This window comes from Aquarana catesbeiana, linkage group LG08, assembly GCF_042186555.1.
Source record: "Aquarana catesbeiana isolate 2022-GZ linkage group LG08, ASM4218655v1, whole genome shotgun sequence".
In the NCBI taxonomy this organism is placed as follows: Eukaryota; Metazoa; Chordata; class Amphibia; order Anura; family Ranidae; genus Aquarana; species Aquarana catesbeiana.
The window spans coordinates 261,422,736-261,566,914 of NC_133331.1; the positions used below are offsets into that span (position 1 = coordinate 261,422,736).

Genomic DNA, 144,179 nt, shown 5'->3' on the forward strand with positions numbered 1-144,179 from the left:
TTGCTGTCCACACAGTTCTGGTCTTATCTGGTACATGACAGAATACCAAGGCCATCCCTGACCAGAAGTGGCTGCACAGAGGAACCATCTCGGTTCTGTTTACTTCAGGTGAAATGAATTTGGATGTGATTAGTTACTATGCTTTGCTGGCGTCTGAGAGTGGGGAATATCTCCGCCAGACACTTAAGGAGTGGACGAGTGACCAGCTGTTTGAAATCATGCGTTTAGCTCACTCTCTGGTGGATCAGGGTTGTTTGCTGTTTGGGGATGTGCAGCCTTTAATTTACATATGTACAGAGCTGGCCCTGCCCAGTATTCCCAAAGGCCATGATGACTTTTCTCCACCTTAATATTAATCAAGTTGTATCCCTGGTATGGCTTTTTGAGGATGATCCCACATACTTTTGTGAACACTATTCAGCCTGCTCACAACAAATGATAACAAAGTGTGTTGAGTCTGTTCAGTCTCTGGTCAGACAGGCAGAATGTAAACTACAGTTTGTGCAATCAATACTCTTAGCATGGTCTGATATGCTGCAATCAGCCCCAGCCAATCCACAACCAACCACCTCTGCCATCAGACACCTGCCAGCCCAAATGTCTTCTTCCCCTTCACCCATGGCAACCTCAGTCGCAGCTCAGTACACCTTGCTTCCAACCAAATATCAATACCCAGTTTCTACTCCCTGCACCTATCCTGCTTTTAACCCACCTGCCTCTTCTTGGCTGCCTGCAATCCCTCAAGAACTTCTCCCAGCTACTGTTACCTCTCCCCTGCCATATTCCAACCCTCCTCTCCAGTCTGCTTCATTCCCTACCTACAGTCCTGCAGTTACCTATAGGATTCCAGTAGCTAAATCTAAAAAGAGATGGAAATTCTTTTCTACCCAATTGATCCTGCCAGTAAACCAACCTGCCTCCACACCAGCTAATCCAATCCAGTCTGACGTCCCAGGGCTTGCTACCCAGTCTGACGTCCCAGGGCTTGCTACCCAGTCTGACGTCCCAGGGCTTGCTACCCAGTCTGACGTCCCAGGGCTTGCTACCCAGTCTGACGTCCCAGGGCTTGCTACCCAGTCTGATGTCCCAGTGCTTGCTATCCAGTCTGACGTCCCAGTGCTTGCAACCCAATTTGACATCCCAGTGCCTGTTATCCAGTCCAATGTCCTGATGTCCGCTTTCCAGCCTGATGTCCTGGTACCCGCTTTCCAGCCTGAGGTGCCAGTGTTCCAGTCGGAGGTGCCAGTGCCTACCTTCCAGCCTGATGTGCCCACTGTCCAGCCTGATGTGCCTGCTTTCCAGCCTGATGTGCCTGCTTTCCAGCCTGATGTGCCCGCCTTCCAGCCTGGTGAGTCCGCTCTCTGGCCTGATGAGCTTGCTCTCTGGCCTGATGAGCCTGCTCTCCGGCCTGATGAGCCCACCTTCCAGCTTGATGTGCCCGCCTTCCAGCCTGATGTGCCCGCCTTCCAGCCTGATGAGCCCGCTCTCCAGCCTGATGTGCCCGCTCTTCAGCCTGATGTGCCCGCTCTCCAGCCTGATGAGCCCGCCCTCCAGCCTGATGAGCCCGCCTTCCAGCCTGATGTGCCCGCTTTCCAGCCTGATGTCTCATTGCCCGCTGCTCAGCTCGACGACCTGGAACCTGCTGCCCAGCCTGATGTGTTCCTGTCTGCTGCCCAGCCTGGTGTGTTCCTGTCTGCTGCCCAGCCTGGTGTGTTCCTGTCTGCTGCCCAGCCTGGTGTGTTCCTATCTGCTGCCCAGCCTGGTGTGTTCCTGTCTGCTGCCCAGCCTGGTGTGTTCCTGTCCGCTGCCCAGCCTGGTGTGTTCCTGTCCGCTGACCAGCCTGGTGTGTTCCTGTCTGCTGCCCAGCCTGATGTGTTCCTGTTCGCTGCCCAGCCTGATGTGTTTCTGTCTGCTGCCCAGCCTGGTGTGTTTCTGTCCGCTGCCAAGCCTGGTGTGTTCCTGTCCGCTGCCAAGCCTGGTGTGTTCCTGTCCGCTGCCCAGCCTGATGTGCCCGCTGCCCAGCAGGATGCCATGGACTTTCCCCAGCAATGGCTAGTTGGAGCGTCTGGAGGTCGCTCCTTCGAGGGGGGGTACTGTCAGGAAAGGTCCCCTCCGCTGGTATTATCGATCATTTGGCGTGCAGTACTGAGGTCCACCAGCAGGTGTCTCCTGGCAGTTTGGAGCTGTCAGAAGAGCTTTTCCCTGCAGGTAATTTTTCACCTTTGGGCCGCAGTACTGGCGTCCACCAGCGGAGAGATCCTGGCAGTATGGAGCAGGTATTACCCTTTGCAGGCAGGCGTTACTTGACTTCAATTAGCAGCTGCAGTATAAATACCTGGCAAGTGCACACACATCTGGCCTTGGTATTCCTTGAGCCCTGACCTGCAGCCTGCATCCTGTTTACCTGATTCCTGGAACCTGTTGATCCTGTTCCCTGTCTGTTATCTGAACCCTGGACCCTAAGCCTTGTATCTGACCTGTCCCTCCTGTGATCCATCCATCCTCTCTTTGTCCTGTTTGTTTCCCTTCCCCAGCTGCTGACCACCTGTTAATGACCCTGGCCTGGCTCTGTTTACGATCCCGGTATTTCCCTTACTTGTATAGATTTGTTCTGTTGTTATCATTTGTGGGGTTCTATTTTGTATTGGTTGCGGTGCACTGAATGATATTGGAGGTGGTTATGTTATATTCATTTATCTTAATAAATCAAATCAAATTTATATATTGGTGTAGTGGGTAGCACTCTCACCTAGCAGTAAAAAGGGTCGCTGGTTTGAATCCCAACCATGACACTACCTGCCTGGAGTTTGCATGTTCTCCCTTTGCCTGCGTGGGTTTCCTCCGGGTACTCCGGTTTCCTCCCATACTCCAAACACATGCTGGTAGCTTAATTGGCTTCTGTCCAAAATTGGCCCTAGTATGTGAATGTGAGTTGGGGACCTTGGATTGTGGGATCCTTGAGGGTAGGGTGCAATATATGTGCGGAGCGCTGTGTAAATTGACATCGCTACATGGGCACCTTAAATAAATAATAATATAATAAATGAGCATCTTAATAAGACACAATGTACAGGGATAGGGAGAATTGTAGACACACACCCACACTCACTCAGTTTGAACTGGATGAACTGGTGTCTTTATTCAACCTTACTAACTATGTAACTATGTAACTATATTTCACCTTACCTGCGTTTGTTCCTCTGTTGCTGTCCACACAGTTCTGGTCTTATCTGGTACATGACAGGGATAAAGACATTACAGGAGAGATGTCGGAGCCTCCAATGGAGGGATAAGGACATTACAGCTGGTTTTGCACACAACCGGATCAGGGGCTGAACATCCTCAAATAACATATACCCTTGATCCACTAGGGAATGAGCTGATCGGATCGTTTCCAGCAGCTGGCCACTGGTCCAATCTTTTAAAGTCTGGTGGCAATATTCACCATCCTCTTCCGCTAGCAGAGAATAATAGATAATTTCATTAAAATCCATCTTAACACGCCCAACAAACCAGGATGATTCCTCAGTGCAGCCATGTCTGGTCAGGGATGGCCTTGGTATACTGTCAAGGAATTAGTAGACCAGACTGTGTGGACTGCACAGAGGAAACCAGAAACACATGTAAGCGAATGATAATGGTGTATATTTAAATAGGTGACAAGTAAGTGAATACAACAGTGCACAACCAACGACAGACCCACAAACAACAAATGGTATATACAAATAAATGGGAAATACTGGAATCGTAACAAAAGCCAGGCCGAGGTCATACACGGGGGGTCAGCAGATGGGTAAGGACGGGAAACCAACAGGACAGGGAGAGGACGGATGGATAAGCTACAGGGCAGGGATCCAAGGTAATCAGGAACAGGAGGGACAGGTCCAGGATGGGCTCGGGATAGGGATCAGGTCAGGTCAGGTCAGGACAGATGCAGGCTCAAGGTCAAGATAACAGGCAGCAAGGTCAGGGCGCAGGGAGAGAGATACCAAGGCAAGCATGTGAGGGCTTGCCGGGTATTTATGGGACTGACAGTAATTGTCCTCACATAACACCTGAGCGCAGGAAGTGTTGTCTGCTCCATATTGCCAGGATCTATCCGCTGGTGGACGTCAGTACTGCAGCCCAATGATGACATAACACCAGCAGGGAAAGACTCCCCTGACAATTCCAAACTGCCAGGAGACACCTGCTGGTGGACCTCAGTACTGCACGCCAAATGATAGCTTTTACCAGCGGACAGACCCTTTCCTGACAAGGCCTTGAAGAAAAGTTTGTGCAATGCATTTCTAGACCCTGGGAGGTTACAATTTTCTGGTGCTGGACAATGTGTTGCTGAGGCTTCATTCAGTCAGAGAAAGAGCGGTGAAGAAGGTGGCTGGCTGACTGATGCTTTCAGACAATTGTTCAGTCCTCAGCACCAAGGTCTGAACAGTTCAAGCAACCATCACCAGCCTCTGCATTACATGGTGCAGGAATATCTAGGGGCAAGAGCAGACCTGGAGACCTTCCCAACAGAGCATCCACTGAGTTACTGGGTCTTGAGGATGGATCACTGGCCGGAGCTTGCTCAATATGCAATTGAGCTACTGGCCTGTTCTGCATCCAGCATTCTTTCTGAATGCACATTCAGCACTGCTGGAGGATTTGTAATGGATCACAGAGTGCGCCTGTCCACAGACTCCGTTGATAGGCTCACATTCATAAAAATGAATCAGTCTTGGATCAGCAGCTACCAGGTACCTGATGCTGATGTAACCGATTGAATTTTCTATGGATGTGGGATCCCTTGAAGACTGCCTATGCTGAGTGACTATCCTATTCCTCCTCAATCTTGATGATGCTAGCTTCTAAGAATATTTTTGGTTTATGGCACCACCACTGCCTAAGGCCCAATTTTTCTGCCCCTGTTTAACAGGGGCATGTAATTACAATTTTTGATCTAATATTTCACAGCAGGGAATGTTCCTGCGCTCAACAAGTGTATCTGTGAGGGGTTACAGTGTACAGGGGTTACACCACCAAAGGCCCAATTTTTCTTCCCCTGTTTAACAGGGGCATGCAATTACAATTCTTGATATAATATTTCACAGCACAGCCCATTCCTGCATTCAACAAGAGCATCTGTGAGGGGTACAGTGTTGTAGTACCACCAACACCTAAGGCCCAATTTTCTGCAGAGTATATAGGGAAGGCCGTATAGTATATATACTGCTGTTCAGAATATATAGGGCCTGGGGGACCCCCACGCCTTTTTTTTATTTGGGTGCAGGGTTCCCCTTAATATTCATACCAGACCCAAAGGGCCTGGTAATGGACTGGGGAGTAACCATGCCATTTTTTTTCAATTAGTTTTATCTATATTGCTGAGACCCGACAATTCATTACAGCAGTGATCAGTTTTAAATGACTTTTTTCCTTTAGAAATGTCATTTTGCTGCGGGAATGTTCTAAACACAGGAAAAATGCGCCACTTTACAGGGATACTATAGACACCCCCCCAGGCACGGAATTTAAAGGAATATTTCATTTTTATTGTTTCACTTTAAGCATTATTAAAGTCACTGCTCCTGAAAAAACTGCCATTTTTTTGCATTGATACATGTCCCCAGGGGCAGGAAGGGTCCCCAAACACTTTTTATGGCAATAAATGCATATTAGCCTTTAAAATTAGCACTTTTGATTTTTCACGTCCGTGTCCCATAGACTTTACCGGTGTTTGCGTGTACGAACAAATGTTTTGCCTGCCTTGCCTTGCGTGTTCGGATCATCCCTAGTCATAAGTAGAATTCTTGCCTTTCTACTGGGGGTGGAAATGAAGCTGGCCATGAGTACTATCAAAGGTCAGGTCTCGGCCTTATAGGTATTATTTCAAAGACCGATTGCCTCGCATTCCTTGATCCGGGCCTTTATACAAGGGCTAACGAGTATTAATCTCGATTCGCCATATTCCCTTGGTCCTTTTGACAAGGAAATTGTTTTTTCTGGTTGCTACCTTGTATATCCTCTACAAGAAAAAGCAGTCAACTCTGATACCCTTCTTGCAAAGAGCCACATTTAATTATTCACAAGGACAAGGTGATGTTGTGTCCTCATCCAACCTTTCTGCCTAAAGTAGTGTCAGGTTTTCATCTGAACCAGGATGGTGCCCTGCAGTCGTTTTTTTCAGAACCTCATTCTGTGGAAGAAAAGTCATTACATTCTCTTGATGTAGTGAGAGCAGTTAAAGTCTATCGACTGCTCAGATACGGAAAACTGATGTTTTGTTTGTACTGCCAGAAGGCCCCAGGAAGGGGCAGGCAGCATCGAAATCTACTATTTCTAAGTGGATTAGGCAGGTTATTATTCAGGCTTATGGTTTGAAAAGGAGGGTTCCACCTTTTCAAGTTAGAGCACACTCTAAAAGAGCAGTAAGTGTTTCATAGGCGGTGCATCACCAAGCCTCCATGACTCAGATTTGCAAGGCCACAACTTGGTCTTTGGTCCATACATTCACTAGATTCTATCAGGTGGATTTAAAAAGGCATGAGGATCCCACTTTTTGGGCGCAGTGTGCTGCAGACAGCAGTATAGGTCCTTATGTCTGATGGCAGCCTGGTTTTATTTGTGTCTCCCTCCCCTCAGAGGACATTGCTTTGGGACATCCTACATAGTAAGGCAGGATGAGGTGGCCAGCTTAAAGCAGGTATGGTGGTTTGCGACAATGGCACCAACCTCCTCGCGGCCGACAGGGACAACTGACCCATGTGCCCTGTTTGGCTCACGTCCTTAACTTGGTGGTGCAGCGGTTCTTGAGCAGGTACCCGACCTTACAGGATGTCCTGAGGCAGGCCAGGAAAGTCTGTGTGCATTTCCGCAGGTCATATAATGCCAGTGCTCGGCTGGCTGACCTCCAAAAGGAATTTAACCTGCCCAAGAACCGCCTAATCTGTGACATGCCAACCAGGTGGAACTCAATGTTGGCCATGCTGCAGCGGCTGCACACGCAGCAGAGGGCCATCAATGAGTACCTGTGCGACTATGCCTAATGGACAGGGCACTTGAGGCAGAACAGAGGGAGGAAGAGGAGGACTTCCTTACTTCTCAAGGCCCCCTTTATTCAGACAGTGTTCCTGTGTGCCCCCTGATCACACAGGAAGAGGACGAGGAAGAGGAGGAGCAGGGTTGTGTCAGCATGGAGGTGGAGCCTGGTACTCAGCATCAGCAGCAGTCTTCAAGAGATCATTTACAGTCTGAAGAAACCCATGGACTTGTACGTGGCTGGGAGGAGGTGGCTGCGGATCATGTCATCCTTAGTGACCCAGAGGACTCTGGAGCGAATGCCTCAGCAAACCTACGCTGCATGGCCTCCCTGATCCTGCAAAGCCTGCGGAAGGATCCTCATAGTCATGGTATCAACGGGAGGGATGATTACTGGCTGGCAACCCTCCTTGATCCACGTTACAAGGGTAAGGTTGTGGACCTTATCTTGCCGTTGCAGAGAGAGCAGAGGATGAAACATCTTTGGGAGGTCTTGCATAAAGGTTTGTGCAACGCGTTTCCAGAGCCTGGGAGGTTACAATTTCCTGGTCCTCCTGGACAACATGTTGCTGAGGCTCCGGTCAGTCACAGAAGGAGCGGTGGAGAAGGTGGCCGTCTGACCAATGCGTTCAGCCAATTTTTTAGTCCGCAGCCCCAAGGTCTGATCAGTTCCAGCAACCATCGCCAACGTCTGATTCACATGGTGCAGGATTACCTAGGGGCACCTTTCCCACTAAAAATCCTCTGGGTTACTGGGTCTTGAGGATGGATCACTGGCCAGAATTTGCACAGTATGCAATTGAGCTACTGGCCTGTCCTGCATCCAGCGTTCTTTCGGAACGCACATTCAGTGCTGCTGGAGGCTTTGTAACTGATCACAGGGTGCGCCTGTCCATCGAATCGTTCGATCGTCTGACCTTCATAAAAATGAATCGGTCTTGGATCACCAGCTACCAAGCACCTGATGCTGATGTAACTGATTGATTTTTTTTAATGTGAGATCCCTTCAAGACTGCTTATGCTGATGCTGAGTGACTATCCTGTTATGCTGAGTGACAATCCTCAATTTTCATGCTGATAGCTTGTAATAACATTTTTGGTTCTGGGCACTGCCACCAGTGGCTAAGGCCCAATTTTTCTGCCCCTGTTTAACAGGGGCGCGTAATTACAATTTTTGATGCAATACTTTGCAGCAGGGCTCATTTCTGCGCTCCAACTAGAGTATCTGTGAGGGGTTGCAGTGTTGTGGCACCAGCACCAGTGCCCAAGGCCCAATTTTTCAGCCCCTGTTTAACAGGGGCGTATAATTACAATTTTTGATGCAATACTTTGCAGCAGGGCTCATTCCTGCGCTCCAACTTTAGCATCTGTGAGAGGTTGCAGTGTTGTGGCACCAGTGCCTAAGGCCCAATTTTTCTGCCCTTGTTCAACAGGGACATTTATTAAAATTCTTGATCTAATATTTCACAGCAGGTCCTTTCCAGCGCCCACCAAGAGTAACTGTGAGGGCTTACAGTGTTGTGGCAACACCAACACCTAAGGCCCCAATTTCTGCAGAGTATATAGGGCAGGCCCCTACTTTCAAACATCCAACTTACACACAACTCCTACTTGCAAACGGAAGGAGACAACAGGAAGTGAGATGAAATCTACCCCTAGGAAGGGAAATTATCTCCTGTGTTGCCGCGTACACACGAGCGGACTTTACGGCAGACTTTGCCCGGCGGACTTTTCGACGGACTTTACGACGGACTTTCTGAATGAACGGACTTGCCTACACACAATCAACCAAAGTCGTCGAATTCGTACGTGATGACGTACGACTAGACTAAAATAAGGAAGTTCATAGCCAGTAGCCAATAGCTGCCCTAGCGTGGCTTTTTGTCCGTCGAACTAGCATACAGACAAGCGGACTTTTCGACCGGACTCGTGTCCGTCGGATAGATTTGAAACATGTTTCAAATCTAAGTCCGTCCAACTTTTGAGAAAACAAAGTCCGCTGGAGCCCACACACGATCGAATTGTCCGACGAAATCCCGTCCGCCGGCAAAGTCTGCCGTAAAGTCCGCTCGTGTGTACGAGGCATAAGAGTTAATATGGGAAAAACGTGTCTCCTCTTCACTGATGTTTTATCACCATTCCTTGTTTCAATAAAAACCCCAAATTTTCAAAAAACATTTGTCATTGGGACAGAAAGTGAGGTGAAATCTTCTGAAGAGGTGCACAGACAGCAAAACAAATGTTACAGGGGTGATTAACCTTCCCTATGTTTTCCAAAAAGCATAAAAATAGAATTTTTGGTTGGAGCTACACTTTAAAAATGTACCAGTTCAAAATTACAAACAGATTCTACATAACAAGAAACCTACAGTCCCTGTCTTGTTTGCACCGTCTGTATACTGCTGTTCAGAGTATATAGGGCCTGAGGACCCCACGCCTTTCCTTTTTTTATTTTGGGTGCGGGGTTCCCCTTAATATCCATACAAGACCCAAAGATCCTGGTATTGGACTGGGGGGAGGGGGTACCCATGCCGTTTGTCTCACTGATTTTCATCCATATTGCCGGGACCCGACATTACATTAAAGCCGCAAGCAGTTTTAAATGACTTTTATTCCTTTAAAAATGTCATTTTGTGCAGGGACTGTTCTAAGCACGGGAAACACGAGCCACTTTACAGGTATACTATAGACACCCCCCAGGTATGATATTTAAAGGAATATTTCACTTTTATTTTTTCACTTTAACCACTTCAGCCCCTGAAGGATTTACCCCCTTCCTGACCAGAGCACTTTTTACAATTTGGCACTGCATTGCTTTAACTGCTAATTGCGCGGTCATGCAATGCTGTACCCAAACGAAATTTGCGTCCTTTTGTTCCCACAAATAGAGCTTTCTTTTGATGCTATTTGATCACCTCTGCGGTTTTTATTTATTGCGCTATAAACAGAAAAAGGCCGAAAATTTTGAAAAAAAAAGATATTTTCTACTTTTTGTTATAAAAAAAAATACAATAAACTCAATTTTAGTCATACATTTAGTCCAAAATGTATTCAGCCACATGTCTTTGGTAAAAAAAATGTCAATTTTCTGGCATTTACACAGCTTTTAGTTTATGACTGCCTATCTCATTTCTTGAGGTGCTAAAATGGCAGGGCAGTACAACCCCCCCCCCCCAAATGACCCCATTTTGGAAAGTAGACACCCCAAGGAAATTGCTGAGAGTCATGTTGAGCCCATTGAATATTAATTTTTTTGTCCCAAGTGATTGAACAATGACGAAAAAAAAAAGTTACAAAAAGTTGTCACTAAATGATATATTGCTCACACAGGCCATGGGCATATGTGGAATTGCACCCCAAAATACATTTAACTGCTTCTCCTGAGTATGGGGATACCACATGTGTGGGACTTTTTGGGAGCCTAGCCGCGTACGGGGCCCGAAAACCAAGCGCCACCTTTAGGATTTCTAAGGGAGTAAATTTTTTATTTCACTCCTCACTACCTATCACAGTTTCCAAGGCCATAAAATGCCAAGATGGCACAATCCCCCCCCCCCCCCCGCCAAATGACCCCATTTTGGAAAGTGGACACCCCAAGCTATTTGCTGAGAGGCATGGTGAGTGTTTTGCAGCTCTCATTTGTTTTTTAAAATGAAGAAAGAAAAGAAAAAAGTATTTTTTTTTCTTTTTTCAATTTTCAAAGCTTTGTGACAAAAAGCGAGGTCTGCAAAACACGCACCATACCTCTCAGCAAATAGCTTGGGGTGTCTACTTTCCAAAGTGGGGTCATTTGGGGGGGGAGGGTTGTGCCATCTGGGCATTCCATGGCCTCCGAAACTGTGATAGGCAGTGAGGAGTGAAATAAAAAATTTACACCCTTAGAAACCCTGAAGGCGGTGCTTGGTTTTTGGGGTCCCGTGTGGTATCCCCGTACTCAGGAGAAGCAACAGAATGTATTTTGGGGTGTAATTTCACATATTCCCATGGCATGTTTGAGCAATATATCATTTAGTGACAACTTTGTGCAAAAAAAAAAAAAAATTTGTCTTTTTCCTGCAACTTGTGTCACAATATAACTTATTCCATGGACTCGACATGCCTCTCAGCAAATAGCTTGGGGTGTCTACTTTCCAAAATGGGGTCATTTGGGGTGGGTTTTGAACTGTTCTGGCATTTTATGCACAACATTTAGAAGCTTATGTCACACATCACCCACTCTTCTAACCACTTGAAGATAAAGCCCTTTCTGACACTATTTGTTTACATGAAATTTTTTTTTTTTTTGCAAGAAAATTACTTTGAACCCCCAAACATTATATATTTTTTTAAAGCAAAGGCCCTACAGATTAAAATGGTGGGTGTTTCATTTTTTTTTCACACAGTATTTGCGCAGCGATTTTTCAAACATATTTTTTGGGGAAAAAACACACTTTTTTTAATTTTAATGCACTAAAACACACTATATTGCCCAAATGTTTGATGAAATAAAAAAGATGATCTTAGGCCGAGTACATGGATACCAAACATGACATACTTTAAAATTGCGCACAAACGTGCAGTGGCGACAAACTACATACATTTTTAAAAACCTTTAAAAGCCTTTACAGGTTACCGCTTTAGAATTACAGAGGAGGTCTACTACTAAAATTACTGCCCTCCACCTGACCTTTGCGGTGATACCTCACATGCATGGTGCAATTGCTGTTTACATTTCACGCCAGACCAACGCTTGCGTTCGCCTTTGCGCGAGAGCAAGGGGGGACAGGGGTGCTTTTTTGTTTTTTTTTGCTTTTTTATCTTATTTTTAAACTGTTCCTTTCATTTTTTTTTTAATCATTTTTATTGTTATTTCAGGGAATGTAAATATCCCCTCTGATAGCAATTGGTAGTGACAGGTACTCTTTTTTGAAAAAAATTTGGTCTATTAGACCCTAGATCTCTCCTCTGCCCTCAAAGCATCTGACCACACCAAGATCAGTGTGATAAAATGCTTTCCCAATTTCCCAATGGCGCTGTTTACATCCGGCAAAATATAAGTCATGAAATGCTCATAGCTTCCGGTTTCTTAGGCCATAGAGATGTTGGGAGCCAATCTGGCCTCTGATCAGCTCTATGGTCAGCTGACGGAATCACCAGCTGCATTCTCAGGTTCCCTGTTGGGACAGGAGAGCCAGAGAAAAATATGGAAGATGGTGGGAGGGGGGGACATTCCCTCCCACTGCTTGTAAAAGAAGTCTAGAGGCTAATTAGCCGCTAGGATTGCTTTTACATGATAGCTGACTGAAAAGAATGATACCAAGATGATACCTAAACCTGCAGGCATTATTCTGGTATAACCACTCAAAGTCCACCAACATACCAGTACGTTGCTGGTCCTTGTTGGGCATATATTGTAATCTTTTTTTTTTCATGCAGCCTGTGGGCTGCATAAAAAAAAGAGTATGATCGGTGGGTATGCCCACCATTAGAATACCTCCCTTCATCCACCCACTTCTAATGATGGGCATATATGCACGTTTATATATGTCGAGGCATGGGGGGTAGAGGCGGCTCTCTAATTAGGCGAAATAGGTGGTAGCCTCAGGCCTCGCAGTCACAGGGGCCTCGCACAGCTGGCTAGTTTACCTAATTAGAGAGTCGCCTCTTCCAGCAGCAGAGATCTCCACCATCACATAGTCCCAAGTCCCCTCGCTCTGCTACAGGGAGAGATAAAAGGCTGCGAGTGAGATGTGTGATCGGAGCTAACATACATCTCCGGATCACAGACAGGGAGGGAGAGCCGCTCAGTAGAGCTCTGACAGGATCTCCCCCCTCCCCCTGCTGCCCGCACAGCCAGACAGAAGAGTAGAGAGAGCTTCTGCTCCTCCTTCTCCCGCCCTCTCCTCCTGTGTCTGCCCCGCCCACTCTCCTCGGCAGTGTTCTCTGTTCTGCCTAAGAGCCCATTCACACAGGGACGACTTGTCAGGCGACCTAGTCGCCTGACAAGTCGCCTCCCGTTCTGTGCTATGGAACCGTTCTAAGGGGAGCGACGCAAGTCGCTCCGACTTAGAAAAAGGTTCCTGTACGACTTCGGGGGCGACTTGGGGCGACTTGCATAGACTTCTATACAGAAGTCGTTTTGCAAGTCGCCCGGGCAGTCGTTTGCAGGTCGCCTCGCTGAGGCGACCTGCAAGTCGTGTTGCCCCTGTGTGAATGGGGTCTCATAGAAGGGGATGGGTAGGTGGGAAGATTCAAGCTGAAGCCCAGCAAACAGAAAAGGACAAGGGGAGTCTGATCCATCCATCCATCCAGTCCCTCCTGCCTCCCAGTGAGTACACTGATGTAGGGGATGCTCTTCCTTCCCTTCTTTCCTTCCATCCTTCCTTCCTCTTTCTTTCTTTATTTCCATCCTTCTTTCCTCTTTCTTTCTTTATTTCCATCCTTCTTTCCTCTTTCTTTCTTTATTTCCATCCTTCCTTCCTCTTTCTTTCTTTTCTTTTCTTTCTTTCTTTTCTTTTCTCTTTCTTTCTTTCTTTCTTTCTTTCTTTCTTTCTTTCTTTCTTTCTTTCTTTCTTTCTTTCTTTCTTTCTTTCTTTCTTTCTTTCTTTCTTTCTTTCTTTCTTTCTTTCTCTTTTTCTTTCTCTCCTTCCATCCTTCTTTCTTTCCAACTTTCTTTCTCTTTCTCCTTCCATCTTTCTTTCTCTTTCCTTCCATCTTTCTTTCTCTTTCCTTCTTTCCTTCCATCTTTCTTTCTCTTTCCTTCCATCTTTCTTTCTCTCTTTGTTTCTCTCTTTCTCACCCCATCCCCCTTTATTTCTCTCTTTCTCCACTCCCCTATACTGTTCCCTCCTAATACAGTTCATTTTCATCCCTTGAATTATTTTTCCCATTATGGGAGTGAGTGGGGCCTCATGTCTAAGTTTTGCCTAATGCCTCACAAAGTCTAGAGCCGCCTCTGCATGGGGGCATCCGCCCCAAAAGTTAGGAGCAAATCGCTCCTGCGCCCCTGCTGCCCCCATGCTTTGGCATATATTATCTCCGCTGGAGTCACGGCTTTATGTATCGTGGGAGCAAACTCTGTTGCTGTCAAGATAAATAAATCTGCGCTGCAGCTGAATGGCGTACCTGAAAACAAAAAAATGGTTAACAATAAAACACAGTAAACAATAAAGTATAAAAAATTGCATACCTGAAAAGCACACATGATAAGTCATAATAACAAATAAACAGTGCAGAATAGAATACAGTAAAAAAAGAGCAGAACAATAGAGAGAGAATAGAGAGAGAGAGAGAACAATAAAATGACAACTATTTTTGTTTTTTTTATTTTATATATTTTTTTGTGTATTTTTTTTTACATTTTTTTTGTAATTGTAACTTTTATAACTGTAACCGGTTCCAGGATCGGGTCTCTCAAAATGCGATGGCATCTTGGGAGACCCTGTGAAAGTTTGCCTAGTCTGTGCAATGCTGTACCCTACGCTAAAACTCAACTAGTGTATGGTAGCAATCAAAACATTCACCAATGCAAAGACCAGGATTGTCAGGACAGGAGGGAAACTAATAGCGGGTGTCACGCCCATCTTTTTTGGGGGGGTTCATTGGGTAGGGGTACTCGGGAGGACATAAAGAAAATGCCTCTCATGCAGCCGACTGCATTTGGTTGGGGATGTGAATGGGGGAAGTACGGGCGCTGCAGAAGTGGTGGGTTCCCAATTATTAGGATTGGCGAATGCAGCAGGAAGGGCACTATGGGCACGACGGGCCTGTGTTTGTCTTCTTCTTGGTGGCAGCGGGACACTACTTGTGCTTGCCACCTCACCAGCTTGAACTGCACTTATGGGACTCACCACGTCACCAAGTGTTACTGCAGTGCTGGTTTGACTACGTCCGGGGTGTACTAGGCCGCTGGCACTTGCCAGTTCACCAAAACGCTACCAAAAAAACTGTTAGCGATCGCAGGGATCAGGCCTGACTCTGCGAATGCTGCAGTTATGCGTTTAGTGTTTTGTAAGTGACAGTGATCGATTGATACTGCACTTGGGTGGGCTGGGCTGGGCCTGGCGGAGGGGCAAAACGCAGGTGCTAGCAGGTATCAGGGCTGATCCCATTAACACTGCATTTTTGGGAACCCTAAAATGCTGGGGACACTAGTATAGATCTGATCGGATCAGATATTGATCCATTCAGATACTATACCACTAAGGGAGGTGTACGGTGCGTGCGTGGGTGTTAGCGGTACTGGCGCTAACCTGACGCTGCCTGGGGCGACGCAGACCCTATCTGACCATAAAACCTAACTTATATCACCGCCGGGCGATCAGGGGGCTAAACCTTTATTAGGTAATAAACGGCGGGTGCCCTGACACTATAAAAAATAAACAAACTAACCAGCGTCAACCGTAACACTTATACGGTGATCACTGGTGAAAGGGTTAACTAGGGGGCAATCAAGGGGTTAAAACCTTTATTAGGTAGTATATGGGGGTCCCTGATGCTATAAAACGCTGACGGCGAACCTATATATTTACCTCCCTAACTAGCATCACCAGTGACACTAATACAGCGATCAGAAAAACGATCGCTTAGTGACACTGGCGACGGGGGGTGATCAAGGGGTTAAAACTTTATTAGGGGGGTTAGGGGGGTACCCTAGACCTAAAGGGGGCTAACCCTAACTGCCCTACCACACTAACTGTCACAAACTGACACCAATGCAGTAATCAGAAAAAAAAACTGCTTGGTGTCCCTGTGACGGGAGGGGGGGTGATTAGGGGATGATCAGGGGGTGATGGGGGGTGTAAAGTGTGCCTGGTGTGTTTTACTGTGTGTGTGTGTGTTGTGCACTCACATCGATGTCTTCTCTCCTCGGCGCCAGAACGGAAAATACCGAGCCGAGGAGCGATGACATCACTTCCTCTGCCGCTGTTTACTATACAGCAGCAGAGGAAGAATCTCATTCGTGGGGAGCGATCGCGAAGGGCTGGCCACGAATGAGTGGTCTCCCCCTCAGCCTGTATCGCTCCCCTAATGAAGCCGACAGCCTCGGGCACCGAGGGGGGCACGATGCGCCCCCCCGCCCGCGGGAGGCAGATCACGTACCAGGTACGTGATTTTGCCTGCCCGTGCCATTCTGCCGCAGTATATATCTGCATTAGGCGGTCGGCGAGTGGATAAGCATCATTAAAATCACTGCTCCCGAAAAAAACGTCCATTTTTAAAACTTTTTTTTGCATTGATACATGTCCCCTGGGGCAGGACCCGGGTCCCCAAACCCTTTTTAGGACAATAACTTGCATATTAGCCTTTAAAATTAGCACTTTTGATTTCGAACCCATAGACTTTAATGGGGTTCTAAAGTTCAAGCAAACTTTAGGTCCCTTCGCAGGTTCTGGTGCGAACCGAATCGTGGGGTGTTCGGCTTATCCCTAGTGATGACAGACTGTTTGTCTGATGGAGCGTACTAACTGTTGGATTTTAGGCAATTGTTGTCCAACTTTTCGCCAACAAATGTTGAATGGCAGGCTAGTAAATTTTCGGCGGACAACAGTCTGTTGTCAGATTTCCCTATCGAGTGTAGACAAGTCCGTCACACAAAAGTCCAAAGTACAAACACGCATGCTCGGAATCAATGCTCACAAAACACGACATTAGCAGAAGGTGCCTGAATTTCCACGTAGTACATCACTACGCTTGTGTTTTTTGGCCGACAATTGTGTACCGTTTATATGCAAGACAAGTTCCTGGCACACTCCCTTCGGACAAAAGTCTGGCGCTTTGTCTGTGGAAAATCCAATCATGTGTACGAGGCTTAACTCTTCACCAAATACCTGACAGACCATGGTCTATCACAGCAGCTGACCTATTTGAGTGGTCAAACAAGGATTACCTGGTCTTGGTTGATTCATACTCTGGCAGGTGGGAATTAGATGTCTTCCCAAACACTTCCAGTAACACAGTGATCAGGACATTAACGTGGATATTCGCCACACATGGAATTACCTATCAATTGATGACTTACAATGCAACACTATTTTCAAATAGAGAAGTCAAGAACATTGCTCACCAATGTGATTTTCAGCACATCACTAGCAAGCCCAGTTACCCTAGATCCAATAATCTTGCAGAGTGTAGTGTAAGAGCGGCCAAGCATCTCCCAGAGAAATGTGCATGTGATGGTTCTGACGTTTATGCAGCCCTACTCAACCTCCGCAACACACCTAGGGATGGCATGCCTTCTCCGGTACAACTTTTACTATCATGACGAACCAGGACTCTGATTCTCATGGTCCCATCCCAGCTCCTGCCAAGAGTTGAGACTGATGTTCAGGCTGCTTTATTTACACTCTGGCCAATGTGTCATTGCTTATCTTTCCTTTTTGCCTGACACCTTTCCCATATGGAGCCTGGGTAAGTGGTAAGGGTGGAGACAACCCGTGGGTTTGACAAACTGGCCACGGTTCATGGAAAGGCCTGCCAAACAAACAGCTATGCTGCTCATTCTGATGGTAAGGAACCTCCATCACCTCCTACAGGCACCTGAATCATACTGTACTGCCGTTACCCATGTGCCTATGATCACTTCAGGACCCCAAGCACAGCCATCCACTGCTGTACCAATTGACACTTCCACAACAAAATTCTGATGGCAACAGGCAAGAGGTTTCAGACTCGCAAGCCCCACAAGTTGTTATTCGATCTGGAAGAGTGTGTAAACCCAATCCAAAGTTCCAAGACTTTATCACACACTGACTCTTACTCAGCATTTTGCATTTTATATTGTAGTTTGTTCCTTGCTATGTTGCACTTCTTGTTGGTTCTATATTATGCTTCATTTATAAATGCATACCTTTTCTTTAAAAGGGCAAAGATGAAGAATATGTAAGTGTAGTAGTTACATAGATGTTTGAGGACCTGGGGGGTGGGAACAGGAAATAGGAAGTTATGAAGTGAAACTAGAAGAAAAAGGTTTTACATGTGGCTCTCTGCTGGCTGGAATAAACAAGTCATTCGCAAGGTTCATCTGACTATTCATCATTGCTTCTACAAAATCTACAGACTCCAATGGCGTCCCTAGGGGGGCAGAGGGGGCCTTAACCCCCCCACCCAACATTATGCTGTGCCCCACCATGTGCCCCCCCCCCCCCCCCAATTAAAAAAACATTTTTTTTTTTTTTTTTACAAAAAGGCAATGTCTAAGATGGAGAGCGTCCCCAGTCAGCTCCTGCGGGTGATTCCTCCCCCCCTCCCTCTGCTCGCTGACACTGCATAATGCAAGCGATCACACAACCATGGCTGCCCGATCTGCTCCTTCCCCTGCATCCTCATTAGCAGGAAGAAGAGCGATTTGCAGAAAGGACTTCACCAGGACTCTCAGTTACTGAAAAAACAGACTGATTTCTCCCATCCTTAGGACAGGAGAACCAGCCTGTAAATTCCAAGAGATGCCAGACCAGCACTGTCAATAGCAGGGGCAGGACAGCAAGAGGAGGCTGGGGAACCCCACAGTGGCAGAACACCAGGGCCCGGAGGCAAGACAACCTTTGCAACCCTGATAGTTCTCCCACTGCTTTGGACCCTTATATTTTCTTGGTATGCTGGTGACATATATCTCTTTTTCTGTGCCACCCTGGGGGGGGCCCAATACAGTAGGAAGGGAGCTCACTGCAGAACAGTTGAAACGGCCATTATGGGATTGTAGTAAAGGGCCCCAGGATGTGTGTATATATATATATATATATATATACAGTGGGGACGCAAAGTATTCAGAAAATTTTTCACTCTTTGTTATATTGCAGCCATTTGTTAAAATCATGAAGTTCATTTTTTTTCCTCATTAATGTACACACAGCACCCCATATTGACAGAAAAACACAGAATTGTTGACATTTTTGCAGATTTATTAAAAAAGAAAAACTGAAATATCACATGGCCCTAAGTATTCAGACCCTTTGCTGTGACACTCATTTATTTAACTCAGGTGCTGTCCATTTCTTCTGATCATCCTTGAGATGGTTCTACACCTTCATTTGAGTCTGCTGCACTTAAGGTTCCTAAGAGCACAGTGGCCTCCATAATCCTTAAATGGAAGACAATTGGGACGACCAGAACCCTTCCTAGAGCTGGCCGTCTGGCCAAACTGAGCTATCGGGGGGAGAAGAGCCTTGGTGGGAGAGGTGAATAAGAACCCAAAGGTCACTGTGGCTGAGCTCCAGAGATGCAGTCGGGAGATGGGAGAAAGTTGTAGAAAGTCAACCATCACTGCAGCCCTCCACCAGTCAGGGCTTTATGGCAGAGTGGCCCAACGGAACCCTCTCCTCAGTGCAAGACACATGAAAGCCTGCATGGAGTTTGCTAAAAAACACCTGAAGGACTCCAAGATGGTGAGAAATAAGATTCTCTGGTCTGATGAGACCAAGATAGAACTTTTTGGCCTTAATTCTAAGCGGTTTGTGTGGAGAAAACCAAGCACTGCTCATCACCTGTCCAATACAGTCCCAGCAGTGAAGCATGGTGGTGGCAGCATCATGCTGTGGGGGTGTTTTTCAGCTGCAGGGACAGGATGACTGGTTGCAATCAAGGGAAAGATGAATGCGGCCAAGTACAGGGATATTCTGGATGAAAACCTTCTCCAGAGTGCTCAGGACCTCGGAATGGGCCGAAGGTTTACCTTCCAACAAGACAATGACCCTAAGCACACAGCTAAAATAACAAAGGAGTGGCTTCACAACAACTCCGTGACTGTTCTTGAATGGCCCAACCAGAGCCCTGACTTAAACCCAATTGAGCATCTCTGGAAAGACCTAAAAATGGCTGTCCACCAACGTTTACCATCCAACCTGACAGAACTGGAGAGGATCTACAAGGAGGAATGGCAGAGGATTCCCAAATCCAGGTGTGAAAAACTTGTTGCATCTTTCCCAAAAAGACTCATGGCTGTATTAGATTAAAAGTGTGCTTCTACTAAATACTGAGCAAAGGGCCTGAATACTTAGGACCATGTGATATTTCAGTTTCTCTTTTTTTTAATAAATCTGCAAAAATGTCAACAATTCTGTGTTTTTCTGTCAATATGGGGTGCTGTGTGTACATTAATGAGGAAAACATGAACTTAAATGATTTTAGCAAATGGCTGCAATATAACAAAGAGTGAAAAATTTAAGGGGGTCTGAATACTTTCCGTCCCCACTGTGTGTATATATATATATATATAATTGCATTTTATAGTTGCCCCCCTACTTTTGTCCCTATCCCCCCATGTGCCCCCCCTAAATATGAAAGCTGGAGACTCCACTGACAGACTCATACAGTGGGGCAAAAAAGTATTTAGTCAGCCACCAATTGTGCAAGTTCTCCCACTTAAAAAGATGAGAGAGATCTGTAATTGTCATCATAGGTATACCTCAACTATGAGAGACAAAATGTGGAAACAAATCCAGACAATCACATTGTCTGATTTTTGAAAGAATTTATTTGCAAATTATGGTGGAAAATAAGTATTTGGTCACCTACAAACAAGCAAGATTTCAGGCTCTCACAGACCGGTATCTTCTTCTTTAAGAGGCTCCACTGTCCTCCACTCATTACTTGTATTAATGGCACCTGTTTGAACTTGTTATCAGCATAAAAGACACCTGTCCACAACCTCAAACAGTCACACTCCAAACTCCACTATGGTGAAGACCAAAGAGCTGTCGAAGGACACCAGAAACAAAATTGTAGACCTGTACCAGGTTGGGAAGACTGAATCTGCAATAGGCAAACAGCTTGATATGAAGAAATCAACTGTGGGAGCAATAATTAGAAAATGGAAACATACAAGACCACTGATAATCTCCCTCGATCTGGGGCTCCACGCAAGATCTCACCCCGTGGGGTCAAAATGATCACAAGAACGGTGAGCAAAAATCCCAGAACCACACCGGGGGACCTAGTGAATGACCTGCAGAGAGCTGGGACCAACGTAACAAAGGCTACCATCAGTAACACACTACACCGCCAGAGACTCAGATCCTGCAGTGCCAGACGTGTCCCCCTGCTTAAGCCAGTACATGTCTGGGCCCGTTTGAGGTTTGCTAGAGAGCATTTGGATGATCCAGAAGAGGACTGGGAGAATGTCATATGGTCAGATGAAACCAAAGTAGAACTGTTTGGTAAAAACACAACTCGTCGTGTTTGGAGGAGAGAGAATGCTGAGTTGCAACCAAAGAACACCATACCTACTGTGAAGAATGGGGGTGGCAACATCATGCTTTGGGGCTGTTTCTCTGCAAAGGGAACAGGATGACTGATCCGCGTACATGAAAGAATTAATGGGGCCATGTATCGTGAGATTTTGAGTGCAAACCTCCTCCCATCATCAAGGGCATTGAAGATGAAACGTGGCTGGGTCTTTCAGCATGACAATGATCCCAAACACACTGCCTGGGCAACGAAGGAGTGGCTTCGTAAGAAGCATTTAAAGGTCCTGGAGTGGCCTAGTCAGTCTCCAGATGTCAACCCCATAGAAAACCTTTGGAGGAGTTGAAAGTCCGTGTTGCTCAGCGACAGCCCCAAATCATCATTGCTCTAGAGGAGATCTGCATGGAGGAATGGGCCAACATACCAGCAACAGTGTGTGACAACCTTGTGAAGACTTACAGAAAATGTATGACCTCTATCATTGCCAACAAAGGATATATAACAAAGTATTGAGATGAACTTTTGATATTGACAAAATACTTATTTTCCACCATAATTTGCAAATAAATTCTTTACAAATCAGACAATGTGATTGTCTGGATTTGTTTCCACATTTTGTCTCTCATAGTTGAGGTATACTTATGATGACAATTACAGGCCTCTCTCATCGTTTTAAGTGGGAGAACTAGCACAATTGGTGGCTGACTAAATACTTTTTTGCCCCACTTGTACTTACAAAGGAGGGAGACCACAGTTAGTAAAGGGGAAATGAACACTTATGCCGCGTACACATGGTCGGACTTTTCGTCTACAAAAGTCCGACGGACGCTGAAGGACCAAAGCCGGCTGACAATCCGATCGTGTGTGGGCTTCCACGGACTTTAGATTTGAAACATGCTTCAGATCTTTACGTCGTAACTACGCCGGACCCAGAAATCCGCTCGTCTGTATGCTAGTCCGACGGACAAAAACCCACGCTAGGGCAGCTATTGGCTACTGGATATCAACTTCCTTATTTTAGTCCGGTGTACGTCATCACGTACGAATCCGTCGGACATTTGTGTGATCATATGTAGGCAAGTCCGTTCGTTAGAAAGTCTGCCGCAAGTCCGCCAAAAGTCAGTCGAAAGTCTGTCGGACTTTTGTAGCCGAAAAGTCCGACCGTGTGTACGCGGCATAAGGAAGGGAAATTCACTCCTGTAAGAGTTGTCATGGGAAAAAGGTGTCTCCATTGAAGCTTTATCACCAATCCTTGTTTCCATAACAACCCAAAATTTTCAAAACCCAATTGTCACAGGGACAGAAAGTGAGGTGAAATAGGGGCCCAGACAAAAAATGTTTTTTTTGGCTGGAGTAACACTTAAAAAATGTACCTGTTCCAACTTACATACAAATTCAACTTAAGAACAAACCTATATAACCTATTTTGTTTGTAACCCGGGGACTTCCTGTATTATGGCTGGATCGGATTGGATGTTACCACATAAATCTTTTATACAATTTAGTAGAATGTACAGTCTGCTTTTAACATCAGCTTTTAATCAGCGTCAGGTAGAACATCAGCCAATTTTTTTGTTAGTTTGTTTCTTTTTTCTAGCATGGAGAAGGTATACAAGTTTGATTGGAGTTCCTGTATACGTAGAGAGGGGACATTCCTCCTTAAATAACAATGTCTTGGGTGGGATTTGGTGACAGAAGAGGGTCATCTTCATCTTCTTCAGCTTTCTGTCAGACAGAAAAAAAAGATTATACATTTATACTGTATACCAGGGGCGTTGCTAGGCCTACAAAAGATCTGTGGCTAGAGCCCATAGCAGTGAAGTAAAGAAAGTCATGCTTGGGCGGGCATACACATGTATATAATATAAATGTGTGTGTGTGTGTATATGTGTATATATATATTGTACAGGAGGCGATGCAGAGGCTGCGGGCACGGTACAGGAAATGCAAAGGCTGTGGGTATGGTACAGGAGATGCAGAGGCTGCGGTGCAGGCATAGTACAGGAGATGTCAGAGGCTGCGGGCATGGTACAAGAGATGTCAGAGGCTGCGGGAATAGTACAGACCACCTCCCCCCATCAGTACAGACCACCCCTCAGTACAGACCCCCCTCAGTACAGACCACCCCCCTCCATCAGTACAGACCCCCCTCTATACAGACCATCCCCCTCCCTCAGTTTAGACCTCCAACATCAGTATAGACACCACTCCTCAGTGCAGACCCCCCATCAGTATAGACACCCCCCTCAGTGCAGAACCCCCATCAGTATAGACACCCCCCCTCTATGCAGACCCCCCCATCAGTATAGGCACCCCTCTCCCCTCCCATAGCCCCCCTGCACATGTCCACCTACATACTGTATAGTTAGGGTACAGACCTCAGAACAGCGCAGACGGATATACTGTACACAGCATTGTGTCCCTCGGGCTCCTCCTCCTCCTGTGTGGATGCAAACAGAGAGGAGGGGGAGGTGGCTTCGGTCCACTCCGCTGAGGGAGATAGACGGCAAGACCCGAGAGTGTAGGGCAATGGACGGTGTTAGCAGTGCCGCTACCCGTGGGTGTCTCCCCTCTGGCGGGTGTCACCCGGGTGTGGCACGCACCCCCCGCCCCCCCAGTGCCGCCACTGCCTCGGGCTCATGCTGTGTCACTCAGGTTACGTGACATCACTGGTTGCTAGATGCCAGGCAGTTCTAGCAACCAGTGCAGTAGCAGAACAAAGTAAAACGGCTGAGATGTTAGTTATCTGCACGGTGCCCACATCTGCCGCTGAAGGCTCTGCTGCACCCAGTTAGAGACTCGGGGCTATGGGCCCCAGATTTGGGGCTATAGCCCCAATAGCCACCCCCTAGCAACGCCTCTGCTGTATACTATACATATACCAGTATAGTCAGTGTTTATCTGGCGCTCCAAATAGAGTAATCCTTAGGGTTATAGTCTGTGGCTGTAAAAGCTGGATGGTGATATATCCATAGGTTGGATGGTTGGAAAAGAAAGGGGGATTAAGGGTTAAAAAGGAAGGCAGCCATCCTTCAGAGTGTGTCCAGAACTCTGCAAGACATGTAAGTAAAAAAACAGAGAGGGGAGGCGCTGACCTTAGTGTAGTATTAAAATGATGACTTTAATAGGATAGGATTAAAAACACTTACAAGATGAAAGAAGATGCATGCTCGTCAAAGTAAAGTGCAGTCCTGGCATTCCACATGGCTGTGTGGGTCCCACCACTGTTCCGGATAGCTGGAAAGGATTAAGCAGCTGGCTGGAATGGATCACAGTGTTAATCCAGGAGCAAGGAACCAGGAAGCTCCACACTGACCAGCATGGACCGTGGAACAGGAAGTGATGTCACCGGCATCTGATTGAACCAAGTCAGGGCTGGAATCTTGTCAATAAGGGCGGCAGTCATGAAAGGCTAAGCACTTGGAGCTGGCTGCTCCTTCTATTGGCCTTTAGAAGGAACAGCCAGCTCTGAGCGTGTAGCCTTTTGCCACTGCAGCCCTGATTGACAAGATTCCAGCCCTGCCTTGGTCCAATCAGATGCCGGTGACATCACTTCTTGTTCCACGGTCCATGACAGACCATGACACTCCCACTACCATGCTTGACTGTAGGCAAAACACACTTGTCTTTGTACTCCTCACATGGTTGCCGCCACACAAGTTTGACACCATCTGAACCAAATAAGTTTATCTTGGTCTCATTAGACCACAGGACATGGTTCCAGTAATCCATGTCCTTAGTCTGCTTGTATTCAGCAAACTGTTTGCAGGCTTTCTTGTGCATCATCTTTAGAAGAGGCTTCCTTCTGAGACGACAGCCATGCAGACCAATGTGATGCAGTATGCGGTGTTTGGCCTGAGCATTTACATGCTGACCCTCCCACCCCTTTAAACTTTGCAGCAATGCTGGCAGCACTCATATGTCTATTTCCCAAAGACAACCTCTGGATATGACGCTGAGTACGTTACAGTTACATAGTTAAGTCCATCAAGTCCAACCTATGTGTATGATTATGTCAGTATTACCTTGTATATCCCTGCATGTTGTGGTTGTTCAGGTGCTTATCTATTAGTTTTTTGAAACTATCGATGCCCCTCGCTAAGACCACCGCCTGTGGAAGGGAATTCCACATCATTGCTGCTATTACAGTAAAGAACCCTCTACGTAGTTTAAGGTTAAACCTCTTTTCTTCTAATTTTAATGAGTAGCCACGTGTCTTGTTAAACTCCCTTCCGCAAAAAAGTTTTATCCCTATTGTGGGGTCACCTGTACGGTATTTGTAAATTGAAATCATATCCCCTCTCAAGCGTCTCTTCTCCAGAGAGAATAAGTTCAGTGCTCACAACCTTTCTTCATAACTAATATCCTCCAGACCCTTTATTAGCTTTGTTGCCCTTGGCGAGGCCTGTTCTGAGTGGAACCTGTCCTGTTAAACCGGTGTATGGTCTTGGCCACCATGCTGCAGATCAGTTTCAGGGTCTTGCCAATTTTCTTATAGCCTATGCCATCTTTCTGTAGAGCAACAATTCTTTTTTTTCAGATCCTCAGAGGGTTCTTTGTTATAAGGTGCCATGTTGAACTTCCAGTGACCAGTATGACAGAGTGAGAGCGATAACACCAAATTGTGTGTTGAGTTATTTTGAGGGGACAGCAAATTTACACAGTCATTAATGTCTAAACCGCTGGCGACAAAAGTGAGTACACCCCTAAGTGAAAATGTCCAAATTGGGCCCAATTAGCAATTTTTCCTCGCCGGTGTCATGTGACTCATTAGTGTTGCAAGGTCTCAGGTGTGAATGGGGAGCAGGTGTGTTAAATTTGGTCTTACCGCTCTCACTCTCTCATACTGGTCACTGGAAGTTCAACATGGCACCTAATGGCAAAGAACTCTCTGAGTATCTGAAAAAAAGAATTGTTGCTCTACATAAGGATGGCCTAGGCCAGGAATTTGCAATTAGCGGACCTCCTGCTGTTGCAAAACTACAAGTCCCATCATGCCTCTGCCTCTGGGTGCCATGCTTGTGGCTGTCAGAGTCTTGCTATGCCTCATGGGAATTGTAGTTCTGCAACAGCTGGAGGTCCGCTAATTGCATATCCCTGGCCTAGGCTATAAGAAGATTGCCAAGATCCTGAAACTGAGCTACAAGGTGGCCAAGACCATACAGAGGTTTAACAGGATAGGTTCCACTCAGAACAGCCCTCGCCATGGTCGGCCAAAGAAGTTGAGTGCATGTGCTCAGAGTCATATCCAAAGGTTGTCTTTGGGAAATAGACGTATGAGTGCTGCCAGCATTGCTGCAGATATTGAAGGGGTGGGGGGGTCAGCCAGTCAGTGCTCATACCATACGCCGCACACTGCATCAAATTGGTCTACATGGTTGTCGTTCCAGAAGGAAGTCTCTTCTAAAGATGATACACAAGAAAGCCTGCAAACAGTTTGCTGAAGAGAAGCAGACTAAGGACATGGATCATTACTGGAACCATGTCCTGTGGTCTGATGAGACCAAGATAAACTTATTTGGTTCAGATGGTGTCAATCGTGTATGGCAGCAACCAGGTGAGGAGTACAAAGACAAGTGTGTCTTGCCTACAGTGAAGCATGATGGTGGTCTGTGTCATGGTCTGCGGCCCAGGGGCTGCATGAGTGCTGCCGGCACTGGGGAGCTACAGTTTATTGAGGAAACCATGAATGCCAACATGTACTGTGACATACTGAAGCAGAGCATGATCCCCTCCATTCGGAGACTGGGCCGCAGGGCAGTATTTCAACATAACGATCCCTAACACACCTCCAAGATGACCACTGCCTTGCTAAAGAAGCTGAGGGTAAAGGTGATGGACTGGCCAAGCATGTCTCCAGACCTAAACCCTATTAAGCATCTGTGGGGCATCCTCAAATGGAAGGCGGAGATGCGCAAGGTCTCTAACATCCACCAGCTCTGTGATGTCATCATGGAGGAGTGGAAGAGGACTCCAGTAGCAACCTGTGAAGCTCTGGTGAACTCCATGCCCAAGAGGGTTAAGGCAGTGCTGGAAAATAATGGTGGCCACACAAAATATTGAAACTTTGGGCCCAATTTGGAAATTTCCACTTAGGGGTGTACTCACTTTTGTTGCCAGCGGTTTAGACATTAATGGCTGTGTTTTGAGTTATTTTGAGAGGACAGCAAATTTACACTTTTATACAAGTTGTACACTCATTACTTTACATTGTAGCAAAGTGTCATTTCTTCAGTGTTGTCACATGAAAAGATATAATAAAATAATTACAAAAGTGTGAGGGGTGTACTCACTTTTGTGAGATACTGTGTATATGCACACATACACAGTGTGTATATATATATATATATATATATATATATATATATATATATATATATATATATATACTGTGGCAGAGCAAGGCTCTGTCCCTATGAAAATGGGGTTAAAGTGGACACAGAGTCTGCATATCGGCTGAGTACAGAGCGTAAATTTGAAACAGAGAAAACTGCTCTGGCAGTTTTCTCCAGGTTTTGCTAGTTCCTTATGGGGCTCTGTAGTTTGGAGATCCTTCAGAGTCTTAGGTGGGACGAGATCTCCAATCCTGTGTCCGGGTCTTGTGGACAGTCAACAGGGTGTGTGCCCAGGTGCACACAGCCCATATAACGAAGAGCTGGTGAGAGCAGAAGGAGGAGGAAGGTGGAGTTGGAGCAGTGGCTGCTAGTAAGTGTCTCTGTGTGAGAATAGATGCTGTGTTCATCCAAGGAACCCAAAGCTGTTTGCGTTGAAGGGCTTGAAGCTGTGTGCAGCCAAGGAGCCTACGACTGTGTGTATCCAAGCAGCTCATTTGAGGGGCCTGTACCTATAGCAGCATTACTGCTGAAGAGTAGCCAGGTGGGCTAGCATTTTCATTTGGATTATGTGTATTTAATTGAAGCTTGGACCCCTGCGTGGGATTCCTGGATAGACATTTGTTTTGTTTTTCCCTTTAATAAATGTGGGGTACCAGGCCCTTAACTATAAATGCCTCTCTGATGTGGACTCACTGCACCAAAACGCATCTATTCACTTGAGCTGAACAATCCCCAATGTCACTATAATATATATATATATATATATATATATTTATATATATAGACACACACCAGCCATAACTCTATGACCACTCACCTAATATTGAATATTTTTGCGGCCAAAAACAGTCCTGACTCATTGAGGCATGGACAACACTAGACGTCTGAATGTATGCTGTGGTATCTGGCACCAGGCCGTCAGTAGCAGATGCTTTAAATCCTGTAAGTTTTGAGGTGGGGCCAACATGGGTCAGACTTAGACTAAAAAGTATAGTCTGAGTGGCTCTATGATGTCATGCACCTCATCCCGGTAAGCAAAGAATGTAAGTATAGAGAAGTGGGATTATAACGGTGCTATCAACAATTAAATCACAACATATTGAATAAAAATATTATTTCTTTTTATTAATACAAAAACACAAAAAAGGCAAACAACAAAAATATATAAAAATTGTTAAACTCAATAATAGAGCATATACAATACAAGTATTGGGTTGCTAGTGGCCCAAAGAAGGAGGAAAAAGTGGTCACAGGTGAATCTTAGCTCCGAACATGTTTCGCCATTGATGGATCCTTAAGGGATAGTGTGAGACCACCACAGTAGTAATCCAGCTCCCTATATGTCCGGAACCAAAAGATGGAGAGAATTCTGTTGCGAATTAGGGAGACAGGGGCATAGATCAAAAAAGCCCCTGTTAGTTAGGAAATTAATAAGCGAAACAAATTCTGAAACGAATCAGCAAAGACATTTTTTCCATTCTGCACATGTCTAGACCCTCTATGGCCTTGAAACCAAAACAATACAAACCCGCTAAATACTTTTAATATCAGAGAATAATTGCAGAGAGAGATTTACCAAATATCTTGTTCATGCTGGCGCACCAGTCAGCTAAGATGTTAAGTGAGGACAAGTCTCCCCACTGGGGCACAGACCACAATAACAACCTCTTCTAAAAAGCCTTAAAACAAGTGTTGGCCTCTGCTAATCAATAAGAAGCAAAGGGCATATGTCTACAGTGCCGGACCTAGCCTGTCTGATTTAGGGGTGAGGATCGGAAGGGTAATGTATAAGAGTCTGTAGAGCAGTGTACAGGGTATCAAGCAGGGCAGAGGATAGGGTCAGGAGTTTATAGGGCAGTGTACAGTGGGTTATCAAGGCAGTGTACAGGGGTTAGCAGGACAGAAGATAGGGGTCTGATCACTAATCAATTGATTTCTCTCCCCTCTCTGCATAAACTGTTGTCCTGCTTTGGGGCCATTTTGGGTTATAAGATCAACACTTCCAAAACTCAAGCTCTGCCTATACATATCCCATTACCCATATTATCACAGCTCAAAGAGTCATATCCTTATAAGTGGTGCAAAACTTCCCTCAAATACCTAGGTATTCTTTTCACCCCTTCCTATTCCTCTCTTTACTCCGCTAACTTTCCACCCCTGGTTCTGGACATCAATAAATCCCTGATGACTTGGGCGAAGTACCCTTTGTCTTTGTTGGGCAGGATAAATGTTCTAAAAATGTCTATTTTACCTAGACTGTTATACCACTTTGAAACATTACCAGTTGCCTTGCCCTCATCCCAATTAAAGACAATTCAGCAAAGCTTCCTTACTTTACTTCCTTCCTTTAGGTTCCATACGAACCTAAAGTTCATATGGGGAGATAGGGCTCATCGTATAGCAAGTTCGTGGTGTTTGCTCCGAGGTCCAGGGGTGGAATGGGTGCACCAGACATTATTAATTATTACTATGCCTCACATTTAAGGCCTATTGTTTCCTGGTCCTCTCTATTTGCACCAAACCAGTGGACTGCCATTGAAAAGGGTGTGCTCTATCCAGTTCACCCGAGTTCCTTGGTTTGGGAGGGTTCCTTATCTCTGGATCCCACTCTCAAACACCAGTGCACTGCTCCAATGAATTTTACCTTAACCATTTGGCGTAAATGCCTTAAAGAATACCACCTTACCTCGCCTTGCTCCCCGCTTGTCAATGTATTGTTTAACCCACGTATACCAGACAGTATGTCCCTGGGCAGGATCTTCCCATGGCTTAACGCCTCCCTTTTCCAACTTCGAAATCTAGTACATCCTGTTATGCGAAGGCTACATACTTTCGACAATCTAAGCGAGAAATTCAATATCCCTCCCCAACTTTTCCACTTCTACCTGCAGGTTAGACATTTTTTTCACTCTAAATCCTCAACTTTAACTCTCGACAGTCCAACTACCTTCGAGTACATATACGCTCAAGGCCCCCATCAATTACATTTAATATCCTCCATTCATCGTATCCTTCATGAGTCGACACCTCTTACTGAGACCACACATCATTATATGGGAAAATGGTCCCATTTAATAGGCAGATCTATTTCAGTCCAGTGTGGGATAAGATTTGGTCTTCTGTTTCCAAGTCTTCCAAGTGTGTGACCCAATGGGAGACTTCTATGAAAATTTTTATGTTTTGGTATAGAACCCCCTATAGATCCTTCAGTCTTGCCGCGCTGTTGGCTTGGGATCCTTTTTTCATATATTTTGGCAATGTTCGATGATCCAACCTTTTTGGGGTGAGGTAAGGCTCTTGATACAGAAAGTGTTGGATAAATCTCTCCCGCTTGACCCCTTACATTATCTGTTAGGCCTTCCTTTCCCTGGCTTAACCAAAAGAGTCAACCGGCTTTTTTCTTACATACTACTGGCTGCCAAAAGACTCATTCCCCTGTGTTGGCTGTCCAACGCCCCTCCTCCTTGGCCCAAATTTTTACAACTAGTGGCTGATATTCGGAGGATGGAATATCTAACGGCCTCAGTACATGACACTATCCCCCAATTTGAAAAACTGTGGGAATTCTGGGATAGGTCGGAATTTGGGACCCCTATGCCAAATACCGATTCTTAAACTTTTACTGGCATAGGGTTTCCATGTGACCATGACGTTCCCCCCCCCCCCCATTTACTCCACTTTCACATCTGTTATTTAGAGCTTATTATCCCGTATCACATATCCTCCGTGGAATCTGTGTTTTTCCTTTTATGTGATTAACTTATGGTTTTGATTCTGTACTCCTATTTTTGGACTGCTTTCTTTGTATAACCTGGACATATTGTGCAGAGCACTCCTGTGCTCTGTAATTGTGAATTCTGTTCATATGTACTTATTCTGTTTTGATATCAAGATGTCTTCAATAACTTTATATTCTATATTGTACAACAATGCTGTACTTGTTCACTTTAAAATATAAAAAAATTAATAAAAATACAATTATAAAAAAGAAGATAGGGGTCAGCGGTGCAGAGGAGGGGTTAGAAGGGCAGGGTGCAGGGGTCAGCATGATGGAAGACAGTGGTCAGCAGAGTTGAGGACAGGGCCACTGCTGGCAGGGCACTTAAGAGATTTCCTTCTCCCCACAGAGCACATAGCTGAGATCAGAGCCACACAGTGTGTAGCTGGTTACTACAGCTGCCATTTCGATCAGGGAATTTCAAAGGTGAGAACTGCAACATAGCAGTCAGCTGCACATGCAGATCAAAGTTTTGTCTGTAAGGGACACTCAGCTATGTGTTAAATGGGGAGGAGGAGACTGTTGAGTGCCATGTGTGCAGTGCAGGCAGTGCCTGGACAAGGTCATCTAACACTCAAGGTGAAGTTGACAAATTGCACCCCCCTCCAAAAAAAAAAAAAAAAAACAGCACTAATCAACACGCTCACTCCCTAAGCATAAATTCACTCTACAAGCCCAGATTCTCCACAAACAAAAATGCAAAAAGTCCCCATCCTCACAATCAACACGCTCACTACCTAAGCATAAATTCACTCTACAAGCCCAGATTCTCCACAAACAAAAATGCAAAAAGTCCCCATCCTCACAATCCAAACCCCCTTCCCTGCACAAATCTTTGCCCCCCAATCTTACCTTCCAGCTTAAATACCCCAATTCCCTACAATTCTCCCCTGCCCCAAAAAATCACCACTCCTAGCACACATCCTCTTTCTTTCCAAATCATCTCCCCCAAATCCCTACTGCTAGTACAAATCCCCCCCCCCCCAATTCCCTCCTACTAGTGTAAATTCTCTCGCCAAATCCCCACTCCTAGCACAAATCCTCTCCCCAAATTCTCCATCCTAGTACAATTCCTCTCCCCCAAATCTCCCCTCCTAACACAAATCCACTCACCAAATCCCCCTCTTCGTAAACCCCCCAGCCCCCCTTCTAGTACACATCCCCCCCCCCAACCCCAAATCCCCACTTCTAGCACAGATCCTCCCAAATCCCTCCTCCTAGCACAACCCACAACCCCCTACACATTACCCTTCCCAGCACAAATCCCTGCCCCCACCAAAAAGCTGCTCAGCTCCTGGAAATGTGGGTAGGGGGCAGGTAATCAAGCTGTGTAGTGTACAGTGCGATGTATGAGCAATCCTGTGTAACCTGCTGTATAGAAGAGCGCTGTTATGACAGAAGGGGGGAGAGCACAGAAAGCCCGCACCTCCTCCCGGCACTCTCTCTGCCGCTGGCACTTCTCATATTGTAGGCACAATGCATATGGTGGGGACCAGCAGGCCTGTGGGGGGGCACAACTGAAATCTGGGGAGGTGCAGCCCATCCCAGCACATCCCTAGATCCGATCATGTATATCTGTATTGGTTCTTGTGACCAATCATTTAAATTTCCAACCTGCCTTAGGAAAATAGCAGAGGATGACACTTATTCTTCCTCCAGTTTTTAAATCAAGGCCCCAAATCTTAGTTAAAGTGTAAGCAGTCATTAAATAATGGAATGTGACTTACTTCACAATTGCAGGAGCTGGAAATCATCTGCAGGCTGTAGTTCAGGGCTATAATGATGATGGAAAGGCCACAGGCTATTATAATGGAGGACATAACCACCACGCTATAGAGCAAGTTCTGTGTATAAAAGGGGAAAACCATAATTAACCACTTGATATCCGGAAGACTTACCCTCCCTTCATGACCAGGCCATTGTTTGGTATACGGCACTGACAATTGCGTAGTCATGCAAAGTTGTAAATAAATGAAACTTATGTCATTTTCCCTCCACAAATAGAGCTTTCTTATGATGGTATTTGATCACCACAGTTATGGGGCATACACACGGTCGGACTTTTCGTCTACAAAAGTCCGACAGCCTGTCCGACAGACTTCCGGCGGACTTTCGGCAGACTTGCGGCGGACTTGTGGCAGACTTTCTAACGAACGGACTTGCCTACACACGACCACACAAAAGTCCGACGGATTCGTACGTGATGACGTACACCAGACTAAAATAAGGAAGTTCATAGCCAGTAGCCAATAGCTGCCCTAGCGTGGGTTTTTGTCCATCGGACTAGCACACAGACGAGTGGATTTCGGGGTCCGTCGTAGTTACGACGTAAAGATTTGAAGCATGTTTCAAATCTAAAGTCCGTCGGATTTGAGGCTGAAAAAGTCAGCTGAAAGTCCGGGGAAGCCAACACACGATCGGATTACCAGCCAGCTTTAGTCCGTCGGCGTCCGTTGGACTTTTGTAGACGAAAAGTCTGACCGTGTGTATGCCCCATCAGTTTTTTTTGCTCAAAAAAAAAAAAAAAAAATATTTTGACTAAAAAACACACTAATTTTACTTTCTGCTATAAAACATACCGAATAAAAAAATGTTAAAAATCGAATTTCCTGATTTCTTCATAAATTTAGGCCAATATGTATTCTGCTGTACATTTATTTTTATACTAGTAATGGTGGCGATCAGCCACTTATAGGAGGACTGCGAATTGGACACCAACGGACATTCCCGACACTTTGTGGGAACTAAGCTAAAAATATGCACTGTCCTTGTACTAATGATAAGTAAGGGGTAAGGCTGGTAAGGGGGTTAAACATCTAGGGCGATCAAAGGGTTAAATGTGTGCTTAGCCAGTGTTTTTGTGTGTACAGTATGCTGCTTTCACTAAGGGATGTGCCGGACAAAATCTCCGGATTTAGCCTCGGTTCACACCAAAGGCGGCACGACTTGCAGGTCGCCTCACCGAGGCGACCTGCACACGACTGCCCGGGCGACTTGCAAAACGACTTCTGTATAGAAGTCTATGCAAGTCGCCCCAAGTCGCCCCCGAAGTCGTACAGGAACCTTTTTCTAAGTCAGAGCGACTTGCGTCGCTCCCCTTAGAACGGTTCCATTGTACTGAACGGGACGCTACTTGTCAGGCGACCTAGGTCGCCTGACAAGTCGTCCCAGTGTGAACCGAGGCTTACATATGCAGAGCTCCATTAAGTGTGTCTCCTCACCGGATCAGCAGGTGCTAGCGGTCATCTATTGTCCGGCACCTGCTAATCGGCTTCTGCTGTGACTTTCATCAGAGTCCACAGAGTTCCCTCTTTACATCTGAGCTCACGGAGTTCCCTTACACTGGGGGGGGGGCTCTGATGTAAGGGAGAGCTCTGGGGACTCTAACTTAATGGATGCTCTGGGAACCCTGATCTAAGGGGGAACATTGAGAACTCAGATGTACGGAGAGGACTCTGATGTAAGGGGGAACACTGTGGCCTCTGGTGTAAAGGGGAACTCTGATTTAAAGGGTGCTCTGAGATCCCTGATTTACCTTAGTGTACTCGCTCAGAGGCAGGAGAGAGAAGGGAAGAGACTTCAGTCACAGGCAGTCACAGCCAGGGATGAATGGTGAGCTCAATCACCACTTGGCAGTCAGCACCTCTCATCCAGATGTAGCTGAGGTTGCTGGACTTCAAATTTCTGGCCCCACTTTCCTTTTCTGAGGCACAGTGCCGGGGATTGAAGTGTGGGCAGACACAGAGGGGTAGGGGCCGGACAGGTGGCAACCCTACTGCCTGCACAAAGCTTCAGCCACATAAACAAACCCACTGATTCACACTGTACAGGCCACAGCACCCATGTAAATGAACCTTAAGACCTCACTCACACACCGAGCTTTATTACATAACTCAGTGCAGTTATATATTTTAGATTTAGCAGAAATGTTGTAAGTTATGTTTTTTTGTGCCTGCTAATAGTGTATTTTTTGTGAAAATAACGTTTTGATTTTTTTGGAGGGCCCTGTTAGGTATGCTGTACGTGACTCTGTGATTTCATAATAACAGCCCTGCCTACCTGTGATATTAACATTAATACTCTCTGTAAACCTAACACTAACCCTATCACCTTCCTGTAAACCTCAAACTAAAACTTCCTTTATCCTTAACACTAACCCCACCTGTAACCCTAACATTAACCCTCCCTGTGAACCAAAGCTGTGAATCTCTTGCCTGTTAATTACAACTCTGTTTGTCTTTTCAAAATGAATTCCAATTTATAACATAAACAGAAGGCCACACCTGGTATTGCCGAAATCCACTTTTGCAGCGCTCCAAGTTCCATTCTGCTTCATTTCTGTTGTAGATTTTCACAGAATCTATTCTGGGGTAAGGGTGGATTTGGTGGACCTCATCACACAGAGGGGTCATGTCGTTTCTACGCCAAATGGAAGTTAAATCTCTATGTACAAAGACCAAGCCAGCGATAGTTACGACCAGACAGCTCAACAAGGAGATGAAGGTAATGACTACCTACATAAAAGACACAAAAACATTACCAAATGGGCATGTCTTTTCTTTGCTCCTCAAAGCCAAAATCCATGCTAAAGAAATAACAAAGTCTAAAAGATGCGGCGCTAAAAATGGTAACAAGTAGTAATTCCAAAATAGAAAGGAGGAATATTCCAGTCACCAGCTATAGTGCATATGTATGAAAGCACTCAGCACCACGTGGTATAGTGATCTGCTTACCAGAAGGCCAAAAATAATATGCATGTGATAATGATCCCAGGCTCATCCTACATATCCGACTTTACAATTCACCCTCAAGGCTTAAAACAGTGATGTCCAGATAATATTCTCCCTCAATAAACTTCTCCAGGAACTCACATCAGATGCAAGGCTTTCAGTATAACGATCAGCAGTGCTTACTGTCCTCCATCCTTACTTCTGTCTCCCTTCCTTACAGACTGTAGGTCGTGACATAGAAGAGAGTGAACCAGTTGATGGGCCTTGAGGGTGAATTGTAAAGTCGGATATTTTATTATTTATTTATTTATTTATTTCAGGTACTTATATAGCACCATTAATTTACGCAGCGCTTTTTACATATACATTGTACATTCACATCAGTCCCTACCCTCAAGGAGCTTACAATCTAAGGTCCCTAACTCACATTCATACATACTAGGGACAATTTAGACAGGATCCAATTAACCTAAGTGTGGGAGGAAACCCGAGTACCCGAAGGAAACCCACGCAGGCACAGGGAGAACATGCAAACTCCATGCAGGTAGTGTCGTGGTTGGGATTCGAACCAACGACCCTTCTTACTGCTAGGCGAAAGTGCTATCCACTACACCACTGTGCCGCCCCGATATGCAGGATGAGCCTGGAATCAATATCACATGCATATTATTTTTAGCCTTCTGGTAAGCAGATCACTATACCACGTGGTGCTGAGTGCTTTCATACATATGCACTATAGCTGGTGACTGGAATATTCCTCCCTTCTATTTTGGAATTACTACTTGTTACCATTTTTAGCGGTGCATCTTTTAGACTTTGGACTTTTGTGTTTGGTTATCAACAAACTATGCTGGCTGCTTTTATTTATTAAAATTGTATAGAATAGCGCAGATATTTATATTATTTTATACATGGTAAAGAAATAGTTTTTAAATAAAAAACTCTTCTACTTTGCCTCTGTGTAGGAGCTTTCTTACAGACTGGTCGGCATTTTTTTTTCCTTGTGCAGGGTGACTGGTCTTGTATCTGCCCCCTCCTGTAGTTTTCTACAAGCAGCTTGTAGTGGTCGGAGCTGCTGGGCCCCTCCCACAGTTATGCTTAGGCTATGTCCAGTGTAGTGACAATGGGATCAATTCACTAAAGCTTATCATTTGAGATATTTGCATTCTGTACAAATATTTCATGTGATATGTAAAGTGTTACATTTTTTTTTTTGTGAATTGAATTTAATATAATATTGTAGTGAATTATCTCATGTTCTAACCACTTGCTATTTAATGAATAGAATTAAGAAATTAACTGTTTAACAATTGAATTCCTACTACTGCTAAAGGTGTTCCAGCTCAAGAACACTGTTGTTAAGGAAACGACACCCACCGGTGTCCTTACTGCCAGTACCCCATCCCTACCCTGCTGTTTCACCTGTAAGCTGAGAATTACAGGTGAATATAAACAAAGGAACCGGGAAAAAAAGTGTGGGGTTCCCCCACAATCAATGCCAGGTTCTTCAGGTCTGCTATGAATTTTAAGAAGGACCCAATGTCAAAACATTTTTAAAATGGTGTGAGGCCCCCCAAATTCCATACTTGACCTTTATGTGAGCATGCAGCCTGGCTGGCCAGAAAAAGGGGGTAACGAGCGTGAGACCCCCCTCCTGAACCATACCAGGCCACATGCCCTCAATGTGGTGGGCTACCTTGCTTATGTTGAAGAAGACAACGACCTGGACTAGGAAGGGGGTATAGTTCTAATCCCAAAATGCAAGGGTGCATGCTGCAAGAGAAAGCAGCCTCCCTGAAACTGGAAACCTGGGTCAACATTCATGGCACCAGATTAATCTGGAGGAAGATTTAAACAATAAAGAAGCTAAAGATAGAGTAGCTAAAGATAAGGAAGATACAATGATATTAAACAATCTTTTTTTATCTTTAAGATTACCATGTACAGGTAAGAAACCTAGGTGACACAATTCACAATCCTGCCAATAAATATCTCAAATAGCTAGAAAGGAGTGTAATAAACCACTTACCCAGAATGCCTTGGGTTTTTTATAGGCTACAATGTTCAGCATTCCAGATACAATGAACTGTTGAGAGACAAGCACAACTAGTCATTATACATGGGCACAATAGTTTCCAAGAGAGATGGAGAGAGAAAGAGAGAGACAAATGGGACATCAGAAAGAGAAAGGGAAAACACAAGACTTCATGGACCTTACTGACAGTGGCCAACAGGAATTCTAATTGGACAGTGGAATAGAAGGTAGCCAAAAAGGTCAGTCATAACAAAGTGAATTAAATCTGACGGCAACATAGAATACTTAAAAGGGGGCGCACCATTAGAGCCCCCTTTTTTGGGACGGCGGTCACCCAGCCCTGGTGATAGTTTAGGTTAGCAGGTATTTTTAGTGTGCTGTGCCTTTAAATGCATACCTGAGTTGCAGGTGGCCCAATCAGATCCCAGGGAAGGTTCTGGTATTCCTGGGAGAAGTGATAAAAGGGGCTGCTGAGGGTCTGTACTTCCTCTTGCAGCAGCTGGACCTGGAAGAGAAGAAACTGCAGCCTGACCTGGAGAGCAAGGACTTACTGACTTTCCTTTTCAGCAGTTCTCTTTCTTGTCATTTGTGAGCAGTGCGGATGGAAGACCTTGTGAGGGCTTTTGTAGAAAGAGCAGAGAGCCAGGGCGGAGAGGAATGGATGCGCCGCTGCCTGGCGCTGTCTGTCACAGAAGACGCTCAGCAGAACGCAGAGGTGAGAGAGGCTCAGCCAGTCCAGCCCTCTCCTCAGAGAAGAGCAAGGCGGAGCATCCCTCCGGAGCGTCTGGTGGCCGGAGAAGGAGAAGAACAAGCCGCCGGGCGGGCGCGTGCAGAAGAGAGGGGAAGCATGGCGGCGGTGCCCGGGAGACGGTCGGGACAGAAGAGGCGGACCTGCACTCAGTCGCCAGCCAGGAGGAGGGGAAGAGGACACTCTGCGCCACAAGAAGAACGACAGGAGAGGACGGAGCTGCCTGTGTCTGCTGCAGGCTCACAAGCAACAGCTACTCCTCAGCGGTCGGCTCCTCAGAGTGAGCTGGTCCCAGGTGCACTGTTTCACAGCCTACAGCCAAGCATGAGTGTCCCAGCGGGGGAGGTGTCATCAGCTGGGCAGGGTGAGTTACAGAAATCCACTGTAAATGATATCTTGGGTTACCTGTCAGCTATCTCTCATGCTCTCTCTGCTGCTGGTATTGCCTCTCCTATTCTTCCTCCTTCTCTGGCTGTCTCCCCCTCTGGGTCTGCCTCTGCTAGCTTTATTTCTGCACCTGTAAATGTCCCTGCTCCTGTGTCATTTAGTCAGTCAGGCAGTACACACATTGGGGATGCACACATGCACACTCCTGTTAGGGATATCTTGTCAGTCCCTGAAGCATGTTTAAAAGGGGTTATGCCTTGTGAAATTTCTCCTTTGGGGTACCATCTCCCTTCGGCGGTGAAAGAAAAAATCTGGCGGGGAGATTTTGTGGAAGTTTTATCTCTTCTTCCCACTGCAAAAGAATTTAATTTGAAATTAGATAAAAAAGGGGAGCAGGAGGAAGATAGGCGCAGAACGGTGCCACGATCGTTATTTAATTGGTTACAGGCATTTTTTGTTTTTGCGAGTGTTCTGGTCGAAAAGCACCCGGAATTGAGCGGGGGTTTGTTCCAGCACTTGGACCACGTCTTGGAGGCTTACAAGAATTTTGGAGGTCTGGGCTGGTACGCTTATGACGAGTCTTTTCGCCAGAAGCTAGCGGTCCACCCATCTTTAAGATGGGGAATGAAGACGTGGGCCTATGGCTTAATTTAATCTTGCCTCAGCGAGCGCCTAGTATGCGGCAGTCCCCTTCCAATCCGGGTACTCAGGTTTCGCCAGGGTATCGCAGGGGTTGGTGTTTTTCATTCAACGAGAGTCAGTGTCGTTTTAATACTTCTTGTAAGTATAGACATGAGTGCTCTTTTTGCGCGGGGCCCCATCCTGTGGTGAAATGTTTTAAGAAAACAGCGGTGGGGGTCCCGTCTCAGCGCAATATTTTTCCCAAGAGCCTGCACGCCAGTGAGGCTGGAAAACATGCGCCCTTGGCTGGATCTATACCCAAGCAGGGCGAAAGCGCTTTTACTAATTGAAGGATTTTCTTTTGGTTTTCCTCTTCCTTCTTTTACTGGCTCTGGTTGTACTATTGTGGATAATCTGAAGTCAGTTAGGCAGTTTCCTGAAGTAGTGAGGGAAAAAGTTTCTAAAGAAATTGCAGAAGGTCGCATGGCTGGCCCGTTTAAATTTCCCCCTTTTAGCGATTTTCACATTTCACCGCTAGGTGTGGTCCCCAAGAGGGAACCAAATTCATTTCGTTTAATACAGCATCTTTCTTTTCCGAAAGGGGGCTCGTTGAATGACGAAATTGACGATTCGCTGTGTTCAGTCGCTTATGCGACTTTTGATGGAGCAGTGGGCAAAATTAAAGCATGCGGCCGGGGGGCATTGTTGGCAAAAGCTGATGTGAAGTCGGCTTTCAGGCTTTTACCCATTGCCCCGACAGCTTTCAGTTCTTTGGGTTTTTATTTTGACGGGTTTTATTTTTTTGACAAATGTCTTCCTATGGGATGTTCTTTGTCTTGTACATATTTTGAAACTTTTTCTACTTTCATTCATTGGGTTATGTGTTTTGAGTCTGGTCAGGATTCAATTGCACACTACCTAGATGATTTTTTGTTTATCGGCTCGGCAAATTCGGACATCTGTTCTCGTCTTCTGCAGTTATTTGTAGTTGTTTCGAAACATTTTGGGGTTCCTCTAGCTGCCGAGAAAACTTGTTATCCTGCGACTTCCATGGAGTTTTTAGGTATTTTGATCAATACAGAGGTGGAAGAATTTAGTTTGCCGCAGGCTAAGGTAGACAAGATGAGGAACCTTATTGCAGTATTTTTGAGAAGACGTAAGGTGTTATTGAAGGAGGTGCAGTCCTTATTGGGTCTCCTGGCTTTTGCTGGAAAAATCATGCCGGTGGGGAGGATTTTTTCTAGGAGGTTGTACATGGCAACTGCAGGTTTAAAATCTCCTTTTGCTCACATCCGTTTAACGGCTTCCCTCAAAGATGATTTGGTAGTGTGGGCTGATTTTTTGTCGACATTTAACGGCCGTTCCTTTTTTCAATCAGATTTTATCTTTGCTCCTGATTTTCGTCTGTTCACGGACGCGGCAGGCTCCAAGGGTTTTGCGGCAATTTGGGGATCGCATTGGAGCTGTGGGGCTTGGCTGGAGACATGGATTCGAATGAAGGCTACTAGGAACGTCGTGCTGTTAGAGCTTTTTCCAGTTTTAGTGGCTGTGGCGCTTTGGGGAGAGTTTTTTGCCAACCGGCGGATTCTGGTAGAAACAGACAATAAGGGGGTCCTCTTCGCTGTCAACTGTCTTTCTTCCAGCTCTCTCTGGGTGGTCAAGATTTTGCGGCATTTGGTCTTCTTATGTTTAAAATTTAACATTTGGATCAAGGCGAAGTACACGCCGGGGGTTTTGAATAATCTGGCTGACTCTCTTTCCCGTTTCCAGATGCAGCATTTTCGGGAGCTGCTCCCAGGGGCGGACGCGGAAGGAACGCAATGCCCGGCGTACTTGTGGGAGCTAATTTAGCGAGAGTGATGGATGCCGTTAAATGCTCAGTTTCTTCCCGTACTTGGGCAGACTACTCCACGGCTTGGAGGAAGTGGATGCTATTCGCTGGAAATGCGGGTTTTGATTGGGAGTCTCCCGAGGAGCAGGCTATTTTGGCCTTTTTGGCTTTTCTAATGGAAGGCCAGCCCTCTTATGGTTCTCTGGCTAAGACCTTGGCGGGAGTATCATTTTTCTTCAGGATGAGGGGTCTCCCGTCCTGCTCGAGTTTTTTCCTGGTAAAGCAGGCCTTGAAAGGCTATCGAAGATCAACTTTTGTCCCGGATGACAGGCGTCCTATTGGTTTATCTCTGCTTAGACGCTTGTGCGATGCCACGATGGGGGTATGTTTTAGCGGCTATGAGGCTTTGCTGTTTAAAGTAACTTTTGTGTTGTTTTATTTTGGTGCCTTTCGGGTTTCTGACCTGCTTCCTGGATCCAAGCTAAGCTCCTTGGGTTTGTGGTCGGACCATGTGCTAGTTGACCACGGTCGCGTACAGGTTTTTCTGAGACGGCGAAAACTGATCAGCTGGGGCGGGGGGAATGGGTGACAGTGGCGGCATGGAGTGACGCCTCAGTTTGTCCGGTGGCGTTAGTTACAGGTTTCCTCGCCGCACGTCTAGCGGGGGCGACTCATTTTCTCAGTCATTGGGACCAGTCTCCTTTAACAAGGTACCAATTTGCTTATGTTTTGAAACGCTGTCTTGGGAAATTGGGTTTACAAGATTTCAAGTTTTCCTCACATTCATTCAGAATAGGGGCAGCGTCTGATGCTGCTGAAAAGGGGTTGCCAGCCAAAACCATAATGGATTTGGGAAGGTGGAGGTCAAACTGTTTTAAGAGATATATCAGACCTAACTTGTCACTTTAATTTTCCAGGTTTTCAGCATTGTGTTTGGATTCTGGGCCACTCATACATATATTGGGCTCGGAAACGTGCGGCCCAACGCAGGTATTCTGTCAACCTATCGTTACTGCCGGAATCCTTCAATCTGTATTGGAAAGGAATAAGAGGTTTGCGGTGGCAACATTTATTTTTCATTTGTCTCAGTTACTTCAGGTTTGGCCACCGCCTTCAATTTTGATAGTCCATCTAGGAGGCAATGATTTGGGTTCAGTTCGTACTTTAGACCTTTTATTTATGATTAAACAGGATCTGTATAGGTTCCATTTGACTTCCCCGGGTACAATCATTGTATTTTCAGAAATTGTTCCCCGTTTCGCTTGGCTGTCTTCCCCGTTTTCCAAAGTAATGGAGAAGATGAGAAAGAGGGTCAATCGGGCGTTGGCAAAGTTTATGCCACTTTTGGGGGGATTTTCTTATAGGCACGTGGATCTGGAAGGGGGCATCCCAGGTCTTTATAGGCAGGATGGGGTCCACCTTTCAGATGTAGGTGCAGATATCTTTAATCTCGGCTTGCAAAGCAGCATTGAGAGGGCCGCGTATTTGGGGTAGGCCGGCCTAGTTGCACAAGTCCGGCTGGTGGGGACGTATTTCTTTGTAAATAAGGTTGAGTAGCCCGTGTTCTGAAAACTGGGCAAAGATTTTGCTGTTAAATATTTAATTTCATTTTGAAAATTGGAATTATTATGTTTATTTATATGAATTTTTGTAACCAATAAAATTACCGCGGCCATTTTTTGCCATATATGATGTTTGAGTGTTTTTTCTTATCAATAAGTTTTATGGTGGTACCTGGGGAACTAAGGTTAGGGGCAAGGTGTGGCCTGCTGTCCCATACTTAAAAGGGGGCGCACCATTAGAGCCCCCTTTTTTGGGATGGCGGTCACCCAGCCCTGGTGATAGTTTAGGTTAGAAGGTATTTTTAGTGTGCTGTGCCTTTAAATGCATACCTGAGTTGCAGGTGGCCCAATCAAATCCCAGGGAAGGTTCTGGTATTCCTGGGAGAAGTGATAAAAGGGGCTGCTGAGGGTCTGTACTTCCTCTTGCAGCAGCTGGACCTGGAAGAGAAGAAACTCCCTCCCTCCCTCCCTGTCGCGGTGTATTTTATGTGGTTGGGTCACCCCGGATTCCGGGGGGGACGTATTTCTTTGTAAATAAGGTTGAGTAGCCCGTGTTCTGAAAACTGGGCAAAGGTTTTGCTGTTAAATATTTAATTTCATTTTGAAAATTGGAATTATTATGTTTATTTATATGAATTTTTGTAACCAATAAAATTACCGCGGCCATTTTTTGCCATATATGATGTTTGAGTGTTTTTTCTTATCAATAAGTTTTATGGTGGTACCTGGGGAACTAAGGTTAGGGGCAAGGTGTGGCCTGCTGTCCCATAGGCTATTAAGGCCAAAACATGATGGAACAGGCATTTTTGGCATCTACTCTTATGCAGGACTTAAAAGTTAAAAAAAAAAGAAAACAGGTTCAACATATACATTTTAACCTTATCTTAAGTCCTTAAATGTAATCTTAAACCCTAATATGGTACTGGAACCTTAAGGCTATCTTTTCATCACAGGAAAGTTGACCTTTAAGACTGCAAACGAAGGTCAAGCTTACATTAAAGAAGATTCATTACAGGGTAGGTTAGTGCTAGGGTTATGGGGAGGTTAGAGTCAGGGTAATTTTGTTGGCGTATGGTGGCATATCCTTGCCGAATATGCCAAGTAGTGGGCGGAGCCTACCTTTGCCCAAGCACGTGGGGTACCTTTGGCTTTTGTACGTGCTGGTCAATGTCCAGGACTAGGCGAGGCCACATTCATGCACAAGCAAAATTATGATGGCTTAGAGATGAGCTGTGCACTGTGTGTAGTGGTAAAAGTACAGAGTCCCTCTGTAAAGTATGGTGTCCTCTGTCACCACACACCTTGACTGTGAGTTGTTGCATGTGGGAGGACACCGCTAAGCCTGTGTCCTCTGTCACCTCACTCCCAGTGACATAATGAGGTCCCAATGTGCACCTAGCGCTGACCTCATGCATGCACGTTGGTAACTCCTTCTGCTCTCCTGTAACAAGCAGCCAGGCCATTGGTTTCTGTAACGCGGATTCACTTCTGGTACTTTTAGGGAATGGGCCACTGGGGAGGGAGTCAGAGCACTGATTCCCTCACTACCAAAGGACTCGTGGCCACTCTTCATGACAGGCTGCTAAAACACTTTACACCAGTCCCAACTGCTTACTTCCTCCACTCCTGATGCTAACTTAACCCTTTGCAGTGAACTTGTTTCATAACCCATATGTGCTTTACAGGCCCTGTTCTTTCATATGCCAGAAACTATCATGCACCCCTTTAAAGTAACTTCAGACCGGGCTTAGAAACAGTTGATATAACTTCTACTGAATGGAATGTAGTACAGTTCAACATAAACAAGTTCAACAGCATCTTCCTTACCCTCCATCACCTGCTGAGGTATGCCTGGGCTGCTAGTTACAGTCTATTACTGGCAAAGTCCATAATCTGGCGTTTCTCCAGAAACCAGTATCTTTGGGCAGATTTCAGGGCACAGAAGTCTCCCTCCATAGCGCCAGGGTGTCTGTCACAGCATTTCAGTGAACAGAGCCCTTGACCTCTTACCCAGCTTTCCTTTTTTATTTACCATATATATGTAACAGAGCTGGGAGGCTGGATCCAAAAAGCCTGGGAAAGAAGTGCCAAACAATTAACCCTTTCCCCAGCTTGGGCCAGCCGGCTGCCTAACTACCTATTATAGGCAACCTGCCTACACATTTGTGGTGATTAGTGTTAAGCTTATAGAGTAACTTTACTCTTCGCTGTAACATACAACCTCCCTGCAACCATAACTAAAACCCCCAGTGTTGCAGGAGAATTATTATTAGGGTTGTGGGTATGATTAGTGTTAGGGTTGAAGGAAGGTTTATTGTTAGGTTTATGGGCAGGGTTATTGCAAGTGTTACCAGAAAGGCTAGTGTTAGGGCTAAATGGGGGGTTAATGTAAGGATTACAGGTAGCGCTATTGTGAATGTTAGGGTTAAAGAGATGATTTGTGTAAATGTTTCCAGCAGGATTAGTGTGCATGTTAGTGCTTTAAAGAGGGTTAGTATTAGGGTAATAGGAAAGGTAAGTATTAGGGTCACAGACAGGCCCGGACTGAGACAAAAAAATAGGTCCGGACATTTTAGACTGAGCAGCCCATTTTGCTAATGATAATATCTGGGCAGTAAGGGGTTAATGATGAGGGCAGTTAGGAAGGGGTCAATGTCAGTCAGAAAAGGGTTAATATCTGTACACGGGGGTGAACTATGAAATCAGTTGATTTGTGTGCAAGATCATAAGTGGGGCCCCATTGCTTGATAAAACAATAAGACATGGTTTGCTTAGTGCATTGCAGCAGTGAGTGGACATGGTTTACCTTATGCCAGGGTTGTTGCTAGTATTATAAAAGGCTTACGACACCTTTGGCAATTGCAAAAGATTGGCGAATAGTAGGCGAGGTCAAATTGCGTTACCAGTGGGAGGGGCTTAAAGGGATGTGCTTAAATTAAAAAAAAAAAACTTTGTGCACCCATAAAATATGCTTAGATAGAAATCAATTAAAAACAAGAATTAGTTCCATTAACCAGATGGAAAAAAATATTTCACTTATACAACGCTATACAATTTTATAATAAAAAAATTGGACTTTGGTTCTCACATGGAGATGTATTATTCAGAAATGCAAACAATTGAATAGAGATGTTAGTTCAAATTTATATTTCTATATTTTTGTATTTATTTTTCCATCATATATATATATTCTTGACACTATTAAAACAGGCATTTATTTGTACAAAACCTTTGATAGATTGTATCAATCTATTATTATTATTATTATTATACAGTATTTATATAGCGCCAACAGTTTACGTAGCGCTTTACAACTTGAGGGTAGACAATACAAATACAATACAATTTGATACAGTAGGAATCAGAGGGCCCTGCTCCTTAGAGCTTACCATCTAAGAGGGAAGGTCAAGAGATACAAGAGGTAATAACTATGGGTGATGTGCTGATTGAGAAGATAAATGTACAGTTGTTAGGTGGGGGCCAGATAGGCTTCTCTGAAGAGATGAGTTTTCAGGGATCGTCTGAAAGTGGATAAAGTAGGAGAAAATCGAACGGATTGGGGTAGAGCATTCCAGAGGATGGGGGAGGCTCTGGAGAAGTCCTGAAGGCGAGCATGGGATGAGGTGACAAGGGAGTTTGAGTGCAGGAGGTCTTGGGAGGAGCGAAGAGAACGATTAGGTTGGTATTTTGTGACTAGGTTAGAGATGTAGCAATCTATTTTCTACTTGTCTATTTTTCAATAATTATATAACTGAATAACCTTTTATATGTTAATTTTACTGTAATTAAAATATCTTATTGTACCACAATGTAACCTCAATAAAAAAAGTTTGTAAACAAAAAGAAAAAATTATGCTTAGATAGGTGCACCACAAGTAAGAGTCTAACAGACATGCATAAAACTCAGCACAATCATTTTAAAAATGAAACACTGCCATATATGATTTTTTGTACACTCTGTGCCCACTATAATTCCTCTCCTCTCCACAGGTTGTGCTGTGCCCACTATAACTCCCCCCCAGGTTAAACTGTGCCCACTATAGCCCCCCCCCCCTCAGGTAACTCTGTGCTCACTATACTGTAATTCCCCCTCAGGTTAAACTGTGCCCACTATAATTCCCCCCCCCCCCCAGGTTAAGCTGTGCCCACTATAATTCCTCTCCCCAGGTTAAGCTGTGTCCACTATATCCCCCCCGGTAACTATGTGATCACTATAATTCCTCCCCCCCAGTTATGCTGTGCCCACGATAATATCCCCCCCCCCATGCTGTGCCCACTATAATCCCCCCCACCCATGGGATCTATGTGTGACTGCAGCTCCATTCACAAAGAGCCTGTTTGACAGGAGCAAGAGACCAGGCAGTGACAGGCATGGATGCAGCTCCTCAGAAGTGTCTCGCTGAGAGACAATACAGAGGGAGAGAGGAACCGCACATTGCCGATACTGAGAGAGAGAGTCTGGTGACCTATGGCCAGTTTGGCCCTGGTTACAGGGAAGGTTAATGTTAGGGTTACAGCAGAGGTTAGGTTTTATTAGGTTTAGAATTGTAAAGAGGATTTGTAATTATGGAGGGATTAGTGTTAGGGTTACAGGGAGGGATAATGTTAAGGTTAAAGAGGGAAGGTTAGTGTTAGAGTTACAGCAGAGGTTAGGATTTCTTAGGTTTATAGAGAATGGTGGAATAAGGACACAGGCAGAGTTAGCGTTATAGAGAGGATTTGTGATAGTTTTATGGGGGGATTAGTGTTGGGATTACAGGGAGGGATAATGTTAGGGATAAAGGGAGAGTTAGTGTTAGGGCATAGAGAAGAGAAGTTTGATAGTTAAAGGAAGGGCTAATGAGAGGATTATTGTTATGAGCAGAATTATTGTCTGTTTTACAGAGAAGGTTATTAGATTTAAGGGGATAGTTAGTTTTGAGAGTAACGCAGAAGGTTATTGAGAGGGTTAATATAACTGGGAGTGTTGGTATTAAGGTTCCATGGAGGAGTATTAATCATTTTCTCGTTCAAAATGTTTGTTGGAGTTTTTTGTAGACACCATACAAAGGCTGAGAGACATATGGGTTACAAAGACATAGAACAGCCGTTCAACTTGAAAAGTAAGATTTCTAACAACAAACAACCCATGTGATCACGGCTTAATAGGAAAGTGATCATTCTTGCTGGACATAGACAGACATTTTGATATTTACACGAACAGAGAATCAAACAAAACCTTCCCAAGAATGATGTGGTATGAGCATTAGCAACTGAATTATATTAGCTGTTAGCCATAAGCAAATAAGCATGAATTAATAAGTAACTTACCCGTACCGCCTTCAGATAATCAAACGTGCTGGTTGTTATTCGTTTTACAGGGATGGTTACTATCACAAGAAGGGTTAGTTCAAGGGTTTCAGGGGGGATTACCATGTCTACTTAAAGACAACATGTGTACATTTTTGCACACTATATATTATTATCTTATTGTTGTACTTGCATTTAATTCCTTTTTCTTCTGCACATGATACTTACTGTAAATCCTACGCAAAGATGTGCCCCAGAATCATAGATGTCCAGGTTTGGGTGGACAAAGGCAATCACAACGCCCATCATGACATTGAAACAACCCAAACAGATAAAACAAACCTATAGCAAAGAATGAATATATAGTTAATTTTATAGTAAGTCATATTGATCTCAAATATTTGTAAAAAATTACAAGTTGCAGTCCAATGCATGCTTTTTTCAGAATATAAGGTTGTATAATAAGCATTCAGCATGATAATATAAAAGAAAAGATGTAAACCTTGACAGTCAAGTATTTTTGTTGTATAAAATATGTAGGAAAACATATTATGGTTCATAGTTGTCATGGTTTTTGGACCAGATCAATTCATCTCATATTTAGTGTAGGGCCATATTCACACCGCAAGTCCCATATTTTATTACTATTATTAGGGATGTTTCTTCTCCCATACATAACCTTCTCATATGATATAATCTGGGTGATTAACATTTTACACACTAGGGTGGTAGGATTCATCAATTTGAAAGCAATGCTTCTCTAATAAATAGTTTTGTATAATATAGCCAACGTTCTCTATCAAGTATACCTAATAGACAGATTTCAGATGAGCAAAGAAGAGGTTGTTGTAGTGAATTAGCAAGAAAGGTAAGTTTTTGTCTCCAAAAGTCAGTAATGATTGGACAATTCTGGAGAAGATGTACAATATCACGCATCCCATTTTTTGCAGTTGAATAAAGGATAAATAAGTCTGATGCACCATACAAAATTGAATTACGTATTAACATATGAGAAGAACACATATCATCCCAGCCTTCTGTGGACATAGTCAGAATAAAAAAGTTGCCACTGATTTCTAAATACAAGCGGCGATTTGCCCAGTTTAGTATGTAGTAAATAGAAATATAAAGTAGAAAGTAATACTTTATTTTAAAAATGCCTATTATTTTAAAATGCCTATAAATGGTAATGTAGATTATTATATACTGTAGGTACTGTACATCTTTTTTCTAAACTGAGTCTCCAAGCCATGGTGGAGTTGTTAGACACTAAAAAAAAAATAAAAAATTAGCAATTCATATCTATCCTGCAAAAGTGTAAAGTAATATATGGATCATAATGTCGCCTCCCCACCTCTCCACCTCATCAATCCAAGAATACTCTGCATTCATTAAAAAAATACAAGGCATGTTTTGAAAGCCAATGGGGCCAAGCAAGCAACCCCTTGAAGACACTATGCAGAAAGGAAGCTGGTTGGCACAGGACCTGAAAGATCAATCACTAAAGTAGCAATGACTACTACAGTGATTTCATACTTCAACAGCGGTCCCTCAGGTAAGAGATATCAATACTTACGTTGGTCCAGGCTGGACCAATGTAACTAGGCAATAAATATAATATCTAGACTTCAACTTTAAATAGATATAAACCAGATATACATTATAAACTTGGAGGTACCAACATGACATTACCTGCAGATAGATATCTCATATATGTAGGTAATTTAGATAAATCAGGAATCAATACCTGATATAAAGAAATAATGGTATGTGATAACAAGGCAATCATCCAGATCTTGAATTAGAATATTGAAGGAAATAATGACCAGATAATTAAAGTATTCGGGACATACAGTAAAGACCATGTTAAAGCTGGTATCAAAAAAATATTTCTAATGGCCACATAAAGAATGAATAATAAAGTTGTAAATAAAACATTGAGTCCTTCAACCTATGAGTCCTTCAAATAGAAAGTTGACACTAATTAGAAAACACAGCACCCTCAACTGGACAAGGTCAACAGATACCCAAGTATCAGAACAAGGAGGCATGGATACTGTCAAAAAGTGTTGTTGTGGATCAATCCATTCTAGATTTATGCATATGTCAAGAAATGGTGTCCATGGACTCCTCCAAGTTTGTATAGTCAATGCATTTTGCAATTAAAATCGGCAATAGATTGAGAGAATTTTACGCCAAATTTTATAACTTGAAAGACTCCCCTGTGGACACATCCTACCCCTGAAACTAATCGCACCTTCTTAACTCCATTAATTTACCCTCTCTCCAACCCGAACAACTAAACAATCTCTCCAGACCCTTCACAACCGAAGACATTCTTAAGGTAATCTCTAATCTCCCTCTACACACAGCCCCCAGCCCAGACGGGTTCAATAATGAATATTATAAGTCCTTTAAAAAATTACTATCACCCCACCTTCAAAAAGCATTTTCCTCCTTTGCAGACTCTGGTAAAATTCCCAAAGAATCGCTAAAAGCCCTTATAGTGACAATCCCCAAACCTGGCAAATCTACAGACAAACCAGCTAACTACCATCCCATTTCACTACTTAAGGTAAACATAAAAATTTTCGCAAAGCTACTAACTTCAAGGATTCCCCAATATGTCCCATTACTGGTCCACAAAGACCAAGTAGTGTTTGCTGAAGGACCACAGGCCTCTGACAGGACGTGTCGCTTTATAGACCTGATTCAGTGGGCAGAGAGCAACCAAGGGCCTTATCTGCTCTTGTCTCTTGATGCGGAGAAGGCCTTGACAGAGTGCACTGGAATTACCTGAAGGAGGTTCTTTTGAAATAAGGCTTTAGTGGCCCCATACTTTCAGCAATCCTAGGCCTATACTCTCTCCCCAGTGCCCAAGTTTGGACTTCTGGACTGTTTTTTAACCCCTTTGACATCACCAATAGCACCCGTCAGGGGTGCCCACTCTCCCCTATTATATTTGCTATAATCATGGGACCTCTGGCGATGTCCATAAGATCTAATTCCAGTGTCTTGGGTATCAAGGTTGGTTCGGAGGAGCTTAAAATAGGTCTATATGCGGATGACATCCTCCTCTCCCTCTCCAATCCTTTAGTTTCCCTCCCTGTAGTACAAAAAACCCTAAAGACATTTGGATCCATCTCTTTATATAAAACCAATTACTCCAAGTCTAGCATGTTAGATATTCACCTCCATACTGTCTTCAAAAATAAAATTTCTAGATTAACCCCTTTCTCCTGGGCACCAAACAACTCTCTCACATATTTAGGTATTCAGCTGACTGTACCTTCCAGCAACATAATCACTACTAATTACAACAGAGTACTGGAAAAGCGAAATAATATATCTCAAGACACGAAACAAGTGAAAGTCTCCTGGGCTTGTAGGATTGCCCTAGCAAAAATGTTTCTTCTACCCTACATACTTTATGACTGTAATTTCCTCAGGTGTTGGGGCAGTAGCGGGATAGGTACAGTCCTAAAGAAATAAACTTGTTTATATGGAAAAGAAAGCGCCCTAGAATCAAAGAATCTCTTTTCTGTATGTCAGCATCCCTGGCAGGTTTTGGTGCACCAAATATAGCAAATTACTACAAGGCGGTTATCTCTCTTCACGACCGCAACTAGATCCTACCTCCCCCCCCCCTTATCCACAGGTCTCCCTTACTCACCCCACACCAACTCCCAGTATTATGTCTCCTGAATCAAAACCACACAAATAATTAATCTTTCCATATCTCGCCAACTCCACTTGACCCCGGCAAACTATCATAACACCACATATACCAAAGGAATTACAGAATCTTCTCATCTCAAAACAACTAATATACACCGGACAAGGCTACTCCGTATGTGACTGACTAATCCCAGGCCCCTTCTGCATAGACTGTTTGCTAGTAAAAGTCCTCCACTCCAATCTGTGACTACTCTAAGGTGACATCCCATTTCCATCCACTTACCATAACCCCCCCCCCACATTCCCTATCTGTCTTTGAACATACATAGTTTACTTTTGTTATACTCTCATTCATGGTGAACTGTAGCAACCCTTATGTACTTATTGCTCACTTTGTTCTTATACCCCTCATTTGAAAAACAATGAAAATCTTGAGTTAATAAAATATATGAATATCTTTCTTACAAAAATACAAAAAAACACAAAATAGAAAAGTTGGCACTAAATAGAAAACAACAAAGCACCCTCAACTGGACAAGTTCAACAGATAACCAAGTATCAAAACAAGGAGGCATGGATACCGTCAAAAATGATTGTTATAGATCAGTCCATTCTAGATTTATACGTATGTCAAGCAATGGTGTCCATGGACTCCTCCAAGCTTGTATAGTCAAAACATTACACATTAAATTTCTTCCTCAGGACAAACCGCTGGCAACAAAAGTGAGTACACCCCTAAGTGAAAATGTCCAAATTGGGCCCAAAGTGTTAATATTTTGTGTGGCCACCATTATTTTCCAGCACTGCCTTAACCCTTTGGGCATGGATTTCACCAGAGCTTCACAGGTTGCCACTGGAGTCCTCTTCCACTCCTCCATGACGACATCACGGAGCTGGTGGATGTTAGAGACCTTGCGCTCCTCCACCTTCCGTTTGAGGATGTCCAACAGATAACAATAGGGTTTGGGTCTGGAGACATGCTTTGGCCAGTCCATCACCTTTACCCTCAGCTTCTTTAGCAAGGCAGTGGTCATCTTGGAAGTGTGTTTGGCATCGTTATCATGTTGGAATACTGCCCTGCGGCCCAGTCTCCGAAGGGAGGGCATCATGCTCTGCTTTAGTATGTCATAATACATGTTGGCATTCATGGTTCCCTCAATGAACAGCAGCTCCCCAGTGCCGGCAGCACTCATGCAGCCCCAGACCATGACACTCCCACCACCATGCTTGACTGTAGGCAACAAACACTTATCTTTGTACTCCTTACCTGGTTGCCGCCACACAGGATTGACACCATCTGAACCAAATAAGGTCTATCTATGTCCTTTGTCTGCTTGTCTTCAGCAAACTGTTTGCGGGCTTTCTTGTTCTGAGCACTGACAGGCTGACCCCCCCCCCACCCCACCCCTTCAACCTCTGCAGTAATGCTGGCAGCACTCATACGTCTATTTCCCAAAGACAACCTCTGGATATGACGCTGAGCATGTGCACTCAACTTCTTTGGTCGACCATCACAAGGCCTGTTCTGAGTGGAACCTCTCATGTTAAACCGTGGTATGGTCTTGGCCACTGTGCATTAGCTCAGTTTCAGGGTCTTGGCAATCTTCCATCTACAAATCTACAGCAGCAGGACAACACAACACATGCATAACCTTATAGACAGTATGGTTGGTGAATTCTATATAATTCATGCAATTTTTCAGCCATACATCCAGTGCATGATAAATGACAGTTCCACTTTACATAAGCACACGATGCAGGCCTGAGTTACTGCTGCAGGATGTTAAGAAAATAGCTAGAACAGACTGTCTGGTAAATACTGATATAAAGATATCCCACATATGTGCTTATTAAATCTGTCTAAGCCCAGAAACAGATGCATAAAAAATGAACAAACATTTTAAACCTTGCTTTAAAACTGTTAAGTGTAAAATGCATTTTAAAAATGTTTGTTTATTTGTAAGCTTTAATAATTATAATTTAAAAAAACATGATTGTGGAATAAATTAAATTAGTGCTCCATATAGAAACATTGTATGTCCTTAAACGACAATGTCAAAATAATTTTTTGAACCAACCGTGGTGCACAAAAACAAAACACCACGAAGTAAAAATAAATGCATGTGAAAAAACACACACAAAAAAGTGTACTTAGGGCGTGTCTCTAGTCCACCCCCAAACAAATAGGACAAGGCCTAGTGGACCCATCTCCTCATGGTCAGCCAAAGCCGACCACTGAGTACTGGGTGAAGGGCTCTTCCGAAGAGAGACCCCCCGGGTCAGGGGTGGAAGGAACTTGATGGCCACAAGATCTCCCCCTAGATTTCAAAGTAGGCCCGAGGACCCACACCCTCCATCCATGTAAAAAGAAACACAGACAAAAGTGCAAAATGACAAACTCATGGAGAAAAAATAATTTAAAAAAATGCCAGTGCATGTGAACTGTCAAAATGATGAGGTAATGAAAGGCGTCCTAAATTTATTGTCAAGTTAATCAATGCAATGGCATTGCAAAATTTGGTCCTGCCTGACCACGGTCTGAGAATGGTATAAAGTCTGATAAGTCACACGATTCCCCCACCCATTCACAGGTTGTGTTACATGTGGTGGAAGCAATGAAAAGAAGAGGGAGGTTGGGACGGGTCCTCATCCAGGACTTTTTTACAGCAGCTTCAAAGAAAAGCCAAAGGAAATAATCCCTGCAGTGTGGCAGGGTGACATTACTGCTGCACAGCTTCATGGCAGAACAAACATCATGGTCACCTTGTTAAAGTGCAAAAATTGTCAGTTCTACTGGCAGGATCAACAGGTAATAAAACCACGTTACAGGGGGATCTCTGGCAAACAAACAATGCTGTGTTCATTCAAGTGATAGACTGCATTATATATGGCAAAATTGCTCTTGCTTATAGTTCTGCTTTAAGGAAAACATATCTAATAAAAAGCTCTCACCCCAGCTACCAGAGGTTCCCTGGAATGGGTCTCATTCGTTGGTGTGTTGTCTTGTCCATCTTTCTTCACTGCTTGGACAGTCTTGGTGGTATCCAGGTTAATGGTGATGTTTATCATAGTTCCTTCAGGAGTTTCACAGGAGACCTTCCCACCTTCAGTCTTCACCATGCTGACTGCCACCATCTTGTGCTAAGGTAAGAACAGTTAGCACAACACATGGCTAAATTATGTTGAACATTTGTAAAAAAAAGTTATTAAAACAGTCATAAGATGATTTACACTTATTAATTTGCATTTTCATTCTTTATTTCTTATAACCACTAAAAAAACCCAAAAACGAATGTATTATTGTTGACAACAGAAGCTGTCTAAAGTAATGTAATCATGACTTCCTTCAGAATCCTTTTGTACTAGTCCTACAATCACCATCACAAAAATGTATACAGAGCCCAAATATTTTAGAAACCTGAGATATATCAGTATATTGGTGTTTTGGAACCACAAGTCAGAGATCTTATAAAATGCCCCAGAACTCTGGGATAATAGGTTTTATTGATTTTTTTTAATTAGTGGAGAAGAGTTACTTATTTTACCTGTGACATATATCTACAAGAAATGGTGGGAGTGGTTGCCAGCAGAACAGGAAGGTAGAGACAACAATAAAATATTATCATATCTTCTTCACTCTGCTTTATCTGTGTCTCCATTGGAGTGATTTTCCTTCACTTTCTGTTTTGGCAAAAAGTGAGAGGAAGTCTTTATAATAGTGACAAAGATAGTAATAAATGCAGAACAGGTGCTCTTTTGGCTGAAGAATCTTCCACCTGGCTGTGTGCAGCAGAACAAGTGTACAGCTGAAGAAAGTTGAAGAAAAGACATACTTCTATATCATTAATGTGACATCACGGGTCTTTCCACTTCTTCCTTAGCAGAAGTTTTAAATTGAATATTAATATGTAATTTGTTACTCTTCAATCTCAAACTTTCTTTCCTTTTGTATGGAATTGAGTACAATTCTACTGCAAGCTGTGTACCCCAAGGTGGATCATAAAAGAGATGTTAACCAAGAAGTGTTCACCCCTTTGATTGAACTTTGCTTCTCAGAGGCTTTCCATCTGATCCAATCAGAAGATAAACCAGGGTATTACTTAAATGAAAAGTCCCTAAGGAGCAAATGGAAAGCAACTTGGGGTATGATGTGAATACAAATTCTCAGGGTGGTGTACCCCCAGATCAACACCTAATTGGAGGAGGCTTGCAACAACCCAATGGCTAAGGGCAATTAGACCAAAGTCAGAATTAGGGATTGAGCTTCCAGTTCAGTCTGAACCTTTGCTCAGAACAAATTCTGTTTGTTCAGGTTTGGATTAGCGGCGCAACTAAGCGGTTGTTCAGCTGAGCTGGGACTCCGGCTGCAGTGGGAAGTGATACATTTAGCAGTGGTATTGCCTCTTCCTGTACTACCTCTTTGTACCTGGGCCCGGGATCTAAAGACACTTTCGGAGGTCCTCTCATTGTTTGAGGTGTTGTACAAAATTGCTATCTGTCATTGCTTATTGCTCTTGTTATTCTGTATGTTGTATTTCCCAAAATAATACATTTTCCTTTAGCCTTGGTGTGTTAGAGGGTATGGCATTGCCGGAAGAGTTATTGTCATCCGGATTCAGGGGGACCCATGCATCACTGGCTCCTTCGGTATAAAGTGCTACACCCTCATAGAAATATACACTATATTACCAAAAGAATTTGGGCACCTCCCTTTACACGCACATGAACTTTAATGGCATCCCAGTCTTAGTCCGTAGGATTCAAGATTTAGTTGGCCCACCCTTTACAGCTATAACAGCTACAACTCTTCTGGGAAGGCTTTGCACAAGGTTTAGGAGTGTGTCTATGGGAATGTTTGACCATTCTTCCAGACATTTTGGACAATTTCATGCTCCAAACTTTGTGGGAACATTTTGGGGATGGCCTCTTCCTGTTCCAACATGACTGCACACCAGTGTAAAAAGCAAGGTCCATAAAGACATGGATGAGCGAGTCTTTGTGGACAGCCTTCCCAGAAGAGTTGAAGCTGTTATAGTTGCAAAGGCTGGGCCAGCTCAATATTGGACCAAGACTTGGATGCCATTAAAGTTCATGTGTGTTAAAAAAGCAGGTGTGGGGGCTTAGTCCTATGCATGGCAGCTTGAAGACGCATCCTTTCACGGCTCCCGGGCAGCGGCTCTCCTGCAGCAATACCATAGCAACATACTGAGCATTAAAACACCGACCTGCCTCCTCCGATCGCAGGGGACCACAACTGCCATCCTCCTGCTCCTGAGACCAGCATGGATTGTTACCTACGTCCACTCCAGCCAGCGGCTTCCACCCCAGCAGCCGTCAAGATGGCCCTGGCCCGCAATTCGGCTCCAGACACAGCGGAGACCTCCTGCGTGCATGACCCTCCTCCACAACTGATAGACGAGCACACAATTCCACCGTTCTCTCCCCCAAGTGGCCTCTCTCCCTGTCTCCCCAGATCACTGGCAGCTTCACCAGAAAGGGAGGATGCTTTGCTCAGCCCTCTCTGCTTCTACCACGGCTCCCATCCAATCCAGCGCTCTGTGTTTCAGCTCAGAGGACATGGAAGGACAGAGGCTGCTCTACTCTCATCAACACACAGTGAGTACACCCTATAACACAACTCAACCACTGGGTCTCCCTCTCAGTGCCCCTTCTGAACAAAGACTATGGGCATTTTTGCTGCAGTTACCCACAAGAAGTGATCTAGAATCCATTGTCCAGAGAATGGAGACTGCCATGAAGGGGGAGATACAGACTATCAGACAGGAAGTAGCTGTGCTAGACTCACGTGTCACGGTAATGGCACAGGATCAGGCTGTGGCTTCCCAATCTGTGCAAACCCTGCAGACTTCACACACTGAGTTTACTGACCAAATTATACAACTGCACCTACTTCAGGATGACCTGGAGAATCGCAGCCGCAGGCAGAACATCCGGTTAAAAGGGGTGCCCTAAAGTATCCCACATTCAGAATTGCGCCCAATGGTGGTTAACATCTTTAACTGCTACCTGGACCACCCGCCGGACTCTGAGATCATCATTGACAGAGTCCATAGAACCCTGGGCCCGCGATCTGACCCATCTGACAGACCCAGAGATGTCCTCTGCTGCCTACACTCCTTTTCCCTTAAGGAAGATATTTAGCAGCGGGCCTGGCAGGTGGGAGTTCTGGAATTTGATGGCGCTGCTGTCCACCTCCTACCGGATGTTTTCAGAAAAACGCTCCTAATGCGGCGATCGCTCAAACCTCTTTTAGATGGTCTTGGGGAGAAAGGTCTTACGTACAAGTGGGGCCACCCATTTCACCTCATAGTCCACAGGGGCCCAGAATCCTTCCCCTTGCGCCACCCCTCGGAGCTCCCGGAACTGTTCGCCTTTGCCAACATGGACCCAATTCCAGTACCTAACTGGCTATTGACTGTCATCACCAAGGATTCTCAGCACCTGGCTCTCCCGGGTAGACCTCAAAGGGCTCAATATAGCCGCCGTGGTCGCGGGAGCCATTCCCAAGCTAGACGGGTGGGCAACCCCCGTTCACAACCTCAGAATGAAGAAGCAGCTGACTGAACTCTTACACGAGGACTAATAGCACACATCCAACTCAGCATTTCTTTTTTCTTGTTATTCATGCTATACTTAGAATTTACCTTTATTGTTGTTTACAGAGGATTTGCCAGGAACAATATGTGTAGGGCATACGAACTAGATGTCCTCCGGCTTATCACTCAGTTTATCCTGGTTCATGGATGAACGAAGGTCTCTCCTATGCTAAGTATGTTTCGCACAATTGTTGGCTTGTCCCCTACGTTCCATAACAGATTCAGTGTTATGTTTACTAATCTCAACTTTGATCTAACGCCTCCTCATTGGTTTGCTCCGAATGCCCCGATAGAGCTTTAACCACTGGAATATGCTAAAGAGCAACAGTTATTCTTGGGGTCGAGCTCGCCTACCGAGTAGCCACACATTAGTGGTGCCTTGCTGACGACCTTGACCGGGTTCGGAGTACTAGACCAATGGGGAGGTTGCATGGTCGTGTACCCGCAGCCTGTCAATATACTACTTGCTGCAAATACTTAATGAAGTAGTTACGCTGTGCCTAGCAGGGTTATGCATACGCATGGGTATATGTGCGGCCACCTATATGTGCTTGCGGGTATATTTATGTGTGTGCATGGGTGTGTATGTATAGGCTCTCTTAGCTAATGCCTTTCCTTTGATGTGATATAGGCCACGAGGTATTTACAATTTTTCAATTATTACTTGGATCCCGAGGCCCTGCCTCCGGATGGGCTTGGGCGTCCTGCGGCACCAAGACATAGGTGCCCTATTGTCGGGCCGTCTTAGGACTGGAGCGCTGGGCTAGTGCTATTTACAGCTATTTCCCTGGGAGTTTACAGTTTATTTCAGTGGTAGTTACTTTGCGATTTCGGCTGGCTGGCCTCACCATTTAGTTAGCCCAGGTAACTTTAGTGCTTTACACATTTGACTACGTTAGCTGCAGGGGTCCCAAAGGCCGGGGCTTGGAACTTAGCTGTGCCTTACTACTCCCTGCATTAGGAACACTCTGCCCTGGTGACAGTAGTTTCTCTCTTCGGAATCTACATTCTTGACAAGATCTCTTTTTTACTTTTCACTTTTACTTTTTCTTACATTTTTTCTTCCGACCACTCCCCAATTCTACTAGAACTGGCTATTTCATAAGCGTCCCCCTGGACCTCTACATGGTGACTTAACTTACTTTTCTATCAACATAGAATCTGTGGATAACCCAGCCTCAGTGTGGTCAGCACATAAGTGCTTTATTAAAGGCATACTAATTAAACACAGCCATGCGGCCAAGCAGCGTTACCCTAAGACCCTGTCTGACCTCCTGGCTCTACTTCACATTTTGGAATGTCAACACAAGAACAGGCCAGATGGTGCTACCGAAGCGGAACTGGTCCGCCTACGGGAGGCTATACGGGATCACTCCATGTACGAGGCGAAACATGTACTGCTGAAGGCCCGTCGCTCATTCTACGAATATGGCAACAAGTGCGGTCATCTTTTGGCCAATGCTTTACGCACAAAACTTTCTCAGACGTACGTGCCCGCTCTTCTCACGACATCAGGCTCCAGAGTTCAGTCGTTTCCAGAACTAGCGGATACTTTCCACGCTTTCTACTCCAAATTGTATAATTTAGACCCAAATTCCACCTTTCGGTTGATGCCTTAAAATGCTTTAGATATTCGCAATTATCTTCAAGAAACCGACCGCCCTACACTGACGGCAGAGGAACAAGAAGACTTGTCTAAGCCTATCACTACGGAGGAATTTGCATCCGCCATAGCCAAAACTCAGTCCCGTAAGGCCCCCAGACCTGACGGATTCACCCTCCCTTATTACAAAACATATAAGGACATTCTGGCACCTTCCTTTCTTGCGGCTTTTAATGCGGTGACCAACTGACACAACCTTCCTGCAGAAATGTTGCGCGCATCTTTATTGGTGATCCCTAAACCGGGTAAGGACCCACTATTATGTGCCAGTTACAGACCCATTTTGCTCCTGAACTGTGATGTGAAACTATTCACAAAAATCCTTGCCTCTAGGATGAATGCCCTGCTACCATGTCTAATTAGAACAGATCAAGTCGGCTTTATCCAGTCTAGAGAAGCCAGAGACAACACCATTCGGACACTGCATATCATTGAAAAAGCAAAACGATCCCGTGTACCCCTGCTGCTCCTATCCACGGATGCCGAGAAGGCTTTTGACAGGGCGGACTGGTCTTTCCTACAGGAGACACTTAAATTTGTGGGTATGCCAGACCCCATCCTGTCATGGATATTGGCCATCTATAATAATCCCACAGCGACAGTCCAGGTAAATGGCTATGACTCCAGCCCTTTCTCTATCTCGCATGGCACCAGACAGGGCTGTCCCCTGTCTCCTATGCTATTCATCCACTCTCTAGAACCTTTCTTGCGCCATGTCAGAGGGAATCAGTCCATTAGAAGCATCCAGTCAGGCCAATATCAACACAAGGTTGCCTATACAGATGACCTTTTATTCTACATTACTGAACCCCTTACCTCTTTACCCTCCCTACTACAGGAGCTGAAGCATTATGGCACACTGTCCAATTTTTAGGTTAATTTACAAAAATCGGAGGCCCTGAGCGTCTCCTTGTCAGACTCTACTATTTCTAAGCTACGCCCCTTCTTCCCGTTCAAATGGGCTGCTCGCTCAATTGAATACCTGGGAACAAAGATTCCTGCAAACCTGAACGACATTATCACACTCAACTACCAACCCCTCTTATCCACGCTCACGGCTGATCTCAAGAAGTGGGACTCCCTGGCCCTTTCCTGGTTTGGCCGTTGCAATATACCTAAAATGGATGCAATGCCCAGACTGCTGTACTTAATGCAGGCATTGCCCGCCAAGATACCTCAGACGTTCTTTCACGCTGTGCACTCAATATTTATCAGATTCATCTGACGTCTCTGCAGAACGCTACTACTAGGGCAAAGACTAAAGGCGGTATCGGATTCCCAGATCCAGCCCTATACCATACTGCGGCACATATGACCAGGGTCGTGGACTGGTGTCGTCATGGGGATTCAAAACTATGGGTGTCGCTGGAACAGGAGGCTGCCTGGGCCCCACTAGTGGGTCTACCTTGGGCAGGGAAAACTCCTGCCACTCACTTGACTACTCACCCACTGATTGGACCAACTCTCATGGAAATGAAAAGGTTTTTCTGTCTATCCTCACTAAGTAGTTTTCCATCCCCAATGACGCCACTCGTTGGTCACCCAGACTTTATACCTGGCCTCACCGACCCATCCTTCCTCCCACAGGCTCCTCAAGGACTCATGAGGGCCTCCTTGTTCTTACATTCTTCTGGTTGGCTAACTACGGAGACTTTGCTCTCAGGCCGGGCTCCACTCTCTTTAGACTGCTGGAGGGTCAATCAACTATCTCATTTTCTTGGCTATTTGCCCAAACCAACCCACTTTGTCAGAAAGCTCCACTCTTTTGAGGAACTCTGCTTGGGAGAGGGACCGACCCGGAGGTCCTTTTCAACCTCCTACAAGTCCCTGCTAGACCTTCACACCACTGGAGACCCCCCATTCTTAGCAAAATGGGAGAGAGATTTACAAGTCACCTTCACAGAACCCCAAAAAGAACGCATACTCTTTTTCCGCACAGAAATCTTCTCTTTGTAGCAAATATCAAGAGACCGCATATAAAATAGTGACGCGCTTGTACAGAACCCCTTCGGTGCTGGCTAAGATATATCCTCTACAAACTGATCGCTGTTGGCGTTGCGGCCTACACTCAGCCACCCTCTTACACATTTTTTGGGATTGCCCTGCGCTCCAAACTTTTTGGCAGCTGGTGCTTAAGCTCATACAGAAACACACAGATTAATCCCTACATGATAACCCAGGGGCAGTCTTCCTTAACCTCACATCTTATCAAGGAAACGTTATCATAATTCCCTTCTCAAACATCTCCTTAATGCAGCACAAGCCTGCATTCCACCCCTTCGGAAACAACAATCTGCACCAACGATGGCCCAATGGTTCATGAGAGTGAAGGACATTGAGCAAATGGAAGATCTGACCTCAGCTTTGTGAGATAAATCAGAGGAACATAAGTCTAGATCGTTTCATTGGAATCTGTTTCACTTCTCTGATGAATTCCACCAATACACGTTAGGATCCTCCATCTAGGATCCCCATCATCTGTTGAGTATTATCGGCCTTGGCTCCCTGAGGGTAATTGCCCCCCCCCTTTTTTTTCCTCTCCTCCTCCTTGCCTCTTCTTCTCTTTCTCCTGACTCCTCTTTTTTCTCTTTCCCTCCCTTTTTCCATTTCTCTTTTTCAATTAAAAGACAAAAGTGATGAGCACAGAAGTTTTTGTTTACCTTGTATTGAACTTCAGCTAAAGGAGTGAACTTGATCAAGTAGTTCCCTCCACTCAAAAGCAAGTTATATGTATGATTGATGTACTTGATGCATTAGTAGCAATACGAAGTTGTCTTTTTGTTTATATCTGTGTCACATCTTTAAATTAAAAAAAAAAAAAGCAGGTGTCCTAATACTTTTGGTAATATAGTGTATATACAAGGAGACTGTAAATTAAAACGTATTGTACTGCAGCAGACAGATATTCCCTAAGATTTAATTTTCTCAAAAGTAAAGATTTCAAAACGTATTTGTGTGTCTGTGGTCATTTCTAGGGTACATGTGAGGCCTAATATTGAAGTATCAGAGAGGGTAGTTCATTACCGTAAGAACCTCATTGCCCTTTTGTGTCACCTTTAAATAAAGAATTAAAATAAAAAATAAATACATAAAAATAATGAAAACAAATGTAAAGTATTCACACAACAGGAGCAAGGAGGGGAAGAGAACAGAGGGGGACATGGGAGGGAGGTGGTAGTGGAAAGGAGGAGCAGTAGGAAAAAGATAGGAAGCGAGGAACCCTGATCTGGAAGGGAGATCCAGTTGGGGACTTTACGTTCAATGGCATAAATGGGCAACTAGTGGGTATCTAATGGAGTCCGTATTCTGGGGAGGTTTGGTATTCGAACCAGTAGAACCATGTACATCTGAATTGTTTGCCCCCAGAGGTTTTCCATTGTCATAATTTCTTTACGGTTTTTGTGAGATGAGATCTTAGAGTAATACACAGGGATGTGCAAACCTGAAGTCTTACTGAACAGTGGGATAAGCAGAATTAAGGATGAGCTCAGGCGTATTCGCGACCCGCACGTTCAGAGCCCGCCAGGAAGTTGGCACTGCACAGCGCTAATCACAGGCAGTGAGACATTTTTTGATCTCTGTGGGCGCGGATCGGGAAAATGTCTCACTGCCTGAGATTAGCGCTGTGCAGTGCCGACTTCCTGGCGGGCTCTTAACGTGCGGGTCGCGAATACGCCTGAGCTCATGCTTAAGCAGAATGATTTTAGGAAAATTGATTTTGCTGCAAAATTGACCATTTTACAGTCAGGGACATTTAGCTGAGTCTCCAGTCCACTTATTGAATCTTCTTGAATATAAAAATCTAATGTTTTTTTTTTTTTTTTTTTAGAGGGAGCAGATTATTTTAGGAGGTGTGTATTTAGGGAAGTATAAATTATTTATCGTAGGAGCAATTTACATTATAGCTGTATAGTAACGCGTGTCCCACATTAATGTTTATTGCGTTAGGGTAGCCTAATGAAAATAATGGACTACCATTACACCCGAAACATTGTTAAAATTGTACGTGACCAATTTTTCTTTAATACAAATACACGTTAATTTACTAGAACTGAAGAGAGCAGAATCTGGTGCAGCTGTGCATGGTAGTCAATCAGCTTGTTCAATTAAGCTTAGACAAAAAAAAAAACCTGGACGATAGTTGGTTCCTATGCAGAACTGCACCAGATTTTGCACTCTCCAGTTTTAGTTAAACATCCCCAGTGCACCTTAAAGCTGGCCATACATTATACAATTTCCTTTAGATTTACCTTCAACCAGGGCCGGTGCTACCATAAGGCAAACTAGGCAGCTGCCTAGGCCGCTGCTGTTCCTACTCTCTTCTCTCTGCAGCAAGCAACTAAGTCTCAGCATCAGCAGGCAGCCGCCGCTCCGTTCGCACATAGTGTCAGAGGCGTATCGGCGGAGGAGGACTGTGTCTGTGTCCCGACTCCTGAATGAATGAAAGCAAGCAAACATTCATTGATAGGTGCTGGTGAGGCTGCATTTGATGGGCGCTGGAGAGGCTGCATTTGGTGGGTGCTGGTGAGACTGCATTTGGTGGGCACTAGTGAGGCTGAATTAGATGGGTGCTGGTGAGGCTGCATTTGATGGATGCTGGTGAGGCTGCATTTGGTGGGTGATGGTGAGGCTGCATTTGATGGGTGCAGGTGAGGCTGCATTTGGTGGGCGTTGGTTAGGCTGCATTTGATGGGCGCTGGTGAGCCTGCATTTGGTGGGCGCTGGTGAGGCTGCATTTGATGGGCACTGGTGAGGCTGCATTTGATGGGCGCTGGGGAGGCTGCATTGATGGTGCTTGTGAGGCCGCATTGATGGGTGCTAGTAAAGCTGCATTTGGTAGGCGCTGGTGAGGCTGCATTTGATGGGCACTGGTGAGGCTGCATTTGATGGGCGCTGGGGAGGCTGCATTGATGGTGCTTGTGAGGCCGCATTGATGGGTGCTAGTAAAGCTGCATTTGGTAGGCGCTGGTGAGGCTGCATTTGATGGGCGCTGGTAAGGCTGCATTGATGGGTGCTGGTGAGGCTGCATTTGATGGGCACTTCATTAAAAAGGTGGGGTATACATGGGCACGGCAAAGGAGGGGGAGTCAGGGGTGGGGCTCAGGGGGGTTGGCAAAATGAGGTTTCACATAGGGCCTGCCTGATTGCATACAAATTGGACGTGTTTTGGTTTGATCTCATATTATTTGTTTTTGGTAAATCTAAAGAAAATTGTATAATGTATGGCAAAACTAATACACTACTTAGTGAATTAGAGGGTCATTCAAAAAGAAAGGCGTCTGGAGGCAGTAATGAATGTAAAGTATGTTCCTACGCGAACATGGATGCAGCTCAATAGTATACATTTTTTTCTCAGTGTTTATTGTATCTATGTTTGTTGGGTTTGTTGTGTATGTGCATGTGATTGTTGTTTATGTACTGTGACTTTTTATTTTTATTTATTTATTTACTTTTTTGCCTATACATTTTTCTGTGAATAAAAAAAAAAAACCAGGGCCATTTTTTGATACAAATCAAGTGCAGTCGAAAGGAGCTTATATAGCCACCAGAAGTCATTGAAAGCTTAAACCTCGTACACACGTTTAGATTTTCAGGCGACCGAACGTCCATTTTTTGTGGCATGCTAGTCTCATGTTGAAAGTGAAGAGGTTACTCACAATAAGAACATTTTTATACGACAGAATACAACGTCAGAAGTGGCGTAACGTGTTGAATAGTTTTGTATGTATTCTTTCCGTTCTGAGCATGCGTAGTCTTGCTCTTACGATTTTTTTTGTACGAAAACCGTACTAATGAAAAGAAAATCGGACATTGAGTTCACATCCAACAAAAATTTTATAGTCTGCACATCCAGCTTTTGTCTGACGAAAAACCGAAATCGGCTGTTGAAAGCACCGTACTAACGATCTGAAAATCAGCAGACAGCTTGTCGTACTAAATTTTCCATCCAATTTTCATATCGGCCTTTAGACTTGCCATACATACAGTTTTCTTATTCAATTTCCTTTCGATTTACCTTCAACTATGTGGTGCAAGGGCCTGCTTGTTTGAATTATTATATGGTTTTGGTAAATCTAAAGGAAAAGTGTATAATGTATGGCCAGCCTTAAAGCTTATTCAGGTGTTACCTGGATTTCAGCTTTAACGTGTACAAATTATTATTATTATTTTTTTTTTTTTAATCTATTGCAACATTTCTTATTGCGAGATCCAGCAACAGCATCTTCTTCTACAGGGAGCAGACGTGTTAGCCTGCCTGCTGACAATGCTGCTGCTAATTGCAAAGCAGCTGCTGAGCAGTGTTAATTTTGTTGACGAAAATATTTTTGTCGACAAAATTAACACTGGTACTGGAGATTTTAGTTGACTAAAATATGACTAAATCTAAAACAATTCAGGTGACTAAAATACGACTAAAATAGCATTATAGCCAAAAGACTATTGCCGCGTACACACGATCGGAAATTTAGCCAGCAAAAGACCGATGAAAGCTTTTGGTCGGAAAATGCTACCGTGTGTATGCTCCATCGGACTTTTGCTGGCCGAATTCCAGCCAACAAAGGTTTGATAGCATGTTCTCAATTTTTCGGTCGGAAAAAGTTCCCATCCGAAAATGTGATCGTCTGTAGCAATTCCAACGCGCAAAATTCCTACGCATGCTCGGAAACAATATGACGCATGCTCGGAAGCATTGAACTTCATTTTCTCGGCTCGTTGTAGTGTTGTACGTTACCGCGTTCTTGACGGACAAAAGTTCAGCGAACTTTTGTGTGACCGTGTGTATGCAAGGCAAGCTTGAGCGGAATCCCGTCGGAAAAGCCATCATATCTTTTTCCGACCAAAATCTCGATCGTTTAGCATTAGACTAAAACTAAATTTAAATTTGACATCAAAATTAACATTGCTTTGCTGGCCTTTTCTAAATTGGCAACACAATTCCATCCCCAGCTTATAATATTAGCGCGGGAGTCTTTTTCCCGGCAAGGTCCGGCATCATCGGCTGGACCTCCAGACCTTCAGCCGGGCCTTCACAGCGCTTGGCCTGCTGGCGTCAACGGCTGTATGCAAAGCGAATATCTCCAAAACCGTGTAGCTTTAGGAGATATTAATTTTACCTACAGGTAAGCCTTATTATAGGCTTACCTGTAGGTAAAAATAACAAAAAAAGGGTATACAACCGCTTTCATGTTGGTAATTTATTCCGGTATATGTGCAATGGCATTACAGCCAATAGAGTTTACAGTTTTTTAGGGTTTTTTATATTTTAACGTTGTACTTCTGTTTTTCAAAAAGGTATATTTTTGTTTATGAAACTTGTTTTTATTTCTAAAGACTTTATATATCACAACGGCTAAATCTGTGTCTGTGGTGCATGTTCAAACCTTATTACCATAAATAATAACGTGATTCGATTTTTACTCAAGTAGTATAGAATGAGTTTGGCAATTCTAGAAAAATGCTTAAATAATGCGTTACAATTTAACTAAACCCATTTGATTTTAGTCAACTAAAATGTACTGGAGGTTTAAAACTAAAACAATGCAGATGACTAAAATACAACTAAAACTAAATTGAAATTTGACGTCGAAAAGAACACTGCTGCTGAGTGCTGTCAGCCGGAAATCCGTAATGCTGGAGTAAAAAATTCACAAAAAAAGATTTATTGAAAAAACCCGTATACAAGTGATGCATGATGCAGAACATTCTGAAAAGTAGCAAGCATAAAAACCTCTTGAGGGTTTACTTACTCTCTAAGGAGGTCTCTGATGGAGAATAATCAAACACAGGCAGCTGCATAATTCTCTACCATAGAATGTTCTAGGCTTTATAAATGGTCCCTAATGCCTAAAATTTGATGGAGTGGTTGCTGATTTCCAATAATATCATGTACAATGTTGCAGAAAGTGGCTTATGAAAGAACTTTTTAGCAGATAACAAGAAAGATTTGCACTTACATGATGTCTAGCTCACGCATGCAGTTTTTCGCGCTCTATTTTTTTTCTTGCAGATCTAATATCCCAGCCTACAGTATATACACACTACAAGCCTTGATGTCATAGAAGCTGCTGAAAGTGAAAGGAGAGACATGGCAGTATTTCATTCCTTATTTATCTGTCAGGCATAGCAAGCCAGAAGAGGCGGAGACCTAGATCAAAGATTACCAGGGTGAAGCAATCTTCTTCTTGTTTTTTTTTTTTTTTAAAGGAAATAAACTAAGGTTTTTTTATGAAAGAGTAAGGAAGATTTAACCACTTGCTTAATGGGCACCTTAACCCCCCTCCTGCCCAGATCAATTTTCAGCTTTTAGCGCTGTCACTCTTTGAACAGCAATTGCGTGGTCATACAACACTGTACCCAAATACTGTACCCAAATTAAATTTTTATCATTTTTTCCCACAAATAGAACTTACTTTTGGTGGTATTTGATGACCTCTGGGTTTTTTATTTTTTGTTAAAAAAAAAAATTAAAAAGACCGAAATGCAAAAAACAAAATACAAAACCGTTTTCTATTTTGTTAATAAATTTTGCAGACAGGTAATTTTTCTCCTTCATTGATGTCTGCTGATGAGGTTGCACTGATGGGCACTAATAGGCGGCACCGGTGGGCACTGAGAGGTGGCACTGAAGGGCACTGATGGGTGGCAGTGATGGGCACTGGTAGGTGACACTGATAGGCAGCACTGCTGGGTGGCACTGATGAGGCACTGATTGGCACCACTGGTGGGCATTGATGGGCAGCACTGATTGCTGGCACTTATGTACTGATTCGTGGCACTATGTGGACATTGGCAGGTGGCATTTGTAGGCAATATTGGTGGGCACAGATGAGGCGGCCTCTTCCTATTCGGGACCGATGTCTTTTGCACTGAGGCTGGTGATCTGCTTTTTTTTCTCCTCACTCTGTTAGTGTGAGGAGGAAAAAAAACGATTACCGATCTTCTGTTTACATCACGTGATCATCTGTCATTGGCTGACAGCTGATCATGTGGTAAGGGGCCGGGATCGACCCCTTACTCCAATCTGTGATCACCCGAGTCTCACTGACTCACTGACGCGGGGAGCGTGCAAAGGGGAGGACATCTATTGATGGCCTCCCGGCAAAGTAGATCCGTGCTATAGCCGAATGGATCTGAAGGAGTTAAAAAAAAAAAAAATGATATAAATGTCAGTGTAAAGCCTTATGCACATGGGTGGTTTGCATCAAATCCCAGCATTTTTGGGCACCAGGGAGGCACAGGTGCCCTGTCTAGCCATGCTGCCAACAACCTATCAAAATCTATGACAAACTGAAATTTGTGGTGGCTGGATGTTGCATATGGGGCATATGTATTTGAACGCCTTCAGCCCTAAATGCGAGTGCTGCTTGGTAAAGTGTCCAGCATTCATAGCTGCACTGTCATAGATTTTGTCTGTACTTCTCGGGCACCCAAAATTTGATGCTGACCGACCAAACCACCACATGCATTTAATCTAAAATTATAAACTTTTCTTGCCTTTTCTAGCTACAGTGAAAAACATGGCATTCAATATATAACTCAGAGTGCATTGGTCAGTGGTATGTAACCAGTTTGAGGTTTTCACTTGGCCTCCAAATTCTCCAGATCTCAATCCAATCAAGAATTTGTGCTGGAAAAACAAGTCCAATCCATGGAGACCCCACCTCCTAACCTACAGGACATAAAAAATATGCTACTGATGGCTTGGTACCAGATACCAGAGCATACCTTCAGAGGTCTAGAGGTATCCATTTTTTGCCAGGGCTGCTTTGGCAGTAAAAGGGGCTGTTTTAAGGCAAAAGGAGGACCCACTTAATAGGTGGGTGGTCATAAAGTGATAACTGATCGGTGTGCAGTGTGTACTGCATATAGCAGTGGCGGCCCGTCCATTAGAGGTGCATGAGCCTCCCCTATCCATGCACCTGGCCCCCTAATCTACATGTGGGGCGCCAGACGCATTGATTTCAGCATGATTAGAGCCAGAGGCTCTAATAGGCTTCAAAAAAAGATGGGCTCGAGTCACAGTGCTCAGAGCCCACCAAGTTGTGTAGCAATAGGGAAAGAATAATCCCTATTGTCACACTGATTCTCCTTCCCGCCAATCGGACCAGCTTCCTGATTCCTGAATGGATAGGAGATCTGATTGGCCGCCTAGGAGGAGGAGGGAAGAGATGCACAGAGGACCACTGCCCGACCTAGATGGGGTAAGTGCGGGTTACCCGCACTTTACCCATCTAGATCAGGCAGCGGTCCTCCGGGCGGCTTCCCCTGCTTCCCTGTGCATCTCCTCCGTGCGTCATGTGTCTCCTCCTCCTAGGCAACCATTCGGATCTCTTCTCCATTCAGCCAATAGGACCAGTGACAATAGCGAATATATATACATACATATATATATATATCAATAAATATAAAATAAATATACCATCAGCCGCCACCGACATATAGGTTCAAACTGTAGACCACACCCAGTATCCAGTACAATTTAGCCCCACTCACTTTTCACAGCTTGTCTTCTCCATTCTAAGTTGTGTCTCTTCCTCAGCTTCTGATCTTAGGATGAATAGCAAAGTGGTAAACAGTATAACATTAAAAGGATGGGTGCTGCAAAAAACAGGAAGCAGACTCCGCTTATGTACTGTAATGATGAAATATGGCTGCCACCGCATAGTGGTGGACAATATTGCAGTGAATGTGTTGGTGATATAGAAACAGGCACTGCATATGTAATGTCTGAATATTGCTGCATTCATATATAATAAAAAAAGTGTACATACTGTATATTATAGAAAGTGCTCATAAAATTTTTATTTTTTACAAAGGTGGAATACACTTGACTGATCTCATTTATATATAACAAAAAAATTATATGTTTTCTCTTTAAATTTATATCACTTTGGGAAGCAAGGATATCTTTACGAAAAATGTATTTTACGGTAGACTGTCTCAGGCATAGAGACAAGGAAGTCATTATTCATATCCAGATACAGTATGTCTGATGTTCTAGACAAGAAACGACAACAGGAAAAAGCTTGTGGTTGTAGGTAACAGGAAACCCACAATGGGGAATTATTTATGGTCATGGTTGGGTAGAAGATTTTCTGTTACCACCTTTTTTCTGTTTTTATTCCATTTCTCTTTTTTTATGCCTACTTTCTCGTCAGTGGAGAACTCAAGACAATTTTTAATTTTTTTTTTTTATTTTGGATAGAGCAGTGAACTTTTTCCAGGTTTATATTGGTATCCGTGTTAGTGTCAGGGATATTCTGTCTCACTATCTGTACCGGTAACTATTGTCACCAGAACAGCAAGAAAAGGTAAAACTAAAATAATGCAGGTGCTAGCAGGAGGGATAATGGGGAAATCTACCAATAGGGAGACCTGTTCTAGTGACAGCTCTCAAAAGTGGCACATCATTTGTAATGAATTTACCTATAGGACCAACTGAAATCAGCAATAAAAATCCTCAAGAGATTTTTCACCTCATCCAAAATTAAAAACATTTTCAGGAGTTTTTACTTTAATTTGACAAAAACAGAAATATTTTCAAGTGTATGTAGGACCCTCCTAGTTATGTACCAGGCTGTCAGATAAATGTTTAAATAAATTCAATAAATTGTTTTGGGCTGATTAGGGTCCCACAGACTGCACACTCGATTGCTTCTCCCTGCTTTCTGGAATTCTTTAGAACATGGGAGTGGAGCAGGCAAGGTGAGCAGTCTGAATAGTTATGAGGTTCCCAGCCAATATCTAGGGAGGCATGCTCAGAAGGTGGCTGGAGAGAACATAAATAGCCTGGGGCTGGATCAGTAATGGTCCCTGTTCCAGGAGCAGAGGCACCCAGCCTGGGGGGCTATTGCTCTCCCAGACTACCTAGCTGATACCTGCCCAGAAGGTCCCAGCAGACACGAAGCTTGAGGGGCCTATCCATTCAAAGAAATCTCTGAGGCTAAAGAAAAAGGGAAATCTCACCCAGTGTTTAGTCTGGAGAGTCCAATCTGCAAATGGCTGCCTGATGCAGGAGGAAGGAATCCAGCTATCTAAAACCGTCCCACCCGGTCTACAGCAGATTGATGGCTGGGCGGGTGCTTTATCCTTCTGAGTGGATGTCACGATATCCTCTCAGAAGGCGCCACGCAGCGCCAATATCTGTCAACGGCTGTGTCCGACAATGTACCGACTTGCTATCTGTACCATGTGACCGCTGTGATCAATCACAGCAGATCACATGATAGTTGTAAATAATGGCTTCCTTTCATACCATTCATTGTGTAGAATTGTGTTGCTAGCTGTGATTGGTCAATGTGATCACATGGTACAGACAGGGCCAATCACAGCCCATCTGTAGCATGTGATTAGCTCTGGTCAATCACAGCTAATCACAACAAAACAGACGGATTAAATGAAACTGATTCATTCAAATTCTTGCTTATAACAATGAAATTCACTGCTAAAAGCAATCATAATGTGTAAAAAAAAAAAATTATGACCACTTCCTGAGAGTAATACAATGTTACTGCGGTAACATTAAATTGCTTAGGTCACAGTGGGGTTTATTTACTAAATCTGGAGAGTGCAAAATCAGGCTTCTGCATAGATACCAATCAGCTTCCAAGATTTATAGTCAAAGCTTATTTGGACAAGCTGAGGTTCAAAGCTGATTGGCTACCATGCAGTTGCACCAGATTTTGAGTGCACCAGTTTTAGTAAATCTACTTCAGTGTTTAAAAAAAAAATCGTAAAGCAAAGAAAAAAAATGTAATAAAAAAATTGAATTTTTATTTTTTTTGTACTGTCACCAGTTTTTTTTTTTTTTTAATTTCTCCATTTCCAAAAAATGATGACAAAAAATTACAACTTCAAAAAACTCGCCATGCCTCTTACTAAATACCTTGGACTCTCTACTTTCCAAAAAGGGGTCATTTTGGGGTACAGTATTTGTACTGTCCTGGCATTTTACAGCCTCAAGAAATGAGATTGGCTGTCTACTGACATCAGGACTGATCGATTTTCACATGTATACCATAGTTTGTGGATTCTATTGTTTAGTCTGTAGGAAGGTTATAAACACTGATTTGGGTTATTTTCACCAAAGAAATGTAGCAAAATACATCTTGGGCTAAATTTATCATGTGGGCTTTCATATGTCTTGCACTGAGGAGGGGCTCCCGCCTGGCCACTCTGCCATAAAGCCCCGACTGGTGGAGGGCTGCAGTGATGGTTGACTTTCTACAACTTTCTCCCATCTCCCAACTGCATCTCTGGAGCTCAGCCACAGTGATCTTTGGGTTCTTCTTTACCTCTCTCACCAAGGCTCTTCTCCCCCGATAGCTCAGTTTGGCAGGACGGCCAGCTCTAGAAAGGGTTCTGGTCGTCCCAAACGTCTTCCATTTAAGGATTATGGAGGCCACTGTGCTCTTAGGAACCTTGAGTGCAGCAGAAATTTGTAACCTTGGCCAGATCTGTGCCTTGCCACAATTCTGTCTCTGAGCTCTTCAGGCAGTTCCTTTGACCTCATGATTCTCATTTGCTCTAACATGCACTATGAGCTGTAAGGTCTTATATAGACAGGTGTGTAGCTTTCCTAATCAAGTCCAATCAGTATAATCAAACACAGCTGGACTCAAATGAAGGTGTAGAACCATCTCAAAGATGATCAGAAGAAATGGACAGCACCTGAGTTAAATATATGAGTGTCACAACAAAGGGTCTGAATACTTAGGACCATGTGATATTTCGGTTTTTCTTTTTTAATAAATCTGCAAAAATGTCAACAATTCTGTGTTTTTCTGTCAATATAGGGTGCTGCGTGTACATTAATGAGGAAAAAAATGAACTTAAATGATTTTAGCAAATGGCTGCAATATAACAATGAGTGAAAAATTGAAGGGGGTCTGAATACTTTCCGTCCCCACTGTACGTTTGGTTTGGATAGTTATTGTTGTGTGTCACCGTGGTTGGTTGCTGGTTTATTTTATAGTTTCACATATTAGAAGTGCGTTTACTTTTGTTTATTACTTATCCTTTAGTAAATCATTTATATTTTACATGCCTTTGGTTCACTCTATCGCAGTTCACACATTTCTGGCCACACTGGTCCCTGACATAATACCAAGGCCATCCCTGACCAGAAGTGGCTGCACAGAGGAGCCATCTTGGTTCTGCTGTTTTTGCTAAAATGCATTCGGAAGATGTTGTCTATCTTTCTTTACTGGTGACAGAGGATAATAATTTTTGCCGACAGATATTGAAGGAGTGGGCCAGAGATCAACTTTTAGAATGTATCCGTCTTACTCATTCTCTAGTTGATCAGGGCAGTATGCTGTTTGAAAACATTCAGCCTTTGATTCAGGTGTGTGCAGAGCTAGCTTTGTCCAGTATTCCTAATGGCAATGATGACTTTTCTCCCCCTTTAGTGTGGCTTTTGGAGGATTACTCATATTTCTTTGAGCACTATTCAGCATGTTCCCAACAGGTGTTGGTGGAGTTTGTTAACACGGTGCAGTCCCTTATCAGACAGGCAGTATGTAAATTGAGTTTTGTTCAGCCATTACTCCAAGCATGGTCAGATATATTGCACTCAGCCTCAGTCAACTTGCAACAACCCATTCCTGCTGCAAGACACCTGCCTGCTCAAATGTCTCTGTCTCCATCACCCACGGCAACCAGAGTCTTAGCCCAATATACCCTGCTACCAAATAAGTATCAGTACCCTGTTTAGGGTTTCCACCTGATCCCTTTAAACTCAAACACATATGAATTACACAGGTTAGAGACTAATTTAGTGCAGATAAGGCACCAAGTGAGTTTAATTACCACCTTAATCAGCCACAGAACCTGTGTAATCAGTATGTGTTCGGGTTTAAAGGGATGAGGTGGTAACTCTAACCCTGTTTCCACTTGCGGCACCTACCCTGCCTTTAACCCATCTGCCTCTTCGTTGCTGCCTGCAACAATCCCACAAAAATCCTCCTTAGCCACTTTACTTTATACTTAAATAAATCATTTATACTTTACATGCGTTTGGTTCACTCTATCGCTTTCCACGCATTTCTGGTGGCACTGGTCCCTGACAGTGCACTTTTGCCTCCTTCCTGTCCAGGCCGATTTTCAGCTTTCACCGCTATCACATTTCTAATGACATTCGTGCGGTCATGCAGAATTCTATCCATATGAAAGTTTTATTATTTTTTTTCACACAAATAGAGCTTTCTTTTGGTGGTATTTAATCACCACTGGGCTTTTTATTTATTTTCTAAACAAATGAAAAAAGACCAACAATTTTGAAAAAAAACAACGTTTTTCTTAGTTTCTGTTATTAAAATTTTGTAAACGTGTAATTTTTCTCTGATGTGTGCTAATGAGGCTGCACTGATGGGCACTGTTAGGGAGGGACTGATAATCAAGACATTGATGATCAGATTGATTGATTATGTGTGTAGATGTCCCCTTTCACGTTTGCCAGTTACCGACTCTCTGCTCCTCACGATGTGACAGCGCAAGGAAGGGAATGCTGATAATCGGCAAGTGTGTTTACATTGTGATCAGCTGTGATTGGACAGATAACAGGCCGCTATGATTGGCCCTTTATCCTGATCTGTGATCAGTTGTGTCTGGGTCACATAGCGCACCACGTGCGCGGTTCTGGGACTACGTCAATAGTTGCCCTCCCAAAACTGGACGACTGCTCTGTTGCCATCTTTGTCCCATTGCAGAAATTTCCCTTCACTTCTTGTCCTTAGTCAAAACAGGAAGTGAAAGGAAATCCTTTCAAATTAAATGAATTCCCTGACTAGAACTATTGTTCCATTGGAAGATTTCCCCTCAATTACTTCTCTGGGGACAACCCAAAATTTGGTATTTTTTTTAACTTTCACTTTCAATGATACTGGTAAACAGGACAAATACAGAGGGCGAGTCTCCTTTAATAGGGGCTCAAACAGCAATAAAAAATATAGGGGTTCTAATCCCTCTCCACTCCATTCAAAACTAAAAACAAAAGTTTTGCCTTTACTAATACATTAGGTCCTTTCGAGCAACACCTCTGGCCAGGCAGGGCAAGCGTCAGGCTTTATGATATTGATAATTCCAAGTGTAGCACCCTCTAGTCAGTGAGGTGCTAGAGTGAAGTTTTCTTTGGCAGTGTAGGTAAATTTAGGCAGGCCTAGCTGGTTGCTAGGACTGTTCGTTTTCATTCTGGCCTGGGAGTGGCTCAGGGTAGCAGCTGATGATTCACAGGCACTTCTCTCTTCCTTCTAGAAAGTGCTGGAAGGAGGGGGGGTGGAGCTGCCTGGGGTATCTTAAGGAGCCCTGATCAATCCCCAATTTGGATTTGCAGGGGGCAGGCCTCCTCCCCAGCTGGGCTGACCCCAGGTATTTAAGGAGTTGTTGAGTGGAAGATATGGAGTGAGAGAGGCTGTCAGGCCCCACAGAGAGCTCCTCAGTCTGGGCTTGGCTCGAGTGCATCCAGGAGGTGTTGTCGAGATCCTGGAAGGAGAGGCACATGAGAGAGCAAGCAGAGGACAGTGGGAGAGAACACTTCTAAGAGTCTCCATGGAGGACTACTGGTCGCAGGTGGGAGGGCTGGTGAGTGAGCACAGTTGGGCACGCCTGAGAGAACTGGGATATTTCAGTTTGAGAGATGGGTGCAGAACCAGTGGAGAGAGGACTGTGGAAAAGGGCAGTGGAAAGGGGTCTTTGCAGACGGGCTGGCTGGCAGGGCTGACAGCTAGCACCAGAACTTTTCTACACCACAGGGGCCCAATGTCCCTGCCCGCAAAAAGCTAATTCATTCAGGCCTGGTTGAAGCTGTGTCAGGGCTACCCATGTGGTGCTAGATACTCTGGAGGAGTGATAGTCTGCAGCAACGGAAGTGCTGGTGGAGGAACAGTGCTGCAGGAGGAACGGTGAGCAGCAAGTGTTGCGCTGGAGTGAAGAGTGAGATGTATATATTGCATAGCTGCCAACTGTCCCGGATTTCCCGGGACATTCCCGGGACTTGGACTTCATTCCCGGATTTGTGGTGTCCCGGGAAATGTCCCGAAAAATCCGGTTCCCGTTTTTGAAACCGCCGCCGCCCCTAGAGGCCGCCATTTTGTGGAAGTTCAGGAAGACGGCTGGGGGGTCTAGACGAAGCTTCTGCGTCGCCGCCCGCCCCGCTCCGCCTCGGCCCGCCTACCCCCCGCCCCGCTGCCAGTCTGATATGGAAAGGGGCGGGGGTTCTAGGTGGGGGGGAGCGCGCGCACCGCTGTGGGACATCTGATGTGAGTGGGGGGGGGCACTGGGGACACCTGATGTGAGTGGGGGGGCACTGGGGACACCTGATGTGAGGGGTGGCACTGGGGACTCCTAATGTGAGGGGGAGCTCGGCCGGGGACACCTGATGTGAGGGGGGGCTCCGCCGGGGACACCTGATGTGAGGGGGGGCTCCGCCGGGGACACCTGATGTGAGGGGGGGCTCCGCCGGGGACTCCTGATGTGAGGGGGGGCTCCGCCGGGGACTCCTGATGTGAAGGGGGGCTCCGCCGGGGACTCCTGGTGTGAGGGGGGCTCCGCCAGGGACTGCTGGTGTGAGGGGGGGGGCTCCGCCGGGGACTCCTGGTGTGAGGGGGGCTCCGCCGGGGACTCCTGGTGTGAGGGGGGGCTCCGCTCGGACATCTGAAGCAAGGACGGACGGCTGGTGGCAGGCGACGTGGCTGGTGACACGCTCAGGGATCCCACTGATTCTGCATTATGGTGAGTTGAATGATTTAATTTTATATTACAATATAATAATAGAAATAATGCGCTTCAATCATCCTGACACCATAATAACCATGGTGCCGGGATGATTGAAGTGCTAACACCAGGTGTTTGGAGTATCTTTATCTGCTGATTGTTAAACTTTCTAGAATACACATATTTCTATTGTGTAGGATCTGGGGCTGCTGTCCCGTCATTTCCCTCTCTCTCCCCCTCTCTCCCCCTCTCCATCATTTCAGACTCTAACCACACCCTCTAGAGCCACGCCCATTTAAGCCATGCCCACAATTTTGCGTAAACCACGCCCATTTTTCGACGCGACGCGCTTCGCACGCCGCACTTGTCTATTTTAGCTAGGCCACGCCTGCTGACGTATGCCCCGCCCCCTAATTATTGGACAGCTCCGCCTACAGCCACAAAAGTGTCCCACATTTTTTTTTTACAATGTTGGCAACTATGATATTGGAGAGTATATAGGAGTCCTAAGTATGTTTTTTTTGGCATCCCATAACCCTATCCAAGTTCAATTTCCTCCAATAAACAAAACAAAACAAAGCTATGGACTGGTTTCATGTCTCTGAGTGACTGAGATGGATGTCTGGCTGGGCAGGGTGACGGGTGAACCACTAGACGCAGCAACCCCTACGGAGACATGGCTACACAAGTCTAGATTTTCTTACTGTAAGCTTGCTTAAAAATTCACTAAAGATCTGTTGAAATATAACTGATGAACTTGCGCGGTCTGCAGAAACGGTGTGTCTGGCATGAATTCCGCCATGGTCCACAGGACCATTGGATGGCCATCGTTAGGTGGAAGTGGAAGTTGACATGCAATTATATCTAACAGTAGTCCTTTAGTTTATCTGACTGTCTGCAAACTCACCGACTGCTTGTCACATTGGTGCATCAGTAGCCTTCATTGCCATCTCAGCGCACGTTCTCAAGTGCTAATTTGGTGTAAGGTACAGTTACCAAGGATTATTTTAGATCTACTTAAAGAAGGGATAGCTTTGGGTTCTGTTTCCACTATTGCAACCCCAAATTCGCACAATTTATAGTGCGACTTTGCAATGCAATATTTTGATGCAATGTCATGCGACCGGTGAAAACCATGTGAGTACAAGTCGCACCGAGGTCGGAACAAAGTAGTGCAAAAACCTTTTTTGGAGTCGCTGCAACTTGCATGGTACCACTTAGAACTAGCACCATTGAAATACATGGGTTTTAACTTGTCATGCGACTTCACATGTGTCAAGTCGCACAACAACTCGCAGTAGATCAAAATCAATGTGTATCATGCACCGGTTTTTATGCTCAGGTGATTTTGGTCGCCTTCCTTGTCGCATATGCTGGTCCATGTTGATTTTTTCTATACATGGGAACATTTTATACGATTATGATATGTTTTGTTGCACTTGGTGTCTTTTTTTCTAGTAAAAATTATTTTATTTTTATATGCTTTGATATATAGTTTCTCCAGTGGGGGGGCACTCTTTCGTTCAGTGGTGATTATGTAGATTCTAGACGCTCACAGTTTTCAACCCGACCACTAATGGTACACATGTTTTGGCCATTAGGTTAAATTGTATATATGTGTCTGTATATGTAGCATCTAGCTATGACCAAGCACTGTGCCTGGTGTGAAACGCGTCGGCGGCTGTACAGTTAGTCTGTACCCATTTGGGATGCTTTGATATCCATTTTTATACAATAAAGGTGAATTTTTTGGAGTGCGGCTATCCAGCTATTTATTTTTCCTAAGTTCACATATCACATTGGACTCTGCAGATACCTTGCCTGAATCCCCATACCCAGATTGACACCCCACAATTTCCTGTTACCCACCCTGAACAGCACAAATACTCCACACTATCCACATACCCTACCTAACACTTCAAATACTCCACACCCTTTCACATATTCTCCCTGACCCACCCGAGTACTCCACACTTTCCACAAACCTTCCCTGCTATCCCAGTTACTCCACAATCTCCCTGACATCTTACCTGATAATAGGGTTGCCACCTCATCCCTTTAGGCCGGGTTCACACCTATGCGAATTAGACGCGGATTTCCCCGCATCCAATTCGCGCAGGAGAATGTGACTGTTTCCCTATGGAGCCGGTTCACATATCTCTGTTGCGGCTGCGGAGTGCACTGTACAGAAATGCTATGCGTTTTTGGCTCTGTTTCAGGGCCGAATTCAGGCATAGATTTGTCCCTGAAACAGGGAACAGGGACGCACAGAGCTCCTGTGCGATCCGCAGTGGGTTACAGTGTGAACCCATCCTTAAAAACCAAACACACATATGAATTATAAAGGTTCTGTGGCTGATTAACCACTTAAGAACCGAGCCTCTTTTTGAGATTTGTTGTTTACAAGTTAAAAACTGTTTTTTTTGCTAGAAAATTACTTAGAACCTCCAAACATTATACATTTTTTTTCCAACACCCTAGAGAATAAAATGGCAGTTGCAATACTTTCTGTCACACCGGATTTGTGCAGCGGTCTTACAAGCGTGCTTTTTTTGGAAATAATACACTTTTTTGAATTGAAAAATAAGACAAGATTAAAGTTAGCCCAATTTTTCTTTATATTGTGAAAGATAATGTTACGCTGAGTAAATTGATACCCAATATGTCACGCTTCAATATTGCGCCCGCACGTGGAATGGCGACAAGCTTTTACCCTTAAAAATCTCCATAGGTGACATTTAAAAAATTCTACAGGTTGCATGTTTTGAGTTACAGAGGGGGTCTAGGGCTAGAATTATTGCTCTCGCTCTACCGATCGCGGCGATATCTCACATGTGTGGTTTGAACACCGTTTTCATATGCGGGCGCTACTCACGTATGCATTCGCTTCTGCACGCGAGCTCGGCGGGACGGAGGGCGTTTACATTTTTTTTTTATTATTTATTTTACCTTTTATTTTTACACTGTTCTTTTTAAAAAAATGTGTCACTTTTATTCCTATTACAAGGAATGTAAACATCCCTTGTAATAGAAAAGAAGCATGACAGGACCTCTAAAATATAAGATCTGGGGTCAAAAAGACTTCAGATCTCATATTTACACTAAAATGCAATAAAAAAAAATTTGTCATTTAAAAAAAAAAAAAAAATGGCCATTTTAAGAGCCATGGGCGGAAGTGGCGTTTTGACGTTGCTTCCGCCCTGCAATGGTATAGAGACAGGTGGGGGCCATCTTCCCCTCACTCTTCTCCATACCCAACAAGGGACAATATCCGATTGCCTCCGCCGCTGCCCACGGCTCCAGTAAGCGGCAGAGGGCACTGGAGCGCAGCGGGAGGGGGGCCCCTCTCCCGCGGCCGATAAAAGTGATCTCGCGGTGAATCCGCCACAGAGACCACTCTTATCAGAAAGCGGGCCGCCAGCCGGAGAAGAGGATACCGGGGTTATGGCAGCTAGCTGCTGCCATAACAGCGATATTACTCTTCAAACTTAGGACATATATCGGCGTGCGGTGGTCCGTAAGTGGTTAAGGTGGTAAATAAGCATACTTGGCGCCTTATCTGCATTAAATTAGCCTTGGAACCTGTGTAATTCATATGTGTACTGGGTTAAAGGGATGAGGTGCAACCCTATTATCAGGTAAGATGTCAGGGAGAATGAATGTGGAGTAAGGATGAGCTCCGGCGTGTTCGCGTGCTGAGTCCGCCAGGAAGTCGGCACGGCGCAGCTCTAATTACAATCGGTGAGACATTTCCCGATGTGTGGCTGCAGAGATCTCCTTACCTGTGATTAGCGCTGCGCCGTGCCGACTTCCTGGCGGGCTCGGCACGTTCAGAATGCGAACACGCTGGAGCTCATCCTTAATGTGGAGTAACTGGGATATCAGGGAGGGTGTGTGGAGTATTTGGGGATGTCAGGGAGAATATGTGAAAGGGCAACCGTACCTGAACCTAAAAACCTAACATCATGTCCGTACCCTGCCTGAAAACCCAAAACCCCTACGACCTGACAAAAGATATATAAATACAGTACCTCACAAAAGTGAGTACACCCCTCATATTTTTGTAAATATTTTATTATATCTTTTTATGTAACAACACTGAAGAAATGACACTTTGCTACAATATAAAGTAGTGAGTGTACAGCTTGTATAACAGTGTAAATTTGCTGTCCCCTCAAAATAACTCAACACACAGCTATTAATGTCTAAACTGCTGGCAACAAAAGTGAGTCCAATCAGCCATTTTCCCTCCCCGGTGTCATGTGACTCATTAGTGTTACAAGGTCTCAGGTGTCAGTGATCGGTGGAGTGTATCTGCCACATAGAATCTTGAGGTAAATGAGTGGCAGTGAGAGGTCTGTAGGCAGCAGGGGGTTAAGCACTGGCCACACCTTGCTCCCCACCTGAGGTATAAATTATCCTCCCTGGGTTAATCTGCGGTTAGTTCTATGAAAGGATATAAGCAGGCTGTGAGGAAACACGTCTGCAGGACTGGAGCAGACTCAATGAGGCCTATTTATGAGGCAAATAGGCTTACATTAGTTTTTGCTGGACTTTTGTTGTTGAGCCTGTGTTTTCTACCCCTGCGCGGGAATAATTTCTGTTGCGGTGCATGCTGACCAAATAAACATGGGCAGGAAGCCCTTAACTTTTCATGAGGCTTGGATCACCTCTCTGAGAACTCTCCACAGTTTGATCCCTGCTATATATACACAAATACACTTCCTTGAAAAAGTATTCGTACCCCTTGACATTTTCCGCATTTTGTCTTGTTACAACCAAAAACGTAAATGTATTTTATTGGCATTTTACGTGATAGACCAACACAAAGTGCCACATAATTGTGAAGTGAAACGAAAATGATAAATGGTTTTCAAAAATGTTTACAAATGTGAAAAGTGTGGCGTGCATTTATATTCAGCCCTCCTCAGTCAATACTTTGTAGAACCAACCACCTTTCACTCCAATTACATCTGCAAGTCTTTTGGGTATGTCTCTCTACCAGCTTTGCACATATGTATATGTAAAAAATGCTATAAAATTGTTAAGATCATCTTACAATTGTAAATGGTATAATAGTAAATAGGATTGAGTTTGGATGGTATATTGGATGAAATAGGAAACGACCAACTCAAAATGTTGCTAGAAATTTAAGCAAAAAAGTATACTTTTTATTAACTGTAGTACGAAAACTGTATAAAAAGGTTTTTTTAAGCCATAAAATATCATAAAACACTAACAATAGGAAAATATATAAAAACCATCTGCTTTATTGGAAATATCATAAAAGATGATTTAAAAAACAGTGCACCAGAACAGATTATAACCACTTAAGGACCGCCTAACGCCGATTTACGTCGGCAAAGCGGCACGGGCAGGCAAAATCACGTACATGTACGTGATTTGCCTTCCGCGGGTGGGGGGTCCGATCGGACACACTACACACACAGTAGAACATGCCAGGCATACAAAACACCCCGATCCCCCCCAATCACCCCCCCCCCCTGTCACAAACTGACACCAGTGGCAACAAAATAAATACATTTTTAAAAGCCTTTAAAAGCCTTTACAGGTTACCACTTTAGATCTACAGAGGAGGTCTACTGCAAAAATTACTGCCCTCGATCTGACCTTCGCGGTGATACCTCACATGCATGGTGCAATTGCTGTTTACGTTTGACGACAGACCGCCGATTGCGTTCGCCTTAGCGCGAGAGCAGGGGGCGACAGGGGTGCTTTTTTTTTTCTTTATTATTTTTCTGCTTTTTTTATCTTATTTTTAAACTGTTCCTTTCATATTTTTTTTTTTTAATCATTTTTATTGTTATCTCGGGGAATGTAAATATCCCCTATGATAGCAATAGGTAGTGACAGGTACTCTTTTTTGAAAAAATTGGGGTCTATTAGACCCTAGATCTCTCCTCTGCCCTCAAAGCATCTGACCACACCAAGATCGGTGTGATAAAATGCTTCCCCAATTTCCCAATGGCGCTATTTACATCCGGCGAAATCTAAGTCATAAAATGCTCGTAGCTTCCGGTTTCTTAGGCCATAGAGATGTTTGGAGCCACTCTGGTCTCTGATCAGCTCTATGGTCAGCTGGCTGAATCACCGGCTGCATTCTCAGGTTCCCTGTTGAGACAGGAGAGCCAGAGAAAAACACGGAAGATGGTGGGGGGGGGCATTCCCTCCCACGGCTTGTAAAAGCAGTCTAGAGGCTAATTAGCCGCTAGGATTGCTTTTACATGAAAGCCGACCGCTGGCTGAAAAGAATGATACCAAGATGATACCTAAACCTGCAGGCATCATTCTGGTATAACCACTCAAAGTCGTGAATGGCGTACCTGAAGACAAAAAAATGGTTAACAATAAAGCACAGTAAACGGTAAAGTATAAAAAATTGCATACCTGAAAAAGCAAACATGTTAAACATAATAACAATAAAACATTGCAGAATAGAATACAGTAAAAAAGCATGTCATGTTTGGTATCCATGTACTCGGCCTAAGATCATCTTTTTTATTTCATCAAACATTTGGGCAATATAGTGTGTTTTAGTGCATTAAAATTTAAAAAAGTGTGTTTTTTCCCCAAAAAATGCGTTTGAAAAATCGCTGCGCAAATACTGTGTGAAAAAAAAAATGAAACACCCACCATTTTAATCTGTAGGGCATTTGCTTTAAAAAAATATATAATATTTGGGGGTTCAAAGTAATTTTTTTGCAAAAAAAAAATAACTTTTTCATGTAAACAATAAGTGTCAGAAAGGGCTTTGTCTTCAAGTGGTTAGAAGAGTGAGTGATGTGTGACATAAGCTTCTAAATGTTGTGCATAAAATGCCAGGACAGTTCAAAACCCCCCCAAATGACCCCATTTTGGAAAGTAGACACCCCAAGCTATTTGCTGAGAGGCATGTCGAGTCCATGGAATATTTTATATTGCGACACAAGTTGCGGGAAAGAGACACATTTTTTTTTTTTTTTTTTTTGCACAAAGTTGTCACTAAATGATATATTGCTCAAACATGCCATGGGAATATGTGAAATTACACCCCAAAATACATTCTGCTGCTTCTCCTGAGTACGGGGATACCACATGTGTGAGACTTTTTGGGAGCCTAGCCACGTACGGGACCCCGAAAACCAAGCACCGCCTTCAGGCTTTCTAAGGGCGTGAATTTTTGATTTCACTCTAAACTGCCTATCACAGTTTCGGAGGCCATGGAAAGCCCAGGTGGCACAAAACCCCCCCAAATGACCCCATTTTGGAAAGTAGACACCCCAAGCTATTTGCTGAGAGGTATAGTGAGTATTTTGCAGACCTCACTTTTTGTCACAAAGTTTTGAAAATTGAAAAAAGAAAAAAAAAAATGTTTTTTCTTGTCTTTCTTCATTTTCAAAAACAAATGAGAGCTGCAAAATACTCACCATGCCTCTCAGCAAATAGCTTGGGGTGTCTACTTTCCAAAATGGGGTCATTTGGGGGGGTTTTGTGCCACCTGGGCATTCCATGGCCTCCGAAACTGTGATAGGCAGTGAAGAGTGAAATCAAAAATTTTCACCCTTAGAAATCCTGAAGGCGGTGATTGGTTTTCGGGGTCCCGTACGCGGCTAGGCTCCCAAAAAGTCCCACACATGTGGTATCCCCATACTCAGGAGAAGCAGCTAAATGTATTTTGGGGTGCAATTCCACATATGCCCATGGCCTGTGTGAGCAATATATCATTTAGTGACAACTTTATGCAAAAAAAAAAAAAAAAAAGTGTCACTTTCCCACAACTTGTGTCAAAATATAAAATATTCCATGGACTCAATATGCCTCTCAGCAAATAGCTTGGGGTGTCTACTTTCCAAAATGGGGTCATTTTGGGGGGTTTTGTGCCACCTGGGCATTCCATGGCCTCCGAAACTGTGATAGGTAGTGAGGAGTAAAATCAAAAATTTACACCCTTTGAAATCCTGAAGGTGGTGATTGGTTTTCGGGGCCCCGTACGCGGCTAGGCTCCCAAAAAGTCCCACACATGTGGTATCCCCATACTCAGGAGAAGCAGCTGAATGTATTTTGGGGTGCAATTCCACATAGGCCCATGGCCTGTGTGAGCAATATATCATTTAGTGACAACTTTTTGTAAATATTTTTTTTTTTTTTTTGTCATTATTCAATCACTTGGGACAAAAAAAAAAAATATTCAATGGGTTCAACATGCCTCTCAGCAATTTCCTTGGGGTGTCTACTTTCCAAAATGGGGTCACTTGGGGGGGTTTTGTACTGCCCTGCCATTTTAGCACCTCAAGAAATGACATAGGCAGTCATAAACTAAAAGCTGTGTAAATTACAGAAAATGTACCCTAGTTTGTAGACGCTATAACTTTTGCGTAAACCAATAAATATACGCTTATTGACATTTTTTTTACCAAAGACATGTGGCCGAATACATTTTGGCCTAAATGTATGACTAAAATTTAGTTTATTGGATTTTTTTTATAACAAAAAGTAGAAAATATCATTTTTTTTCAAAATTTTCGGTCTTTTTCCGTTTATAGCGCAAAAAATAAAAACCGCAGAGGTGATCAAATACCATCAAAAGAAAACTCTATTTGTGGGAAGAAAAGGACGTAAATTTCGTTTGGGTACAGCATTGCATGACCGCGCAATTAGCAGTTAAAGCGACGCAGTGCCAAATTGGAAAAAGACCTCTGGTCCTTAGGCAGCATAATGGTCCGGGGCTCAAGTGGATAATATGTGATTATGTATTTGAAGAAACACGTTAAAATGTGTCTTTCCTTACAAAATATGCAACGAGTTAGTAAAAATAAGTAGTATAATCAATGACATAAAACATTTTCAAAATCAGAGTATATCGTTTTGTAGATTGGGTCCTAACCTCCAAAATGCTACACTGAGATAAATTTGTCCAGTGGCTTTCTACCTTCATTTTTCTTCTCCTAAATAAATAAATATATATATATATATATATATATATATATATATATATATATATATATATATATATATATATATATATATATATATATATATAATTTTTTTTTTTTTTTTTTTTTTGAGAGAGAGAATTCACACATCTTTGGGTAGAGTTGCCACCTCATCCCTTTAAACCCGAACACATATGAATTACACAGGTTATGTGACTGATTAAGGTGGTAATTAACCACCTCAATACAGGGCACTTACACCCCCTTCCTGCCCAAGCCATTTTTCAGTTTTCAGCGCTGTCGCATTTTGAATGACAATTGCACGGTCATGTTACACTGCACCCTTATTAAATTTTTATCATTTTTTCCCCACAAATAGAGCTTTCTTTTGGTGGTATTTGATCACCTCTGCGTTTTTTATTTATTGCGCTATAAACAAAAGAAGAGGGACAATTTTGAAAAAACACAATATTTTTTACTTTTTGCTATAATAAATAGCCAATTTTTTTTTTTTTTTTTTTAACAAATTTTTTCCTCAGTTTAGGCCATTATGTATTCTTCTAAATATTTTTGGTAAAAAAAAATTGCGATAAGCGTATATTGATTGGTTTGCACAAAAGTTATAGCATCTACAAAATAGGGGATAGATTTATAGCATTTTTATTATTTATTTATTTTTTACTAGTAATGGCGGCGATCTGCAATTTTTATTGTGACTGCGATATTGCGGCGGACACATCGGACACTTTTGACACATTTTTGGGACCATTCACATTTATACAGCGATCAATGCTATAAAATTGCATTGATTACTGTGTAAATGTGACTGGCAGGGAAGGGGTTAACACTAGGGGGCGCTCGAGGGGTTAATGTATGACCTAAGGAGGTGATTCTAACTGTGGGGGGAGGGGACTGACTGGGGGAGGTGATCGATCTCTGTCCCTATGTACAAGGGACACACCATCGGTCTCCTCTCCTCTCTGACAGGACGTGGATCTGTGTTTACATGCACAGATCCACGCTCCTGCTCTGTTACCCGGCAATCGCGGGTGCCCAGCGGACATCGCGGCCGCCGGGCACGCGCACCGGGTCCCGAGCGATGCGGCGGCGCGAGCGCGCCCCCTAGTGGCTCGGGAGGGTGAGGACGTCATATGACGTCCTCCCAGAACAACAGAAGCCTCGTCCCGCCGTCATATGACGGTGGGCGGTGGCTTAGTGGTTAAACTCAGTTGTTGCCTTATCTGCATTTAATTAGCCACAGAACCTGTGTAATTCATATGTGTTCGGGTTTAAAGGGATGAGGTGGCAACCCTATCTTTAGGGTTCCTTTTAAAGATATGTTTAGAGATGTACCTACAGATTTTGGATTAGTTCTCAAATGAAATGCAACATATTGTGTTTTTATATTTTCCTTTTTTTTTTTTTTTAAATTATGGGCGTGACCATAACTGTTTATATATTCATACATCATGAGGCCAAAAAATTGTGGACACCTGTCATCACATCTATATAAGCTTATTGGACATCCCATTCCAAAATCATGAGTATTAACCGCTTCCGGACCGCCTACCGCATATATATACTGCGGAAGGGCGGCCTGGCTGCTCGAAATCACATACCTGTACAGGATTTCGTGCATGAGGTCTGGGGCGCACGAACCGCCGGTGGCCCACTCCCGCTGTGATTGGACACAGCGGCATCCAATCAGCAGGTCTGGGGTATGCAATGTCTGCCGGGAACCCGGTGATCGTTTGTAGAGAGGCAGATCACCGTTCTGTGAGAAGGAAAGAGATGCCCAGTCAAAGCATCCCCCAAACAGTTAGAAAGCACCCCTTAGGGCAGGGGTCTCAAACTGGTGGCCCTCCAGCTGTTGCAGAACTACAATTCCCATGAGGCATTGCAAGGCTGATAGTTACAAGCAGGACTCCCATGGGCAGAGGCATGATGGGACTTGTAGTTCCGCAACAGCTGGGGGGCCGCCAGTTTGAGACCCCTGCCTTAGGGACACACTTAACCCTTTTATCGCCCCTAGTGTTAACCCTCTCCCTGCCAGTGTCATTAGTACAGTAACAGTGCATTTTTTTAGCACTTATCACTGTAATAATGTCACTGGTCCTCCAAAAAAGTGTCAGGTGTCTGATTTGCCCATCGCAATCCTGCTAAAAATCGCTGATCACCGCCATTACTAATAAAAAAATAAAATAAATTAAAATTCCATAAAAATATCCCTTATTTTGTAGACTCTATAACTTATTCGAAAACCAATCAATATACGCTTATTGGAATTTTTTTTACTAAAAATATGTAGCAGAATACATATTGGTCCAAACTGATGAAGAAATGTGATTTTTTTTACATTTTTTTTTATTGGATATGTTTTATAGCAGAAAATGTTTTTTGTTTATAGTGCAAAAAATAAAAACCGCAGCGATGATCAAATACCACCAAAAGAAAGCTCTATTTGTGGGATAAAGGGACATCAATTGTTATTGGGTACAGCATCGCATGGCCTCGCAATTGGTAGTTAAAGTAACGCAGTGCCGTATCGCAAAAAATGGCCTGGTCATGAAAGGGGTAAACCTTCCGGGGCTGAAGTAGTTAATATGGAGTCGACCCTTTTGGTCAACTGAGAGAAATGGAAGGGTAGTACTGGGATCCTAGGATTATCTTATTGTAGTCGTAATGAAATTTGGACAGGGTATCTGAATTCTGGGTAAGCAGCTTGTCCAAGTCAAAGGATTTCTACAATTTCCTCGTTTTGTAACTAAACAGATCTGAGACTGAAGTTCCACACCAAGAGTTATTCACCTAAATGTAGATTTATTCCATTGATCAGATAAAAAAAACTTTTCAGGGTCCAGAAACTGCTCTCTTCAGAGCTATAAAATACAACAAAGGACTACATACAGGAAATGTAGAAATTGAAAAATGTATCTGATACATACTGTTTACGGAAAAGGTGGGTGATAAAATCCACCAACAGTGACTGAAAACTGAAGTAATATTTTTCAATCTACAGACCATTCAACTCTGGAAAAAAATACAAGGGCTGTACCAAAAGTCATGCAAAAGTGCACATAACTTTTTATTAGTTGTTCAAATTTTACATTGCTGGTGTATAAATGATTCCAAGCAGAATCAATATTGTCAAGAACTCATTGACACCAAGGAGGGGTTCAGGCTGTCCGACATCCACATGTTTACGAAGGATGGCACCGTTGACAAAAGTCACCAATGGTAATACATTGCACCTTTCAATAGTGTCTCATCTCTGTAAACATTCTGTAGCCGTCGGGCAACCTGGCACTCTTCCTTCATCAAGAACTCATTAGGGGAACGTTGCTTCTGCTTGGAATCCATTATTTATCTTCAATGAAAATTAAGAAAATTAAGAAGAGCCTATGTAAGGTAATAAAAAAGTTATGCCCACTTTTGCATTACTTTTGGTAGAGCCCTCGTCTATGGTTGTACTATTCCATTACTACCAAAAAGAAGGTGGCACCTAACTTTATAGAACATGTTCTATTGTAGACATAAATTATTTTCCTTGTCAAAAGAAGTTTATGTATCTTTATAACATTGTATACTCAATAAAGTAAGTTTACAAGGATCTATAAAGTAAGCTCATTGTTTTACAGTAGGGTTTATATAGGTAAATATCATGAAATTTCAAATATTAAACATTGGGTTCACGTAAACCTAAATTAAAGATATATATAATTTCCTTAGTTACTTTTGTAGGTATTTAAATGATTTATACCTACTATACATATTGTTTACAAGTAGAGTGTATATAGGTCAAATAAATTCTGATAATGAGCTTTAATCGTAAGGTGGAGAAAAGGAAAGAGAAAGAAGAAAAAGGGTTGAAAGGTAGAGGTATGGTCCACAAGGTTGTCCCGCTCGTCAGTTTATTATTCTTTTTAGTTCTCTTTGAAGCCTTAGAATGGGTGTCTCTGTAAGTCATTTAATCTGTTACCATGGCAACAGGACAGAGTCATTGAAGTTTGACAGGAACTGTTGTTTTATCCAAGGATGCCAAAGTTTTTCAAATTTTGGAATTTGATTTTGATCGATGGCTACCATCTTAGCATGGGACATTGTATTATTCATTCTGTGAATTGTTTCTGCTAGTACCAATGTAGGAGATTTCCATGCCTTGGCCACTGTTTGTTTTGCAGCCGTTATTAGTTGGATCATAAGTTTGAATTGAGAGAGTGTTAACCATTCCGGTTTTAGATTAAGTAAAGTTAAATATGGATCTGGTTGTATTATTTTTTTAAATATTTTAGATGCAATCACGAAGACTTCCTTCCAGAAGGTTTGGATTACTGGGCACTTCCACCATATGTGTAAATATGTGCCTATTTCTGGGCATCTTCGAAAACAAAGAGCTGAGGTATTAGGTGAATATTTTGCCACTCTAGCGGGTACAAGGTACCAGCGAGTTAGGACTTTATAATTTGTCTCCATGCTAAGATGTTGGGTGAAGATGATGTGAGCCATATGTTAGACCAGTCCGTGTCTTCTAAAGTTCGTCCCAGGTCCTCCTCCCGCCTCTGAACGTAAGAGGGTCTATTAAGATTTGCTACTCCATATAATTGATTATAAAGTGATGAAATTGTACCTTTAGCAAATGGATCTTTTGTACAGATTGATTCAAAAATGGATAATTGGGATAATGGTGTATCCCCCTTTAGGAATGGTGTATAGAAATTTTTGATTTGGAGATATCTAAATATCTCAGAGTTTGGTAGATCATATTTTTCTCTAAGCGATGGGAATGAAAGGAATGATTTAGATGCTATGAAGTCATTTAGTGTCTGAATGCCTGATGTTGTCCAAGCTTTAAAAGAATTTGGGTAGATCCATGCCGGATAAAAGGCCGGATTTCTGATAAAAGAAAGGAGAGGATTGTGTGGAGATTGTAACTGATATTTGGTTTTTAGTTTATCCCAGAGAGATACGAAGTGTTTAGTTATGGGATTATGAATTTTAAAGCGGTCTTTAGGATCAAGCCATAATAAATTTGATATTAATAGAGGGTCATTTTCTGAAGCCTCTATAAATACCCATAATGGGATTTCCTGTGTGTTGCATGGTATTTGGACAGACTGGCCAAATGTGCTGCTCTGTAGTAGTTAGTAAAATTAGGGTATCCCAGGCCTCCTTTATTTTTGGGAAGATGTAGTGTGTGTATAGGTATACATGGTTTAGAAGAGCCCCATATAAACGAAGTTGCTCTTTTTTGTACTATTCTCAAAAAATAGGAAGGAATTGGAATAGGGAGGACTCTGAATAGATAAAGCAATTTGGGTAGAATAGTCATTTTGATTGCATTAATCTTCCCTATCCAGGATAAAGGAAGTTGCGACCATTGTTTTATTAGATTTGTGATCTGTCTTAATACAGGAGGATAATTGGTTGAGAATAAGTCAGAATGAGATGCTGTTAAATGAATTCCAAGATATGGGATTGATTTTTCTGCCCATGTGAATGGGAGTGCAGCTCTAGCCGGAATCAATTCCATGTTTGTGAGTGAAATATTAAGCACTAGGCATTTCTTAGGATTAATCATAAGGCCGGATAGGGCTGCAAATCCATCAAGAGCTGGTATTAAGTTAGGACCAGAGACCTGTGGTGATGATAGAAAAAGTAATATATCGTCTACAAATATACATAATTTGTGTGTAATACCTCCTACTTCAATGCCAGTTATAGTTTGGTTTGTTCTGATGTATTGGGCCATGGGTTCGAGTATAAGGGCAAATAATAAGGGAGATAATGGGCAACCCTGTTGGGTACCTCTTTCGATATTAAAGGCTTCAGATTTGTATCCAGCATATTTTATATAGGCTTTGGGTTTATTATATAATGCTTTGATCCATGTTAAAAAGTGGGGTCCAAAACCCCATTTTTGTAATGAATATTGCATACATTGCCAGGATACTGTGTCAAATGCCTTCTTAATATCGAGAGAGAGAAAACATAAAGGGATTTTCCGTTTTTTAGCAATATGTGCCAATAACACTGCCCTGCGTATATTATCGCCTGCCTGTCTATTTGGCATGAAGCCTACTTGATCTCTATGTATTAATTTTCCTATAATGCTATTGAGGTGTTTTGCTATTATTTTTGCTAATAATTTAATATCGAGGTTTAACAGAGAGATAGGCCGATAATTCACACAGGAAGTATCATCAGAAAGGGGTTTTGGGATCATACAAACAATTGCCATTAGTGTTTCTTGCCGAAAAGAATGTCCATCTAGAAGTTTGTTAAAAGTTTCAGTGAGAATGGGAGAGAGTATTTCTGAGAATGTTTTATAGTATAAAGCCGAGTAGCCGTCTGGGCCTGGTCTTTTGTTAAGTTTTAGGTCTTTTATGGCGTTAGCCACTTCATCTATAGTTATAGGCTCATCCAAACTGCTTTTTTGATTCTGAGATAACTCAGGTAAGGTTATTTTTGAGAAGAAGGATTCAGCCTCTGTAGGATTAAATTCATTGTTTGTCTTGTATAAAGTTGCGAGATGTGAGTGAAATTTATGGACTATTTTAACTGGATTACAAGTGTAAACATTTTTTGATAATTTCAAACGTATTGGTTTGAAAGATTTGTTAGTTGAATTTAATGCCCGAGCCAAATATGTACCTGGTTTGTTTGTATTCATGTAGAAATTGTGTTTGGAGCGTTTGAGGGATTTATCAACTGACTCAGTGAGAAATAGATCGTATTCCAATCTAGATTTTTCCAGATGAGATTTTGTACTCTGAGATGGATTATCTTGAAATGATATGTAGGCTGCATTAAAATTGAGTTCTAGTTTTTTTGCTAGATTTTTGCGTTCCCGTTTAAATAGTGCCATTTGTCTTTGTATTGTACCACGCAAGACAGGCTTATGAGCTTCCCACAGTGTTATTGGGGAGATGTCTGTTGTATTATTAATTGATATGTATTCCTTTAAAGCTTGTTCAATGGCCATCTGATGTAGTGGGTGTTTGAGCATTATGTCCGGTAAGTACCACGTTGGGTCATGCGCTTTTGGTATGGCTGAGGCTATAGTAGTGTATACTGCATTATGGTCAGACCACGGAATCGGAATTATATCTGATGCAATAATTTCTGGTATCATTCCTATTGTTAGAAAAATATGATCTATTCTGGTGAAGGTTTGATGAGGGTGCGAGAAATAAGTGAATTTCTTTTTCATTGGGTTACTTTCTCTCCATGAATCTACCAGATTGTATTTGGAAAGAAGTTGAGAAAAAAGTAATCTAGAGGTTATTTTGGATGGTGTAAAAGGTGATTTATCTAGAAATGGGAGGAGGACCTGGTTCGAATCCCCACACATTATCACTGTTCCTATTTTGTGTGTATTAATCACTTGTAATATATGTGAGAGGAATGGTGTAGGTTGTTTGTTAGGAGCGTAGTAGGAAATCACTGTGATTGCTGTATCCATTATATAACCCATGAGTATCAGGTATCTACCTTCTGGGTCTTTCATTTCTGATGATAAGGTGAATGGTGTGGATCGGTGAAATGCAATTAGAGTTCCCCTTTGCTCGGTACAGGCAGAAGCCGTGTAAATTTGTTGATAAAAAGGAGAAATATATTTTGGAGTAGAATCTTTGGTGAAGTGTGTTTCTTGGAGGCATACTATGTGAGCCTTCTTGTTATGAAAAGTACGGAAGGCTTTGGTCCTTTTTTGAGGGACATTTATTCCCTGAACATTCAGGGAAAGTATATTCAGTGGTGCCACGGCAATAGATCAAATAGTTTTGACTTACTTTTTGTTATGCAGCGCTGACTGCGCAGATCAACCTGTGTGGACTGAAGAGATGAATAGATAGAAAAGAAACCAGTGAATTCTGGAGTAAAGAGTAAACAAAAAACATATGAGATTAGATGATACATTGTATAAATTATTTTTTGCAAGTAATCACAATTTACCCGTGAAAGAGAATAAATATCTCTCTCAGGGGAATAAGTGCCTTTGTCACACTCCCACATAATATGGTTGGGAGAATGAGGAGGGCTAATGGGGGTACACGGATCTTCCGCTTACAGGAGAGAAGTGCTATGTCAAAAGACATCAAAATGATGTTTCATTAATTGGAGTGCAGAATATAGTTTTTGTTGAAATTATTTATTCCAGGGTGGTTGTATATGGTTAGTCTTGCCCTAGGCTAAATAATTCAGTTAGAAAGGTACTGTTAATAACTTTGGTATTGATGAAGATAGTTTGAATTATTTTGGGATTTTAACCATTTTAGAGTAAACAATTACATATTTTATTCATATGTAACTGTTTAGATATGTTAACTCATAAAATTGAGGTTGTATTGCTTCAGATTAGAATAAACAAAAACATAATTCTAGGAACTAGTTAGGTAATAATATATTTGTTTTAAGAAAAGAAAGAAAAAGCTTCCATTACTTCTGGATTATTGAACATATTTGTCCTAAAAAGTAATAAATCTATTGTTATTACCTGATAATATATAACTGAACATGAATTTCCTTATTTCACTTATATATTCTAAGGCTATATGAATCAGAAGTAATAAGAAATATAACTGGAATGTAACATGATCCCACACAGTGTGTGACTATCAGAATGCAGTTACATTCAGTTATAAATACAGGTTTTTTATAGAGAACCATCTCTTAGTATAATAAATGAAGAGATATTAGGAATTAGGATGTCAGTCCATTGAATCTTCTTGGTCCATGGATGATGTGGCATAACGGCCTCTTTTGTGAGAATGATGATTCCCATTTTGTTCTGAAATTTTCTGGGTGCTGCCTGAAGGTGAAGATGATGCCATTCTTCTGCGTGTGGGAGAGTTGCTGCTTGTGGGTTCTGTCAGATTTAATTTTAAAAGGGTTTGTTGTAGTTCATCTGTTGATCTGCTTCTGTAAATTGTACCTTGGTAGTTAAATCTGACTGAAAAGGGGAAGCCCCATTGATACATAATGTTGTGGCATTGCAGTTCCATTAGTTGGGGTTTCATGGATCGTCTTTTAGTAATAGTAAGTTGGGATAGGTCAGCAAAAATTTGATAATTGTGTCCTTGAAAATTAAGTTCCTTTTTTTCTCTTGCAGCAATTAGTATTTGTTCTTTCGTTCTGTAATAATGAAATTTTGTGATTATATCACGTGGGGATCCATCTTTCTTTTTGGCTGTGAGGGCTCTGTGTACTCTGTCCAGTTCTAAACGTTCAATAGGGATATCTGGCTTTAGTTCTTGTAATAGAGCAGTAATAGTAGATTGCAGGTCTGTCACAGTTTCAGGTATTCCCCTTATGCGCAAGTTTGAACGTCTGGCTCTATTTTCGTAATCTTCGAGCTTAGTTTGAAGTATTAAATTCTCTTCTTTTAATTGTTCCAATTCTGTTATATTTACTTGGGTTGTAATTTCAATTTCATCCATTTTTATTTCTAGGGCTGCGGTGCGGTTTCCCAGCTCTCTTATTTCTTTGGTTAGGCTTTTTGTTATTTGGTCTGAGGTTTGTTTTAAAGCCTTATGAAGCATCTTTTCAAATTGTAATAATATTACTGGGGATACTGAGGAGGCTTGTGGAGAAGTTTGTGAGAGGATTTGTTCTGTATCTGACTCAAATGGAGAGTCTTGCTGTGACATTTTCTGTCTGTGAGAGCGCCCTGATGCTGTATATTGTGAGGTGACTGTAGCTGCTTTAGTTGCAGTGAGTGCCTGTGAGCTCTTTGTGAGGTGATTTTTATTTCTGCCACGGTTTCCTCCTAGTACCATATTTCCTGCCCAAACTTTCACAGTTTGTTCCCTGGGGCAAAAAGGTTCAAATGGATACCTTTTGAGCCTGCAGGCTCCGCTTTGTCCTTCTCTTCTCTCCTCAGCGGTGTGGAGCTCTAACAATGCATGTCTGCTCCGCTAGGCTCCGCCTCCTGCCCCCGACATAAATTATTTTCAATCAATTTACAAAACTATTAAACGGAAGCATGCATTTCATGAACTGGCTACTGTGAGCCCAGGTTCACACATATGCACTGCAGGTGCCGATCAAATGTCATGTCTGTGCAGTGAGAGTTCACCCATACAGTTGTATGGCTTAACTCGCATTAGATTCGCAGGAAAAAAAGTGCAGGGACTTTTTTTTCCCCCACACTGAAATCCGATCGCATGGGTGTTCTCACCTATGCGATCCGATTCCTGTGCGAGTTTACAGTTCACACTGTGATCTGTGAACCGATCTGCGGGCGTCATTAAAAATGTATTGACACCCGCAGCGGTTCGCAGAGGGCAGTGTGAACTGCCTGTGGGAGAGATGCGATGCGGGAACCGGCGCTGTAATCACGCTGGTTCCCGCATTGCACAAGTGTGAACCTAGGCTGAAGAGACATTTATTCTGCCTTCTGGATTTGAATATGCTGATGGTTCAGGCATTGCAATCACAACTTCATTCTGGATCAGAAAGGTCTGTGAAAACATACAAAAGAAAAAAAAACATTCATTATTTGACATAAAAATCTGAATCAGACAATGTAATGTGAAGGAGACCCTATACCCTTTTATCAGGTCAAGGTAAACAAATGTGCCTGTTAAATTAGGTTGGTAAGTTTTCCAACTAAAATATAAACCTCTGACCGGCATGCACTATGTACTTGATTATACTAGTTTTACAGAAAAGTCTAGCACCTTCAAGGCTATCCGTAGGGGTCCACTGTTATAGACTCACAGGACCTTTGGTACAAGTTGTCCCTTGATAAATCTACTTCCCTGATTTCTGTCCAGCTGGATACATACTTGCCTCTCTCCCTGTTCCTGCCTGGAACCACCTTTGGAAAGTATCCTTGCAGGGTCTTCTGAGCATACTAGAGAAAGGGTTTCCTATGTGTGCTTGAAGAGAGACAACTTTTCATCAGGACCTATAGAGAAAAGTTACTTGTGTGAAGTAGTGCAAAGCCCCTAATTAACTGAGAAGAGGACTAGCATAGGTTTCACATCCTGGACTGGACAACCTGTTAAGCTAAAGTAAAATCAAAGAGGGGGCTTGCTTTGACCTCAGTGGAAGATGGCCACTTATTCTGTGCCAGCAGAGGATCTCAGCAGAGGATCTCACTTGACTCCACCGGAGGTTTGCATCGTGCAATCTTGACAAACAACAAAACAAAACAAAAACTCTTGCGCATAAATGTGTAAGCCCGACAGTTCAAAGTTCTCGATGGATGGTAGCTTTCAGCCTTGCTGCCCTCAAGGATAGGGAAATCCTAACATACAGACAAAAAACAGAAAAGAGAGGGCGCACCGGCCTTGTGCATTATCTTAAAGATCTTTAAAGATCTTTTTGTGCATTATATTTAAAGATAATGCACAAGGCCGGTGCGCCCTCTCTTTTCTGTTTTTAATCTTGACAAACCGCATGGGGACCTCATCCCACAGCTCTTCTGCCACACGGTCCTGCTCTCCCCACGATTCTAGTGGCAGGCTGAGCCAGAATATCTGGAGTTGTCCTGGACACAGGTGGGCAGCATGGCGGCGTCACAAGGCCCTACATCTCCATCAGGCACATCTGCTACGGGTCCGATATCCACCCACTCATCCCCCTAGTGTGTAGATCTCCTTATCACCTCAGCAGCAGCTCAATCTGACCGTTCTTTGCAAGATCTTCGCAAGATTGCGGCAGACATTAAGGACCTTAACGGCTGCAATAACAGACTTTCGCATTGACATCCAATCGATTGCAGGCAGGGTGCAGGAGGTGAAAAAGGTAGCCACACACCAGGGCACAGCCATACGCCGCATCCATCAGGCTGTAGACACCCATACCCTGCAACTCAGAGATCTTCACAGACATATCGTGGGAGGATCTTGACAATCGTGGGAGGCACCATAACTTGAGGATCAAACGCCTTCCAGAATCAGTTGGTGCTGAGCAACTACTACCTTTACAAGGAAGGTGTAGATATTGCGCCAACTCCTGAAATAAACAAAATGAAGCAGCCAACACAACAATCTGACCGTTGCAAGTGTAAAAATAAAAATAAAGTGTGGCGCTAATAGATGATGAGACACCTGTTACTAGACAGGTAGTAGTGATCTTTATAAAAAGTGTTAGAACTTAGAATGTGTACTCGTTGGGTGAATGTTAAGACATCTCAAAGAGATAGAGAATATATAGAAATAAATAACAGTGAGTGCTTAGGTATGTGAGGGAGTGGATACTTAGTAACAACCAATAGGTTAATTAAGAAACAGTTGTGCATAAGATATCATATTCAAAAAAAGCTTTTCTATACTATTCCTGTTATTTTAAACCGAGTTTTTACTGCCCTCACTTGTAATTTTTCTACTAGATGTGGTATGCTGTTTAATTTACTTCAGATTGAAGGAAAAGATCCTGAGAAAGGCGCACAACAGAACCCAGATATCCCATGACAGCAGCAAAATCTGCTTTTTAAGATCCATCAACCATCACTCTTCAGCACCACAGAGACCTACATCCCCTACTGGATGTACTGCGCACCAAGGGAATCCACTATAGGTGCAAATTCCTCTTCTGCCTTTCAGCCTCGTCCTAAGGCCGCACGGCATTCCTTTCAAGTTCCAGAAGACCTGCAACAATTCTGTGACACCCTGGAAATCCCGCTGATGGAAGTACCCAACTGGTATGCTGAGTTTCGTCTGAACATCATGAGACCTACAGCACCCAGAGGCGAACCCATAGAGGCCCAAGAACAGAGATACCGCAGACAGTGATCACCCTCTGCTCACAAACTCCATCCAACCTTTCTGGATCCGCAAGGTGGCTCCAGCCCCATGAAATCCCCACAACCGCGAAGGGCTCGACGAGACAACTAATCGGTCCAACAGACTTCACCTAAACACCTGTTCTCTTTTCTGTTTCTCACCCTGTCCTTGTTACTTTCTCTCTATACCCTTGACCATTGATCACACTGACCACGTTTATCTTGTTTTTTGGTCTGGCCCAGGAACTGGCATCTAACTTTGAACTCATGGGCGATGTCACCATTATAACCGGCAAACCTGTCTCCGCCCTTAACACCACCCTTATTTGGTCCATAATGCCATCATCAATCCCTCCCTCCAGAATGGCTTACACATTATCCTTTTTTGTGGAACCCCATTCCCCTCTGGATATGACATATTCCAACCCCTCCAGTCCATCCTGTCCTGGATACACACTACAATGTCAGTACTAACACTGATCCTCTCATGACACTGAAGCTGGACCATACAAACTGATCCCCTCATCCATATTCACGTTCCCATAATGAACAAGAGGACTTGAGATCAGTGTTGGATTTAGTCGACCCACCAACTTCTGTAATTAACTTCCTTCCCCACCCCCCTCCCTCCCTTCTTTGCAAATGTATGCATATTTACTGTTCCTCATGCTTTGTATGATGCTTGATGTATTTATTTTTTTCATATTTTATTTATTATTATCCTCCTCTGACTCTGAATTATTCAGTGCCAAATAACAAACTTAGCATCTTGTTTACCAGCGGATGGCTCATTCCATAGAATGATACCCTCTCTCCCTAGAAGTAATAACCTCCTCCTAAAACTCATATCCTTAAACACTTGCAGTCTCAATATACCAGAGAAATGCTCCCAGCTACTTCAGGCAATGCATAAAAACAAAGCTGACATTATTTTCCTACAGGAGACGCACTTCAAAACGGATTCTATCCCCAAACTCTAACACCCGCTATCCAACGGTCTTCCACGCTACTACTAACGCATCCAAGACGAAAGGGGTCTCTATCCTTTTCGCCAAAAACTGTTCTTTCCAAGTCTGACTCCTGCTCCGTTAATGAAGGCAGATACCTTTTCGTTAAAGGACCAGTTAATGGGAAGCCTGTCACCCTGGCAAACATTTATGCCCCAAGCACCAATCAAGTCACCTTCTTTCGCTCCATAGTCCAATCACTCTCAGCATTTCACAAAGGTATCGTAATCCTAGGTGGGGATTTCACATCCCCCTGAATTCTACACTTGACACCTCCAATGGTACCTCCTCATTACCATACAAGGCCCTAAGAGCAATCAATCTACAACTTCGAGAAATGCTGCTGCATGACTCTTGGCGTACTTTGAACCCAAATGTGAATAATTATACTTTCTTTTCGATTTCACACCAACACTAATTCCAGACTTGACTACTTATTTATTTCCCAAAGGGATCTCCCGATGCTCGTGCGAACATAGATTGACCCTATGTACTTGTCTGACGACCATCCCATTTCCATAACTCTTGAATTTACAGATACCAACACTCGCTTCTCATTCTGGCACCTGGATCCTTCCCTACTCACAGATCCTGCTATTTTGTCTTTGATACACCAAGAGCTCCGACATTACTTTACAGAAAACTATACCCCTGAGATCTCCCCAATGACTAGACGGGAGGCACACAAATGTGTTATTTGGGGAGAACTAATTGCTCAAGTGGCAAAACGCAGACAAGAACGACAAGCTTGCATAGACAATTTGATAACCCGCATCCATACTTTGGAACAAGCACACAAAATGTCACAAGCTGCGCTCTCTCTCCGAGAACTCCAGCAGACTAGGACAGACCTACTGGAAGAATTAAATTAAAAAAACGCAACTATGTACTGTCCCAAAAAATATTTTATAAAATCGCCAATAAATCAGGCAAACTCCTGGCCAGATTTCTCCAATCTAAAAAAGAGTCCACAACCGTACATTCCCTGACCGACCAAGGGAACAAAGTACTATCTAATGAAGGCATAGCGGATCAATTTATACAGTAATATTCCCAACTTTATAACCTATCTGCTCCAGACCTTAACAGGGATGATGCCCCCAAATTACAAATGATCAAAGACTTTCTCCAAAAAATTTAGCCCTAAAGCACTGACTGCGCCTGAGGCAAAACATTTAGAACTCCCTCTCTCGATTGAAGAAGTTACCTTGGCGCTTAAACAGATGAAAATGCGAAAGAGCCCAGGCCCAGATGGCATGACAGTCAGATACTGCAAATCCTTCACAGACACTCTTCTACCCCACTTTTTAAAAGCCTTTAATTTTTTTGCCTCCTATTCACTACCCTCTCGTGACCTTTTAGAAGCCCACATTACCGTTCTCCCCAAACCTGGTAAGGACCCCTCGCAGGTCACCAACTACAGGCCAATATCTCTACTCAACGTAGATTTGAAACTCTACACCAAAATATTAGCCGAAGCTTCCTTCATGATGCAAATTACATTGTGAAATGCGTAGCGGCTGCTAGGAACTTTCTCATCGCATGTGGCTGTGAGGAGACACAGTAACAGTTGGGAAACAAACTGAGACACTACTCTCTATATACACTGCTGGATTTGCTTGGTGCTGGCTTAAGGGCACCATAACATGTGAGTTTAACCATGTTTTAACTTTTTTAATAAAATTAAATGACATACTATACCATGATGGCTATCCATATGTCTTTATGAGCACTGAACAGAGCAAGAGATACTAATACATTGCTTGGAAAGGCTGCTATTGGACCCATCACAAACGGATTGGATATCCTTAATGAACCAAAGGCGTTTATTCTTACTACATCTGGTGAGTGACCATTGCATGTGGTGGTGGTGAAGTCACAATAAGTGGTGAATTAGGAGCACAATATACTGAAAAGGAACGTCATTGCACAGAAGTGATCACTCACTGAAGACATCCAGTGTACTGTGGTGTTTTTGCAAATGTCAAGGACATATATTTGCACTATGCAGTACATATGCATGTTGATATGTGATATTTTGTTAGTAATATTGGCACATTGTTTAGTATTAATAATTTTTTTAATAGCTTTTGGTAGCACCTACGTCATTGCACAGAAGTAATTACCCACTGAGGACATCTAGTGGGCTGTAGTGTTTTTGCACATGCTGAGGACATTTTTTGCAGCTAGTTGGATTTTTTCTTTCCCTGGATGCGGAGAAGGCATTTGATAGCTTGGAGTACTTCTGACATATAGTCCCAGGCCACCCTATTGGTATTCGAGACCGCATGCTGCATTTTATACTGGCACTGTACTTCGCTCCCACTGCCAAAGTTTAAGTCAACGACCACCTATCAAATGCCTTCTCAATGGTAACCCCCTTCCTTCTTGCCATTAACCCCTGACCTACATCAATACCACTGATTCCTCCCGGCCGCAACTGATTGATTTCAATGGGACAAGACAGGGATGCCCCCTTTCTCCCTTAATCGTTGTCCTTACTTTAGAACCCCTACTGCGCCGCCTCAGATCAAACCATGACATCAAGGGTATCTCCATCTCCCAGCACACTTTCAAGTTAGCGGCCTTTGCGGACGACATTCTTTTCTTCCTTGCAGAACCCCTCACCATGATCCCTAATTTACTCAAAGATTTCAACACATTTCAAACCTTAACTTACTTGCAGATAAATTTTACGAAATCGCACGCACTGAACATATCCCTCAATGAGGAGACACTGAGACAATGCCAATCGAACTTCCCATTTAACGGGAATCACAATTCCATTACTTACCTTGGAATCCAACTACCTTCCAAACTTTCCAATCTCTATGCAAAAAACTACCTCCCGATTCTTCGTAATATCTAAGATAGCAGACTAGATCAAGCGCATAAACAAGATAGTAGAAATGGAGGAACTTGTCCATTTGACGAAGGAGACAACCTCCAAATTTAGGAAAACTTGGTCCTGCTGGCATGATTTTAATACAAAGGCCGAATATTCCCAGCTGCTGACCTAATCCCCTGACTGAACACTTGATCTCTTGCCGGAGGAGGATAAAGCTACCCTAACCCCTCCCTCTTATATTCCTGGGGCTTCTCCCTACTTGCTCCTTCTCCTCCCTTACGCTCCCTTTCTTGGTAGAATCTTATTCCTTATCCTCCTTCACCCCCTCCCACCCCCTGTTCTTCTTTTTTTTTTTTTTTTTTTTTTTTATCCCTACCCAAATTTGTATACCCAATTTCAGGCTCATTCTCTCCAAACCTTGCTTTGAATTCTCCTGCTGTAGTAATACAGTTTTGGTCTGCCTACACACCAGAATCCTCTAAAGCCCCATCCCCGTACCAGTCGTTAGGGGCCAGTTGGCTGCAACTGCGCGGGCACCTATTATTTTCCGCACAACAGACTGACTGAATTCAATATAAAAGCTTGGGTAGAGAAAGTTGGACCTTTCCAACTTGGTATCACAACAAATTACGGGCAAATACAGTATTTGATCCTATGCACTTGTACTTTACTTTTACAAATGTTACAGATATATGTTAAGGGTTTTTGTTTTTTTTTTTTGTTATTTGAGCGATACAAATGGGTCAAGTGTATATACTATTGTGTTATCTTCTCTAGATGTACTCCTATTTTGGAGCTTTAATATGTAGTATTCTACACATAGTGACCCCACCTGTTTTTTATTGTTATACCAGTTTTGTACAATCTATAACAGTTATGTACAACTTATGCCTTGCAAATAATGCTAATTACAGCTCTTTGATTTTACTTTTTTTATTTCAAAAGAGCTTTGTTATCCTTTAAGTGTCAATCTAGGGAATAGGTACTAAATAAAGCAAATGTAAACTTTCAGTTTAAATATGATGAATACATTTCAGGTTCGTCAAAACAAAAAGTGTGCAACATTTTACAATTTAGTTTCTGTAAAAAGCAGTTACAGTCTCACTAGAAAAAGTCTGTCCTCTCCCAGCATGCTGCAGAGAAAAAAGTTCTCTGTATTGAAACAGCTGCCTCTCTGCAGAGATCTGATACACCTCCTACTGAGTCAGAATTAGACATCTCCAATTATCTGGGATCATAAGCTTTGCTAATTGCAGATTTTTAGGTCTGTCTTAGCAAAGGGTGTGTCAGATCTCTGCAGAGAGCCATATGGTTACATAATGGGGCGGCACAGTGGTGTAGTGGTAGCACTCTCGCCTAGCAGTAAGAAGGGTCGCTGGTTCGAATCCCAACCACGACACTACCTGCTTGGAGTTTGCATGTTCTCCCTGTGCCTGCGTGGGTTTCCTCCGGGTACTCCGGTTTCCTCCCACACTCCAAAGACATGCTGGTAGGTTAATTGGATCCTGTCTAAATTGTCCCTAGTATGTATGAATGTGAGTTAGGGACCTTAGATTGTAAGCTCCTTGAGGGTAGGGACTGATGTGAATGTACAATGTATATGTAAAAGCGCTGCGTAAATTGACGGCGCTATATAAGTACCTGAAATAAATAAATAATTGGTCAGGTTGAAAAAAGACACAAGTCCATCTAGTTCAACCAAAAAAACAAAAAAAAAATCATACAATCCCATATACACAATCTTTCACCCACATTTGATCCAGAGGAAGTTGAAAACCCCCAGCAAAGCATGATCCAATTTGCTCCAGCAGGGTAAAAATTCCTTCCTAAACCCTTGAGAGGCAATCAGATTTTCCCTGGATCAACTTTACCTATAAATGTTAGTACCTAGTTGTATTATGTACATTGACAAAAGAATCCAGGCCTTTTTTAAAGCAATCTACTGAGCTGGCAAGAACCAATTCTGGAGGGAGTCTATTCCACATTTTCACAGCTCTTACTGTGAAGAAACCTTTCCATATTTGAAGATGAAATCTCTTTTCCTCTAAACATAAAGAGTGCCCCCTTGTCCTCTGTGTTGACCATAAAGTGAATAACTCAAAACCAAGTTCACTATATTGGACCCCTTATGTATTTGTACATGTTGATCATATCCCCTCTTAATCTCCTCTTCTCAAGAGAGAATACATTCAGTTCCTCTAATCTTTCCTCATAGCTGAGCTCCTCCATGCATCTCTCTCTTTCCCTCTCTCTCTCTCCCTCTCTCTCTCTCTCTCTCTCTCTCTCTCCCTCTCCCTCTCTCTCTCTCTCTCTCTCTCTCTCTCTCTCTCTCTCTCTCTCTCTCTCTCTCTCTCTCTCTCTCTCTCCCATACCTCAAAGAGAGCAATGAAAATGTATCTGCAGCATTCTGGTAAAGGATGGGCTTTTCTACAGTGACTGCATGCTAAAGAAAATAAACTGTAAAACTCAGTTTGTTGCAGCGACAAAAAAGAAAAAATAGTTCTTGCAGTATTTTTCTGCATCTTCCTTGCAACTTGAGTGCCACAGACTACAATGTTAAAATCACAAACTTCCTAATTTCTGTGTCTTATCTTTGTGACTTTGGCTGCGACTTCAGAGGTTTTTTTTTTAACCCTATACTCCACTCCTCTTTTATTTTCTGCTATGTACCTGTGGCTCAGCCCATCCTTGCTGCTCAAAATCTCTTCCCAAGCATTGTTACCTCCCAAAGCACATTGTCCACCTAGCAAGCACATTGCACCGCTGTGTTCTCAGTGCATGAAAGACGACCTCCAAGAGACTGAGGACTGCTCTTGACAATGAATAGCTCATCCGACTTGTATGTAAGCATCCTGAAATTTTAGATACAAGGGACCCGACTTATAAAGACCAAGGGAAGCAAGGCCAATCATGGTTAGAAGTAGCAAGACTCTACCATAAGGATTGGGAAAGCTTTTTGGCCTCAGAATGGTCCAAAAACTATAATACATGTCACACTCTGTTTTGTTATGATCGGCCAAAGCCACAGTCGCAAGAAAGCCTCATTGACGTTGCATCAAATCTCAATGCACTGGAAGTTGCACGACTTTGGGGTCATAGCAGTATGAACCAAGCCTGAGCAATGGGATTCATTTTGGGAGGAGGGTTTAGTGTTTAGGTTAGAGGGAAAGACAAAGTAAAGCCTCATACACATGATTGGATTTTCCAAGGGGAAATGTGTGATGACAGGCTGTTAGTGGAAAATCTGACCGTGTGTATGCTCTATCGGAAAATTGTTGGCCAAGTTTCTGTGGACAAATGTTTGATAGCATGTTTTAAAATTTTCCGAGAATGTCTGTTGTCGGATTTTCCGAGTGTGTGTACACAAGTCCGTCGGACAAAATTCCAAAGTACAAATACGCATGCTCTGAAGCAAGGACGAGCCAGAAGCGGTCGGTCTTGTAAACTAGCATTCGTAATAGAGAATTGACATTGTGACATGGCAAATTATGAAATCTCAAAATGCAGTGCACAATTTTCTTCTACTTTAATGGGATAATAATGAAGCTGCTTTCCTGGTGATACTGATGGAGTTATGGCAAACTAATTTGTAAAGGCTTTTTTTTTCTAGTGATATCAAGAATAATATTATTATGCTTGTTTTTTTTCTTGGAGGGCAAGTTACCACAAAACCATTATCCCATTACATTATCCCATTACCATTACTATCATTATAGTAGTTTTTAAGATCAAAGATACAACTATGTTGGTGTCCCTTGTTAATTTTACATTGTATTTTTTTTAATGTAACTGCCTACTCCCAAACTGTCATTTGAAGTAAAACACATAGCCAAGTATTATTCTACACAATTATTTTTATTGTGCATTAAAAAAAAAGAAAACAAATAAAATTAGACATGCTATCTGCCAATAGAACTTAACCAAAAAGTGCATTCTATGTATCCAAAAATATAGAAAATATATCAAATCGGGGGCGCATGCGCGAGGCTCAACATGGAGGACGTTACCTCTTAGAGCTCCGCACTTCCCGCCGCAGAATCGGGATCGTATAACGTCCTCAGACCGCCTAACCGCACCTAAACACCGGCGATCACCCCCAGCGTTACCCGAGCCACAACCGGGATGGTTCTGACGGGTCACAAAGGTAAACATAAGACCAAACCGATCAAGGAGGCCCTAGCCCGCGCCTCATCCAAGATGGCGGCGAAAGCCCTCTCCAAACAACATGCTGCATCTCCAGCCAGAACGGAGCAGGCAGACAGCGAGGAGGATGATGCTGCAGACTCTATATACAGCGGTTCTCCCATCCCTGTACAACAAGGTATGTCACAGCCTGACTTTCTGAAACATATGGAGAAGATGTTAAACAAGGCCCTGAAAGCCACATCTGACCAAATAACAAACAGACTGTCACGGGAGATACGAGAACTAGGTCAGCGCACAGCAGACCTGGAAACCAGAGTAGACGATATAGAGCTTACCATTCAAGAACATGCTCAGGAACAGGCAGCCCTCCGTGAGGAAAATGCTACATTGCTCTCACGCTTAGAGGACGCCGAGAACAGATCTCGCAGATCAAATTTACGCCTCCGGGGTATCCCTGAAGTGGTTGAGGATATGCAATCTTTTACTACAGCCCTATTCCAGGAACTTTGTCCTTCCATACCCATCGAACGCCTGGAATTCGACAGAATCCACAGGGCGCTTACCCGCCGCCAACAAGATGGCCCCCCACGGGACATAATAATTAAGCTGCACTTTTTCCGCACAAAAGAACAACTACTCGCAGCAGCCCGGAATAAAGACGCTCTCCAGTTCCAAGACCACAACTACCAACTTTTTTCTGACCTGGCACCCCTTACCATTGCTAAACGGCGAGCCATGAAGCCGCAACTACAAATCCTGATACAACATCAGATAAAATATACCTGGCGTTTCCCCTTTTCTCTTCAGTTCACATACCAGGGGCAGCAACACTCCTCCACATCCCCAGAAGCACTGCAGCGTCTTCTTGAATCACTGCATCTGTCTCCCCCTGCTCATCAATCAGAAACAGCGTTACCACGCACTCCAGCCCGCTCTGCAGCCCACCCTTACACCGCCACTCCTAAACGGAACCAAGCTGGCCCTTCCTCGATCCGAAAAGGAACACCGTCCCGTCAAGCAAGCCTTTTTGATCCTAAAGCACACACGTCTCGCTGAAGAACCTAACATTTAATGCTCTTATTTAACACCTCAGGAGAACTCCTGGTTTCACGGTTGATATCTCAATGAACTGAGATAGTTGTGAATTTTTCCTTTTTTTTTTTTTTTTTTCTTTTCTTCTCCCTTTTTTACTCTTTTTACTATATTACATCATCGAGACTCAGACGTTTGTATCCTGGTAAGATTTCCCACTGTTACGGGACCCAGCATATGTGATCCCCCTAATCCCACTATGGGGTGCATGTGTTCTGAATACCCTTTTTTCCTTTTTATTTTCTTTTTGCTTTGTTTGGTTTAATCTTACTTGTTTAACCTAAGGTTTCAAAAATGCTAATTATACAACATATACAGGCATAGTTAAATTGATACCAATTATCTTTAGATCTCCTTATCCCCCCTGGTGATTCTAGGCTCAGATGTACCACTTGTTTGGCACTGAAACCTTTCTCACCAAAGCGGGATTATTGCCGATATCTTATAACTGAGATAACACGGTCTTAGTATGTATTGTTTATACTTTTTGAGCACCACAGTTCTTTAACTTTTCCCGACCTGCGGCGGGGAATTGTCACTGCACCCCCCTATAGGATGCACATGCTCCCTCGCCAGCTGGCTGGTCTGGAAGTATGGGCATCCACTTGTTGGGCTAACATGTCCAACGTACCAAGTGTTATTACACTTCCTTGTTCTCTCTACAAAAAACATGCTCTATCCTCTCTCCCCTTCTTTTTCTTTTCCTCACGCCTTTTCTTTCCATTTCCTTCCCCATTCTTCACTAGGTCGGGTGGGCCGCGTGATCCTCGGACATCTACCCTTGGTATTTCTCCCTACCCATATCAATGGCCCCTCTGAACATACTCTCCCTTAATGTCAAGGGACTCAACTCCCCAAATAAAAGGGTTAAGGCCTTTCGTACCTTCGCACACCTGAAAGCCAGTGTGGTGGCCCTACAGGAAACACACTTTTCAATCCAAGCAACCCCTAAATACTTTAGTTCCAAATATCCCCAAGTGTTCTCCGCCTCGGCTGCCACTAAACAACGTGGCGTCCTCATTGCATTCCACCGTACCCTTCCATTCACTCTCACAAAAGAAATTAAAGACCCCAAAGGTCGCTATATTATTTTAGTTGGTCATCTACAAGACGTGATGACCACTATAGTCTCTTATTACGCCCCCAATAACAATCCTAACCCATTCTTCAAACATCTCCTACAAGTAATACGAACACACAGTAAGGGTACCCTTTTTATATGCGGTGACTCCAACCAAGTGCTTCATCCGCACCTTGATAAATCCCCTTATACCCCTGAACAATTCTCCCCCTCTATATTATTCCGCAAACTATTCCAGCAAGCCTCACTATTAGACACATGGAGAGAATGTAACCCAACCAAGAAAAACTTTACGTTTTATTCATATCCACACAAATCCTTTTCAAGGATCGATCATATTTTTATACCTGTTGCATCCTCACCTACCCTACTCCACTCAAACATTGTTCCAATTACCTGGTCAGACCACTGTGCAGTGATCACAACTGTCTCTGCCCTGATCCCCCAGTCTAGAGACTGTACATGGTGTATAAATGAGGCATATTTAACTAACCAATCATACTGTATCGATATAGAACTGGCTCTTAAAGAATACATTAAACATAATTCCACTCCTGACATCTCACCAGTCCTATTATGGGAGGCACACAAACCCGTAATTAGAGGGACCTGCATATCTGTATCTACTCACCTCAAAAGAGATAAAAAACTTAGAATCCAGCAATTGGAAGCAGATTTTCACCGCCTTTTCCTCCAATTCCAATCCACTCCAACTGAACCTCATAGAATTTTGTTAGAAAAGACGAAAACAGAGTTGGACCTGCTCTTGGCAGAATCAGCAGACAAAGCCATTCGCAGGTCCAACCACACAATTTATAATAAAGCCAATAAGCCAGACACCTTCCTCGCATTGAGACTACGTCAACCGGAAAGAATGCACAATCCCATTAGACTCAAATTGGCCAAAGATAATTTCACGAGTAACCCAGTGAAGGTGCTTTCTGAATTCCGCAGAAAGCTAGCTGAACTATATACCCCAACACGTACCTTCTCGGCGACACAAGCTGAGGTATTGTTTCAAAACATTACTCTCCCGAGGTTGTCAGAGGCCAATAAAGAGTCTATGGAATCTCCCATCACGTCCGAAGAAGTCCTTATTGCTATAAAGTCTCTTAAACCACACAAAAGACCGGGCCCTGACGGTCTTTCTGCTTCATACTTTAAAAAATTTGCTCCCATCCTAGCCCCCCTTCTCACTAACACTTTTAACGCCCTCCTTAAACAACATTCCTTTGGTCGGGACACATTGACAGCCATTATCTCTATGATACCTAAGCCTAACTCAGACAATACTCTATGGTCAAATTACAGGCCTATTTCCCTACTCAATCTGGATATAAAGATTCTAGCCAAAATTATGGCGTTACGCCTTAACCCAATTATAGGTGGCCTCATACACAAAGACCAAGTAGGCTTCATTCCAAAACGCCAGGCCAGTGATAATATCCGTCGGGTCATCCTGCTCCAACACCTAGCTCGAACACGCCAAATCCCTATGCATCTCCTCTCTCTTGACATCCGTAAGGCATTTGACACTGTCTCTTGGCCTTACCTCCGCTATATACTACAAAGATGGGGATTTGGCCCCAACTTTCTGCAATGGGTAGACTCCCTTTACAACCAACCAAGAGCATATGTTAAATATTCAGGATACCGATCGGACTATTTTCAAATACAACGAGGCACAAGACAAGGGTGCCCCCTCTCCCCTCTAGTGTTCGCATTGGCGATCGAACCACTAGCAGCTCTCCTTAGAGCAAACCCAAATATTAAAGGCTTAGAGGTAGCCTCTACATCACACAAATTATGCCTATTTGCCGACGATGCACTACTATTTGTCACATCCCCACGAACCACACTCCCGAATCTAATTCACCTCCTAGATCAATTTGCGCTAATATCTGGATTGGAAGTCAACCAATCCAAGTCTAAGGCCCTCAATGTGTCCCTTCCACACTCAGAACTAGAACATCTACGAGAATTCTTCTCTTTCACCTGGTCTACAACCACAATTCCCTACCTAGGTATCAAGCTAACCAGCGACCCAAGCCACCTGTTTCGAGCCAACTACCTCCCAATGTTAAAACACATAACTAGTTTATTAGAATCTTGGCGCCCACTATGTATCTCATGGTTAGGCCGGATTGCGGCCGTAAAAATGTCCATGCTACCTAAATTACTTTATTTATATAGAGTCCTTCCGATCCCTATTCCTTTATACTACCACCGCATTATTCAGACAAAAGTGTCCAAATATATATGGGGCTCTACTAGACCTAGAGTAGCTAAAGCTATATTACTTCGTAGTAAACTCAAGGGAGGGCTGGGTCTGCCTAACTTCTTGGGATACTATCACGCAGCTCAGCTAGCCCAGATAACTCTATACCATGCAAAAAATGAAACTCCACTCTGGGTTAGTTTGGAAGCCATTGACCTTCACCCTCTCAAAGTGTTTAACATACTATGGCTGCCCCCCTCAACGCGAGGCCCAGTCAGTAACCCCGTCACAGCACACTCTCTTAAATTGTGGGACAAACTCCGAGGTCCATTTAAATTACAATCGGCCCATTCCCCGTTACTCTCATTCCTAGACCACCCAAAATTTTATCCGGCCCAAACCAATCCGGGATCATTTCAAATCTGGCTTAGGGCGGGACTATATCGTGTGCGCGATTTTACCACTGGATCTACCATTAAGACATTTACTTCGCTACAAAACAATGATGACATTCCCCCTACAGAACTATTTAGGTATTTACAGATAACCCACTTTATTCGTACAACTATAGGCACACATACCTCACTAGGTGATCTAACTATTTTCGAAGGAATCTGCAACTCGGACCCTCATGCTCCGGGACTGATTTCCCTCCTATATACCCATCTGACCTCTCCCCCAACCAACCTTCCCTCTTACGCTGTAAAGTGGTCCACAGACCTCTCATTAGATCTTGATGCAGAGGACTGGTCTGATATCTGGTCCAATACGAAAATATCATCCCACAATATAATGGCTCAAGAAGCGAACTACAAAGTACTCATGAGATGGTACCTAGTCCCGGCCAGGATCTCCAAATTCCTCCCAAGCTATCCCGATACCTGTTTTCGTGGCTGTAACGAAAGGGGTACCCATGTACATATTTGGTGGACGTGCCCAATAGTACAGGAATTTTGGGCTGCAATATTCCGTATGGCTTCCACCTTATTTCAACACCCCCTTGATCCAGATCCGGCTGTTGCATTGCTGAATCTAATCCCCTCGGATTTCACCAGATCCCAGACCCGCCTTCTCCTTCAGCTCACGACAGCAGCCAAACAGACGATTGCTAGGGCCTGGAAAACCCCAAAACTCACCCTAGCCGAAGTTACCAATAGGGTCACACAAGCTATGATCCATAGTAAAATAGAAGCAACAATCCTGGATAAAATTCCCCAACATCTTAAAATATGGAACTCCTGGGCCGAACACTTCTTACCCCCGGACTTCGACAAACAACTCCTCGAACCATGAATTGGTCGTAACAACATTAGACAGACTTAATGGTGCTTCTTTGGTTTATGCGGCCCTCCCGACCACTCCTCCCCTTTCCACTCCTTATTCCTAGTCTCTCCCTAACTATCCTATTCCTGTCACTATCCTCACTCTACATTTTCTTCCTTATGTCTCTCCTCCTGATACATCAATGGTAATGTTTTCTACAAAATCCGAAACAACTCCCAGATTTTGACTATGCATATACTCGCAGACGCTCAGTCCGAGCAAACAAGTAAAACATTACGTTTTTGTTATTATTTCAATACCTTTCTAGCTGTTATTCGAAACAGATATGTTACGTCCACAGTTATCTCTGCGAGGAATATCCTCTGGACATTATTTTTCTGATATATTCTTGTTACCCACTGTAATGCACATGTCGCAGAACAAAAACCTGTATACCTCTTACTACTACATGTCATACAAACATTGCCTGTTGTAATTTATGTATGCTTTTCAATAAAAAACTTTGAATACGAGAAAATATATCAAATCAAATCATTATTCAACCCAAAAAATGATGTCAAAACAATAACTCTAAGGCCAATAATAAATAACACGCTATCTCCTCCGATTCTGCAACATGGCTGACTAACGGCCGTTCAGAAACGAACTGAATACCGCAAAAAGAAAAGTGCGAAATGAAAAGTGTGAATCAACACTCACCAAACTTCTACTAACACAAAACTAGCAGAAGGAGCCCAAAGGGTGGCGCTAAAGAGCTGAAAAACAACGTAGTAGGTCACTACATTCGTAATTGTTGGCCAACAATTGTGAGGCCGTGTGTATGCAAGACAGGTTTGGGCCAATGCCCTTCGGACAAAAGTCCACGGTTTTGTTGGCCAACAATCCGATCGTGTGTTTGGGGTTTAGAATAAATCTGATGATATATGCTAGCAATAGGTGAGCATTATTCGAGCATGGCTGGTTTTGCCCCTGGTGTCAAAAGCTTCAAACTTAAATGTCTTAGTTTCTGGTATCCAAAAAGTAACCTACTGCTGTTCAAATTGCAACAAGACTCACTGTATCACCGTACTTCTCTACAGGAGCTAAGTACGGATGGACAAGATGCCCAACTGTGTCTCACCTGGGGTACATTATGAGGTGCGAGAACCATCGCCTGGCATCCAAACACAGACAAGAAAATGGATACTGAGAAGAGCAAAAGATTGCTTAACAGAAGTGTTACCAGAACAAAATATCCACCAGCCTGTAAAAACAAAAATGAACATTAGTAATGTAACATGCTAACATTATTGGCAAGCTGAAAGAAAACCTGTGCTGAGAAAAACTCTCAAAGTCTGCCTTTGCTGATGTATAGAAACCAGCTTTGGTCTGTAACCCAAAAATTCACAGAAAATTACTCATAGTGGTTAGGAACTATGGAGGTATGGCGTTTTAATGAAGTTTCTATGAACTCTAGCAGACATTAAAAAAAAATTACTAAAATTATTTACATTTTATTTTCTTACATACAGCTAAACCTGTCAAAAACTTCTCTTCAAGACCATTTTTTTCCATTTTCACTTTAAGATAAATGTACATTATCAACTTCACATAATAATCGCTCCCCTAAGAAAAAAAGAGTAGTACTGGAGTTTGTACATCAGAAGATCGCAAACGTTAATCAAAACACCAAATTAAGACCAAAATTATTTTAAGGTACGTCACCGTATAGTCTCCAAGAAAGCCATCAAATATGAAAGCTGGGATTGCATTAAGTTAACAAGTAAGACATATAACTAGGCTCAAAGTTTTATGTACATAATTGTGGAAAAAGAAAAAAAAAAGTATTTGTAACTATGCAATAGCATTAGTGTCAGGACTTGGGTCACCTGCTGGTGGCACTGTACTTTCCAGAGCGGAAAGTTGTGGTTCCAGTGTCAACTAGCGGGTGTCTCCCAGCAGCCAGAAGATCCCAGTAATTAGTCTCTGCCTGATGCTGGCTGCTGGGAGAGTCCCTCTTCTGCTAATACACTTGGCATCAATGTTCTGCTTTGCTGTGCTGTGCTAAGGCAGATGCCGCTGCCATCTTTCCTGGTCCTGCCTTCTGTACCCTTGCTGCCTTATATCTGCTCCCCTTGTTCCTGATCCCAGTCCTGGTTCCCCCTTCCTTGCATCTCTGGAATTCCCTGTGACCTGTGTTCCTCGTCTTGTATATATATAGTATTATAGTTAGGCTTCTTGTTACTTCTTGTTACTCATGTTTGCAGTGTTTCCGGTTTGCTTCTGTGTGGATGTATTTTTTTTTTTTTGCTATTAATAAATTGACTTTACTATATATAGTCTGGTTTCAGTTTCTAAATGTAGCCATGCAGCTCTAGTCATCCTTGCTGTTGATTCCTGACAATTACATTTAAAATGGTGTTGGCCATCAAATTATTGTTCTTTGTCACGTGTAGAGATACCGTATGAACGTACATAAATGTATGTTGTGTGTGTGTGGAGAATCCCACTCTATAATTACCTGCTATTAAAGGGAATCAGAACCCAAAAACAGCAATTTAATAGACTTCAGTTTTCCAGTCCTTAGATATGTTGGATTCATTAATTTTCTTTTTATCAGCCTTTTTTTCCTATATTGTCGCTTAGTGGTTTTGCCAATAATATACTTTTTGACCTAGGGTGACAACTGTGCAGTATCTATGAAAGAGCGGCGTTTCCAAATATAATACAGCAGGTGCCCTGAAATCCATTGAAGTTTTATTTAAATTACAGAAGATACCTAAAATGAAGCATCTGTATGCTAATGCCACGTACACACGAGCGGACTTTGCGGCAGACTTTGCCCGGCGGACTTTTCAACGGACTTTATGACGGACTTTCCGAATGAACGGACTTGCCTACACACAATCCACCAAAGTCCGTCGAATTCGTACGTGATGACGTACGACCGGACTAAAACAAGGAAGTTCATAGCCAGTAGCCAATAGCTGCCCTAGCGTGGCTTTTTGTCCGTCGAACTAGCATACAGATGAGCAAACTTTTCGACCGGACTCGAGTTCGACGGATAGATTTAAAACATGTTTCAAATCTAAGTCCGTCGAACTTTTGAGAAAACAAAGTCCGCTGGAGCCCACACACGATCGAATTGTCCGACGAAATCCTGTCCGCCGGGCAAAGTCTGCCGTAAAGTCCGCTCGTGTGTACGCGGCATAAGAGTAGGGATGAGCTGAACACCCCCCCGGTTCAGTTTGCAGCAGAACACGCGAACAGGCAAAAAATTTGTGCGAACACCATTAAAGTCTATGGGACACGAATGTTAAAAATCAAAAGTGCTAATTTTAATGGTTTATATGCAAGTTACTGCTATAAAAAGTGTTTGGGGACCCGGGTCCTGCCCCAGGGGACATGTGTCAATGCAAAAAAAAGTTTTAAAAATGTGCGGTTTTTCGGGAGCAGTGATTTTAATAATGCTTAAAGTGAAACAATAAAAATTAAATATTCCATTAAATATCCTGCCTGGAGGGTGTCCTTAGTATGCCTATAAAGTAGCGCATCTTTCCCATGTTTATAATGCCCCGTACACACGGTCGGATTTTCCAACGGAAAATGTGTGATAGGACCTTGTTGTCGGAAATTCCGACCGTGTGTAGGCTCCATCACACATTTTCCATCGGATTTTCCGACACACAAAGTTTGAGAGCAGGATATAAAATTTTCCGACAACAAAATCCGTTGTCGGAAATTCCGATCATGTGTACACAAATCCGACGGACAAAGTGCCACGCATGCTCAGAATAAATAAAGAGATGAAAGCTATTGGCCACTGCCCCGTTTATAGTCTCGACGTACGTGTTTTACATCACCGCATTCAGAACGATCGGATTTTCCGACAACTTTGTGTGACCGTGTGTATGCAAGACAAGTTTGAGCCAACATCCGTCGGAAAAAATCCTAGGATTTTGTTGTCGGAATGTCCGAACAAAGTCCGACCGTGTGTACAGGGCATAACTGTGCCACAGCAAAATGGCATTTCTAAAGTAGAAAAATGTAATTCAAAACTGCTTGCGGCTGTAATGTATTGTCAGATCCTGGCAATATAGATAAAAATACCAAAACAAATGGCATGGATGTCCCCCCCAAAATACATACCAGGCCCTTCAGGTCTGGTATGGATATTAAGGGGAACCCCGCACCCAAATTTTTTTTTAAATGGTGTGGTGGTCCCTCAGGCACTATATACTCTTAACAGCAGTATATATACTATATGGCCTGCCCTATATACTCTGCAGAAAATTGGGCCTTAGATGATGATGGTACCAGAACACTGTAAGTCCTCACAGTTACTCTTGTTGGACGCAGGAACGGGCCCTGCTGTGAAATATTATAACAAGTATTGTAATTGCATGCCCCTGTTAACCAGGGGCAGAAAAATTGGGCCTTTGGTTTTGATGGCGCCAGAAAACTGTAAGCCCTCATAGTTACTCTTGTTGGTCACAGGAACGGGCCCTGCTGTGAAATATTATATCAAAAATTGTAATTAAATGCCCCTGTTAAACAGGGGCAGAAAAATTGGGCCTTGAGTGGTGGTGGTGGTGGTTGTGGTGCAACAACACTGTAAACCCTCACAGATACTCGTTTTGGGTGCAGGAACGGCCCTGCAGTGAAATATATCAAAAAATGTAATTACATGCCCCTGTTAAACAGGGGCAGAATAATTGGGCCTTATGTGGTGGTGGTGGTTAGGGATGAGCCGAACACCCTCCTGGTTCACAGCAGAACATGCGAACAGGCAAAAAATTCAGCAGAACACACGAACACCGTAAAAGTCTATGGGACACGAACATGAATAATCACTCTGGTACCTGCTCTTCTGGCATTCAACAATGTAAAGATAGCCCTGCTTGGACAATCTAGGGCCTCCAGCCTTCCCCTCTCAAAAAACCAAGCCATCATGTGCAAATAGGCCGGGCATGGATGTAGAGTTGTCCCTCGCGATAGGAGATCTGGCCTGGGGGGCAGAGGAACTGGGTCCCTGGAAGCTAGGTTGCATCAGCAGGGGAAACCATGGCCTGTTTGACCAATATGGGACTATTGCCACTATCTCCGATTCTTCCCACCTGAGTCTCCACAGGAATCAGAGAATGACAGAAACCGGGGAAAAGGCATAGGCCCTGTGAAATCTCCACTGGTCCGTCAGAGCATCCACTCCGAAGGCCTGGGGACAACGACACCTTGTGTAGTACCTCTCAAGTTTGAAATTGCACGGGGGAGGCGAATAGGTCCACTTATGGGATGACTCCCAGGGACAGGACCCAATAGAAGACTTTGGTGTGGAGAGCCCATCCGTGAATAGCTTGTAGAGCACAGAACTCTGCCTGGAGCTCCAGAACATTCAAAACTATCCCTCAGGATGGAAAACTCCATTTGCCTTGGGCTAGTTCTGTCACGCAGAGAGTGCCCCAGCCTCTGTTGCTGGCATCTGTTGTGATCATAATCCAGGAAACAGGTGCTATGGAGTGACAGTTGAGGAGATTCTTCCGCTGCAGCCACCAAGGAAGCATCTCCTGCATGGACGGGGTTATGCGGACGGAATGATCTTGGGACCCCGGATCCCACTGCTGGAGGAAACCCTTCTGGAAAGTCCGCATTTTCCACTGTGACCATTTCACCATAGGTGTTGTGGCCACCAAGAAATTAACAGCAGGTCGTCCAAATAATGATGCAGACGTATACCTCTGATCCTGATTAGTGCCACAACAGCCAATAAGAGTTTTGAAAATACCCGAGGCGATGTCGTAAGCCCGATCGGGAGACAGGTAAACTGAAGGTGGACATGATCTACTTCAAAGCGAAGATATTTCTGGAACTCTTCTGCTATCGGGACATGGAAGTAGGCGTCCTTCAGATCTATGGACACAAGCCAGTCACCTGGCTGAATTGCCTGACGGATTGTGAATAGTGTCTCCATTTTGAATTTCTCTTTCTTGATGAAAGAATTAAAGTGGGTCAGGTCTATGACTGGCCTCCAGGAGCCATTCTTTTTCAGAACCATGAAGAGGGGCGAGTAGACACCTTGAAATCTTTTGCTGGTTGGAACTGGTATGGCAGCACCCTGAGCCACTAGAAAGTCCATGTATGACAGAAGGACTTGCTTTTTCTCTTCTGAGTGAGGCAAGATTGTGGGTACAAACCGGAGTGTGGGCGGCCTGCTGAACGTCCAGGCATGTCCTGTGGAGACCGTTTTTACGTTCCAATAATCTTTGATCGAGGCTGCACAGACGTGTTAAAAGTGGAGTAAACGAGCCCCGACTTGCTCCCCCTGGACAGGCCCTATATCAAAAGGACTTAGAGGCATCACGTCCATTGGAAGATGCTCCCTTTGAGGATTTTTGGCCAAAAGGTTGACTTCTCTTCCAGTTCTTCCTGAACTCATGGCCAGGTCTATAGTGGCGAGCGTCTCTTGCATGATCTGGATTTTGCCTGGGCTGAGCTCTTCTCTGACCTAGCAGGCGATGATCCTGGGGTAAGAATCCTGACTTGCCTCATGTGGCAGAGGTTATGACACTGTCTAGTTTGTTCCCAAAGAGAGAGGAGCCCTCAAAGGGAATTGTCATAAACAAGGTGTGACCAGAACTGTGTGGACTGCAAATAGAGTCACCCAAACACTTGTAAAGTGAAAAAGTAATATTTATTAAAAGGATAAATCATAAACAATAAAGCAAACCAGCAAACAACCACGGTGGTACACAAAAATAACTCTTTAAACCAAACGTGAGTACAGGATGAGATGTAATCATAAACGTAATCAACCCAGGGTCATACACAAGAGATCAGTCAGATTGAACAGGGATCAGAATGGGACAGGGAGAGGGCAACAGGAGGAAGGGATGAGTCTGCAAGACAGGGATCGATGCAGGGTTCAGGAACATGGGACACAAGGTACAGGATAACAGGTCACAGGAGGAACAGGTTCAGGAAAACAGGATCACAGATTCAGGTCAGAGCTCAAGGACAATACCAAGGCAAATGCATGAGCATCTGCCAGGTATAAATACACACCTCCTGCAATCAGTCTCAGGTGACGCCTGATTGCAGGAGATGATGTCGGCTCCAGACTGCTGGGAGACACCCGCTGGTGGACACCAGTACTGTGGCCCAAAGATCTGACAGTGCCACCAGCAGGTGAAACCTTTCCTGACAGGAATCCTGCACCACGCCTGCATAGAGGCAGGGTCGGCTACCCACGGGCGCAGCCACAAGGCATGCTTAGCCGTGACAGATGAGAGCATGACTCATGAAAGCAGGCGTATTATGTCAAGGGAAGCTTCCCCCAGAAAGGCTGATGCCAACTTTAGTTCAGGTACCAGTGAACTCCTGGCCATTTCTTCAGAGACGTTTCCCAAGGATGCATCCATGTCATCCATCCAGGTCTCCATCGCTTTGGACAGGGCTGCAAGGGCCAGGGCTGGTTTATAGGCCATACCTGCCGTAATGTAAATCTGTTTGAGGTAGGTATTGATCTTCCTCTCCAAGCCAATCCCTGAAGGAAACAGTGTCCTCCAGTAGAAGCGTAATGTGCCTTACCAATCTCATTAAGGCTGCGTCAATGAGTCGAGCCGACTCCTAGATGTTTCATATCCTCGCTCTTGAACGGATACATCTTTGCTATTTTAGTTAGCAGGGAATTCTTCCTCTCAATGCCACCCCATTTGTCTGTAATAATTTCGCCAAGTTCACCCAAGAAGGGGAAGTTTCGGAGTTCTTTCTTGAGGTGTTTGAAATACTTCCTCTGTTTGGAGGGTGCTTCCACTGGCTCTTCCTATCTCAAAGCTTCTTTGACTGCTTTGACCAACTGTGGTACTTGGGAAAAATCAAAACTCGCGCCAGGGTCATCCACCTCACTGTCTGAAGCTTCACTTAAGGAGTAGCTAGGATGAGAGGGACCTGGAGCCTCAAGATCGTCCCCCACAGGGGCTGAAGCTGTGTTGACAGAAGGGTTGAGGGTACAGCTGAAGTCTGTTCTATTTAGGGAATTCTGAACCACCCTTCTGACCAGTGCTTCCACTTGTTGGTCTCCACCTTCTCTTTTCCTCACAGCTTGAGTATAGCATGGCTCACAGTGGGATTTACCCTCGAGGGCCTGAGCCCCACATCCCCAGCAAGCTTTCTTTTCAGAGTGGCTGGAATGGCAGTGAGAGTGGTGCCCAGATGTGGCTTTGGCTGTGACGCCTAGACCTAGAGGATGATCTATGGCGTCTGGAACTTGACGAGAAATGACAGTGTTGTGACCTAGGATGGTCTTTGTCTTCGCGTGCTGTATGTTGGTGTTCAGACCTAGAAGGGCTGAGAGGAAAGGAAGAGCTAAAATGCTCCTGAATAACCCAAACAAACAGGCAGAAGGAAACCCAATCCTATATGTAGCATAAGGGTTGGCCACAGGGGGCGGTGACACATCCATGGCAAGGCAACTTGATAACGGAAAAGCAACCAATAATGGCCATGAGATATAAGGAGTGACAACAGACATGAGCCAGCAGCCAGGGAGCCTGCAGCATGAGCGCTTACCTTGGAACAGGAAAAAAGTACCTGGGGAAGGTGCCACATAAGCCCGCACACATCCCAAGGAATAGCTGTTTTGACAGCTGTTTAAATATGCTGCTGTTGATGACGTCACCATGCCCCAGAGCGCACCTGCGCTGGGACAAATGCCACCCAGCCATCTTGCTGGAACTGCGCACCTGCGAACCAAGCCTCATTCTCGATCACGGCTTGTGGCTGCGCAGACAAGCCCAGGGGACCCCGGAAGCGGCAGACTGGGACGCAGATGCACTCCAGCCGCTATGGCCTAAGATTGGAGCCTATAGAGAGAAACAAACCAACATAAACATACACTGCTGCCATATGTGAGCATTTATAGTTTACCACCATGGCACGACTTTGATCCGACCTGGAAGAAGGAGCTGTGCTGCACGCACTGCACGACCGGGGCTTTTAGAAAGGGCCTCTTACTAATAGCTGAGACATTTGGCCATATTGCCTCTTGCCTGCCAATGGCCAGGCTAGTAAGCTCTTCATGGCATTGCATTTATTGCCTGTGTCCACCCTGCTAATAGCTGGGATTGCTGGACTCCAGAGAAAACACCGCCTGAATCCAAACCTCCAGGACTGGATCGCAGAAATCCTCACAAAGGTAAGACTTCACCTAGGAGAACAAAAAAGGAACACAGCCTCTGTCTCGGAGCAAAGATTTATGGGAGTGGGGTCCTATGAGGTATGAGGGGGCGGGATTAACCCATACGTAGGCTGGCATGGAGTCTGTCAGGAAATCTGTTTTTAGTAAAATAAGGATACCCTGGAAAACATTGGAAAGAAAGCTTAGGCTGCCACCATCTGGTTAAATAGGAGAATAATATTTATTTACAATTTTTCATATATGGCTGACTAAAAAAGAAAACATTTTAACATCGTAAATACGAATATGTATATATACAATACAATTATGTATTTAAAAAAAAAAAAAGAACTTACAACTGATCCTTTCATGTAGTGATGGTAATTGCCATGACTTATTACGATCAGATCCACACAGACCATAACTAGTGCGAGAAAGCTGATGAAGGTGGAAGCAACATTTAAGCCAAAGGAGCTTTTTATCTGGAAAAACACCAGAAAAATTTATCGGAACATTATTCAAACAGGAACATTAAAAAAAAAAAAAAAACCCTTATATAGTAGTCTAAACTTTAAAGTGTACCCAAGCACCTTTTTTCATTTCAGGTGGGGAAGGATTAGCACCACTGTCACCTCTGTCTAACCCTTATACTGCTGTCTGTGTCCCCATCAGGGAAATATATGATCTCTATTGTTGCTAGACCTGAAAGTGATGATTACAATTTTTTTACACTTTTCCACCACTTAAATCTATGAATTTGGACACACTATCAAGACTGGAAGATCTCTCACTTTGGAGGAATCCCTTTTTATGTTCTGCTGTGCTTGAAAATAGGAAGTAAGGGCTCCTTTACACTTGTGGTGCCCTCTGAAAAGCAATCCACGTTCACATCACTTTTCAGAGGGTATTTGACAGGCAACAAGGTGTTATGTTGCCACCTCACCACCTATTTTAACCCAGTAATGCTGCACTATCGTTCCACAATCACTTTTATTGCATTTGGTTGCAGTGTGGCCCCATTGAGCTCCTGGGAGCGAGTTTGACACAAGGTGCCACCTGTCAGTTTCTGCACCTCACAATAAAAATGCCAGGGCCAGGAAGCAAAGCTTGTGTACAGCCATGTCCAGCTGTATTGTTACAATTTGAGCGGATTGCTGGGGGGGGGGGGGGGACATAAAACCGTTGCCCGGCCTCCTGTTTTTACCTTTTCCCAGCTGCGCAGCTGAAAGAGCCCTAAAGAAAAGTCTCCCAAATGGGACACAAGACAGCAGTCCCTGAATATTTTAATGAAGTATTTCTTTAAGGTTGGCTCAGACAAAGTATTAGCTCTCTGTCTATTTTTAGTGTGTGCAAAACCATATATAATGGAAGAGTTTTATTTAATGATTGTGCTGAGGTTTATATGTGTCTGTAAGGCTCATAATCATGGCACCACCATCCAAGCATATTTTATTAGTACATGGAAGATCTGTTTTTTTTTTTTTTTTTTTTTTTTTTAGAACCTTCCTTATGCCCCTCCTCCCCACAAGTTCTAAAGTTGGGAGGTATATCTTATCTTAGCTCTGTTTCTTTATCTCTATAATTATTTTTTCCTTTTTATTTATTTTTTTTGCTATATTATTAGGAGGAAGAATTGGCCATGTGGTGAGCAATTGATGAGGACCTCCTTAGCAGAAAATGGTTAAAAAGTTTTGATAGAGCTTCAAGGGTGGCCTCAGGGTAAATGGTATGGGCAGTGGCGGCTGGTGGTACATTTCGGGGGGCGGCAAACAATGCACCAACAGCCACCCCCACCCTGTGGGTCGATCGGTCAATCGGGTCTGCACACAACCACCACAACCATTGGCCAGTCGACGAGCCTCGCACTTACCCGAAGGCAGCGCTTCCCTCTGGGCGGCCGCTTCATCCCCTGCGTTTCCTCCGGTGGCCTCCACTCTCCTCGTCGTGGTCCAATAGGATCGCTTGTCATTTTGGCCAATCAGAAAATGGGTCTCAGAACCCACTTCCCGATTGTGTAATAATAGAGAATATTAATTCGCTATTGTCACACAACTAGGTGGGTTTGAAGCGCAGTGCTCTGTGCTCCAAGCCCACTCTTTTTTTTTTTTTAAGCCTATTAGAGCCTCTGACTCTAACACATGCTTAAAAAAAACACCCACCCCCCTCATTTGAATCTATGCATCCGGTGCCCCGAATGTAGATTAGGAGGCCGGGTGCATGGATAGGGGGGGTGGCACCCGTGTGTCCCTAATGGATGGGCCGCTACAGAGTGTGGGTATATATTTAATAGAGAATGCCAGAAAGTGAGACCTTACTACAGCAAAACACTAGCGAGGGTCCACTGGTGTAGATAAATATTTATTATTATACAGGAATTATATAGCGTCAACAGTTTGCGCATCTCTTTACAGTATAAAGGGAGATAATACAGCAACAATACAATTCAATCCAAAAGGGTTAGGAGGGACCTGCTCCTGTGAGCTTACAATCTAATAGGGAGGGGCTGGTGGAACAAACAGTAGAAACTGTAAGGGATGAACAGATGGGAGAAATAGAAGAATGTATTTATTAGCGGAAGGTAGGATAGGCTTCCCTGAAGAGTTTTCTGGGATCGCCTAAAAGTGGACAGAGTGGAAGATAGCGGACAGATTTTGGTAGGGAGTTCCAGAGGATGAGAGAGGCTCTGGAGAAGTCCTGGAGACAAACATGGAAGGAGGAGAAACAGGAGCTAGAGCAGGAGGCCTTGGGAGGTCCTTATTCAGTAAAAACTCACCATGCAGATGTTAAGCTTCGCCTGAGCTTTAATGGTTAGAACACCGGCAGTGATGTACTATAAAAACACAAATAATAAAAAAAAAGATTATGTAGTACAAAGATCAATAGCTTGTATTCGAAATGGAAAAAGGTAAAAAGAAACCAAAAATAAATTATTTCTTACCACAGTAGAGCAACCAAATGCAAATTTTGTGTTTGACACTTTTGCAGACTTTTCACCAGTGGAAACCCCTCAAAATAGGCAAAGCTGGTGTGTAGACTCTCATTCTCACAGTGCTGACCTACATGCTCGCTCATTCTCACAGTGCTGACCTACATGCTCTACATCTCTCTCTTTCCTGAGCCTACCCGGAGTACATCTCAAGGGAGACACTTAGGGGGTTGTCATTACCAGGTCCATTACCGGGTTTATTTCCTGTGAGTGTCCAGCAGCCATCCTTGCAAGTTAAAGGCCGTGGCTGGGTTACAGCCAATCGCTTCTTTCTGTTTACTATCTGGTAAGCAGGCATTTTTTACGTTGGTCAGGCACTCTTTCATAATGTGTGGGGTCACGTGGTGTTATTTAAGAATTGAATCTATGGACTATTCTCATCATTCATTTACTTAATGTTATGGGCGCAGCTCTCCTCTATTTATCTGTAAAGTGGTGCATATGTGCGATGTGTAGAACATGCCGCAGCAATAATGACATTTCTAAAGGAAAAAAAAATATTTAAACTTGCTCGCAGCTGTAAATGTATTGCCGGCTCCCGGCAATATAGATAAAAAAATGAAAAAAAATGGCATAGGCCCCCCAGTCAGGCCTGGTATGGATTTTAATTGAACCCCATGACATTTTTTTTTTTTTAATTAGCGCAGGGTTCACCCCAAGATCCATACCAGACCCTTATCTGAGCAAGCAGCCTGGCAGCTCAGGCTAGAGGGGGGACAAGTGAGCGCCCCCCCAACCATACCAGGCCACATGCCCTCAACATGGGGGGGTGGGTGCTTTGGGGCGGGGCGGGCTCCACCCCCACAAACCCAAAGCACCTTGTCCCATCCCCACCCCAAAGCACCTTGTCCCCATGGGGGGGCTTATCGGAATCAGATCCCACCCCCCCATGTGAATGGGTACATTATACCCCTACCCATTCACCAAAAAAAAAAATGTGTCAAAAAGTAAAAGCCACAAGAGATTTTTTTTTTTTTCTTTTATAAAGGAATTGTCAAAAACTGTGCCTCACAATGTACATCCACCGTCAATCAATGGACCCAAAAAACAGAAAAAAACATCATGCGATGTCAGAAGGGGGCGGAGTCACACGGTTACATCACTGGGTGGCCCCGCCCTTGCCTATATAACAGTTGTCAAAGCCAAGAGAATGCAGTCACCGGTAGGCCTCCCATGGATGTGGAGCTTTTTACATTTTTTCTACTTTTCGGATCCGTTGGGCAGTGGCGTCTCCAGCGTTCATATTTAGGGGGGCACATGGGGGGACAGGGACAAAAGTAGGGGGGCAACTATAAAATGCATATATATATATATATATCTATATATCTATATATAGATATTAGATATATACTGGGGCCCTTTACTATGACCCCACAACGGCCCTTTCACATGTTCTGCAGTGAGCTCCCTTCTTACTGTATTGGGGTCCCCCAGGGTGGCAGAAAACAAGATATATATGTCACCAGCATACCAAGAAAATATAAGGATCCAAAGCAGTGGGAGAACTATCAGGGTTGCAAAGGTTGTCTTGCCTCCGGGCCCTGGTATCCTGCCCCTGCTATTGACTGCTCTGGTCTGGCATCTCTTGGAATTTACAGGCTGGTTCTCCTGTCCTAAGGATGGGAGAAATCAGTCTGTTTTTTCAGTAACTGAGAGTCCTGGTGGAGTCCTTCCTGCAACTCGCTCTTCTCCCTGCCAATAAGGATGCAGGGGAAGGAGCAGATCGGGCGGCCGTGGTTGTGTGAGCGCTCACATTATGCAGTGTCAGCAAGCAGAGGGAGGGGGGAGGAATCACCCGCAGGAGCTGACTGGGGACTCTCTCCCTCTTAGACATTGATTTTTTGTAAAAAAAAAAAAAAAATTTTTTAGTGGGCATGGTGGGGCACAGCATAATATTGGGGGCGCTCAGGGCCCCCTCTGCCCCCCCTAGGGACGCCATTGCCATTGGGCGGTGTGATTGAAGATGGATCGACATCTCAGAACACTTTTTTTTTCTTTTTTAATAAAGGAATTGTCAAAAACTGTCTTTTGTGGTTTTTACTTTTTGACACTTTTTTTTTGGTGAATGGGTAGGGGTACAATTAACACGACACTCATTCACATTTGGGGGGAGGGATCTTGGGGCCCCTTTAAAGGGGCTTCCAGATTACGATAAGCCCCCCACCCACTGGCCAGGGTTGTCAGGAAGAGGCCCTTGTCCCCATCAACATGGGGACCACGTTCTTTGGGGGGACCCCAAGCACCCTCCCCATGTTGAGGGCAAGGGGCCTGGTATAGTTCAGGAGGGAGGGGCGCTCGTTCATCCCCTCCTTTTCCTGGCCTGCCAGGCTGCATGCTCGGATAAGGGCCTGGTATAGATTTGGGGGATCCCACACCATTTTTTTCTTAAGTCTATCATAGGGTTCCCCTTAACTACTTCAATACACTGTATTATATACACTGCACTGTATCATATATATTACAATGACTGCACTATATACTCTGCAATGTATTATATATACTATACTGATGGCACTATATACTCTGCACTGTATTATATAAACTACACTGACTGCACTATATACTCTGAACTGTATTATATATACTACACTGACTGCATTATATACTCTGAACTGTATTTGAGTATATAGTGCAGTCTGTGTAGTATATATATAATACAGTTCAGAGTATATAGGGCAGTCAGTCAGTGTACTATGTATAATACAGTTCAGACTGCACTATATACTCTGAACTGTATTATATATGCTATACTGACTGACTGCACACTACACTAACTACCTGCCAAATCTCCATTCACTATAAACGGCCAACGTGTAAGCAGCAGCCTTATATAGTGTGGGGCATGCCCCTGAGCTATGATTGGCTAAAGGCACCCTGCCTTTGGCCAATCATGGCTCTCACAGCACATCGCGCTGTGATTGGCCAAAGAATGCAGGTCAGGCGCATGCTTTGCCAATCAGCAGCCATCAATGCACTGCGATGTCACAGTGCATTATGGGGCGCTCCACGGCGGGCGAACTTCCCGCAAGCGCCCCATATGTTTGTGTTCCTAGAACAAACAAACACCCTATGTTCGAGTTGAACATCGGGACCATCCCTAGTTGAGGGATAGGGAATGACTCAGGCGGTAGACATTTGGAGGGAAGACACGGACACACAGTGGTTGAGCAGGCGTAATACCAGTGACGGCTGGTGGTATATTTTTTTTTGGTGGGGGGGGGGGGGCGCAGCAAACAATGCACCTATAGCCACCCCCCCCCTTGATCGGTGGCCAACCGCACCTACCGACCAGCCCCCCCCCCCCCCCCGTCAGTCACTGGCCCCGCACTTACCCCATCTGCTTTTCCTCCTCCCCTAAAACACGTTGTGCATTTCCTCCCTCCTCTCCTCTGTGTGCCATGCATCTCCTCGCTCCTCCTCCTAGGCGGCCAATCTGATTGTGGTCTCAGGACCTGCTTCCTCATTGGCCGGGAGTAGAATCAGGAAGACACTAGTGGATATTCATTCGCTGTTGTCACACAAGTGGGTGTGCTCAGGGCACAGTGCTCTGCACCCCGCGCCCACCATTTTTTGAAGCCTATTATAGCCTTAGGCTCTATTTATTTGCTTAAAAAAAAACCCAATTGGAATCCATGCATCTGGCACCCCGCATGTAGATTAAGGGACCGAACCCATGGATGGGGGGGTGGCACCCCTGCACCCTGCATTATGGTTGCCACTATGTAGTATCTGGAATGACTAACAATATACAGTATAGCAACAGGGTTTCTTTAACAGTAATAACTGAGCAGCAACACTCACAATAGTGGATGGAACTCACAGGAGGAGAGCGGTACCCCGTGGCTGGCAACACCTGGCGCAGGGACAGTAGGTAGGCAGATGTAGCAAGCAAGTAATGGAAACGTTTCCCAAGAAGTCTGCGACAGTCCTCCTGCTCTGGAACCTTTCCTTATGCTAGATTCACTCTGTCAAGCAGGTTTCTGTCCCTAAATTCACCACATGCAGAATGTGTGTAACTACAGTGGGTTTTGCCCTCAACAAAGATGGCTGTGGGGGTGACTCGGCAGCATCCAATTGGACAGCAGCCCTCCTGATTATAATGCGGAGCCCTAAGAGGAATAAAAATTTCTCTTGTCCTCAGTAGACGCAACAGCGCCACTCATGTAGGGAGGTCAACCTGCACCTGCCTACGTGTTCTCTCAGCCTCATAGTGCTGACTCCTATGTGCTCTGCAAAATTTGTCTCAAGAGATTTGGTGATGTCACTACTGTGCTTCTCCCTGTTCTCCTTACTGGAGGCGCTGACATGAGAAAGCAAAGCCCTGCCTCTACCAAGATGGCTGCCTCCACACAGAGACACAGTGCAGAGCAAGGCATTGTAAGTCAGTAATTGGAAAAGATTGGTTGCAGGGAAAGCACAGGCAATACTGCTGACAAGTTGTTTTTTTGCCCTCTACATGCCTTTTTTACACAGTACTGTACAAGAAAGCTTAAAAAATATTCCGAATTTTTTAAACACAGATTATCATTGCTATTTACAGCACCGCTAGAACAATAGCATTAGCATTTAGGCCTCATGCACACTGGACGTTAAAATAACATTATAAAAACACCAGTATCTTTGGGGTTAGTTTTTCAATGTTTTTCAATGTTTTTGCAATAGCGCTTTTTACCGTTCGCATTTTTTTGCGTTTTTCAGCGTTTTGTTTTTCATTTTTATTTTCCCATGGATCAAAAACGTCAAACGCTGGTGAACACCGTTTTTGAGCGTTTATCTGCGTCTATTTGCGTTTTTTGACGTTAGAGTGTTTTTACAGCTGAAAAACTCTTCTCAGAACCCACTAGTTTTGGGGGTTTTTTAAAGCCAAAAAACGTATCAGCCAAAAACTGCTCATAACAGCCCATGTGTGCATGGACACATAGGATAACATGGGGAGTTTATTGACAAAAAATGTCTGAAGCCAAAAACAGCTGCTTTAAAAAGGTCCAGTGTGCATGAGGCCTTAATGCAGAGTTCCACCCAAAAATGGAACTTCCGCTTTTTGGATCTCCCCCCCATCTGGTGTCACATTTGGCACCTTTCAGGGGGGAGGGGGGAGCAGATACCTGTCTAATACAGGTATTTTGCTCCCACTTCCGGGCATAGATAACCGAGCCACCTGCAGGTATCTATGCCACTTCCGGCGCCTTCTCCGTCCCCCCCCCCGCTGTCTTCTGGGAGACACACAGGTCCCAGAAGACAACAGGGACAAGTGGGAACAAGCAGCGTGAGTCACGCATGCGCAGTAGGGAACCAGGAAGTGAAGCCGTAAGGCTTCACTTTCTGATTCCCATACCGAAGATGGCGGCAGCAGCACCCAAGAGCCGAGGGACGGATCGGCTTTGGGTGTCGGCATTGCGGGCGCCCTGGACAGGTAAGTGTCCTTATTTTAAAAGTCAGCAGCTGCAGTATTTGTAGCTGCTGACTTTAAAGAAAAAAAAAAATAGGTGGAACTCCGATTTAAACTTACAAGCACTGGTCCCCCAGAAATCAATTCCGCTGGTCAAGGAAATGGCAACTGTTGTAAATATTGATGCAATACCCAGAACAATCTGCAGGCTGGAAGTAGCAATCAACACAATCTGAAAAAAAAAAGATTATGATGATTATGATTATATTATTGGAATAAAAATATATTAAAAGATATGTAAACACTAACAATGACCCTATTTGCTCCATATTGGTTTGTTAAACATACTATCGAAAGGGTTTGTGTATATCTGTTCAATTATTGCAAAAAAAAAAAAAAAAACAGAACAACAAACTACTGAACACCCACACCCAATGTAATGGAAATAAGAAGAGAGAGTGAGCGTTGTCAACCTAGGAAAGGAAATGTGTTAGGGCTTGTTTATACTAGCGTTGTTTCCCGAAGAGCAATCCAAGTTCTGATAACTCCTCAGAGAGCATTTGGCAGGCAGTGAGGAGGAGTTGAACCCTGCACTGTCACGGGCTTGGCATATTTATACATTTCCATATGTACACATTGCCGCTGCCTTTGCTGCTAAGGGGGGAGCGGTTGGGGGTCAATAGGGCATGGCTCAACCCAGGGCTGTGTTTTGGCCTAGGCCGACTAGGCCTAGGCCTAGGGCGGCACTTTGCGGGGGGCGGCAAAAAGGGCCGCCCCCCCGCATGAGAGAAAGCCCCCCCACCCGGCTTGCTGATTCCCGGCTCCCGCTGCCGCCTCCCGCACACATGCAGCGCACGGCGGCCGGCTTTCTGTAGCGGCGCCGTGGTGTATGGGCGTGCTTGTCAGAGTAGGGGGGCGTGAGATACACGCCTCCACCCTCTGACAAGCACGCCCATACACCACGGCGCCGCTACAGAAAGCCGGCCGCCGTGCGCTGCATGTGTGCGGGAGGCGGCAGCGGGAGCCGGGAATCAGCAAGCCGGGTGGGGGGGCTTTCTCTCATGCGGGGGGGGGGGCGCCGTGTGTCACTCGCGCCCCCATAACCAACAGGTGACAGGTGGAACCTTAAGCTCCGCCTACCCTCCCCTGCACTGCTTTGCTGACGTCACAGCCCCAGGGCCGAGGAGAAGATTCACTGCAGCAGAGAGAGGAGCATGAGGGAAACCCCCAGGACAGCAGGTACAATGATTTAATAAAGTATATCAGTGTTATGGGCACTGGCAGCATTTGATGGGCACTGGCAGAATTTGATGGGCACAGTGGCAGAATTTGATGGGCACAGTGGCAGCATTTGATGGCACAGTGGCTGCGTTTGAGGGCACAATGGCTGCGTTTGAGGGCACAGTGGCTACGTTTGAGGGCACAGTGGCTGCGTTTGAGGGCACAGTGGCTGCGTTTGAGGGCACAGTGGCTGCGTTTGATGGCACGGTGGCTGCATTTTATGGCGCAGTGGCTGCATTTGATGGGCACAGTGGCTGCGTTTGATGGGCACAGTGGCTGCGTTTGAGGGCACAGTGGCTGCGTTTGAGGGCACAGTGGCTGCATTTGATGGCGCGGTGGCTGCATTTGATGGCGCGGTGGCTGCATTTGATGGCGCGGTGGCTGCATTTGATGGGCACGGTGGCTGCATTTGATGGGCACGGTGGCTGCATTTGATGGGCACGGTGGCTGCATTTGATGGGCACAGTGGCTGCATTTGATGGGCACAGTGGCTGCATTTGATGGGCACAGTGACTGCGTTTGATGGGCACAGCGAGACCTCCCCCTCCCGTGATAGCATTAAAACTCAGCAGCTAAAAATACTGTAGCTGCTGACTTTTAATATTAGGACACTTACCTGTCCAGGGATTCAGCGATGTTGACACCTCAGCCGATTTTTGGATTGGCTCTCGGGTTTTGCCACTATCATTCATGGTAAGGGAAACCGACCGGTTCCCTACTGCACATGTGCGAAGCGCGTTGCACTTTCTGAATGGCCCAGTGGAGGAAGGAGGAGGGGGCAGGGCCGGACTGGGAATGAACACCAGCCCTGGAAAAAATGTCATACCAGCCCCATAGCATTATTATACCAGCCCAACAGCATAACGTCATTATTTTCTTGTTCATAAAATGGAAAACCATGCATTTTAAAGCACATTTGGCTGCAATTGATGGGTACAGTGGCTGCGTTTGATGGCACAGTGGCTGTGTTTTATGGGCACAGTGGCTGTGTTTAATGGGCACAGTGGCTGTGTTTAATGGGCACAGTGGTGGCAATTTATGGGTACAGTGGCTGCGCTTGATGGCACAGTGGCTGTGTTTAATGGGCACAGTGGCTGCAATTGATGGGTACAGTGGCTGCGTTTGATGGTACAGTGGCGGTAATTTATGGGCACAGTGGCTGCGTTTAATGGGCACAGTGGCGGCAATTTATGGGTACAGTGGCTGCGTTTGATGGGCACAGTGGCGGCAATTGATGGGTACAGTGGCTGCCTTTGATGGTACAGTGGCGGTAATTTATGGGCACAGTGGCTGCGTTTAATGGGCACAGTGGCGGCAATTTATGGGTACAGTGGCTGCGTTTGATGGGCACAGTGGCTGCAATTGATTGGTACAGTGGCTTCGTTTGATGGTACAGTGGCGGTAATTTATGGGCACAGTGGCTGCGTTTAATGGGCACAGTGGCTGCGCTTGATGGCACAGTGGCTGCGTTTAATGGGCACAGTGGCGGCAATTTATGGGCACAGTGGCTGCACTTGGTGGCACAGTGGCTGCGTTTGATGGCACAGTGGCGGTAATTTATTGGCACAGTGGCTGCGTTTAATGGGCACAGTAGCGGCAACTTATGGGTACAGTGGCTGCGTTTGATGGTACAGTGGCGGTAATTTATGGGCACAGTGGCTGCATTTAATGGGCACAGTGGCGGCAATTTATGGGTACAGTGGCTGCGTTTGGCACAGTGGTGGCAATTTATGGGTACAGTGGCTGCGTTTGGCACAGTGGCGGCAATTTATGGGTACAGTGGCTGCGTTTGGCACAGTGGTGGCAATTTATGGGTACAGTGGCTGTGTTTGATGGCACAGTAGCGGTAATTTATGGGCACAGTGGCTGCGTTTAATGGGCACAGTGGCGGCAATTTATGGGTACAGTGGCTGCGTTTGATGGCACAGTGGCTGCGTTTGATGGCACAGTGGCTGCGTTTAATGGGTAAAGTGGCTGCGCTTGATGGAACAGTGGCTGCGTTTAATGGGCACAGTGGCGGCAATTTATGGGTACAGTGGCTGCACTTGATGGCACAGTGGCTGCGTTTGATGGCACAGTGGCTGCGTTTAATGGGCACAGTGGCGGTAATTTATCGGCACAGTGGCTGCATTTAATGGGCACAGTGGCGGCAATTTATGGGTACAGTGGCTGTGTTTGATGGGTACAATGGCAGCGTTTGATGGGCACAGTGGCGGCAATTTATGGGCACAGTGGCGGCAATTTATGGGCACAGTGGCGGCAATTTATGGGCACAGTGGCTGCGTTTAATGGGTACAGTGGCTGCGTTTGATGGTATACAGCTTTTCCACGATTATCTGGCACTTGAACAAAACATGAACTTGTACACCTCCCTGAAGACCAAACTGCAGACAAATGTGACTGTCACAAAAAAGGAGTGAGAGAGAGAAAGGAAGAGAAAGAGGGTAAGGGGGGGGGAGAGAGAGAGAGGGGGGGGGGAGAGAGAGAGAGAGGGGGGGAGAGGGGGAGAGAGAGGGGGGGAGAGAGAGAGAGAGGGGGCAGAGGAGAGAGAGAGAGAGGGGGAGCAGAGAGAGAGGGGGGAGAGAGAGAGAGAGAGGGGGCAGAGGAGAGAGAGAGAGAGAGAGGGGGGGCAGAGAAAGAGGGGGGAGAGAGAGAGAAAGGGGGGAGGGGGGAGAGAGAGAGGGGGGAGGGGGGGAGAGAGAGGGGGGAGAGAGAGAGAAAGGGGGGGAGGGGGGGAGAGAGAGAGAGGGGGGGGAGAGAGGGGGGAAAGGGAGAGAGAGGGGGAGGGGGGGAGAGAGAGAGGGGGGAGAGAGAGAGGGAGGGGGAGAGAGAGAGGGAGGGGGAGAGAGAGAGAGGGGGAGAGGAGAGAGAGAGGGGGGAGGGGGAGAGAGAGAGGGGGGGAGGGGGAGGGGGAGAGAGAGAGAGAGGGGGGAGAGGAGAGAGAGAGAGAGAGAGAGAGAGAGAGGGGGGAGAGGAGAGAGAGGGGGGGAAGAGAGAGAGAGGGGGGGAGAGAGAGGGAGAGAGGGAGATTTTTTTTTGTACCTTAAAGTGCTGCAGCTGCACGGGCCGTTCACTTCTCCTATTCTCCTCGTGCAGATTAGTGGGCGGTGCTGGCGCCGCACGGGACCAGTCACAAAGAGAAAATCGAGCAGCATGGCGTTCGCTCCTCCCCTCAGGCACACAGAGGCATATAACTATTTAGTTCTGTGGCCGGAGGAGGCGGCACACACAGCCATTGGGTAGTGCGGCGGCGGTGGCCGCCGCTGCTCAGTATTTTGCTGACACAGTCAGTCAGCCAAGCTCAGAGCCAAAAGCGGCCCCAGGGGTACTAGGTGCAGACAGCCTACCGGGAATCTTCCCGGTATCCCGGTAGGCCAGTCCGGCCCTGGGAGGGGGGGCAAACTTCAGAGGGGACAGCACAATTTTCCAGAAGTGGAGAAGGGTACCTGTCAGAAACAGGTACCCATTCCCCCCTGAAAGGTGCCAAATGAGCCTAAAGAGGAAGGGGTGTTGTTTACAGATGATAGGGTGCGTCTTAAACAGGAAGGGGTGTGGCCTCGGCAGGATAAGGTGGGTCATATTTAAATTAGGGGGGTGCATGCGTTTAGTCAGGCCTAGGGCAGCACAAAACCTAAATACACCACTGGCTCAACCTTGTGATTTTACTGCCCCCAACTGCTATTGTAAACAAAGCCTAATTGGTAGGATTACCAGATGAAAAAAGAGAAAAAGGGCTGAAAATAAACAAATGCAGCCACCCCATCTAAGAAATGGTAAGCTACAATATATTACATTTTTTCTTAGGTTTAGACAGTGGTGGGGCGTCCATAGAGGGCGCAGGAGCGCCGCCCCTCTCTCCTGCACCTGTCAATCTTCAATAGATAGATCTATGCATTGCATGAGTACCTGTCTTTTTCGTCCATGAGGATATCCTGTGGTCTACCACGGAAGAGGCAATTACTGCAACCTGATCAATTGGAAGCGGCTCACCCCCAGAGGGGCACAAGGATTCGGATACCCTATCATTTGCTGACCTAAGGAGGAGGTGATCGCTCTGAGGACTGCCACTATACTCACTACATGCGCTTTTCCCCCCCAGCAGGGGTGCAAGGATCTGGTGAGTGGGGAACTGAAGGGGAACATGGAAGTCACCTAAAATTGCTACATAGGCATGAGTCACTTTGAACAAGCACAAACCACTTGAAACGCTGCTATTTTTGTACTACTAAAGACTGAACTTATAATTTATTCTATATTTTTTATTTATTTTTTAAAATTTTTCTCCTTTTTTCACTGGAATTTGTTAATGCATTTATTTATCTTCACAATTAATTTGGATATATAAAATATTTTTTCTGCACATCTATTATATACCAGTTGGGATTAACTGTTTAGGATGAAATTTGGTTGTAATTACTGATCTGATGAGAGTATTCACTACTACACTATGCACAGTTATTTTAATATCATAGGTTGGCACACACGTTTACAATCAGCACACCTACCCCTATATTTATATAATTGGACCATATTGACCAGCCTCAGGTCTATACAAGCACACTGTAGGTAAAAAGAACTAGAAGTAAATAGTTTGGGTAACTGATGATTTTTAGCCCTCCTGTTCAAATGAAATTATTCAAAATTGTTGGTCACAACATTGTTGTCCACTGATTTTGTTCTAACCCTAAGGCCTGACAAAAAAATAATTCACACTTACCCCAAGAAGTTTAGGTCTGCCCTTCATGAATGTTTGTTGATATAGTGTTGAATGGTTAAACTGTGGAATTGCAGCTGTAGCCTGGTAGGGTTCAGCAGAAGGAAGTACATCAGAGATAGAAGAGTCAAAGGCAGAATTCTTGTTTGAACCTACTGGATTGACTTTGTATTCCACAAAGTCAGGGCTCTGTGTATCTGATGGAGTGGTCATGGTGCGGCCTTGGTGAAGGGAAAAAAAACAGTAAAAGAATTAAATAAAACATAAAACTATGAAAATAAATATGCATTTCCGAGTTGAGTTGGTGGAACACATGGAATAAAACCCCCAAGGAAACTTGGAGAAGTGCCTGTTGGTGGAACAACGATGATGATCAATTTTCAGGTTAAAAGGCCCGTTATTATTAAAACAAATGATTGTACTTTTAGGTGTACAACTACAGCAGAGCTCTCTTGGGGATTGATATTCTTTGCTCTACTTACTAAGAACTGCCATGACTTTACCTTTTTCAGAAGTCCATGGGTATCCCTTACCAGCATTAAATGTGACCACCAAAATACAAAGGTCTGCTTGGAGACAAAAATGTTCTCCACAAGTTTAGGAACCAGTTGCTGTCTCCCATGGGACATAAGCAACATTTTTTATATGAATTTTATATGAATTTTGCACCCACTCCTTCAAAGGTGTTATTCTAGAATGAAAAAAAAAAAAAAATTTCCATCCCGTCTATTCTATGAACGTATTCATTTCTGTGTGGTTTTATTCCCTCTCTTTTTATTTCCCATTGTGGAACCCTATTGTGATTTCAGTATTGGTTCACACTGACATTGATTGACTGGTTCATGTGAACATAAAGATTATAGTTTATGAGGAGTCCTACAATCATCTCCCCTTAGCAGAAGCTCTGTAGTGGTCACATAATTTTTATAACTTTTTCTTCTTGAGCTTTAATCTCCCAAAAGCTAACTTCTATGCATCTTTTTATATCTCAGTAAAGGATCAGAATATTTAAGGCCAATCTTTCATCTACAGGTCTAGGCTACAACTGGTGGCTTTTCTGTACCTGTGACATTTTTTGGGTCTACTAAAAATGTTTATAAACTAAACAGAAGCACAAAATAGGTAGCCTGTTTTACAACCAGCTGTAACGGAGGTTTAATAGGCCGTCCCACTGTCTTTTAGAGCTTTGTTGCCATAATATAACAGTCTGTGGACATCATTTTGCCATAGATGTGAAAGTGCTACAACAACTTTACCCCTAACCCAGTTCCCCTCTTTTCTGGGCCCTCTTTTTAACCCTCTTTTCTCTTTGTGTCCAACCACCTCTCCACCTTTTTTTTTCAGCTCATTACACTTTTTCTGGTCCCCCGTGCCATTCTTATGTTCATCTAAGCCCATTAGACATGTGCAGAACTAAAAAAATTGTTCTGTTTCAGTTTGTTAATTAACTAATTTTGTTCAGTTTAATTTGTTTGGTTTCGTTTAGTTTGGTTTTTAATTTGATTTGAATTTTCCGAAATTACAAAATTCAATTTAATTTGACTGAATTCAGAAAATTTTGATTTAAAGGCGGCCGTCAAATTCTTCATCTAAGAATTGGAATATGTGTACATGTCCTATTACTGTAGTTTCCAAATTCAAATCGAATTTAAATTTGAAGCAGAATTTCATTAATTCAAACTAATTTTGTTTCGTTATTTCGGAGGATTTATTTACGCTCATTAGTATTGTGATTCGAATACATCTGAATGTCTGAATACCGAAAAATTTGAACGAAACAAATTGCACATGTCTAATTGCCACATTAAAGCGGAGTTCCACCCACATTTTTCACTCCTCACTATGCATTACTAATGTGCATCCTTAAAATGAATTGGCAATTTATTTTTATTTTTTCTGTTCACTTACCTGATTTATGCCTATATCTAATTTTACTTCCTCCTCTAGGGGGGCGGGGCCACCTGGTTAGGTAAATGGGTGACCCCGCCCCCTCTGATGCCACTGGGAAGCCATAGGGAAGTCCTGTGGCGTCAGTGGGGGCGGGGTCACCCTGGTACGTCATCGGGTGGCCCCCATCTCAGTTACTGTATATAAGAACTGTCACAAGCAAAGAAGCATCACAGAGCGTGAGCCTCCCATTGAGGCGAATCGGTCGCGGTCGAGAAGAAGATGAATGGACATAGTGGGACATTTTTAAAAAAAATCTTTTTAATAAAGGACTTGTCCCCAAGCTGTGTCTTGTTGTTTTTAACATTTTGACACTTTTTTTGTGAAATGGTAGGGGTACATTTGTACCCCGTTACCATTTCACATGGGGGGAAGGCCGGGATCTGGGGTCCCCTTGTTAAAGGGGGCTTCCAGATTCCAATAAGTCCCCGCCTGCAGACCCCCAAAACCACCGTGCAAGGGCTGTGGGGATGAGGCCCTTGTCAACATGGGGACAAGGTGCTTTGGGGGGCTACCCTAAAGCATCCTCCCGATGTTGAGGACATGGCCTGGTACAGTTCGGGGGGGGGGGGCGCTTTCTCGCCCCCCTCTTTTCCTGCGGCCTTCCAGGTTGCGTGCTCAGATAAGGGTCTGGTATGGATTTTGGGGGAGACCAAAATCCATACAAAAAAAATGATAAATCCATGTCATTTTGCTGTGGCACTGTTCTAAACATGGGAAAAATGCGCCACTTTACAGGCATACTATAGACATCCCCCAGGCATGATATTTAAAGGAATATTTCATTTTTATCATTTCACTTTAAAAAAAATCACTGCTCCTGAAAAAACGGCTGTTTAAAAAAAAGAAATTTCCCCTGGGGCAGGACCCGGGTCCCCAAACACTTTTTATGACAATAACTTGCATATAAGCCTTTCAAATGAACACTCTTAATTATTCATGTTCGTGTCCCATAGACTTTAATGGTGTTTGTGTGTTCTGCCAAATTTTTTGCCTGTTCGGTATGTTCTGGTGCAAACTGAACTGGGGGGTGTTCGGCCCATCCCCAATAAAGATACAGTATATGAAATAATAAAAGGAATTTATATACTGAATATTACAACCCCACTTCCCAAAAAGTTAGAATGCTGTGTAAAATCAAGGTAAGAACAGAATATGATTTGTAAATCTCATAAACCCATATTTTATTCACAATAGAAAACAGAAAAAAAAAAACATAACAAACGTTTAAACTGAGAAAATGCACCATTTTAAGAAAAAACAAGGTAATTGTGAAGTTGATGGCAGCAACACGTCTCAAAAAAGTTAAAACAGGGCAACAAAAACCTGAAAAAGTAAGCGATACTAACAAGGAGGAGCTGGAAGAACATTTTGCAACTAATTAGGTTAATTGGCAACAGGTTATACATTACATATGTGATGACAAGAAGCATGGACATATAGCGAGACCTGTTTTCCTCAACCTACCCCTACGTGTGCCCTGATGAAGTCAACCAGCGCAACGTGTTCACGCACAGGGGCTCACTCATCTGATATGGTGTAACAATTCACTTTTCTAGTGTTTTGCCTATGTAGCCTATATTTTACACACATGTTTTTAGCTCCATGTATTTGCTTTTTCCAAATCCTTTTTATTGTATTGTACAAATAAAGTTTGTATTTTTTATATATTTCATGTGGTCCAAATTGCCTTTAAAGTCCGATTCTTCAATGCTCTCAATTTTCTTCTTATCCTCAAATATTACGCAATTGGCAATGGAGTGATTTCTATACTTACAAATGGCAACAGGTTAGTAACATGAGTGCTATAATAAAAGTGAAGCGCTACCTCTCCAAATTTGTTGCTAGATATTTGGAGAGGTAGCCCTTCACTTTTATTATAGCACTTTTGATTACTATATGTGGGAAGACAGCTGGTGTTAAGCAGCAACCTCAAGCAAGCCTGTTAACCACTTTAGCCCCGGACCATTATGCTGCCTAAGGACCAGAGGTCTTTTTCCAATTTGGCACTGCGTCACTTTAACTGCTAATTGCGCGGTAATGCAATGCTGTACCCAAACGAAATTTGCGTCCTTTTCTTCCCACAAATAGAGCTTTCTTTTGATGGTATTTGATCACCTCTGCCGTTTTTATTTTTTGCGCTATACACGGAAAAAGACCGAAAATTTTGAAAAAAAATGATATTTTCTACTTTTTGTTATAAAAAAAATCCAATAAACTCAATTTTAGTCATACATTTAGGCCAAAATGTATTCGGCCACATGTCTTTGGTAAAAAAAATGTCAATAAGCGTATATTTATTGGTTTGCGCAAAAGTTATAGCGTTTACAAACTAGGGTACATTTTCTGGAATATACACAGCTTTTAGTTTATGACTGCCTATGTCATTTCTTGAGGTGCTAAAATGGCAGGGTAGTACAAAACCCCCCCAAATGACCCCATTTTGGAAAGTAGACACCCCAAGGAAATTGCTGAGAGGAATGTTGAACCCATTGAATATTTATTTTTTTTGTCCCAAGTGATTGAATAATGACAAAAAAAAAATATTTACAAGAAGTTTTCACTAAATGATATATTGCTCACACAGGCCATGGGCCTATGTGGAATTGCACCCCAAAATACATTCTGCTGCTTCTCCTGAGTACGGGGATACCACATGTGTGGGACTTTGTGGGAGCCTTGCCACGTACGGGGCCCCGAAAACCAATCACTGCCTTCAGGATTTCTAAGGGCATACATTTTTGATTTCACTCCTCACTACCTATCACAGTTTTGAAGGCCATAAAATGCCCAGATGGCACAACCCCCCCCCCCCCCCAAATGACCCCATTTTGGAAAGTAGACACCCCAAGCTATTTGCTGAGAGGCATGTTGAGTCCATGGAATATTTTATATTTTGACACAAGTTGCGGGAAAGTGACAATTTTTTTTTTTTTTGCACAAAGTTGTCACTAAATGATATATTGCTCAAACATGCCATGGGCATATGTGGAATTACACCCCAAAATATATTCTGCTGCTTCTCCTGAGTACGGGGATACCACATGTGTGGGACTTTTTGGGAGCCTAGCTTCATACAGGGCCCCGAAATCCAATCACCGCCTTCAGGATTTCTAAGGGCGTAAAGTTTTGATTTCACTCCTCACTACCTATCACAGTTTCGAAGGCCATAAAATGCCAAGACAGCACAAAACCCCCCAAAATGACCCCATTTTGGAAAGTAGACACCCCAAGCTATTTTCTGAGAGGCATGGTGAGTATTTTGCAGCTCTCATTTGTTTTTGAAAATGAAGAAAGACAAGAAAAATGTATTTTTTTTTCTTTTTTCAATTTTTAAAAGTTTGTGACAAAAAGTGAGGTCTGCAAAATATTCACTATACCTCTCAGCAAATAGCTTGGGGTGTCTATTTTCCAAAATGGGGTCATTTGGGGGGGGATGCCATCTGGGCATTCCATGGCCTCCGAAACTGTGATAGGCAGTGAAGAGTGAAATCAAAAATGTACGTCCTTAGAAAGCCTGAAGGCGGTGCTTGGTTTTCGGGGTCCCGTACGCGGCTAGGCTCCCAAAAAGTCTCACACATGTGGTATCCCCGTACTTAGGAGAAGCAACAGAATTTATTTTGGGGTGTAATTTCACATATCCCCATGGCATGTTTGAGCAATATATCATTTAGTGACTTTTTCCCGCAACTTGTGTCACAATATAAAATATTCCATGGACTCGACATGCCTCTCAGCAAATAGCTTGGGGTGTCTACTTTCCAAAATGGGGTCATTTGGGGGGGTTTTGAACTGTCCTGGCATTTTATGCACAACATCTAGAAGTTTATGTCACACATCACCCACTCTTCTAACTACTTGAAGACAAAGCCCTTTCTGACACTTTTTTTTGCAAGAAAATTACTTTGAACCCCCAAACATTATATATTTTTTTAAAGCAAATGCCCTACAGATTAAAATGGTGGGTGTTTCATTTTTTTTTTTCACACAGTAATTGCGCAGCGATTTTTCAAACGCATTTTTTGGGGAAAAAACACACTTTTTTAAATTTTAATGCACTAAAACACACTATATTGCCCAAATGTTTGATGAAATAAAAAAGATGATCTTAGGCCGAGTACATGGATACCAAACATGACATGCTTTAAAATTGCTCACAAACGTGCAGTGGCGACAAACTAAATACATTTTTAAAAGACTTTAAAAGCCTTTACAGGTTACCACTTTAGATTTACAGAGGAGGTCTACTGCTAAAATTACTGCCCTCGATCTGACCTTCGCGGTGATACCTCACATGCATGGTGCAATTGCTGTTTACATTTAACGCCAGACCGACGCTTGCGTTCGCCTTTGCGCGAGAGCAAGGGGGGACAGGGGTGCTTTTTTTTTTCTTTATTATTTTTTTGATTTTTTTATCTTATTTTTAAACTGTTCCTTTCATTTTTATGTTTTTTAATCATTTTTATTGTTATCTCAGGGAATGTAAATATCCCCTATGATAGCAATAGTTAGTGACAGGTACTCTTTTTTTAAAAAATTGGGTTCTATTAGACCCTAGATCTCTCCTCTGCCCTCAAAGCATCTGACCACACCAAGATCGGTGTGATAAAATGCTTTCCCAATTTCCCAATGGCGCTGTTTACATCCGGCGAAATTTAAGTCATGAAATGCTCGTAGCTTCCGGTTTCTTAGGCCATAGAGATGTTTGGAGCCATTCTGGTCTCTGATCAGCTCTATGGTCAGCTGGCTGAATCACCGGCTGCATTTTCAGGTTCCCTGTTGGGACAGGAGAGCCAGAGAAAAACATGGAAGACGGTGGGGGGGGGCATTCCCTCCCACTGCTTGCAAAAGCAGTCTCGAGGCTAATTAGCTGCTAGGATTGCTTTTACATGAAAGTCGACCGCTGGCTGAAAAAAGTGATACCAAGATGATACCTAAACCTGCAGGCATCATTCTGGTATAACCACTCAAAGTCCAGCAACATACCAGTACATTGCTGGTCCTTGTTGGGCATATAGTGTAAACTTTTTTTTCATGCAGCCTGTGGGCTGAATGAAAAAAAGATATTGATCGGTGGGTATGCCCACCATTAGAATACCTCCCTTCATCCACCCACTTCTAATGATGGGCATACATGCACCATTTATATATGCCGAAGCATGGGGGCATCCTCCCGCAAAAGGCAGGAGCAAATCGCTGCTCCACC

The 144,179-nt window shown here is 43.9% G+C and overlaps 2 protein-coding genes across 6 annotated transcripts; both read right to left on the bottom strand.

Annotated features, from left to right (window-relative positions):
- Positions 1-22,697: 22,697 nt before the first annotated feature.
- LOC141106386 (uncharacterized) lies at positions 22,698-71,078 on the bottom strand. Of its 5 annotated transcripts, none has more exons than XM_073597127.1 (8): positions 70,949-71,078; positions 68,410-68,517; positions 55,127-55,315; positions 48,725-48,838; positions 38,053-38,109; positions 35,577-35,807; positions 33,021-33,137; positions 22,698-22,905 (listed from the first exon to the last, which is right to left on the bottom strand). In XM_073597127.1, exons 3-8 carry the CDS (start codon positions 55,307-55,309, stop codon positions 22,840-22,842), a joined length of 768 nt encoding a protein of 255 aa, XP_073453228.1. In that variant the 5' UTR covers positions 55,310-55,315; positions 68,410-68,517; positions 70,949-71,078; the 3' UTR covers positions 22,698-22,839. The 5 variants fall into 5 exon arrangements, with proteins under 5 accessions (XP_073453228.1, XP_073453227.1, XP_073453229.1 ...); XM_073597126.1 differs by having other exon boundaries at positions 68,410-68,520; positions 70,949-71,060; XM_073597128.1 differs by lacking the exon at positions 68,410-68,517 and having other exon boundaries at positions 70,949-71,053.
- Positions 71,079-97,407: 26,329 nt separating this feature from the next.
- Positions 97,408-137,239, bottom strand: LOC141106731 (membrane-spanning 4-domains subfamily A member 4A-like). Its single transcript, XM_073597664.1, has 6 exons — positions 137,030-137,239; positions 131,108-131,263; positions 125,430-125,486; positions 123,013-123,138; positions 114,626-114,748; positions 97,408-97,559 (listed from the first exon to the last, which is right to left on the bottom strand). The coding sequence occupies exons 1-6, from the start codon at positions 137,237-137,239 to the stop codon at positions 97,467-97,469; spliced, it is 765 nt and encodes a 254-aa protein (XP_073453765.1). The 3' UTR covers positions 97,408-97,466.
- Positions 137,240-144,179: the final 6,940 nt, after the last annotated feature.

What these genes read in the sequence shown, in the direction of transcription:
- LOC141106731 (XM_073597664.1), bottom strand. Translation starts at nt 137,239, where the DNA reads ATGACCACTCCATCAGATACACAGAGCCCTGACTTTGTGGAATACAAA. An exon ending in TATTTTTTTTTTTCTTTAAA is followed by an intron (nt 125,487 to 131,107) that starts GTCAGCAGCTAC and finishes GTGTTTTTATAG; the next exon opens with TACATCACTGCCGGTGTTCT. An exon ending in CACCTCATAATGTACCCCAG is followed by an intron (nt 97,560 to 114,625) that starts GTGAGACACAGT and finishes ATGTTTTCACAG; the next exon opens with ACCTTTCTGATCCAGAATGA.
- LOC141106386 (XM_073597127.1), bottom strand. Translation starts at nt 55,309, where the DNA reads ATGGTGGCAGTCAGCATGGTGAAGACTGAAGGTGGGAAGGTCTCCTGT. An exon ending in AAAAACCCAAGGCATTCTGG is followed by an intron (nt 35,808 to 38,052) that starts GTAAGTGGTTTA and finishes TCTTTTATGTAG; the next exon opens with GTAGTCATTACCTTCATCTC. An exon ending in GTGGATTTCGGCAATACCAG is followed by an intron (nt 33,138 to 35,576) that starts GTGTGGCCTTCT and finishes TTTTATACACAG; the next exon opens with AACTTGCTCTATAGCGTGGT.